The sequence below is a fragment of the Haliotis cracherodii genome, unplaced genomic scaffold (assembly GCF_022045235.1).
Source record: "Haliotis cracherodii isolate W230 unplaced genomic scaffold, xgHalCrac1.p SCAF_1, whole genome shotgun sequence".
Classification (NCBI taxonomy): domain Eukaryota; kingdom Metazoa; phylum Mollusca; class Gastropoda; order Lepetellida; family Haliotidae; genus Haliotis; species Haliotis cracherodii.
In genome coordinates this window covers 79182329-79326507 of record NW_027266264.1, presented here as the reverse complement: position 1 = coordinate 79326507, position 144179 = coordinate 79182329, and the positions used below count along the sequence as shown (strand labels likewise).

General features: G+C 38.8%; 1 protein-coding gene across 2 annotated transcripts; it reads left to right on the top strand.

Moving 5' to 3' along the window:
- The first annotated feature begins 48974 nt into the window (after nt 1–48974).
- On the top strand, nt 48975–132003 carry LOC139469316 (neuropeptide receptor 15-like). 2 transcript variants are annotated; one of them, XM_071251463.1, is made up of 2 exons: nt 48975–49521; nt 130903–132003. In XM_071251463.1, exons 1-2 carry the CDS (start codon nt 49064–49066, stop codon nt 131624–131626), a joined length of 1182 nt encoding a protein of 393 aa, XP_071107564.1. In that variant the 5' UTR covers nt 48975–49063; the 3' UTR covers nt 131627–132003. The 2 variants fall into 2 exon arrangements, with proteins under 2 accessions (XP_071107564.1, XP_071107557.1); XM_071251456.1 differs by lacking the exon at nt 48975–49521 and adding an exon at nt 105305–106413.
- Nucleotides 132004–144179: the final 12176 nt, after the last annotated feature.

Sequence of the window (144179 nt, the reverse complement as noted above, 5' to 3'; positions counted from 1 at the left end):
TACTTTTCCTAATATCAAACTCTTCGTCAGTATCATCAGTTATATACCATTAATTCAATTTAGTTGATTCCTGGTGGCAACAACATTTGAGCACTCACATCATGATCAATGTGAGCACTTAAGTGGACGACGTCATAAATACCTATGTGAGGGGTAGGGGTTATAAATGAGGGGATCCTTATATATACGTAGCTGAACAGTATTATCAACTTTATTCCACTCATTATAAGATTCCCCTTTTCTTTGTCCAGGGAGCCAATCCATTTTCATAGAATCACATTCATCTCTGTTCAGAGGTCCGCTGTGATCAATCCTTTACAGATGAATGTAATGCAAGCGCTTTGTTATCGTTTGGAAAACACATTTCTTTCCATGTACCGCTCCATAAAGGTAGCATTTTGAAATAAGAGAATGTCATGAAGTGAACGAAAAAGGCAAAATATATTGGCAATGCACTATATGTCAGATAGAAGTATTTGCCTAATGCCGAACACATAATTCACCCTTTGGTATGTTTAGCCAAAGATTTCATTTCTGAAGCGGGATTTGTTCAGAGCTCCCACTTTGGTCAGGATGTCATGTCTGAGACTTAATGTGAACTTAAAGTAAACCTCACATTTTACATTTCATTACAATGTTTAGCTATCGAGCACGGACAGCGTGAATGAATCAGTATACTCCTGGCCTCAGATGTGCATAGTATAGCCCCTCATTATCTGTATCTGTTACTCAATGTAAATCTTATCTGTTATTACAAGCGGCCCAGTCGTCCAAGGCATCGCACTTCTCTGTGCAGAGTTGCGTCCCTTGGGAGCACCAGGAACCTATGATTGTGAGTTCGAATCCCGGTTCGCCCCAATTATGTTTCTAGGTTTGTCAGCACCATACCCTTGCTCGTGGGTTTCACAAAAGTCTTACTCGTTTGAGACCTGCATCACTTTTGGTCTTTCCTCCCATATTGAGCTGACACGCCGTGATATAACCGGAATACTGACTGTTAAAAGCGGCGCTAATTATTACCATAACCTTTTGGGCTGTCTCACTCACTCACTCACTCACTTTTTCACTCACTCAGTCTTATCTGTTTGACATTATGTATTTTGTACCTTGTTGCTTGTCATGAGTGTAAACAGAGAAGAGGGACGAGCATGCTTGAGAGTTGTTTGCACAATCCCATGTACACGTATGTACACATATTTATTTATTTTTGCATTTGCTGTAATGTCCAACAGTGTTCTTCGTTAATTGTGATATATTAGCATTGCGTGGGGTGGTGAAGAAACTATGGCCCATCAACCCCATTTGAAATTCAAGGTTCATGCAGGATGCTTAAATCACTTTATAGTGGATTCCATCGTACATCTGACAACAGATCTCAGTTTGCGCCTGCATTTAATGTGTACTAACTTCGAGTTTACTGCATTAAATATTTATTCTCCTCTCACATTCAGACGATGCATCTGTTGGTTATACCCTGCCAGTACTTCACTTAACTTTATGGAACTAATTATTCCATCGGCATTGGTAATATTGGTTCACTGTTATATCTCCGAGTCGTCTGAACACCTTTCTTTTAACTGGAATCACTTGCCATTTCAAACGGCAAACGCCATGTTCACCTCACTGTTAGAGTGAGTGTGTTTGGTTTAACGCCGCCTTTAACAGAGATTCTAACCCACAATCATAGGTTTCTGGCGTTCCCAAGGGACGCACCTTTGCACAGCGAATCGCGGCGCCTTAGACTACTGGGACACCCGTGCCACCCCACCCATCCCTCCGCCCCCCACTCATGACCTAGTACCATGTCTAGGTTTGTAGAAGACACTAAAAGACACTGAAAGTACAGACACTTCAGACGGCCCGCACTATTGAAGCTTCAGTTATTCCCTTGGAGGACACCTATATGTGTCCAGCGCCTGCAGAGACTGAAAAAAAATTCAATTCAAACTAATCAATACGCATTGTCATGGGGGCAAATAGGTTTGTGTTTAGTTATTCCATCGAGGGAATCCAAAATGTGTCTGTTAACACACCGTCACAAACTTTCAGCAGTTGTTTCAATGAACAATTTATGGGACGTCTCATGAGACTCTAACATGTGCGAGTCATTTAACCTTGTAGGTACAGCCTGGTGGAAATCAGACTCAAATATCTGAAGCAGCAGATCTTGGTGTCAAACAAAATTGTTGTCTCTCCAGTCTCTCCAGACCAACGATGACGCGACACACGGCCATAGATACAGGACGAGCGAGTGTAGTTTATTTTAAATGCCTAACTCTGTTCAACAGATCATGCCCCATAACGAGTTCAGTACCTGCCGGAATCGTCTAAGAGACCGACTATTTGATTCTGTGTTGGTGGCGGGTGGATGGTGGATGGGTGGGTGTGAGGTTTAGGCTGGGAATTTGTATGGTGATTAAATATTTTTTCAGCTGCGGGAACATACATGTGATTGGTGAATACGTTCTTACATTATAGATTAAAGGTTAATATGGAAACTGTTCGTGGGGGCTGGGCCGTGGTAAGCACGGATTAGGTGGTGGAATGGGTAAGCTGTAAGTGACAAAACGGTGTTAGTATGGCTTTAGCGCCGATGGTTGTCCTTTTGAAAAGTGGTAGAGGAATGACCTAAAGGAAAGTGATTATTTGCGGCCCAATTATTTCCATCGGATTTCTGTCTCTGTTGGTACCAAAATGGTGCGGCGTAGACCATGGGTTACGATGACATGCATCAACCAAGTCAGCAAGCCTGGCCACCCGATCCTGTCAGTCGTCTCTTATGACAATTCTGAAGACCAATTCGAACCCTTAAACGTCACGGAATATGTAACCTATTGACGGTATGTAGGTGTCATAAGTGATTCCACCGCATAACATTATGATCTTATTCAACATTCCTTATAGAGTTTGCCAATATAATTTGCAGGTGTATATGTGATGCATAACAACGTGTCCTGATTGATACAAAGGCCAACTGCATGTTCATCATACCGACAATGCGTCTCTAGAGATTGTACGAACGCTTCGCGTAATCTGTATGATGGATCAGCAGGGACGACGCTCTTAACGAACGCCACATCATTATGTAATGCTGACACGAGGAATGTGACAGTATCATATAGTCAGTTCAGTAATGAATCCCTCAGCGACACAAACTTCTTACCCCGGGCAGTGAAAGTGTGCATTCTCCCCATTTCCTTCCAACTTTGCATACATGTACTACAGGAATAATATTTTACGGTACGTGTTCTCCTGGATCAGCTGTAATTGATAAGCATTGAATATTTTGAAAAAATTACAGACCTCATTTATTAATAAAGATATCGAGGAACCTATTTTCAAATTGACCTTAGACATTACGTTAAAATGCCACTTACAGATGTACAACACTTCTCAATATTAAGGAGAACCTTTTGCAGTCAGGGATGTGTGGGATTTGGGTTTAAATATTTCAGATACATCACAACGTTTTAGCGTATATAATGTTGAAGGAAAGCCTGAAGTGAAAACGGTCCTAGTTGTTTACAGCTTCTGCGGAAGAAGTTGTGGTGTGTTGGGCCACTGGGAGTCTGGAAAACCGTGCAGCAGACTTTAAATGAAATAATTGAATATATGCATTAGCTGGAAATGTTATTTAGAACTGAACAATGAAATAGGGAATTCCCTTTATGGAATATTATACTTTTTTAGTACACGTGTACAAATTCTCAACCTCTATGATGAGTTCGCATCACGGAACAATACCGTGGGATTACTGTAACGCCTTAAGAAATTATGAATGATATAAAACTACAGTACCCTCTCAATAATCAAAAGGCATATCTGTTAAAAGCATTCCAATGAAAATTTATTTAAGGATAAAGGGAAGGCTAAATGCTTGTTGTATTTTTTAAAGATGGCAAACAATAATCTACAACTACTCGTTTGCATAGCGCAATCATATTTTCTCTTGTGGGGATACGGGTGGACCAGCCACATAAGGCTTCGCCATTCGCTGTGCAAAGTGTGGCAGATACCTCAGTCATTCACCCTTGTCTCGACAACATCCTGTACCATGATGTGCCCATATGCATGTTTGTTTGTTGTTTAACGCCGCGCTCAGCAATATTCCAGCTATGTGACCGCGTTTTGTTAATAATCGAGTCTGGACCAGACAATCCAGTGATTGACATCATGAGCATTCACCGAGGCAATTGGGATACATCAACCAAGTCAACGAGTCTGACCACCCTATCCCTTTAGTCGCCTCCTACGACAAGCATAATCGCCTTGTACGGCAAGCATGGGTGTGCTGAAGACCTATTCTTCACGTATCCCACATGAATGTGGCAAAATGTACATGTATATGCAGACCTGTGCAGCAGGGTAGTACATATACGCCCACGTCACATTCTTCTATGACTTACAATGAATTCATGTGCTATGTCAGATGCCTTATGCTTTTCTCTTTCTATGAGATTGTAAATAAAATACAATACCCAATGTCATACAAATATGAAAACTTGTGAACATGAAGGTCCCTTTTATATACATCTACATGGTACTTAAATCAATACTAACACTTCCAGTGGACGGCGGCGACATAAACTGATGCTTAAAGGACGTAGGGACAGAGGAGTGGTGGTGGTGGTGATAGATGGGGTAGGGTTATCGTTATGACTTCCTTTTATATTATCTTTTTTACAATTGTAAATGCGTATGGTGTTTTGTTGAAACATATCAATTTAATAGAATCATATTTATTCTCATATTAAGGTCCACAGGTTGTAATCTCATCATCCAATATTTCCTGAGCCATGAATGTGGATATCTGCATGTAGTTTGTTGGTCTCAACATCACCATGGAAGAAAACAGGCACGTCAAGCTGGTATAATATATTATGAGCACAAGAATGATTTAACATGGATAGAGAAATACATTCAGGGCGTACTAATCTACACGAGAATGAATCAAAGCGTTTGGTTAGTGTTCAGCAGATGCGGGTTTTTTTATGTAACAATCAGTTTGAAATAGAAGTGTGTCATAAATGAAATATGAACATGAATTTTTTATAACATTTTTGAACTTCTAGCCACGGTTCTACGGATTGAACCCACAAACAAACATGTCATCTATTTGTGTGATAGCAATCTCTGGATTGCATGTGGAAGACCTTCTGACCTCAATATTCACCAGACAGATGCATTTAGTAAATGATCAATACATAAGTCTCACTTTGGTAGTTGAAGCCGGTTGAGCATTTCTGATACCGTGTTCGCTGGTCGCATTCTGTGATCATGGTGTAATGTCAAAGCCCTGATTTGAACTTAAATGAAACATCACATTTAACAGATCATTTAAGATTTTTATACTAACATGTAGTTATCTGGCACGCGCAGCGTGTATCGATCCATTTCCTCATGGCATTAGAGGTGCCTTGTAAACAAATGTTTTATATCTTCATCTGTATATTTAACTAATACTCTTTCAGTCAGGTTGCTTGGCATCGATTGTAGATTACTGCTGGTAGGGCAGGACATGCTTGCGCTTTTCGCGAACACCTGGTGTCATCACTGATTTTCATTAATCCATTCATATGTTTTCATCACCGTTTTGACTTCGACGCCAAGTGGAATCTGTTTCAGCGGATAGTTTAGACTGCTTCCTTACTGGCTTTAACGTTTTGTATTATTGTACTATTTCGCTCTCATCACAATGGTTATTTAAAAGACAATGTCTTTTTAGATTTGGTCTAAACATGTATACAAAATATCCTGGTGTCAGTGAATGACAAGTAGAAGTGGCCTAGACCTTGACCCGTGATTGTATTTATTGGCATCATTAACAGGTCATGTGACCATTCTCAGCCGATCAGAACACAGATTGGATGGCTTTCATATCACAAGCATGGCACAGGTAGTGTCATATCTAACACAAGGAAGTGGTGACTAAATGTCCTTGATGTGTCCTGTTAGTCAGAACGCAATTAGGACACAGTGGAAATAGTCAAAACATCAAGGCGATTTGTTATAATATGGACAATATTAATGGACAAAATATTTACGTCAACATATGGTTAGTAGCTGCCATAATGGTTGGTGGCCCATGACACCATGACACAAATTTAGAAAAGAATCAGTTTCTCTTAGCAATTAGTATTGTCCTTATGTTGTAGAATGTGTCCGAATAGATCCAACATGATGCACAAACTGTATCTGTGCTAATATCAGCTATTACAATATTAAGGAAAAGCACAGGTTCAGACCAAGCGTCTTGGAGGTCAGGTTGAGAGACGTCAGACGCACGCAAACATTACTGACAGATATGCCCCAAATGTAGGTACTGATGTTGTCATATATGTCTTTTAACAATTCGGACAGTTACAAGATTTAATAAACTACTTGGCAACATGCTTACAGAGAAAGCGGACAAACAGATTGTCAGTATTGCCTAGGATTGTTGGCAACGAATGTCACGGAAAGACTGTCACATTTTTGGTACAAATTCAGACACTATGGGAGCGTGAACACTGTCCTCTGGGTGTTTGATATGAAAAACGGGCATCCAAGTAATAAAAAGCCATTGTGCCTAACGTAAACATGAGTACTTATTAATGTAAAATAGAACAAATAGTTAATTTGTGCAATCAATTGTAATTATCATTAATATCCAAAGTAAATACACGTTAAAACTCTTTAGAGGAAGAAAGTTATCAAAAAATCTTCAATAACTAGTGCATTAGGTCATTGTCAAACTATATCAAATATAAAACTTGTCAAACAAGCCACAAAATGTAAAGTGTACACACGAAATAGTCACTGACAATCATCGCTGTAACCGCTGAAAAAGGCACAATGAAACTGTGAATAAATATAATCTCATGGTGGCATTGAATACATCAACCTGCACAATGTTAGTGCATAATGACAGGTAGTTTATATCTGGATGCAAATTGCGTAGTGGCACACATGGCTGACAACAGTGAACTTGATCCCTAAAGATAACTATCTATGATATGATATTATTTTTTACTTAAATGTAAAAATCATAAAAGGAATTTGCAGATAGATCAATATATAACGAAAATAGGTGACACTAACGATTGACTTCACATTCTGACTATATTTATTTATATTTTGAACTTCTGTAACAGTAGGTACATGTATATGTGTTAACCATCCAATTGCAACCTTTCTTATTCGTCTTAAAGACATTGTTATGTGATGGTTTTTTTGTCATGGCTCACGTTGATGGATTTTATATTCCTTCGTGAAACTGGCTCCATGGAGGATGTTCTGCCTGTTATGATCTAAGACCACACTTCGTGAAACTGGCTCCATGGGAGATATTCTGCCAGGTATGATCTAAGGCCACACTTCGTGAAACTGGCTCCATGGAAGATGTTTTGCCTGTTATGATTAAATCCACACTTCGTGAAACTGGCTCCATGGAAGATGTTCTTCCTGTTATGATCTGAGACCACACTTCGTGAAACTGGCTCCATGGAAGATGTTCTAGATGTTATGATCTAAGACCACACTTGATTTGAATGAAGCATTTGCAGTTATGATTAAAGATCACACAGGAGTGTCCCGTGGAAACAATGTTCAAGCTGGTCATCTCGACGGCCTTACGAAAGTGTCTTGATTTTCTCATTGTAACTTTACTAATCTATCATATTTGTTGCAACATACTTCATATTTGCTTCTATTTTATTGATAATTTTAATTTTATATGATAGGACTGAACAAAACATTCAGTGGATATTAATTACTAAACGTCTATCGCAGTCGGTGTTGATATACGCCTGCCTTTATTCTCATGTCTTAGCTGATATGTGTTATGTGCTAAGCCTCAAGTGCTAGTCTTTTGTGCAAGTCTCTTGTGCAAGTCTCATGAAAATGTTTGCTGGATAATTGCTAAAAGTGGCGTAAAACCAAACTCACTCACTCACTCACTCACTCACTCACTCACTCACTCACTCGTGAAAATAAGTAATAGCTTTTATATTTTATATCATTTTGTAGCCTGTATCATGTGCGATACGATGATGGGAAAACGCGTGTGAAAACGTAAACTTAGCCCTTAATTAACAGTACGTATTTTGAGGTCGCTTAATGTAACAACCCAAACCAATCTTTAAAGCACTAACGAGGGGGCCTGGCTAAATTAGCACGGCCGGCTGATTGGGTATTACCACCATCTGGGTACAAAATATGCGCAAATATTTCATTAGATGTGGGGATACCTGCGTTTTTATACATACTACCGGTATTCCATGTATGTCAACAGTATGGATAGTGAGGCGTGACAAGTAATCTTGATTTAACGTGCATATTATAAATTTAACTTTGTAAGATATTTTCCTTTTCAATTGTAGGGGCGCGGGTTTCATCTGCAGTGAAACTTCACTACAAAGATGAAGCGACATGTCAAAGTCTCTGTGAATTCGTGTCACTTGCTAACGTGTTTCATGACACTATTCGCATGGCTGAGTGTTCTATGATACCTGGAATGACTGCTGGCATACATTGTGCAATAATCTACTGCAAGTGCATGCCATTATTGTGAGGGTGACTCTTCAGATACTCCACTCTGTATGCATCAGTCAAGAAAAATAATCAAAAATGAGTTTTTCCATATTTATTTTCTGTCATGCAGTTAGTCATATTACAATCAATAGAGATAATATCTGTATTTTGGTAGATTCCATTACGGTAAGAGGTTAACCTGTCAGTACCATCTTACGTACCTTTCTGCAAAATAGGGTAGAAAGAAAAGTGTGATCAGACCCATACGCATAAAACTAGACCCTACATAGTCGCCTCCTTGTAAATTCCCATGACGATGGTAAAATTGGTCAACTGTTTACTTCTTGAGTGAACAAATTAGCTTTGGTGGTGTAGGAACAATTCTACAATGTCTTCTTGTCACGGAATGTGGCGTGCATATCTGACAGCGTGTTATAGGTCAAGATTGCCATTTCAAAAGACAAACGTAGGTTTCTGTCGGTATTTCAAGTCTACGTACCCTTGGTAGATTACGTCTTGTCATGGGAAAATGAGCGAGTGAATGAAGCGGAAATCATGTCGTTGAAGGTCAGGGTTACAGAATAATCCAAGATATACTTTAAATGACATAAAAACTGTCACAAACATTTTGCCTCATCTGTTTAATTGTAGATGTCTATAGTGCAAGCTGGCACTTGGTTCTGTTGCCTACCATGTCTCACTGACTTGCTACTGGTTATCAGCATGTAGTTGCAAGACAAGTTGTAATTTACTGCACGCCAGTTAAGCAAGAGAAAGCAAGAGAAACACAGTGTTGAATTAAATAAATGTATTATTCCAGAAAACGAGTTTAATCATTTAACTGATCTTAACATTGCTAATTGTTGTACTTACTGACTCCTATGCATACATGTAGGTGTTCTTAAGAAGGTAACGTATTTGCTAAGAGGAATATGCCAAGTAAAAACTCGTCTAAAGATTATAAATAATGGTTATACAATAACCGCTTACCATGACTATTATATCCCACGTTCCAGATCAGAATTATATGTTTAACTCAAGAAGAAGAACAAATAGCTAGACCATCAAGCTGCAGACAAATCCACACCTGCTTCGGTGTTATCACGAGGGCCCACGAGGAAGTTCTGTAAAGAAATATCGCACATTTCTAAGAATCGTCACCAGATTAGCAGCACAGTGCAAATCACCTTGTCCAAACGTGGTCAGAATAGGCCGAGATGAGTAACCATGGCCGCCATTGGGCTTCTACTGCCCTGCTTGTGAATATTTAGACATTTTCAAAACCTAACATCAAGCTGGGCACCGATGATAGACGGACATATGTGATAGTGAACAAGTTCTTTATCCACGGGTAGCTTAGAGGTCCTACAGAGACTGTCAATATTGTTGTTCTCTGTATCTGCCCTAAAGCACGGTACTGTGTATGGCGTAGTGACGCTGCATTGGGTACGTATACGATCATGGCTTGTCACGACTTTACTGCAAAGAGCCATCGACACACCGTTGTACCAGGCTCAACACAATCCCTTAAAACTTTACGTTCGAGTGGTTTGAGTGATTCAAATAACTTTACAATGCTTTTAGTTTAGGCTCAGGTCGCTCCACATAACTAAGTCCAAAATTCTCTCTCAATGCTCATGTCACTTTCCTTTGGTCTCAATCAGTCCCCTACATTTTTACAGTATTCTACTTCTCCAGTATTTGCATAAGGTTCAAATGGAAGAAGATGTTCATGTGACCTTCTTCCTCCTGTAAGGTAGAAGCAGATTGATCAGTTGTCGACATGCATTGTTATTTGTGCACAGTAGATAGATATGCATGAAATTATTTGTATATATAACTATTACATTAACATTTGACAACAATCGCCCATTACAATCATTACAATGATTTTTCGACTCTAAGTCAGATGTCTCAAGTATTTAGGTTAAAGGCCACCTTGATATCACTTTAGTTTTTCTCATCATCATAATCTCATCAGGGTTATGTGAAACCTCGACGCATGAAAATAATAAGATGTGTCCATACAACCGTGTAAACCCATATAATATATATTATATAATAGTTATATTTCTCCTGGTCCTTTCTGCTATAATTCTATTTGATTTAGAAGATTTCACAATACTTGAAATCAGTGGATATCATAACTGAACACTGTATGCTTTTTATATAACACCTACAAGTCTACACATTTAGTTCGTGTTAACCAATTCCCTGGTGTACTTTCAATCTTCTGCTGATCCCCGTTTAAAATATTTTCAGTCTTACAGTTACATATGTCGTCTGTGAAAAGTATTCATAATTCATATAAAATAATCCAAACACAAACAATTCCTTTATAAGTGAATACTGTGTATTGTAGCGTCTGTTGATTGATTTTTCGAAATAGGTTTATGAAATGTAACATTTCTGATGTAGCTTAAGTGTAAACATATATTTTGACTAACCATAAGAAGATGGTCAACACCTTATATTGCATATTGTTAAAACATATCTCGCCTAATAGACACGTTCATTGTTTCAATATCGTATTCAATTCCACACAGTTCTGTACACAACATGTATCTATGTTTTAAATAAATATGTAGTAATAAAGATGCTTGTGACCAGATTTACAGGGCGGTTCAGTGAGTGAGTGAGTATGGTTTTTACGCCGCTTTTAGCAATATTCCAGCAATATCACGGCGGGGGTCACCAGAAATGGGCTTCACACATTGTACCCATGTCGGGAATCGAACCTCGGACTTCGGCGTGACGAACGAACGCTTTAACCACTAGGCTACCCGACCGCCCCAGGGCGGTTCAGAATACATATGCATCAAAATAGAGGTGGACATCCTGTGTCATTCAAGAAAAACGCCCACCCAACAGCACCACACACGCCTCAATTAAATTCGTGAATTTGCATACAAACTTACAATCAAACCTGGGCATTTGAAATAGTAAGGCGAGTGACTAGAGCCAAGGCAGTAATTTGGGCCTCCGAGGGTAAAGAGATCTGAGCCAAGGGGGTGTGATCTCAGCCTTGACCTGAATCACTATTCGTTATTTGTAGGATTATTTATTTGCACGACTGTCGCCATCAACCAGTGATGCTAACAACACGAGATTGTCATCAGTGGTTATTGGTTAAATGTTTCAGTGGCTGTGCTAGTAACTAAATACAGACGAAGATTTTAATGGTGGTGATTTTTGCATCAAAATGTAGAATATGCAATGAATATACTGAGACTGTCCAACTCATTGTCAGCTGATGCCTAGCTTTGGCACAAACACAGTATCTTCAGCGACATGATGGAGTGGCCCGATCATTTTATTACCGTCTTCACCATGCTTGTGGTTTTGACACAGACTTCCATCCATGGTACGATCAAGAATATGTAGAGGGCGACATGTAAAAAGACAAACATAAAATAGGCCCGTGTACAGCCTTAGACCTATCCAGGCCAACGAATCTGATCTCTTCCTTTTTGATAAATCCAATAAAATCATTTATATTTTTTAATTTTCTGTCTCTTTTGACACTAATATGATTGACAAGATTCAGGAAAAACATGATAAATATGCGGACCTCGCTTCCGAAATGTCACACTTGCATCCCAAGTACCAAGTTTACCACTGTTCTCGGTGCCATAGGTTTGGTATCTCCCAATCTGTTGACTGACATTGGGAGAGTACCCAGGTTTGCAGCCAGGAACAGACTTTCTCCGACAATCTGGCTCCTGCAGAAGGCTGCAGTGTTGGGGAGTCTTCACATTCTCCGAAAGTTCTGGGTGGGTTTGACAAGGGAGCGCTTCTTTGGAGAAGTCACATTCGCTGTCTTGGCTGCGTGTAGAAGGAGCAAGGACCTTATGCTGATGATGAGCATAACCAGCATGACTGTGCCAGGATCACCCAAACCCTCTTTGCTGCATTTTATATTTTAATCTATAACAAAAACATAATAATGATAGCAACAAAACCCTTTACGTATTCAAACAAAGGCCAAGGTTACACTTAAATATATCTTAAAAATATTTATGTTTTTAACCCTCGTGCCAACACGACAATCCGTTCTCCCTACACATACTACTTAACTCTGAAATACACCTGATAGATAGATACGCATGTCAGCATGTTCGGATTGCACATAACTGTCGATTTTAATTTGAATTTAGGAACGAATATTCACATCTAAATAGTGACTCATGGTATGTTTTCAAGACGAATGTACATTTCAAATGTTGTGTTTAGAGGGACGTGCAAAATTGTACCTTTCCTTGGCGAAACTGACAGTATTGACTTGGACTGGGTAATTGTGCATATAGATGTACTTCACCTTGACGACTAGAGAGCACATACTGGACGTAGTATAATCGAATATCCCGTGTAGTACATCTCCAGCCTTATTTTGCAGCCTCATGTTCAGTTCGATTCGAATAACTTCCAACTCATGTGGAGAACATTCTGTTGGAAGTTAATGATAAGAGAGATAGAGATATTGGCGCCATGCCATGATAGAACGTGACCTGGGTATTTATCATCACAAAAAGGAAATGTAATACACTGAACAATCGAGGATGCAGACGTAAGTACCGTCACATTAACTCGAATCTTTTACAGCAGGACCTATTTGACAGCGTCTTCAATGGAACATGTCACGTTGGCGAATCTGGTACTGTTATTCACCCCTTCCTCGGACTAATAATCACTTGTATGTGACAGGTAATAGTAACTGCATTGTGCCATGTACTGTGTGTTAAAAAATAAAATCTTCTCTTGTCAAAAGCATTTTGAGATTGTAGCAGGAAATAGCAGATTCCGAATATCCACCTTTTTCTCCCGATTGTAGCTGAATGAAGTGGCGTTAATCATGTGAGACAGTGTTAATCCGATTTCACGTAAATACATGTACATGTCTACATCATTCATTAAACTGACTGCCTATCATTCATGGACTATTTTCCACATCAGTGGTCCACACATTGTTAAATGAAGGTACATATAGCACAACATTGGGTGTAACAATGTCTATACACATTCTTCGAAGATGATTTTGTATAAACTCCAGTGTTGAGTTACATCTAATTGAAAAGCAATTAACGCATTCACCACCCTGTAGTCGGCATAGGAGAGGGGAATGCAACAAAGAAAGCCAGTATGTTAACTGAGGAAGAAATCTGCTCAAACCATGCACTATTAGCTTTTAACTCTAAAACCTGATCAGTAAGAAATATCCTTTCTAAAGTAAATACAAATCTGTACAAATATATATATATATATATATATATATATATATATATATATATATATATATATATATATATATATATATATATATATTACTGTAAATTACTGTAAATGTCACAACACATCCCTGTCACAAAGATGAACCATAATCATTGATACAATGAAGGAAGGGCTTTCTTTATATTTTCAGAAGGTCTTTGACACAAGTGGAATTAGTTCTATATGGGTTCTAAAAAACTCGAAGAAATTGACATCTCCAAGGGCACCAATTGTGTTCCCCTTCTGGCCGATCTGTTTCTTTACGCATATGGACCGCAAATTTCCACTCAGATTGGCAAAAGTGAAAAAAGGCAATTAGGCCAAGAAGCTTAACTTACGGTAAGGTATATCGGTGATCTGATATCGTTCAATAATAGTTAAGGTTCTACTACACCAAATCAGAACCAGTTTGGACAGTGCGGTTTTAGTAGGGAGCCTTCAGTGCAGATCGAGAGATATCTGCAGGCTGTGATTGGGGGATATTCTGTAAGATTTTTATGTCTTTCAAATGTACATCCATCCAGTTATTAAAACTGACCATTTTTTTCTATATATAGTACCGTCTTTTTCAACATGATGACTTATGCTGAATGTGACCACAGCTATTTTCAAGTAGGTGAAATTTGGTGCGAAACTGGGGGTGGTGTGTTATGCTTCCTGTACTCGGAAAAGGAGCTGGCTAAGCTAGTCATTTTTTATTTTTTTTATCGCTGCTCTAAGGCCAAACTGTGCACACACGTACAGGTAATAGCTGTTGAATGCTTAGTTATTTTTAAAGAAAATATAACGTTACTATAGAAGTCTATGGGAAAACATTTGGTTGTGTGTAACCTTAAATGGACAATTCCCTTCCACTGATTTACCCACCTAAACAAGAAATTGATGAGACCAGTGAAACCATCTCATCTGTTTCATATTGTTACGTGCTGATTCCCATATGTTAACCCAGAAAGCTGTACATAAAAGAACTTAGTGTGAAACCAAAAAACAACCAACAAATGGTACACAATGAGCAAGTGGTTTTACAATATTCAACGACAGTATTTAATATGATGGCAGCGGCTATTATCAAATACAAAAATACAGTGGTGATAGCAAAAGTCAGTGATAATAGTACATTCACCGAGTGGCGACGGTGGTCAAGCTTCAGAGATGGGCCTGGGCTGGGAATCATGGACGATAAGTGATCCTCACATGAAAGCTGGTCCTGATGTCATGTAATGCGTGAGAGATACATACATATATACGATCTTGTCCCCTTACATACAGCCTTACTAGTTACTGGAAATTCCTACACACTGCCCTCACCAGTCTAACGGCACTAGAACATCACTGATTATTCCGCCTTAGTCAACACACTACGCTAGTATTTTTCCTGGCGACTGCTTTCATGACACAGTAGTATATTCATGACGACTAATCACTACTTAAGTACAATGCAATGAGCGTCTACCGAATCTCAACAGAAACAATGTAACACAGTTACAATCATTGTTCAACAATAAAATAAACTGCCACACAACATTTGCATAAAGATTCCGAGTGACAAAAACCCTGTCCACAAGACTTTATGATAAGAGGGGTATAGGGATGATCTCTCCCCTTATGCGGAGCAATATTCTATCAGCGCAAAACATTGGTTCTACATTTCACATCTTTTCAGGTACAATCGAGCATACTCTTTCCACGATCATTGCAAAAGAACGACATACGCAGCTTGTTCATATACTGTTTTTTCAGGGTTACAGCATTCAAGGCCTCAGAAAATCGTTCATAAAGACATCAGGAGGACATTTCTAAATTCGAAGCATTAGTGACAAAAATGTTAGATACAATTAGCTATTGTGACTGGAACGATATGTTCCCGTGCTTTTTCAGGTATTCAATTGAATTGCATTTGCATGTGTTTGTGACGGGTTCCACCGGTGGAGCATGACACTCTCACCTTTTCGCAAACAAATAGTATCATCACAAGAAGATAGTTGATGAACACTCGCTCATGGCATGGTCGATACCTACAATGGAAACTGCTTTAAGAAGAGATTCTTTATGTCTATGGAAATGGTTGTGTCGCTTTTATTTAATGTGTGAGTCAGTTGGTTTAACGCCGGTTTGAGCAATATTTCAGTAACATTACGGTATGTTAGCTTAATGTTAGAGGAAAGCCCAAAGTGATACAGGTCGTGGACGTTTACCCCTTTGGTGAAACCCGGCAGAACGTATATGGTGCTGACAAACTGACATTATGGGAAATCTTTCCCACGAGCAAAAGCTTCAGGCAAACATGAATGCCTTGGACGACTGGCACACCTGTAGTCCCCTGTTAACAAAGTGAGTGAGTTAGTCTGTTGTATTGCCATTTTGTACAGTATAGAAGTTACATCACTTCCTTGGATAAAATGTGAGAGGAAAGGTTAAATTTCAACATGTCCTACACATCTATCCCTTTGGAGAAACCAATGTGCATTAAGACCAAGGATAACAATCGAGAAGATTCTGGTATTCGAACCCTGGATCCATGGAAGCGGATCTGGAAAGTTTAAGGTACACAACTCCGACGTTCGTACAGTTTGGCTCTAACTCTATGAAAGTTCATACTCCAATGAAGTCACACGAAGTGAAAGTCAATTCTTATATTTTTTATCACATTTTCTTACCTCAAAGGATGTAGGCCAAGATCTATACACACTTTTATTTAGTACGTGTGACTTCATTTTTACACTGACAGCCATACAACAACCAGGTATATTGCGAAATAGAATAGTTCCTCAAAAAGAGAGGTGACATGAGTGAATGGATGCACAACTTGCTCTTCAGAAACATCTTACGCAACACATGTATTCAAATAATATCACCATTAGATGAGAAAGGTCTGTTAAGAGCTACCTCAGTAAGTCAGTCACAATGACAGCGCGTCGTAATACATTTACATTAAGTACAAGACGTCAAAATGGCCGACTCGATAAACGTGACGGGAGACATTTCAGGAGTTGCTAATGAACCCAATTTGGTTACATGTTTCAGTCATCATTGATCAATTGGCCGATCTTTGAACGGTGATTAAAGATGTTTCAAATATACACTGAGGTAAAGTCATAGATTGCTGTAGACGGTCACTGTAAACCTAGACACGGATCGAGTCGATACTACCATAGTTTGGATGTGCATTTCTTCGTTTTGTTCACTAGGATGGGTCGTAAGGGGGATATTCGTGAATGATCGTGCAGTCAAACTCTGACGTTTCTCAATGAATACTAAAACGCTGGGTTCACGCTTAAAGGGTCTAAATGATCAGAAAGAACGTTTCTGTACGTATTCGTTCTAGGGAAGTCCCAGGGGTTTCCCCAGGAATGTGGAAGTAGTCCGTCAGTATTTTCATCATTTCAAGAACACGGTCTCGTGAAAAACGTATGAACGTCAAATTGTGTCGTTCATACATTTATGAACGTCAATTTCGCGATCAGGTGACCGACCTCTCGTGCAATTGAAAAGCTGTAAATCGTGTTTTCATTAAAAAAATATGAAACAGTGTATCGGAATTATATATATATTCAAATCCGGGGAACTGAAGGGCCAAGGTTGTTGTTGTGTAGACAGGCTCTTGTGATCCGTGCTGTGTGCGGTCGAGCGTTGTCCTGCTTCATGAAAACACTGTTGCCGTTGGCTACAATTGGGAGGACGTGCGGCAGGAGAATTTCGTTGATGTATCGTTGAGCCGTAAGTTTGCCCTGAATATGGACCAAACCTGTTTAGCCATGATGAGAGATAGCCGCCCACATCATAACGCTACCCCAACCAAACCTGTCCACTTCCTGTTACCGGCGTAACGTTCTCCCGGACGTCTGTTGACCCATGCTCTTCCATCCCCTCGACGGAGGAGAAATTGTGATTCGTCGCTGAAACATCTCTCCATCGCAGTTAATGCCATACCCTGTGTTGACAGCAATGTAGTCGTTATTGACAATGTTGTCGACTCAATATGACGCGTCGAACTGGACGTCTTACTCGTAGACCTGCTGCTCATTCCGGGTATTTGGGATGCGGTTGAGGTGGCTGTGGTCGTCCTTTCACGTAGGTGGCGCAATCGGACGTACCGATCTTGGGCGGGGCTGGGTACTTTTGGTCGTCCCGATCTTGGCCGATCACGTGTTGACCCATACAGTTGAAACCGATCCTATGGTCTGGTGATGGTGCTGGGCGCTTGAAAACGCTGCCTACAGCTGACCGGTATTCCTCTGCCTGCAAGGGATTATGACGTTGTTTCTTTGCTCTTCTGCTAATCTTGGCACGTTGTTGAACTGTCACTGTTCGATTGACGCAGATGCTAGGCAATCAAAAACTCTGTCCCTTTTGTTTATGCACTGGGTTCGTTTTTTCGAATCGTGCGTGTTTCCCGATTACTGGTTTGCATGTTCTTGTTGTGATCCGTGAAATTTGTCACTGACATTAAAACAAATTAAACCTCTTCATTTTGCATGATAAAGCACAGGGTATTAACACAGTGGTCTGGCAAACGCACGTTGTCAGTCGACAGTGAAATACCCGAGGACATCGCAGACAAACTCCGCCATCTCCGCACCTTGCACCTCTCCGCCTTGCGCCTATCTCCTCACAGTGAGGTCAACCACACTGATCAGGCTTGGAAGTTTCATCCGTCGTCAGACCACATATCGCAGACGTCGCGAGCATGGTGTCTGGTGCCATCGAACATTCAGAGGAATGATGTTAACGAGGCAACATCGACTTCGGCGTTCACGTTGGGCACGCCATGTTCAACGTTGACAATTCAGGAACTGGCAGCGTGTGTTTATTTCTGAAACGAACAGGATCCAGGTATTCAGAGACAACGGTAGAACACGAATCTAACGACATGTAGGAGAAATAATGGCCCCTTGTTGTGTCCAGGAGACTATACCGTTTTCCGGTCGCAGTGTAATTGTTTGAGGTGGGATACGTGGCCACCAGAAGAAGGACATGAAATCTTAACGTCAAAAGTTACAAGGACCTCATGTTACTTCCCGTCGTGTTACCTTTCTTGCAGCGTAACCACAGTATCTTGTTTCAATAGCATTATTTAACATGTGGTGTGTAGGCTTTTTCCATCATACTTTCATATCATATGATCGCCAGTTTATTTTAGACTTCTTGGTTCAACAGTATTCAACCTAATGTCAGTTCAGGAGAAGACATGGTAATAAATCTATGCAATTAAAGCAATAACCTGTCGGTATGTTTGCTTTTATAAGAAACCTGGAGCTGGCATATTCAAGCTTTGTTTGAATTCACCCTTGCCAGGGCTGCCTGTCACCGCAGATTCTAAATAAGAGCGACAAACCAGTTTCATAGTTAATATTCATCTCTGCTAAAAGCAGAGTACGTTTTACGATTCCGACTATACCATAAGCATGTGCTTATGAATCAATAAAAAAAAAGTTATGATACCATGTGTTTGCTAAAAGATGAACAGGAACGGTGAAAAAGTTCAGCTGAAACAAAATGTATGGAACTGAAAGTACACACAACCGACGAAAGGCAGGATTATGCTATTTGAGCTGCAGATGGATTCCTTAAAGGCATTTCATGGGCACAGCTTATTTGAAGACATTTTATGGGCACAGCTTATCTGAAGACATTTCATGCGCACAGCTTATTTCAAGACATTCGCAATTCATGGGCCCAGCTTATTTTAAGACATTTCATGGGCACAGCTTATTTTAAGACATGTCATGGGCCCAGCGTATTTGAAGACATTACATGGGCCCAGCTTATTTTTTGTAAAAGACATTTCATGGGCACAGCTTATTTGAAGACATTTCATGCGCCCAGCTTATTTGAAGACATTTCATGGGCACAGCTTATTTCAAGACATTTCATGGGCACAGCCTATTTCAAGACATTTCATGGGTACAGCTTATTTCAAGACATTTCATGGGCACAGCTTATTTCAAGACATTTCATGGGCCCAGCGTATTTGAAGACATTACATGGGCCCAGCTTATTTTTTGTAAAAGACATTTCATGGGCACAGCTTATTTGAAGACATTTCATGCGCCCAGCTTATTTGAAGACATTTCATGGGCACAGCTTATTTCAAGACATTTCATGGGCACAGCCTATTTCAAGACATTTCATGGGTACAGCTTATTTCAAGACATTTCATGGGCACAGCTTATTTCAAGACATTTCATGGGCCCAGCGTATTTGAAGACATTACATGGGCCCAGCTTATTTTTTGTAAAAGACATTTCATGGGCACAGCTTATTTGAAGACATTTCATGCGCCCAGCTTATTTGAAGACACTTCATGCGCCCAGCATATTTCAAGACATTTAATGGGCACAGCCTATTTCAAGACATTTCATGGGTACAGCTTATTTCAAGACAGTTCATGGGCACAGCTTATTTCAAGACATTTCATGGGCACAGCTTATTTGAAGACCAACTAAGAAATGTTAGGAAACTACATCTATCAGCTACATCTGATGTCCTACGGTGTCATTTTGCATGTCGCGGACTTCATAAGCCATCGTTGACTGTGATTCAGATCGTGCTTTCTCAACATTTGTATGTTTTGAGAAAAAAAATGAAAAACATGCATGGCAATCTTTATTATGAGTACTGTAGTCCTGTGAGATGGTGTAAATTATTCCTACATAACTGACCAGAAACAAATTATCTTAAAATATTATTTTTAAGTTATTCATAATATTTGTTATGATTCCATATTAGGTTAAAAAGGCTAATGTTTTCCATAATTTTTAACTCATGGCCTATCACTGTAAGATGTTTACTATTTTGTGACATCAATTAGTTCGTTTATATATATATATATTCCATATTTGATGTCATTATGACACTATTTAAAATGCTTTTTATCGTGCCAGTCTTACGTATCTTTCAAAATGCCATTGTTTCTATTAGTAAATGCGGTATATAATATTTATGCACAAGGATATAAAGAATGTGCCTATATTGACTTCAACATTGTAATTGTTTTGGATATCTGGATTAGTATGGACTGATCTCATTTATTTACCTGCTGTGTCATAACCACACCGGTGGATATCCCTGTCAGTGATGATTTGACGTTTTGAGTTGTCGCGTAGATCCTTGCTCATCAAAGGCACGCAATCCTTGCATATTGTGAACAATATAAGGAACCTCAGATCCGTGTCCACTAATGTGTGCATGACTAAAAACATTAATTCTAACTTCAACATGGAACAGAAAAAAGGAAAAGAAGCATCGTATGAAAAAATATCACGAATCGTGACACGGAATTAAAGCTGCATCTGATTTGATATCGTCGAAACACATTGATAAGACAACCACCAAACTGTGCCCGACAACCAGCGCCACGGCATACAACATGTGCATAATACGTTAGCCATGGTAGCTGACGAAGTGGCAGCACTTGCAATCGTGGATGCCTTCATTAGATAAATGCGGATATTAGCAGGTTCTTTTAGAATTATATCAGGTTCTGAAAAAAAAGAGTCTTTGGAAAATGGGATGGCGAATCATAGCTAGAGTGTCTTCCATAACCCTCTAAGGATATTAGGAAACGACATCAAACTGAATTTTTGGCTTTAACCAGTGACGTGTCATTATTTGTAATCGTCCATGACTCCTCACAAGCGACAAAGAGTCTGACAACGAGCTTAGAAAGGATTTGCAATCGGTTGTTCCAGTTGTAAATGAATGTAATTCAACCTAAGAAGGAAAAACAACGTCAAAATACAAGGCGTAATCTGGTTATAAAAGATATTACGTTTACACCAATAATCATTTGAGACCTGAGGAGTTTGTGTTACTTAAACAGATCGACGATATGAAAAATAACTATTGAAAACAAAACACATGTCCAATATTTTCAATGTGTTTGGCAATGTTATTAAAGATATTTCTTTTTGAAAATGAGAAGTAGCTATGAAGTAGATAACTGTAACTAAAAGCACAAGACACTGCGGTAGAGTGATGTCACTACACTAATGGGGCATGAAAGCCCTAGTTAGTCTGGCAAGGATAAAATATTCCACCAACCAACCAAGAAAGTGTTATCTGTCAAGATTTTATTTGGAGTGAAAGCCAAATGGTTATATACTTAGCATGAACGGAAATGACGCTATGTACTTATGATAGGCATGACAAAGCTGTGACAGTCTACATGAAAACCTTTTTCCTTTTCAAATATTGAACGAACAATAGGTAGACACAGTGGAATGTGTCGCCAAAGGTCTAATTAAGGTCTTTTGCTAAGCTCATAATGAATTCCTCTATAACAAAGCAGTTCGTTCCAAGAGTAGAGTACAGTGCCATACTGGCAAAACAGTTATACGGAATCGGTATATTTTTTCTTTCTCATCTATTGTTGACACGTAGGGCTGATCACGCTGTTGCTGTGGGAGACATATTTTAGACTTTGTTCATTTTCTTAAACAATGAAATATATGTGTCTAGGTTTTCTGATAAATTATCAGGAGATACCAGGAGATAATTCCGAAAAGTAGATTACAGCACTGCAAAATCGTTTTACCATAAACTGTGTATTGAATATAAAAGTGTGTTTAAAATAACTGTCTTGAAATGTAAATGTTTTGGAGAAAGATCACATCCTCACTAAGTACTGTCCGGTCAGATTAGTATAACTACTTTAATAATTGCTGAAATATCAACGGTATACAACAACAAAGTGTTTTGTAAGAATTGTGGAATACTTCTTTCTGAAACATGATCATAATATTATTAATTTTGTAATACTAATAATACAGATTTATTATCTGAAACCATTACTGATGATGAAATAAGGGCAGCTAATGAGAGCTCCTGGTCTTTATGAAAATGCTACTAATACTGTACGATATCTGAACCTTTGTTTCAATTATACATTTGATCATGGTGTTTTTCCAGAAGATTGAAATATAGGGATGACTTCGCTGTATAAAACTATGATGTTAGAAATCAGGACAGATTTTCTCTTTTAAATGCTGTAGTTTAATTGGTAACATTTCCACATCAATTCTCGAAATGAGAATATGATTTAAATTGAACACTTACAAGAAGCATAAGCTGGTTTCAGAAATGATAATGCTCGTAAAATGTTTTAAATGGTTCACAAATTGAGATTTATTATCATCTTCAAGGCTTGTTTGGACTAAAGCGCATGGTAATTAGCTGTCGAAGCAGGTAAAGCGATGCTTCCTATTTTGAAATATGATTAAATAATGACCACCTCTCCCATTTTCTACTAAAATTTATCATTTTTAAGGCGTAGTAAGTCTGGGGATATATTAACAGATAAAACATTGAGAATAATAACTGAAAGTTCTTTAAAAGTCATCTTCCTGTTGGTAAAAGAACATCTATCAATGCAGTTTTAAGGGAACATATGCTTGCTACCATATGCTGAAGACTTTTGACGCTAATGGCAAAAATAACTGGGTCTCTTAAATAAGCTTACTTTTATTTAAACGTGTGTTTCATACTTTAAAAAAATATATCATAATAAATATGTCAAAATATATTTTTTAAATAATAACCAAGAAATCATGAATGTGAAAATATTGACTTCTGAAATATGTCAATATATTTTTTTTATAAATACCCATGAAATTACGATTGTACAAATATGACTTTGGGTAAATCTCTAATGCATGTGCATACAATGTGTATCACGTATGCAACCCAACACTTGGCAATGTGACCATTGTTCATAAATACACTTGATGCATACCACGTAGAGGAATAACATTTCCATACAATCTCCATAACACGTAGAGAGCTGTGGCTTCGCTAAAACTTAAAAGGGTCTCTTTACAGACAACAAATTCAAATAAGATCATATTTTACCACTTTCATCTTAAACATTTTGAAGAGTGTTTACCGCCCCTAACCCAAGGACAACGAAAATTCATTTTTGTCAATTCCTGTTGCTTTACCTCTACGGATATGTACTGAACTATCATGATGTATTGTCTTTACAGTTTCAACAGAGAAGAAATCGTTACCTACAATGCCAAGTCACAAACCGAAGTCGGATAAGAATCACTTCATCACGATCCTTGAAGTGGGGTTCTCCATTTAGACATATTGATGGATGTGTCGACCAAAGTGATCTTTTTTTTCAAAATTGGCCAACATAGGACATGTTTTACATTCTAGCAAAGAATACTTTCTCTTGACCTGGCCAAGATTAATAATAATAGTTTATTACAGTGTCATGTGTTACAAAGCAATACAACATTTAGCACATACTTAAAATACAAACACCAGGCCTCAGTGGGCCGAAATGACACCTTAAGGTATTACAAATATTAAAATACAATTAGATATAAAATGTAATCATGCACATTCTTAATATCTACATATACACATATACATTTTCTGAATACATCTCGCCAATTCTAGCTGGATACATTCAGTGTTCATCAACCACTTATATTTATCTAACGTGGACAGCTCACAGAAACTACTGAACTGATTATTGCATGTATCAAATAAACATTTCCTTAAAACATTGTAGAATTTGCACACCACAACAAAGTGTACTTCATCTTCGATTAACTGTTCCTGACATAGTTGACAAAGTCTATTTACCAAGGGAGTCACAGGCTTGGTATACCTGCCACTTTCTATAGCCAGTGGAAGGTTTCCACAATGTAATGAGGCTAATATACTTCTTTATTGTCTGGGTAGAGACATTTTTACATAGTGAGAATATACTAGGGTCCCGTTCCACAAAGTGCTCGTTGCGCTTGGATCATCTTAGTGCCACGATCGCTTTGTGGAACGACCCCAGGCCCTTACCCAAAGCTTTGTTATCTATAGTGCGTTAACGTTTGAGTGATTGTCGTTGAACTTAGGCCACTTTGAACAGTATTTTCAGTTATATCATGCACAGGCATATTAAAGTGGGAACAAAAATCCCAACGTGACTCACATTGTTGAGATTTACCACTGTTACCACGAGTTTGGTGCTGCACATTGAGATGCGTCGCCATGGACCACCACTGCCCCTTCCTGTATTTATTCCAACGGATCTACGGGATGTATATACCTCTAATAATATATCAAGGTACATTTCCGGAGATACTGGTGTTTCTCAGTGATATTGTATAAATCATCTATCACTTTGTTAACAGTCGAACAAGTTTAAAGTTGTCGGACAAAATAGCGGATTCTGTATCATAATGGATTTTCTGATTGATCAGTCAATTGCTTTATTGACAAGTGGCGAGAGGTTGATTGATTGCTGTTCTCGAAAAGGTAAGTGTATGTTGTTTGACGCCGCAGCCAGTAAACTTCACGGCGACCTACATGAAATTGATGTTTAATGTCCTTCCTATGATCTCATATACATGGAACGCCTCCGTGGTCCAGTGGATAGAGTGTCTGCCCAGAGAGCGGAAGGTCGGGAGTTCGATTAGAGAGAGTACTTGTTGTTACCCTGCCTGGCGCTCGGCATTAAGGGTTGGCTCGGAGTCTGTTATAAACTGCTGCATGGTATCTCAGAAGGCTATCTTAATACAGATATAATAATATCCTAACAGGTACAATGCTCCACACATACACAAACACGCGTGCATGCGGGTATCTATATAAGTGTAATCATATTGAACGCTACGTTAAACCCTATTTCATCTCTCGTCTAATATGCATGTGTATGCGTGTTAAAATTAGGTACTAATGCAAATTGTTAAGCCAGGGAATTCAGTGCCATGACGTATTAATATACAGTAATATGAAAGTATCGGGTGTTCTTGAACTTCGTTTGAGTAGTTACGTGTGTGCATGTGAGCAAGATAAATCCAAGGCCCTTAATACCAAGTCCAAAGGAATTATCTTAGTGTAGGCTGAAGATAATATGTCGCATGTGTAGCATATTTCAAAAATTCCCACACAACGTGGCTACCGATGTTGGCAGCTATACATGACCTATTAATATGAAAAAAGCAGTATTAATAGTGCCAGGAGTTTGCTCTCCACACAAAAATATTCTCTTACTGATCATGAAATACGTGATATTTTATTGCCATCGATATTGCCATCGATATATTTTTTTCAAATATTAATTAGCTTTGGCAACAATTTCGACGCTTGACACAATGAAACCTAGCCCGAGTATTGGTATGGTCATAATCAAAAACTTGTATAACAGTAAATAGTATTCATGAATAATTGATAAGTTTGTTGGAAGAAATCGTTATTGCTGTAGTGTTGTTTGCCAGGCCAGATTACAGAGTCTCTGGTAATATCTCCCGCTCCATCTATAATGCGAGCGTGCTTCTCCACACCACATTCAAATTATCGATAGCGTTTGAGGTCCACAATGCTGACTGACATATGTATTATTACAGAAATTGGAACCGTTTTTTTCGATATGTCTGATGTCAAGCCTTGTGACATATTAATAACGATGGGGACGTGTGACTGTGGCTCCCCATTGTCAGAAATTGAGCAATTCTCCATCATTTGTGATTGTGTAAGGTCAAAAGAAATTATGTTCAATGGACAATGGTCAGATGTGAAGCAAAATTCGAATTCGTGTTCATAAATATTTACTGACGTAGAGTTCGTGGCCTACCGTAATTGGATTGTCCGACACTGTTGCTTGCCCTCTGGTATTGTCATAAGACCACTTCCTGGTTTTGTCATCGGTTGTCTTTATCGAGAAAGCAGATGGCCTAGAAATTGTAAATCACAAGAGCAGGATCACACAAAGGAGGTCAAAACGTTCCCTTATTATACTGAGTCCTTTGAAGACAAGAAAGGGCATTGTAACCGTCTCGATACGTCCGATACTTCACTTGTGACAACGCACTGGCGACAGAAAACACACACGCTTTTTCGTGAGCCTTTTAGAACCAAATCTTAAAGTATCAGATAATAGTGAAAACTTTCGATTCGCGTTATATCCAAGTGTAGGTGGATGTGTATTGATGTACAGTTAGCAACTTTTACGCATTTAGTTTCCTCAAAAGTAACAGATAATACGTTTGTATTTTTTCTATTGTTGAGGCATTTGTGTGTGGAATATAATGTTATATTTAAAGACATTGCAGCTCCAATGCGTTGAACAAATGACTTGCCTTTGTATGTGTTTGTGACTGTGCCACCGGAGGGGTAGGATACTCTTACCTTTTAGCGAACACTGGGAATCGTCACTATTTGATTGTGATTCACAAACAGATGCCCATGATTGTAACACCGACTCTGCTTTTGGCAGAGATATCATGTGGCTGTAGCAAGGGTTTCGTTGCTTTTTTTATCATGTATGCTTCTCAGGCGTAAAATATACTCATCTAATTTTCTTTTGGGAGACTGGGGAAACGTCGGAAGCAATGTTACAAATACTCAGCGAACTGGTAAATTCGTCTGGTTAATATGTCAATGCATTCTAGCTTTGTTTAGGTGATCCAACCTTGTTTTAATAAACTACTAAATCGGTTTCCAACCTCTGTGTGTGCATGTCTTAATAATAATATCTTAGTAGTGGGTAGTGGTAGCCTATTAGTGAAAGCCTCCACCCGTCATCATGACGAACATCTGGATTCGATTCCACTTGTCGGTTCAGTTACCTGCCGCTGCTGTGTTGGTTGAATATATTTTAAACGCAATTATTTCTACAATGACACTTCGAAATATCAAAGTATTTCCAGTCTACAACAATACATTGTAAGCATATGGAGGATGCATAATGATGTCGACAATACACATCGATACTCACAGAAATCGTGTACACTGCACGAGCATTACATTTTCAATTATGCAATCACTTTGAACATGTCGGACAAGAGCTCTTTGATCAAATTGTGATTACGCCAATGGCGGGATCGTTCATGCAGAAGATCAGCTTTTTGAGCACAGTGCTTTCAGAGAAGATTTTAAAATGTACTATCTCCAGATTAAAGCGGGCAGGTGATGGTAAAAGGTTAACATTGGGTGAAAAATGAAAACAGGCGAATCATGCATAATAGCAATGATCACATCTGAACGACTGTTTTGTTAAAAAGTGCTTTTCTAATATGAAATAAATGGATCCGTATTTTGAAAGCAAATATCGACGTCACAATGAGGTTTCAACTCAATGAGACTATCGCTTAAAAACGAATTGAAACTATGGTACCGCTGATGCGTCGAGAGTGCATTAAAATGGCAGTCACTTCAAATACCAGATAACTAGACGTTTGATGAAAATGTAAAGAACTACAACAAAACAGTTCGTATCTTAACATCAATCCTGTCATGCCCAGTAACAATGGGTTTTTTAAATGTTGAAACAAGGATTTCCATCATCACAATAAAGCATGTACATCACAGCAAACTTTCGCTGTTTCAATTCGTTAGTGAATGAGTGAGTATGGTTTTCCGCCGCCTTTGGCAGTTTCCTAGCTATATTACGACAAGGGGTATCAGAAATGGGCTTCACACATTGTACCAATAAAGTGAAGCTAACGACCAGACGAACGAACGCATTAACCACTGGGATACTCCAATGCCCCCATTCGCTTTTAAGACAATTAAAACCATTCTCATGAATTCTCCTGTTTTCCAAGCACCAAACTTCTTTCAAAGTGTCTGTAGATGCCGCCAGAAGGGTGAATGACCGATCAGATAACTGCCTTTTTTATGGGTTACTGTAGAAGGAACATGTTATATTTTCTTGTCATATTAGAAGTGGATTGGGTACTATTTCTATTACGTATAGTTAACATTTAACACAATGCCTGAGGTACAGAAGTTCACCTTTTTTCAGTCATACAAACGTACACGTGTACGTGTTTAAACACTACCCAAATTGGATACAATGATTGTTTTAAGTTCTCAGAACATTTTGAAAAACCTTATATTCCGTTAGTCTCGTTGACATCATATTTAGTGAGTACTCAGTCATTTGCCAGTGATGCTTCCCTGATATTCATGATTCCAGTCAACTTCTTTAAACAAACATTAAGTAATATATCAGCAGTATCATAATGTCACAGAACTGCTTGATTGACACTTCGTAAATGTAGACGGATGACAAAGTAAACACAATTTATGGATAACCACGTCTTGCATACATGAGAGAATTTAACATGTGTACAAGCTTAAGTAATACCAACAGAAGGATAATATTGTAACAGCATGATGGACAGCGATCCAGAGCATGATGACATGATGAGGAAGCCAATCAAACGTGTTTGAACCGCATTTTAAGTTTAAGTGATAGGGTTAGTAGCCTAGTGGGCTGTGCCCCCTGGAGATGAGGACAACTTTGTCGTCCAGTGTCGTCCAAATAACACTCCGTCACGGACATATACTCCACAGCCATTGTAAGCTTCAAGCTTATGGATTTCCATGGATGATTTGAATATCCGGGTTAGAATATGTCTTCAGCAAATCATGCTTGCCGTTTAAGGCGACTGTGCTTGTCGTAAGAGGCGACTAAAGGGATCGAGTGGTCAGGCTCCGTGACTTGGTTAATGCATGCCATCGCAACCCAATAACGTAGATCGATTCTTAAGATGCCAATCACTGGATTATCTGGTCCAGACTCGATTATTTACAGACCGCCGTCACATAGCTTGAATATTGCTGAGTGCGACGTTAAACCATATCAGTACAAATCATCAAACTGACCGTCTTTCTATGCAATCCTTTTAGTCAAATATCTAACTTTTTCTTCAAGATCTTTAACTTTTCTTTCTCACACATTGATCAAAACCTGTCATAACGACTTGCGTTAATCTCCGGTTACAGTATGGTGACTAAAAGGTAACCTAGCTTTGATAATAGTGCAGGTAAGCTGAAGACAGCAATAATAAGGGGCGTGAGGAATATAGAAATGTCACAAACTTGATCAAGATAAACAGAACTGTCAGACAATGATCAGGCACGTTTACAGAATGATTGATAATACCATCACAACAGTGTTCGGTGCACTTGTGGCTCAGTTGTACTCACTTTGACGCATGTAACAATGACAAATACAATCCCGATTTTTTATCCAAATACAGAAATGACATCCAAGAAATAATCCTCTTTTCATCCAATATTTACATCAATATTGTCTTAAGTGTGGAGTTATTTATTCGCCACTCTCAATATTTGAAGGTTTTAGTTCATTTTCTTCACGTTATCTTGTGACAGCCCAGCATGCCACACCATGTGTATGTATTATGAGTAGACATCCCCAGTGCATGGTTATGCTTGAGAAACTAACAAATCAGTTATTGCCTTTATTACCGTATATTGAATATGTTCCTTTTGTTGTTGATTGCAGGGTAGAAAGTTTTGCGTTTGAAAGAGGTCACACATTGAACCAAATGAGGTCTTGATATGAAAGAAATATACTGTATCCAGTTTATACTTGAACAATTTTATTTCATACTATTCTAACAGTTTAGCTATATTGAGTTCCGCTGTAACAATAAGCTTAATGATAAATGTAGCCATGTCATGCTGATAAAACCAGGCATTGTATAGTGATAATGTCTGATAAACTGAAAATGTTCTTTGGCTATGAGGAAATATCATCTTTGGTGCATCCTCAACATTCTATGCACTGAACATAGGACTAAAAAGTCAATTTAAGGTTCTTTGGTAATGACGGTCAAGTTCACATTATCACTATCAAAGGTATGACCATCACATGTGTATATACATGGACACAAGCACCTCCCCTACTGTGAATAGCAGGAAGAAGTAGCCATATACGCCGGAAACTCTCTACAAGATGTAGTCTTCTATCAGTACGAGTTAGTAATAGACATTTGTGATGACAAGAGCCAAGACGGCTCCTTTCTGCGAGATCACAAGGAAGAACGGGAAAGACAAGAGACTAATTACATTAGTCATATTTTCACCCACCTCTTTTTTTACCAACCTATGATTCCATGACGCAGAGATATAATGCATTTCCGACTGTTTAGGAGCCGATTCGGTCCGCACACACGAAACATGAAAGCACTGTTTTAAGATGATGCTGGATAGAGAGTGACAAGTCAATGAGCTTTAAACAAACGCTTCTTTCCCATACCCGTGTCCTTGATTCAGTCAAGCCACACATTAATTGACGAGAAAGTAAGCTCCTACAGGTTACACACAACCAAATGTTTTCCCATAGACTTCTATAGTAACGTTATGATTTTTTTTAAATAACTAAGCATTCAACAGCTATTACCTGTATGTGTGTGCACAGTTTGGCCCTAGAGGAGCAGTCAAAAAAATAAAAATGACTAGCTTAGCCAGCTGCTTTTCCGAGTACCGGAAGCTAAACACACCACCCCCAGCTTCGCACCAAATGTCACCTGTTTGAAAATAGCTGTGGTCACATTCAGCATAAGTCATCATGTTGAAAAAGACGGTACTAAATATAGAAAAACATTGTCAGTTTTAATAACTGGATGGATGTACATTTGAAAGACATAAAAATCTTACAGAATATCATCCAATCACAGTCTGCAGATATGTCTCGATCTGCACTGAAGGCTACGAAAACCGCACTGTCCAAACTGGTTCTGATTTGGTGTAGTAGAACCTACAAGCACGAACAAGCATGCAATGTGCAATTTTCCATTTATCTAGTACTTATGTTTTACAGTGAACTGCCGGGCAAAAGGAAGAAAACACCCATGTTTGATGGTGGCTAAAATATTACAAACAAGAAATGCTTGACGTATTTGACTGGTATCATAGTTCACCATGTGTTTTGGACCTTAAATTTGCAGTGTTTCGGCGACAGTTTTTATCCTTTTACCGTTGGGGGTCAAATCCAGTTTTCAATATACACTTTCTTGTCCCCGGCAGTCTGTGTGGAAAGAGTGAGTGAGTGAGTATGGTTGTCCGCCGCTTTTAGCAATATTCCAGCAATATCACGGCGGGGGACACCAGAAATGGGCTTCACACATTGTACCCATGTCGGGAATCGAACCCGGGTCTTCGACGTGACGAGCGAATGCTTTAACCACAAGGCTACACGACCGCCCCCGGTGTGGAAAGAAGATTTTTAGAAATTATTATTGAAAATCTTCAATGAGTTCTATAAATTATCATCCATTAACACCATACACTTGGTTGTCGAATAAGTAATACATTACATAGTTATCATTCATACCACATGCTAGAAGGAATAACATTTCATCGACATGATATGCATGCTGTCCGAAATGACTTTAATCCATAAGGTAATTATACAATAACGACTTTCCTGGATATTCTTTCAAGACAATACTCATTTTCACTGGTCAATCAGTGGTTTAAACTCGCAAATTCAACAACTTATAAGGGACAGCAGTGACCTCGGACATTGACATATCCATTGCGACACAATGTAAAGGCACCTAACTATCTGAAAAACGTTGCGAAGGCGCAAAGGGATGTCCATGGTGATCTAAACCTTGCATTGTTCGCTTTAGTTTCTGGACGTGGTACACCTGAAGGGTGCCTATGTTATAGCTATCATGCTACACGCTTGGAATATCCCTCATTCATGCGCCCATGTATAACACTCATTCACACCAGAGAAATGAATTATGGAAACGTTTAAAGAAGACCTGTGTAATTGTGCGTTTGTTGCACTGATTGTTGCAGTTGTTTCTCAGGCTTCGCCTATCTTCTCTCAGATTGTATAACCGTATATACTTTCGGATGCACACATGCGGTCAGTCACACACAGTTCGCACTAGATTCATGGATTTTGGCTTAGTGAGCTTTCAGTTCTTAGCTGGGAGGCTATCCTCACCCGGAGATCATTTCGTGGTATGGCATGTTCTTTTGAGCATCATCCTAAAATCGACTAACCTTCAAGATATATTAATCGTTTTAGACACAAAGTAAGGGGCAATTCCGCTGAACATAAACTTACTGTACGGGCCTCAGACTCCCATGTTTTGTAGAAGTAAAAGCCAAGGTCACATTGTACAATTAAATCAAAATCCTGTAACATCTCATTACTCCATGGTGAGTTTGAGTAGCTGCTGAGAGCACTTTAAATTTAGAATGCAGCAATCATTACGACGCTCAGGCTTATCTGCCTGTCATGAACTGGCAAATGCAATCACACCGATCCAGAAGAGTGCAAGTCTTTAAATCGTTAGACCCGTTCCGGAGATGTGGTAAGTCCGGAGTGGCAAAAACAAGATAATCTAATTAAAGCGACTGCAATCGAAATATGGTGTCACGAAACACATAAAACGATAAAATATTGCGTTGGGGGATTTGGAGTTTCTTTTGACATGTTTCTGACTACTTCATGATCACGCCATTTGACTTTAAAAACCTTTTTCAATTGTGTTTCTTATGTACTGCAAATAGATATTAACAAGAAGAAGAACTCCATTTCTTGATCACTGACTTATTACAGACAAAATCACGTGAGAAGTACGGTGCTACACGAGTTTGGTGGGCGTAGGGTTGGACGCTGGCTCGTACTAGTTACAACGTAATTGCAATTTGTGATTCTAAGTGATAATTCTGATTTATGCAATAGCCAGCGTGATATCCCCCACATTCACTACTGTATATACTCATAGGTATGTGGCGTGTTTGATCCATGTCCACGGACAATATCAAGTCACGCTCGTTCTTAAATCTACACATTGCGGGTGAATAAAACGTTTATGTCGCAACGGCAGTATAAACCATAAAGGTTTTGCAAAACATGTAGCTGAGTTGAACAAGGTTACAAATGGAAGTAAGAGAAATAATACCAAAATAACAGAAGTAGAACTAATATTGATTTTTCAGATTCTTCATTCGCTTGGAGCCACATGGTAAATGTACAAGAGCTAGATTGGTGAAGGTATAAACGTGTGTAAATGATTGACATAACCATTATGAATCAAGCTCTAGACCACCAAGAAGCAAAGCCTGGTCCCTTTACAAGGGATCATGTATCCTAAGTCCCCATAATCCGCCGGAAGGTGGCCTGACTTAAAGCGCTGGCTGTCCTTGCATGGTTTTTGTAGGCAACTAAATTACTTGTGTTCAGCGCCACCAATGTACAAGGGCGACATATGGTTTAGGAATCGGTCATAATGGATCTGTTACAGTCCACGTTGAATCCGATTGATACACAGTGAGTGAGTGAGTGAGTTGGGTTTAACGCCGCTTTTAACAGTATTCCCGTTATATCTCGGCGTGTCAGCTTAATGTGGGAGGAAAGCCCGAAGTGATGCAGGTCTCAGACGTTTACCACTTCGGTGAAACCCACACAGATGCACAGACAGTCACAGTCTTGAAGTGAGTGATGTGCAGTCAGAGAGATAGGTGAGATTAGATGGAATGGAGTTGAGCGTCGCGTTCAAGATTATTGCTCTTATATAGCAACGTGCATGCACGTGTGTGTGTGTGAAAGAGAGAGAGAGAGAGAGAGAGAGAGCGAGAGAGAGAAGGTGATTATGATGATAATGATGATGGTGATAATAATAATAACAACACAATATCTCATTTCAGTGAAGTACAATGTTTCAGTCATGCCTTCATTAAAATAAAGACACTCAATCCAGTTTCTAGTAAAACATTGCGAACAGTATGAGTGAAAAAGCATTGGTCAATATTTTGGCTTTTCAGCACTGCTGTTGCTGGAAATATAGAATTTACCAACACACTCATATCTGTCCTTCCTTATTCAGGTATTTACAAGAACCACATATAGATAGTGTAATACCTATGTTTTGATTTAGTTTTGCATTAAGTAAAAAATGTTTTAACCAATTTAATAGATATTTTAACTTGAAGAATTATTGTTTATCCAGGTAGAAAAAGCCAGCATCAGGTCACAAATTCATGACAAAGTGACCATGTGGTCCATTTTAGACTAGTGGAGCGCTTGATAGGTTTTGCATCATTCAGTGGCTATCCAGGACTTAAGGCAAGATACTGAGAAGTGAGGTTTGAGTGAGTGGGTGAGTGAGTATGGTTTTACGCCACTTTTAACAATATTCCAGCAATATCACGGCGGGGGACACCAGAAATTAGCTTCACACCTTGTACGTATGTGGGGAATCGAACCCAGGTCTTCGGCGTGACGAGCGAAGGCTTTAACCACTAGGCTACCCCACCGCCCATGAAGAAGTGAAGTTTGGATCTAAGGGATATATCATTTGCAGATTGATTCTAGAATATAATATTTACTTATAATGAAGTAATAATACTTCAGTAGTGAATGTATCACATACCAGGTAGAGTAACAGGCCACATTGTCTCACTTAGTCTGGAAGCCTTGAAGTGATATAAATAACTTTCAAACTGTAGCATTCGTTACCAACTCGTGTTATTCCGGGACAAGCCGAATAGCGACTCGTGCCCCTCTCGTGGCCATTTTTGCGACCGGGATCCGTCTTTGCGCAAACGGGCATACCCAAAACAATTGTCAACTCGGTGCGTAATGGTTCACATATAGTTCCCCACATATCATATATATTTCAGATGCAATTTAAAGCACATCGGGACGTGCGGAATTAAAAGGTATGATTGAACACATTTAAATGTGTCTTGGATATAATTTAAGATGCAAGACATATGTAAAATCAAAAGTTATTTCTGAGGGATTCTTTGACGAAGAACTTGAAATCATGCGCGCATTCTGATTGGTTTGTCGTATTTTCGCACATAACATTCATCGATTGGGGGACGAGTCTTCTTGCAGGTCACGGAAAGGGGCGAGTGGTGACGAATGAAACTGTAGGTCAGCTTAGAGGGTACAGGACTGGCTCAGTTCAGTCAGAACTTGGGAAGACTGCAGTGCATATATAGATTAGTATATAGAAACAGTATTTTATTATAATGTAATATTGTTCCAGAAAGTTTCAATTTGTTTATTTTTTGGAATTTAATAATATGATCATTGGTAAATAAACTATATATAAATGGATATGATAATACAAGCCAATTTTATGGAATGCATAATACATGTATCATACGGCATGCAATTACTTGTCATAATAGAGTGCTGTTGCTGGAATTATAGAATTTATCTACACACGCCTCTCTCTTTTCTTTCTTGTTCAGGCCACTCCTGTCCCAGTCCCTTACAGCGGGGCTACTTGTGTGTGGCTTCTTGAACTAGTCCGCCTCTGTGGTCTAGTGGTAGAGCGTCCGCCCGGAGAGCGGAGGTCCGGGGTTTGATCCCAGGACGCGTCATACCAAAAGACGTTAAAAGATGCGCTCGGCATTACGGGACTAAAACAAGAACTGGTCGGCTCGGAGTCAGTATACTGTGTCTGGGTGGAGTATTCATGTTAAACTGCGGAATTGTATCTTAGTGGGCTAGCACATCGGCATTAGTCCGGACTAGTACAAGCAGACACACACACACACACACACACACACACACACACACACACACACACACACACACACACACACACACACACACACACACACACACACACACACACACACACACACACACACACGTGCATGCAGGTCGCTGCAAGGATATATATATATATATGTTATGTGATATGGCCTGTTAGATAGGTAGGAGAGCAAGGCATTACATACGTAGGTATGGTTTTACGCCGCTGTTAGCAGTATTCAATTGGCGCAGGACAGCACAAATCTACTCTACACATTGCACCCATATTGGGAATCGAAGTGACGAGCGAACGCTGTAATCACCAAGATACCCCACCGCCTCTGATACATCAAGTGTCTGGGTGGGGTATTATAAGCAAACAATGTTATTTTTGCAGTAATTGTCACCAAATGACAAACTTGAAGTGTTTCGATCATACGATAATGGGATTTACGGTTTCTTATGGTTATTGGAAACCTATAATCGTGGGCTGAAATCTCATCTTTTCCCTGATAATGTTCCTATGTTTGTCAGCACAATATGTGTGATCGTGGGTGTCATAACAAGTAGTAGGCGTCTTACTCCTGCATCCCCTCGAGCTCTCCTCCAACTGGAATTCTGCTTAGATCGGCGATAAACTCTTAGTGACTTTAAAATATGTTTAAATCTAACACATTCTACTTCATGGCTTTGCAGTTCGTCTTGGAGTCGCATTTTTAACATGCTTTCCAATTTGATACTTTTTTGTCAATTTAAAAAATTTACGTATAGTTTTAGTTTGATACCAGTAACAAATCTGAAGCCTTCTAAGTTCAGTGTACTTTGAGGATTCTGATAAGAGTGTCAAAAACTCCCAGAGGTGAGGTAAAATGGGGTTCAGCGCTGCGTTCAAGATTATTTCATTTATTATGCGACGTGCGGTACAGTGCAGTGTGCGTGCGTGCGTGCGTGCGTGCGTGCGTGCGTGCGTGCGTGCGTGCGTATATGTGTGTGTGTTTGTGTATTGTTGCTTTAACTAGTCAGGACTAATGCCGGTTTTATAGTGCTACCATACTGAGATACCATGCCGCAGTTTTAACACGAATACCCCACTCAGCCACAGTATCTCCGAGCCGACAACTCTTTGATTTATCCTCTCTAAACTGAGCCTCAGGCAAGGTAACAACATGTACCCTATTTTAATGCCTTTAGGTATGACCCTACCGGGGATCGAACCCCGTCCTTCTGCTCTACGGACAGACGCTCTATTCATTGGACCATGGGGGCGATCCCAGTATCAACGTGTTTGAACGGCAAGACGAACATCATTCAACGTACATGTACCATGCGACCAAATGAATAATTTACCCAATAATGATATTGCGATATAAAACTTATCCAGGTCGCCAGTCAGTGTGACTTCTCCCAGGTTGTTATCAGTGCGATGCCCAGGAAGTGTACTCCGGTGTTACTGGAAATCCGTGGTTGGGGATCGTCCGCCTGTAATGCAGTGGCACTTATCTGACAATGAACCAGATGAAATTTCGTTTGTTGTTGAGTACTAATGGATGAAACATGTATTTACACGCAGAGGTAGCTGTGTTCATGTCAATCTAGTGAGAACTCACACACTTTGCATAAACAAAACCTTCTTATTTGGGTGAAACAGTCACACTTCAAATGAATATATGTACTGGAGATGTCACTAAGCAGACCTTTTTGCTGCAACTATCGACCCCTGCTCAAAAGTTGCTTGATCATGTTTACATCATTCAAGGCTTCAGCAGGGCGGTCGGGTAACCTGGTGGTAAAGCGTTCGCTCGTCACGCTGAAGACCCGGGCTCAATTCCCGACATGGGTACAACGTGTGAAGCCCATTTCTGGTGTTCCCCGCCGTGATATTGCTGGAATACTGCTAAAAGCGGCGTAAAACCATACTCACTCACTCACTCAAGGCTTCAGCAAAGCTTTCGAAACGTAGCATGGTAGGCGTGTGGAGGGTATTTCCCCAGTGACAAAGATGATGATTGATGCAATTCTGTATTTGGACGTGTTTTCTCGGTGGACAATTGACTTGACTTTGCATGTGTTTGTGATCGGCCTACATATGAGACAGGGTACGCTCACCTCTTCGCGAACACCTAGTATCATCCCTATTTGTTAATGATTCATTAATGTAAGCCTCAGATCTTCGGAATCGTACAATAGATTGTACATGTAGCAGAGTTGTGTTATGATTATTTGGTCGCTGTTATTATGTAAAGACGATTAATCACTACCGTACACACAGGGAGCATTTGGACTTTCTTTGACTGTGAATGACTTTTTTTTTTTTTTAAAAATAGGTAGAAAAACCTTTCATATGACAGTGATTATGAAGTGCATACACCCTAAGTAGATGTACATAAAACTGATTGTCACTGAGTTTCTTACTATGCTAGAGCTAGGTATTAATTTGAGTGGCGTCGCAGTATTTCACCAAGCCTGAGACCTGACTCATACAAGTTACAAGTTTGCAAAGCACCACTGTGCCACTCTTGCGCTTAAGATGGATTTGAATATTAAAGTCTGGTTCGTACCCGGTGGAAAAAAAACCCAACAGATTTACGATTGCTGTTGAATATGTTATGTCTTTTTGGCAATATCTTTAGAAACTCTGTGGGTGAGGCTTAGGTTAAAAAAGAACCTCAGTACGCACTTTGTGTCTGACCATTGTGGATTTGCTCATATTATGTACAAAAGACCACAATATGATTTATTCCCCCTTTCAGGTACATATACATATCAAATTATGCAATATGATACATGTATTCTAAGAATGTTTATGAATACCGCCCCAGGAATTGTGTGGGCCGAGACATTAAAACTGAACGGATTGTGTTGCAAAACGAGCATGTTTCTTAATTGTGTTTATTACTTGCCCGTGAAGAGATCACCCGTTTAATAAACATACAGCTGTATTACACATTGTGTAATACCAAAACGCGTGCTTATGTACTCTCGGAACACGTTTCACGAAAAATATTGAAAGCTCTCAACATCCCTTGGCTTATTCAACGACATTGTGTGTGGAGATGATAGATCACTGAGAGGAGCTTAAGCACACTCGATGACCCCAGCAACCTTGTTGCTAGGCTGACGTCACATGGCATTGTTTCGCCGAGGGATCTTGCAACAAAATTCCACAAATTACGTCATCGGGTATTGTGACGTGATTGTAAACTTTGAGGTGCAAGGCCCCGTTCCACAAGGCGATCGTACGGTAGCGCAACGACAGTCGTTGGTCTAAGTTAAAGTATATGAGTTGCGATAACCTTAACGCTACGATAATTTTGTGGAACGGACGCCTGAATTCTAAAGGTGGACCGTTGGATGGTATTAAATTCATACGTTTCAACTTTTGACGTATTTGAAGTATTACTGTGTTATACTCAGTTGGATTATGCCGTGTATCGTGTAGGTGTCAGCCTATTCACACTCAACAGTATAATTCTAAAAACGTTATAAATGGCCAGTAATAAATAAAATACTAAACTCGCTCCCGTGTAAAACCATTTTTATGAAACTCGTGAATAGTTCATTCGAACTATTCATTCGTTTCATAAAATTGGTATTACACGGGAGCTCGTTTAGTATTCTATATTTCATCACTTGGGTGTAGCAGAATCTCTGCACTTGTACGCAGCACACGTAATTCAAAATTAACAAACCACTTTTAAACTCGGTAATAAACACTATTGTGTCACTGGTGTGTGACAGCACAATGACTGAATTGTCTGGTAAAGGCTCCATTGTTTTACAGGCCGCCGGCGTATGGCAGGAGTACTCGTGCGGTAAAACATGTAGATAAAAAAACTAAACTTACTTTTTATGCTAATTATGCGAGTGGCGGTGCCACTGGTAGCGCAGGACATGCTTACCATGTACACCTGATGTCATCACTGATGTTCAGTGATCCTTTAATACAATTTCCGGGGGCACGGGTGGCCCAGTCGTCAAAGGCGCCACAATTCGCTGTGCAGAGTTGCGTCCCTTGGGCACGCCAGAAACCTATGATTGTGGGTTCGAATCCCGGTTCACCCCGATTATGTTTCTAGGTTTGTCAGCACCATACCCGTGCTCGTGGGTTTCACCGAAGTGGTAAGCGTCTGATACCTGCATCACTTCGGGCTTTCTTCCCACATTAAGCTGACACGCCGTGATATAACTGGAATACTGTTAAAAGCGGCGTTAAACGCAAATCACTCACTCACTCATATCATTTTCACCATTTTTTTGCCTTTTACTCTCACTGGAATCTATTTTTGGCAAATGATCCAGACTTAATAATTAATATTCTCTGGTGTTGATGTGTGATATTCAACGGATAATCTGACACCTGTGTAACCACAATTAGCTATCAAGAACAAGTGTGTAGAGGAAGATCCAAGTGGCCGCGTTAAGTTTATTGGATCCAGTTATGTAGTATGCTATTAGATATGACACACATACCGAAGAATATGAAGTTGTCACATATTTAATGCAGATTCGTATCCCAGTTGTCGGTTATCGATTGTTGAACCCGAGTGTACAGGTTCTTTCTCTTTGATAGACACCATCAAGGTTAGAGTACCACTGTCATGAAACAGAGAAATTTATCTCTTTACCCCAGAGCATCCGGTTTTACAGTGTTTCGGTGTATAAACCTTAACAATATCGTTAATGGTCTCGGACATTAGGGTCTAGAAGTTAGTGTTCGTTTACATTTTGATTGTCTCTTTATTGTTATGAAAGCATTCAATGCCATTGCATTCCATCATTTCGTATCTGTTTTCTAATCAACCTAATGAAATACACACGCCGTCATTATCATGATTTGTTCATTAGAAAATTGGGTAGGATATTAAGGGTTCATTGTATCGAAACCACCTACTGTTGTGTCACGTGTGCTGCGTTCTAAAGCCACGTTGTTGCACTTTGCGTAAAAAATTGTGTCCAAATACTAGGGCATCCTCTTGCTTTTCTTTGTCATGATTTCCACAAATTAAACATAATAACATTACTGTTTTCAAACAACTTAGGAGTTGGTATAAAAAAATGTCCGTCAGTGATCCATTGATATTATTTTGCCCTTATATGTCTATTGCATTTTACGCCCAATGAAATCTGTTTCGGAGGCTATAGATAATCGAGATTGATTGTTCTTTGACGTTTTATATTTCCATGAAGTTTGGAGTGCCTTTGAATATATTCTAAAGGTTTCAAAAGAGAGATAAGGTCAGTTGTGGCACTAATTTGTATTGGAACCTGAAGAGTGATTGTACTACCCGATCCTTTTTATTCATGGTGTTATACGTCCTATACGGAATCTACAAAGAGAGTGAGTGAATTAGTGTTGGTTTAATGCAGTTTTGAACAGTGGTTTAATATATCATGGCGTGTCCCCTTGATTTGTGTGAAATACTCGAATTGTTACATGTGCAGGTCATAGAAGTTTACCACTTTTTGTGGACATGGTGCTGACATACCTACATACATAAATCAGGAAGAATCATGGATTAGAACCCATATTTATAAGATTCTGGCACTCTTCAGGATCGCAACTTTGGAAGGTCTTGGATGCCTGGCTCACACCACGTTCTCTCTCTCTCTCTCTCTCTCTCTCTCTCTCTCTCTCTCTCTCTCTCTCTCTCTCTCTCTCTCTCTCTCTCTCTCTCTCTCTCCGTGGGATAAAAGCCCGAAGTGATGCAGGTCTCCGACGTTTAACACTCACTTCGGTGAAACCCAATAGCACGGGTATGGTGCTGACAAACCTAGAAAGTTCAAAAGGACGCAACTCTGCACAGGGAATCGCTGTGCCTTAGACAACTGGGCCACGCCCACCCCACCCCCACCCCCCAACGCTTAATACAAACTTCACAACATTTACAAAAATATTAAATGTAATCATATACGTCTTTGATGTAATTAAGGGTTTTATTGCTATTTTTTCAGCTGCTAATATAAGCGTTAGTTCATTCTCCACCGTGAGTGAATTTATATGTTCAGTCTCATTAAGATTGTTTAAAAATTCCCGATTAAGTTTCGCAGGCTGTTTCTATATTATTCTTAGTATTTGGGAGGGTCTAATTAATTCGGTGTGGGTTATACGATATGTGATTATGGATACAAATACAGATACAATACAAACGCAGGTCAGGTCGGGGCTAAGTGATAAGCTTCGTCAACTTTCGAGCTTCCCGGTACCATCACATTACACCTGATCGATACCATACTCCATTTACTAGTGCCATCTTGTTCAAACGGCACAGCATCGCTAACGTTTCTAATCAGATTGCAACAGATACAATTACATTGATCAAGGTACATGAGGAATTGAATAACAAACCTATTTCTCATACATTACTGAAGCATGACAGAAACGTGTCCATGAAAATATAATCTTCATCGTTTAATCCCAGTGGACTATTTGTTGACTATCATAGAAGCGTTCTCCTTGCTCATTAACCAGCGTTAATATCTTGACATATATTGTCCAATATAAATATTTAGTATTCAATGGCGCTCTGATGTGTCTATTTTTTGTATTCGGTTATTTATATTGACACGCTGTGATGTTTATAGATGGGTGTCTGGCGAAAAACGTTTGACATTGAAGCAGAAATGAAACATTGGAGTTATCCACGGCTACTGGATAGTTATGTTGCCTCATTCGGACATGTGTAAGGCTTGATCTACACAGTTTGTCTAAAAGCAACAGTGTAGATTAAATCAATACTCCCTCTGTGTTCATGTCCAACACTTCACCCAATTCTTCGGACTCATCCGAGATACTGCGTAGAAGCATGTAGCGCTTCTTCTGAATGATACGTACAGTCGGATACCGTTATGTCGAAGTTGAAGGGACCTACGTAAATACTTCGAATTGTCCGAGGTTCGACACAACCGAATATGAGTGAGTGAGTGAGTGAGTGAGTGAGTTGGGTTTAACGCCGCTTTTAACAGTATTCCAGTTATATCACGGCGTGTCAGCTTAATGTGGGAGGAAAGCCCGAAGTGATGCAGGTCTCAGACGTTTACCACTTCGGTGAAACCCACGAGCACGGGTATGGTGCTGACAAACCTAGAAACATAATTGGGGCGAACCGGGATTCGAACCCACAATCATAGGTTTCTGGCGTGTCCAGGGGACGCAACTCTGCACAGCGAATCGCGGCGCCTAAGACGACTGGGCCACCCGTGCCCCACAACCGAATATGATGAATGAAGAAGGAATACGCATGGACCAAGCTATTACTACGGGACTAATATGGTAGTGTTACAGAAAAAAACGATGAGTTCTACTGTAATGTATTCCTACGACTACCAAGACATCTGCTACCACGATCACATACGCCACCACTATTTTGTCAGTAACCACTATGATACTCAAAATGACAGAGTCACCTAAGTTTGATAAGCAACGAGTCCAAAGGTGAAAAAGGGATGAATAAGATAACATATGATTTAAGGTTAATGAAACGTTAATTATTTTGGACACTATGTTTTATTCTAAGTTGTTAAGATCTACACATTTCGTTCCAAGTAAACATAATAGGATCTTACAAAGACTTGGAAACAAACAATTATCATGCAATTGTTGAGGGTGGGTGCTAACGGTAAAACAGGACATGCTTACCCTTTTCGTGAACACCTGGTGGCATTGCTTATTTTCAGTGGTCCATTCATCTAGTTTTTATCACTATTTTACCTCTTACGACCAATGGAGTCTGTGTCGGCATACAATAGAGTCTGATAATTCTCTGTCGTTTTATATTTTCTCAACGTGATGATTATGTAAATACGTATCACGTTTGTATGTTTAATTTCACGAACCTCTTTTCCCCAGCGTGTAGTCAGCTGCAGAGTGTACATATGCATGTCACTCTTTAAATATCAGATCAGTGGAATACCAGTTGAAAAGTGTGGTAGTTAGTGTAAATAAAACCATTTTCATAGCCACAAGAAATCTCTGCTAAAAGCAGAGTCGATTCTTCCATTCCGACTGTATCATGAGCATGTGTCGCACTATCAAATAGTGATGATACAAGGTGTTCGGGAAAAGGCGAGAGTATTCTGCCCACCGGCGGCACCCGTCACAAACAAAGGTTAAAGTGTTAGTACAAAATTGATATGAATCGTGTAAGACAGTTTCTTCTGCAGTCAAACACGAATCCCTTATGTTTCCGTCCTTGTAAAATAAAATGTGGAAAATCTGTTTTTTTCGTGACCATTTACAGTAATAACTACGTTAACACATCAAAGGTTCAGAATAAATCACACAAGCCTGGTTCAACTTAGACGTCAAACGGGGTAGCCTTGTGGTTAAAGCGTTTGCTCGTCACGCCGAAGACCCGGGTTCGATTCCCGACATGGGTACCATGTGTGAAACCTATTTCTGGTGTCCCCCGCCGTGATATTGCTGGAATATTGCTAAAAGCGGCGTAAAACCATGCTCACTCACTCACTCACTCACTCACTAGACATCAAGTGATATATATAGGACTATGTGTGTCAGGATTTTACAGTATCACTTCCCAAGTATTATTTCAATAACGAATCACATCCATTACGTACATTGATCATGTAGTTATGCAATAAAGGAGCCGCAATTGCAGAACTGGAGTTTCCAGAAACCAAGATCGTGGGTTCGAATCCCGGTTCGCCCTGATAATGAATCTAGATTTCCTAGCACAGTATCCATGCTTGTGGGTTTAATCAAAGTCGCCATTGTAAACGTAGAAGACATTCATTTTAAATTCTTTTGACAAGACGAAATTTTTATGCAAGCAAATACTTTCAAAACACATGTTAACACTGTAAAGGCAAAGTGATCATCTGTTTGTGTGAAAAACTATGTCTCACATAAACCATTCTCATCGAATACATGGTACTCAGGTATACATTTCGTCTGTCATCATTTATCATTTTAGTACTAAACATTTAGTATTCTAACATAAGAAAGATGGAGAATGTAAAAAACATTACACGGAATGCTGCTATCATCAATAATGAAGTTGTCCTTGGCTTCGATTTCCTTGTTTCACCGGGATGGTTGTACAAACAGAACATGTGGATAAAGGATAGGATATCATTGACGCAAAAATTAGCGGTCGTAATGGATGTTCTGCATCGAACATGAATTCCCTCTTCACTTATCAGATCACTGGCACACTCCATACCATTGACTTTACATACTCCTAGCAAACCATGAATGGAACATTGAACGAATGTAGACGTTTACACAAATGATACAGACATACACTAAATAAATGTCATCGTGTATGTGGAGGATATCTGCCTGTTCACCTCTCCCACGCTGACACCTTTTACGTTTGACACGTCACATCTGTCAAAGAGACCAATATAGTCATGAACTCACGTTAATCCAAGTGACAAAACCTTTTCCATAATCATAACAAACCTCCATTTTACGATTCCAACTATATAAGTATATATTTATGCATACTGTGTACATTCCAGGTGCTCGCCTAAAGGTGAGAGTATCCCGGCCCACCGGTTGCAGCCGTTACAAACACATGCAGAGACAAGTCAAGTGTCTGCCATAAAACCTTTTGAAAGTTTTAATAAGGTCTTGAATTCTGTATGAAAATGTCTCACTGAATCATCATAGAAATATGATCCTATCTGGAAGCCGACCGGCAGGCACAACAATGCTGAATCAATGTTGAGTCAATGTTGTGCTTAACGCTTAAATTACATTGAATTATGGTTGTATTTGTGAAATGATGTTGAAAAGTCGAGATTAAAACAAAATCAGATATCAATGTTGAATCAATGTTGAATTTTGGGTATTGGTTGGATATTGGTTGCATTGGGGCGTAATGCTATAATCAGGGCAAATGAACTCCCAAACTCTTTTCCTAGTCCTACTTGCACCCTCATAGATACTAGCGGGCACTTACTGAGGTCCTGGGTTTCTATTGTGTCGGAGGCATGCCAATATCTCCACAGTGGAGACTCGTTCCATACGTGATTTAATTAGGGTAAAATGCTGCATTTTGACAGAGTCCAATGTCATGTTTGCTCAGACAAGCACGTCGCATGCCTTCCCTTACTTGAAAAAGATAATAGCGCCCTCACATATTGCGTATGTCTGTTTCATTCGTCATCACTCGGGCGTCCCATGGTGGAATTATCCGAGATCACATAGCCCAAATACGCGCCGGGAGTCTTCAAGTTAAATGCGAGATGCCCTTGCAGTCGCAGTTTCGGCAAAGTTATGTTTTCTGTGTTAATAGTAGTTCCTGGGGTTGAAAATTTATTAAAATACATATCCTAATTTGCATCGTTACACAAAATGTATCTATACATATAACGTAAGTGAGTGAATATTTGTTAACGATGCTTTCAGCAATATCACGGGCCAGGAACACCAGGAAATGGCCTTATATAAAATATGAAGTAAATCTGTAATCATTAATCGTCTGGAGTCAACTCGTGTCTATACATATATTGATTCAAACGGCAAAATGTATATTTCATAAAAAGAATTCGCAGAATTCATGTGTTTATGATATGCTGAATTTTAGATTACTTTTCAATGTTGAAACAAAGTCGAGCGTTTCACATGTTGTTTTCTCAAAAGACATTTGCTTTCAATTTGTAACAAATTTTCAAGAACCTATGAAGGCGTTTTAGTGACGTTTAGTGACAATTGCATCATGAAAAAAAAATGAATATGAAATTTGTCATGTTGGACACACATGGTTTTAATTCCATTTGTCTCAAGTACCTTCTGTGAATTAAAGGATGTTCTTCGTCACACAAATGATTGTGGACAGTCTTTGAGATGTAGATTTGAATGTACATCTGCTTCACCAAACAATATATCTCTTTTGTGTTGATTTTTGTTGAACTTTGGAATGGAGAGGAATAGATGTCTTCGTTTTGTTTTGGGTCAAGCCAAAAGTTCATAGTACTTGATAGTATATATGTCACTTATACCAAGTTCATTGATCAAATATAATGGTTATGCTATTTGAGGCAACCACGCGTAAATGTTTTCACTGTGTGTTAATTAATTTACTTTTCATGTCATAATTTTGAACCTTTGAAGATGTATTCAATTTCATTTCGTAACAGCCAGTTATATCACAGAAGAAAAAGTTCCTCAAAATGACCGATGACTTGAGCGAATGTATGCTGAAATTGCCCTGAAGAATCTTGCGTAGTAGCATATTTACTTCAAGTACAGGCCTAGGACGTCAAAATAGCCGACACCATACAACCTGACAGGAGCATTTCATACGTCTTTATGAACTGGCGGGTATTAGGTATTTGTCATCATTGATCAGTTCGCCAATCATTCAAAGGCGATATAAATATATGTCGAAATAATACTGAAGAAAATCCATAGATCGCTGTAGAATGAAGGTGACTGTCACTGCCAGGATTAATCTATATATTAGTCGTGCATTTTTCATTTACTTCGCTTGGATGGGTCGTAAGCAGGATATTCGCCCACGAACATGCAGTGAAACACTTCGACATTTTCCAGTGTATGCAAAAGTACCGAGTTCAAGTTTAAAGGGTCTAAATGATGCTTTTGTACTTATTCATGCTTGATAATTCCCACGAGTTTCCCTGGGAATGTAGGGGGAGTAATCCGTCCGAAAGACGTTTGACGTCAAAATGCCTCTTTTATATGCATGTGAACGTTTCGCTGTCAAGTGTCAAATGGCTGTATATCGTGTATACTTCACATTAAAAACTTACTTTTAAACAACAAAATACTTCCCAGGAGAGCACGTAACCGTGAAGGTCAGATCCAATTAGCTGTAACTATGCATTAAAACAAAACATTTTTTCCCTTTTTTATTGAAAACAATTGCTGCCTGGGAGAGCACATGCAAACTCGTTGATGCTATGATATTACTATTGCTTTGAACATGATAGCTGATGAAAGGCAGACAGAAGACAATTGGCTGTTGAGTGTGTGGGTCCTCACTTCTACCACCCACCAGTTATGTGCCGGCACATCCTAGCCTGCATTGTATCTGAAGAAGAGCGCGCTAATATTGTTGTCTTTCAGAGAGCTGGAATATGGTCCTGGAAACAACAGGATAGTGCTTTGTGATCAGATTGTGCTGCATAGCCTAAAGCTTTCTTGGACAAATGAAGATTGTCCAATACGTTCACGGGATAATATTTGTAATGACTTTAATATATACTTTTGTGTATAGAGTCGATTTGTGTATTCATTGACACATTCTGGAAGCTGTACTTAAGATATTCTCTTATGCGTTGAGTACGGGATTGTTTGATTTGCTGGATTGTTGCTGGCTTCCGATACGATTGATTCAGCGACATCCTAAATCGGATTTCATCTGGACGAGCCCAAGACGCCACGTATAGAGTTCTTCTGGGGGATTTACTGTCACGTTTGCCGCCGATGTGTGATTGCTTACACTTCCAGTCTGTTAGGTGCCGAGATTATGAGGGGTGAAATTCTGGCTATATTTGCGGAAGAAAGTGATTAATAATCGCTTTATGCTTGCTAAGATGTGATACTTGTCCAATTATAACAAATATATCTGATCCTGGATGATTGAGATAGACAGTACACTGTGAACTATCATGTTTTTACACATATAGCTGACCCGCTTATGAGTTCTCTCTGGTAAATGGAACTACCACATTTTACTGGAAGGGAAGCTATACACAGATCGATCAGTGTGCTGTAGGTACTGACAGTAGTTAGTGGGCGATATTTAAACCGATGACGCCTTTCTCCATTTCACAAGAAAATTCCTCTATTGGAAGGCGGGGATTTTAATCCAGCCTGCATGCGAGCGGATAAATCATTCTCGCGCGTTTACCAAGTGTGTCACATACTGTGTGATGCATGGTGTGAAATATCAATATCCGTTTCTCTGGCACCAGATGTAATGACATTGGCATTGGTTTGATCGGATGTTCAAATATTGTGCTTGTTGAGTCAACAATCGGTGTCTCTGTTTGCATCCGACACCTTTAATCAAAATGGGAAGTAATGTTGATAATGCGACATCTCTGGCGCTCTATGTTGCAACTCTTCAAACTTTTACAAGTCACAACGCATCCGAAAGCATACGTATAGGAATGAATGGATCTCATCCTGTGATTCCGGTATCTTCTTCAGCGACACCAAGTATGGATACAGTTGTCCTTCTCTCCATTGTTTTTATCATCATATGCAGCGTTGGTATCTTTGGCAACATCCTAGTTATAACTGCCGTTCTCATAGATGACAAAATGAGAAAATGTGTCACCAATTTCTTCATCATCAACCTTGCTGTTGCGGACATTTTCATCATGATCCTTGGTATCCCCGAGATCGGACAGTTTGTTTTGTCCAGAGGGTGGCTTCTTGGTCCAGTAGCGTGTAAAGTCAATCGGTTCCTTCTCGTATCATCCCTGTATTGCTCGGTGTGGTCACTTCTGGCTGTCAGCGTAGAAAGGTACGGTTCGTGTTATATTATTCACGTGATTGTCGTGTTCACTTTACATTTAATTTATTTTGTCTGTGTTTGTTGAATTGTATAAAAAGACATTTCTGGAATTGTTTTCCCCTTTCTCTTTCGGTGGGGATGAGGTTGTTACTGTGGTAGGATGATGTATCCTGCCATTTTCAATTTTCTCTGTATCCTATCCGGAATGATGATTTACGACAGCCTAATCAGTAGGAGGAGTCAGATACCTTTTTTATGTTCAGGACAAAAAGTTCCTGTTGGAATATACCAGATGATAAAACTGGTTAGCTGACAAGTAACGTACTGTGTAACAAATCTAATTCAAAACTGCAATTATGACTTCTTTTAATTTTAACGTTAAATATCACCGAAAGACCTCCATGTTGGATATACGATGCGGTCGACATATCCGGAATCGTTGGTAAATATGGTATGCATGTTGCATAGTTGCCTGCAGTCTGTCAAGGCCTTGGTTATATGGATCGTGCGCCCAGCATAACGAATACAACAAAAACATTTTTTTTTTTATCCACTCTTGTGAAAGCCGACAATCAGGAAGGCGTGTTTGACTAGGGTTAGTTGTGTAAAGCGTTCATGGTCTGACAAGCACATTGTCAAACATTGTACAGAAGGTTTCAAAGTGAAGCGTAGCCATGGTGCACAACCTATTCCACATGCTCTCAAAACAGTTGGTTATATTCGAAAATAACAGATAATTACAGAATTACAAAGAGGTATCGAGTGATGGTATTGGGTGGGTAAGAACCAGGAAAGACTAGGTGCAACATGGCAATCAACAGAACAAGTTGCACATATATTGTAAGGGTGCAAGGAACCAAGAAAGAAGAGTATAAACATGAACGTTCAAGAGGACGTGATCACAAATGGATAATGTTCCCAACGATAAGTCAAACACTCGTTTATACTACGTGGCTTGGTCAGAATCAATCACCCAATAACAGTTTGCACGGCGTGTTGTCCACTCCTTTTGCAGCGTCTGGCCCATTGCAACATGTGGCGGGTGGCGTTTGACGTCGGCGTACGTCTACTGATCACGTCTCTGTGAGGGAAAGGTCAGGAAAGGTCAGGACTCAGCTGCTGGAAGTAGTCAGTTACCATACACGAACGGTGAGCACGAGGTTTATTGTCTTGAAAGACAAAACGTGCAAGCAGACGGTCTAGTGCAAGTGATTTGATTGGCTCTTTCGGCTCGATTTCTTAAAACCTGGTCTCTGATTAAGCGACCCTGGACATGTGTTGTGGACTTCGAGCGCCCTGTTCGTGGTCGATTACTTACATTCTGTGTCTGCAGAAACCTGCTTCAAAGGCTGCAAAGCACAGACTGAGACACATTGAACACACTGGCTACCTTTCGCGGAGTTTTACCAGGTTGAAGCGTGCAAATGAACCTTAGGTGTTCCTGACGATGTCGACGACACATGACCAATCTGATAACAAATAATGCATTAAAGCAAGAGTAGAGAGCTTAAGTGTTAATTTCGTGAAAATCATGAAAATCAGACTCAGAGCGACAAAATTAAAATCAAGGATGACTCCCTACCCAGGTCCACGGGCAATGTATTAGGTGGGTTGGGGCGTTTTGTTTTGGTTCTCTTTCAGATAGTCACCTTTCAAAGCTGACATTTCTAACGACGACCGATTTTGACATGTATATTCACGATGCCCAACCTCTTTGGCAGAGTATATAATTCTTTACACAATAGGAACAGGTGTTACTATAGAAAAGATCAATACATTTATGCACAAACAAAATACTGTAAATTTTGGAATACAATATGAATCTGTTTCATAGATAATTGCAATTAATGTAATTGAGAAGCACACGCCTGTTACACCGCCATATTCTAAACGTGGTATTATAGTTTAACTTTAAGTTACCATAGGACTTAACCGAACATGTCTTTGCAGATATTGTCGACAAGTCTGTAGCACACATGATTCGATATTTGTAAAATATATTTCACTTCATTTATATTAGTTCATCTGTCAGTCACAGATGTGAAATGTGCGCCTTTGTTAACGCTGTATATGCATTCAACCGTTTCGCAAAAACATGATAGAAAACTACGTTTTTTATGATTAGATAAAGCTTTAGGAAACCTTTATTGGAAAAGCTACAACCTGAACAAGTGTATGAGCTGTTTATTATCGTAAACAATCGTACAACAGTTCTACAATAACCGAAAAGTTTTGGCGGTAGCCGAATACCGAAATTACAGAGTCGGATATGATTTTGGACACGTTCTCCCAAAGTGTTCATAAGAGCAGAAAGAGAGATATGAGGTGTTTGCTCTAAGGCGTATTGGTTAATATTCCGTCTGCCCCCGTTTTGAAAAACGTGATCATGTGTCTCGTGAGCATGAACTGATTTTCACCAGACGCTATTCTAATTTTTATCATGAAATGACCTTACCCATGCACAACATTAACTGGCCCATGATAGGTGTATGTCTCTCAACATTACCACCGGTCCTATGGAGATATCTTGACGTTGAGCGTGTCAGCGAGAGAAGTTTCGGCGTCATATAGCTGGCGTTTTTGGGTTTGAAACTTTGCTTAAATAGTGTTTTCGACATTTTAGAATAAACTCTCAATGACATTTGGCTTTTCTTAGGATAAACTGGTACTGGTTTTGCGTTATGATTTTTTATACCAATTCACTGACATCAGGTCGCATTTGCTATTTGATTATACTTCTGAATAAGCATTTTTACATGTTTCTTCAAAGTTTTCCAGCGACATATATAATTGTAAAATATTTAGGTAAAACAATAAAAAAGGAACTATATTTGCTTAGCAGTGCCGTTCCATTTGTATAAGGTCAACGGAAGATGTAACTTTGACTTCTTTCAGGCACTGCGTATAACATTGAATATTATCGTCAGTAATTTTATGTTTGACCAATTAACCACGACCAACTTGATTATATTACGGTATGTACGTATCATGTATATAAATCATATTGATACAAAGCTTTATTGAAGTGAGTGTAATATCTGTATGTGATATAAATATCGTAGTCTTAAGTGCATGTAAACAATGTCGACTTTGAAGTGAAAACCACTTCTTTAGTAGATTTCTTTCATCTTGCTGTCATTTACATTTATAGAATATGACTGTTATGTGTATCTTAGGGTTGATGTACAGTCTCAGCCAAACTATTCATTCATTCATTCCACCAAACAATATACGGCATAATAAGTGCCAAACAATGTTAACGCCAGGAGTTCATTGACAGTGCCAGCCCGGACTTCTGTCGGTTTTATAGTGCTAGCCCACCATAGACACCTTACTGAGACACAGTATACTGACTCGGAGCCGACCAGACCTTGTTTTATCCCTTACTGCAGAGCGCCAGGGAGGGTACAAGTACCATCTCTTGAACTTCCGCTCTCTGGATGATCCATCCACTAGACCACTGTAGCGATCAGCAAGCCATGAAGTCAAAATACGAAGCACAGGAACTCGTTGATTAGTCACCGAAACCTTCACCAGCTTAATACATCAAGATGGCAGTGGTCAACCTAGGTCTCTGGCCTATAACCTCACAGTTGACCAGACGTCTTCTTTAGCCAACCCAAATTAAAACCAACTCACCACAAACTCAATTCCTACGGTTTCATCGCCAACAGCGAAAGAAACCTACAACAATTGCTGGAGCGGGTGATGTCGACTATCAGTTGCTTGAGAAAATTAACTACTATCAATACTGTAACGTCGCACTGGAATACTAAAATCAGTTGATATAAACAAGACAATCCAGCATTAACCAATACTAGTCCTGCGCCATGACCGTGGAATATATTTATTTTATGAGAAAAAAATAATCTAGAAATGCATACAGAAGCAAGTCTAGCCAGCTCGAAATCAGCATAGGGATTTTTTTAATTATTTTTAGAGTCAAGAAGGATATTGTGTAATATAAGATTTCAGAGACTAAATGTTAGTCTACACCAATACCTACTAAACCCAGTTATCATATGATTGTCATTGATGAACATCCGGTACACACAAAACATGCTACAGTCTCCATTGCATAATAGTGGGTTTGGTTGTTTGGTTAAAATGATTGAGCGGTGACCTCAATATTACTGCCAGTTGATTACGTGGACATGAAGTCGACCCAAGAGCTTTACACCGCGTGCTTTGTTCTCAAGCGATATTGACATAATCCTTTCTGATATGTCGATATCGGATTTGCGTAGTGTCACATGCCATAGGGGTAAAATTACGCAAATATTCAGTTTATCAGTTCCTAACTGGTCACTAACGGTTCAATATTGTTCACAATGAATTCAGATATAAGCTCTCTATAAAATAGTCGTATATTCGTATGCATTACATTAGTGAGGGAGGGGGTTGGGTATAACGCTTCTTAAACACATGCTTTCAATTCAGTCCGATAAACCTGCCACTACGTCTGAGTCCCCAGACACCGCAGGCCAGTATACTGTCGATGCTGTAGTGAGTGAGTGAGTTGGGTTTAACGCCACTTTTAACACTATTCCAGTTACATCGCGGCGTGTCAGCTTAATGTGGGAGGAAAGCCCGAAGTGATGCAGGTCTCAGACTTTACCACTTCGGTGAAACCCACGAGCACGGGTATGGTGCTGACAAACCTAGAAACATAATTGGGGCGAACCGGGATTCGAACCCACAATCATAGGTTCCTGGCGTGCCCAAGGGACGCAACACTGCACAGCGAATCGCGGCGCCTTTGACGACTTGTCCACCCTTGCCCCATCCATGTTGTAGCCACATCCAAATAATATATAATGTTATGAGTGAGTGAGTGAGTGAGTTGGGTTTAACGCCGCTTTTAACAGTATTCCAGTTATATCACGGCGTGTCAGCTTAATGTGGGAGGAAAGCCCCAAGTGATGCAAGTCTCAGACGTTTACCACTTCGGTGAAACCCACGAGCACGGGTATGGTGCTGACAAACCTAAAAACATAATCTGGGCGAACCGGGATTCGAACCCACTATCATAGGTTCCTGGCGTGCCCAAGGGACGCAACACTGCACAGCGAATCGCGGCGCCTTTGACGACTTGTCCACCCTTGCCCCATCCATGTTGTAGCCACATCCAAATAATATATAATGTTGTGAACCTTCTTGTCATATTATTCATTTCTTCAATCTATTAGTTTTCACAATGTCTTAAAATACGTCTTTCACTTCAATTTATCATACTTTATTGATTATTTCCCACAATGTTATTGAGACCTGTGAAGATCCGGGGTAGAATAGGTCTTCAGCAACCCATGCTTGCCGTAAAGGCGACTATGCTTGTCGTAAAAGGCGACTAACGGGATCGGGTGGTCAGGCTCGCTGACTTGGTTGTTGCAGGTCATCGTTCCCAAGTGCGTGGATTGATGCTCATGATATTAATCACTGGGTTGTCTGGACCAGACTCGCTTATTTACAAACCACCGTCGTATAGCTGGAATATTGCTGAGTGCGGCGTTAAACAACAAACCAACCAACCAACCGCAATGTTATTGAAAATATATTATAGGACACATGCTTTGATAAAGGATCTATATCGAACATGTCTAAGGCAAAATAAGGACGTTTGAAGCAAATTGTTATATAAATTACATAAGGCAATAAATATAATCAACCAAAATATATCTGACAGTTGTCAAACAAACATCTAAGTTAAGATTTCTATATTTAAGTCCGATCTTGTGTAGTGTTAGTCAAATGATATCACGGCTTTTCAAGTAGTTTCAAGAAATAATATATCTGTTTTATTTTATGAAATGTCTGTCCAACACTATTTAAAATGACTTTTTCACATACCCTGTATATACATGTCTAAATTTCAGTTTTAAAGGAAGTCTTTGGTTCGATTTGTTTTGGAATTAATTAAATCTCAGTCAGTTGGCGTCCAGGTGCAATACTGAGCTTTGGAAACACGTTTCTTCTTCAGCACCCTAGAGGCCATTTATCAAAGTCAATAAAGGACCCAGACATTTAGCAATTTACTATTTTGGTTGATTAAACACTAAACAATCTTGATTAAAGTCGCAAATCTCAGATCATGCCTCTGCGTTGCAAATATAATATTTAGACCAATTACCAAATTTGGTGTTATCATCTATCAAGATAGAAGACATGTATCTACATAATAGAGATTCTTAAAATATGTGATGTGTGATCTTAATTAACTTTTGATTTGATTGTGACTGTATAACTGAACGTGAAATATTCGAGCATATAAATAGTGTTTCTATTAATGGATGCCAGTTATTGATTAAATTTCTTACTTAACTAATTATTTTAACCCATTTAATATAAACGATGGTTGTCAGTCTTTCGTGTAATACGTCCAAAGTTGCCAATTTGAAATAGTTGAATTAAGAAACATTTCAGAATGTTTCAGGTGTTTCTTTCATATCAATATTGATAATACTGTACACAGTTACAAGTAACCCAGTTATATTTCTGATATACTGACATGAAATATTACTCTCCATGGGCCACACTCATGTTAATTTCTGACTTATCAATGCATATTTACAAGATATTGCTTTAGTATAATAATGAATGAGTGTGTCTTTATTGTTTGATATGGCTTTAAATTCTTTTTATGGTAATGGGACCCAAGTCCTTTCGAACAATCCTACGCGTTGTATGATACACTGCTCTCTGTGGATATCACTAAGCACATGAAATATTTATGAAACTCTGGAATTTCTTCAGCTTTGTAGTCATATCGATATTCTAACATGTATTTACCATAACGGTTACAGCAACTAGCTCCACTATTGTAAGTGTATTCAACATATACGTTAATGTTGGAATCGTATCTACACATTTATGTTTAGTATCTATGAACCTAGTGAGATATCACCTAAATATATTCTTCACACCACTAGAGTCTGTTATGGTCGCTGTTTTAACAGGATGACATTTTCAAATGTGATGGATCTGTGACAAAAATGATTTTCGATGCAATTCCCTAATTTGATTTACACCATATACTACCGTGTTTTTTTCTGGTGAAGAATGGACTTGCCTTTGCATGTGTTTGTGACAAGAGCCACCGGTGGTCAGGATACGCTTATCTTTTCGCGAACACCTGTTATCATCACTATTTGATAATGATTCATAAACACATGATCATGATTTAGTCGGAATCGTCCATCCGACTTACTTATTTATATCATCCTCTATGTTACGTGCCGAGATTGATGAATCGATTTGGATGATTGAGGAGTAAGTGTTGGTCAGGGTTTTGCATTATTGTGACACGTGCGTCGTGTCCACATCCCACGTGGTGTAAGTAGGTCAGCGGCCCCTTGTGCAGGTGATATGGATTCGACGCTCGAGGCTAGCACATAAATCTATTGCAGCTATGAGAGCCTCAAACGTATAATCAGCCAGGTCCATTCTTCGATAACACGTGTGAAGCATTATCATACACTGTTTCTATCGGATGTATTTTTCTGTTTGTGTATAGAATATAGAAATCTCCAGTTCATATTTTATGTTGCCACATGAGTCGATTTAAGCACATGTGACTTGTTTCAGTGTTGAAATAACAAGCAAAGGGGAAACAATACTATCGAATTACATGGTTAGCTATAGTGAAGTTCCCACACGTATCGGAAAGTACACACAAAGTTGTCGGATGATTATTCATACAACCATTACATAGTCTGTAATAATGTAACCCAACCCATTTGTTAAGGCTAGGCCAAGAATATTTATTGACTGAAAACTAATTTGCTACAATAATGTGTATGCTTGAAACAGTTAATTTCCAAAGCTTGTCCTATTGCACTCAAATCCACAGGCATTTGATAACAAAATAAGGAGGCTCTGTATATGGAACGAACAGAGTTATTAGTCCTGTGGCATCTCGGTCTCTAACGCTAATGTTTTGTAGATACAGACAGAAGTTTCCCATTTACTGACTATCAGGAACATGACAAATACATGCAAAGTCAAATCTGAGTTAATAGCGAAAAGTGGTCCATAACCGCATGCTGGATATAATTATCATGGACTGAATCGACTGTGGATGAATATTGTAGTTATGAGAGACCCTTTATTGAATCGAATCATTCAAGCAAAAGGCAAAGGTAGGATATTAAGAACCACTTTATGTCTACTGGATATGAAAAATTTAAAGTTGATAAAAATCAAACATGTTTTAACGGTTGACAACTAACCGTTTTGTTTTTCTTACTTACACTTGCAAATGTATTTTGGACTATGATAAGTTCAACTACATAAGTATGGCTAAAATGAGTAAAAGGTCGATTTTCGGAACTACAGGAGAAATAGTGCGTGGATTTTTAGCTCAACTGAAAATCAAGTGAGCCTGTATCGTGGCAAGTTTGTCCGCCGTCGGTTTTATCAACCCGTCACTATTATCAACATCTTTTAACAGAAGCCACTGGACAAATGAAACTGAAGCTTCATATGCACGTAAACCCCATTATAGCATGTGAAATGTGATTCATGTGTGCTTATACTTAGTGTATTATTGGCTACTATATGACCGGTCAACAGGTATTATACGTCACGGCAGCCAGAAGTAGTGGAATTTACATCTTGAGCTGCTAGGTTCCCGTTCTGCAGTGCGTTCTTATAATTCGACAACTTGGATGAAATGGCGTTTGTATGGACAAATGAAACGGTTGATTGTTCTCAAAATGAAATAATGTGAGACAATTGGGAGGCCTGATTTGTCTGAGAACGACACTGAAGCATAAAGCATCAATTCCTTTGTTTGCAAATTCAGAAACATTCTGCCTTTTTCTGATTTAGTGGAGTCTGTTTCTGGTTTGGCCAAACGTTTCAAAGTAATACAAAGAACTATACTCTCTTGTCGATTGTGTGGGCTCTTTGGGACGTTGGCAGTTTGTTGTATCAAACGACTGCCACCGTCAACATGCCAGTGTTGAAATGATGAAAGTCTAATTATCATTCATACTCGTTTCTTAATTTGTGAAGATCTTTTGGGTCAAGAAGGGCCAATATCATACCTTGTCTTTGTTGTACTTTATCGGTGATACAGATGTGTCCTCAAGTGAAAAACGCACAAAATTTTCATACTATTTCCATATTGGCATGAACACATCAAAACAACACTATGATCGCTGGATTCAATAAGACAAAAGTTGTAACAATATTGTCTGAAAGTCAACATTGCTAAAAAGTCCTTAAATTAGGAATTATTTGGATTGATTGTAGATCTGTTTCGTATGTCAAATATATTTAATCTAAGAAAGTTAATTAGATACGGGAGCAAAAGTGTCATGGAATCATCAATCGCCATTTGTGACCAACCTGCCTCGGAACGAAGTTTGACATGAGGTAGTATGATGTTTGTGAAATCTCAAGTTGAAAAAAACATCAGATGGTATCAGGTGAAGACTCATGTAAGCGATGAGACATTATGTAATATCAGGCGGTAGTCAATGTAGTAAACACAATATCATCTGACGAGAGACGTTGACCTACATGTAGTCGACGAAACAACGTCAGATATTAGTAGTAGGCGTGAAGTCATGAGGTGACAACCTTCAGTTTATACTCTTCTATAAAGTCAAAATCGTACTCTGTATCAAGCAGATATTTCTTATGATTAGGGAAAGGGTATTGGCATTTTACTTTCAATTAAAAGCATTCAACAAACCAATCTTAAAATGTACCCCCTTCTTGGAAAATGATAGCATTTCACAAACAAAGGTTAATTTCCTAAATATTATTACAGCAGCAATCTCCTCTCCATCGTATAATTATCTATCTGTATCTTGAGAGTCTGAAGCTGGTGACTGCTGCCAGAAAATATATCGTAGAGGATTACTGCCTATCTCTCACCCTACAGGAGGCCAATACATCATCTCGCGCTGACAAAAAGACTTAGGGCCTACATGTTCATCTTTCCAGGGCATGTTGTAAGTTTGAGAAGTTAGTAAAAAGACCTATGCTTTTTATTGGACGTAGATAAAAGAGACAAAACCCTCAACATAATAAAAACAAAGTTCTGCAGAATCCATTGTAAGATTCCGAAAATATCAAGTGAGTGAGTTGGGTTTAACGCCGCTTTTAACAGTATTCCAGTTATATCACGGCGTGTCAGCTTAATGTTGGAGGAAAGTTTACCACTTCGGTGAAACCCACGAGCACGGGTATGGTGCTGACAAACCTAGAAACATAATCGGGGCGAACCGGGATTCGAACCCACAATCATAGGTTTCTGGCGTGCCCAAGGGACGCAACTCTGCACAGCAAAAATATCAAAAGCATGTGTTTATGTATCACCATTAAATAGGAAGGGGGTGGGGTGGGGGTGGAGTAAGCTAGTGGCTCCCCCACATGGGTACATTATGTGAAGCTCATTTCTGGTGTCCCCCGACGTGATATTGCTGGAATATTGCTAATAGCGGCATAAAACCTCACTCACTCACTCACTCACTCACTCACTCAATAGATCGCGAAATGGTGAGAGTATAATCTGAACAAACACGGGAAAAAAAGTACAAGTCAAAATAGGGAATTGCATGTGAATTTTTGTCACTGATGACTAAAATTTTGAAATGTCCCCCACAGGTGTAACGTAAAGCCTTTTAAAGGCTTTACTGAGGCCATGAATGTTGTAACCCTGATCTAACAACTTTTGAGCAAGAGTAACACTTCCTTGAAAGAACATGCTCGATTTTCCTCAAAATAGTGAAAATTAAACACCAAAGGCTGGCTTTGCGGAATATGGTTTGACACAAACGGAAGGTTGACAACTGAAACGTTGAGCTCTTCCTTTGGTCATACAGCCTTGTAGATATTTAGGATATAAATATGACTGATATGAGGCGGTGTATTGGGCGCTTTTACGTCTAGCTCAGGTGAGTAAATCAGTGGAAGGGGATTGGATATTTAACCATTATAGATCGATATCAGACAATCGATACACCCGGAGCTGAAGTTAAACTAGTAGACCAAAAATTCTCTTGTTTTGATTTTGGCAATCTGAACAGCAATTCTGGTATGCAAAAAGAAACAGATGAGCAAGGTTCTCAGACGGTCACGAACGGTGGATGTTTCAATATCAGTTCATAGATAATTTCGTGAATGTATTGCGTCAACGCCAGAAAATAGTCAGCATCGAATATGTGCCGACTCAGATTCCATGGGGCGTATAAGACAAAGTTATATGAATGGATTATTGATAACCAGCATGGACACCAGGTTTTCATGAAAAGGGTAGGCCTGTTCTGTTCTAATTACTCTTAATGTAAAAAAATATATATTAAGGGTAACGTGTTGCGCTCGCAACCCTCAATGTAAATTTTCTTTTTTTTTACATTAAGGGTTGACATCGTACATGTCGTCCCTTATTGTAAAAAGAATCATGTAAACGAAGTTTGATTGGACATAATGGGTCCTTTTTGTTATTTTTACTTCTTTTGTGTGCTCTGTTTCTTTTGATTATTCGGAATAGAATATATTCTTCCTTCATCTTTGTGCATATACTCAGAAACTACAACTAGTACAGCCATGGAAATATATATGTATATTTGCACTGCACCTTTCAAATTCCAACTACCTCTCAAAAACCACCAACTGGTTGTTATTTACAGGTTTTCCTTTAGCAGTCATTACACACATGTCATTTAGTCGATGTTTTTAATCTTAGTACATTGATGTATTAATGGACACTATACAATATGACTTTATTGTACGGTACTACCTTGCTTCCATGGGGACGAAAACGTGTCCTCTGCAGAGCTGATTGATCGATATTCAGATAGTTCGGTCAAATTTGGTAATTAGGTAAAATGCATTTCAGGACTCAATTGTTCCGGAAAGTGACGGAAATGAGGTTACCTTGTAAAGTATCATAAGATACAAATTTGTAATGTATTAAGTTTGATAGAAATTAGGAAAAGGTTAAGTCACAACCTCTCATATGAAACCTGCACATAGCAACCAGGTGGTCGTTGCGGAGAGAGAACCGAAAACTGACTAGTTATGTGCACATCCAGACAAAATAAAGAACAATCATTTTTTCACAGTGATAACTTTAAATGTAAAAATAATTTTATCTTACCACTTCAACCCTCAATGTAAAACTATTTTAGATTAAGAGTATAGCTTACATTTAAAGTTGTAACAATACCTAACCTGCAACCCTTTATGCAAAGCAATTTACATTAAGGGCTGTAACATAAAGGGTTGTAACCAGTGTTAACCCGCAACCTCTTATGTTTACATTAGGGGAAGTACCATTGCACTCACCACTCTCAAGGAGGTGAGCCTAGTCCTATCCCTAAATTTCACTGATTTGTTCATTTCACACATTGTTTCATCGGTAAATTTCAGATGACATTCATGTTTGACAAAATGTCCTGAACCTTTAAAGTTGGTATATGGTGACCACATTAAGTGTAATATGTCCCATGGATCAAAGAATGAAGCTTTCCCTTAAGATTATCTTAAGCTTGTGGGACAGCGGACAAAGTTGAAAAATCGACTGTTTTGACGTGGCTCTGTTCTTTTCTGAGATTCGGGTCAACAAAAGTTGATAGTGCTGAATGCGTGTTTTTGTCAGATTTCTACTTCGGTTGACATACAGGCCTTATCTGTTGTATTATTTGATATGTCACATAAACCACGTGTTTTGGTCAAACAATTAATGTCGTGATGCTTACGTTTATTGGTCATGTTACTTTAGGCCATGTCAGTAAGAACAACTACAAACGTTTCATGTTTGGCAGTCAAGCAGGGACTGGGTGGCTGCTATCCAATTTTCAGTTCCTGCATGCCACCAATGACGTCATCACGCACTGATTACCCACTCTAGGTTCATCTTCCCTATTAAACCATTTGTTTTGAATACGCTTCGACAATACAAACTGATTTTAAATTTGGGATCCCACTTGGTAGCAGGCCAGGATATTTTGGGCCATATTTTGAACAAATCGACAAAGGTTGTTAAAATGTTATTGGTAGCACCAATTACTTGTGATAATATTACCAACATTTTGTAGGCACTATGATGATTCGTGGCGCCACAGGAACGTAAAAAGTTCCTGTTCTGCAACAAGTTCCTATAACTCAAGATTTTAGATGAAATGGTGTTTGTATATAATGGTAAAATGAAACAGTTGGTGATTCCTAAAATGTGAAACGTTGTGATACAGTTGGAAAAACTTATTTTTGTTTGAGAATGTTTATTGGGTTTGTATCATCAATCCCCGTGTTTGCAAATTTCAAATTCAGTAACATTTGATCTTTTTTGGATGATTATGTGGATCTTGGAATGGGTACCCGGTAGGATGTGATTGTGACTGGTAACCTTCTAGCCTCATGGCATGTCATGAGCATGTGCTTATGAATGAGCACTTTCAAGAAGGGATGATACCAGGTGTTCGCGGTGGTACAAGCTAATGCAAAGGCAAGTCATTTGTTTATGATGTCCCGAAGGACCACCCGAGGGCAACAATCTAAATCAAATGCAAATGCTGCAGTAGTTTCATATGTATCACAGTCAGAGAGCGGGTAGTTTAACTGCCTTGCATTGGCCCAAAACGTTTCTCGTTCGTCTCTTCAACATTCATATTACCTTAATAAGTTGGTGGTATATCCCGGGATAAAAATGACCAACTGACAAATCGACTTAGTTCACAATTTGTTCCATGTAAAAGAACACAACAAAACCCATTATTATGTTAAAGTTTGGGGCTGAAAGTAGAATCCAGGATTACGACTGAATCATAAACCATGTATTTTTGGTTAACGATGAAATGAATCTAGTTCCACGCATATATCTCTATCTATGAGCAAAAAGGTGTATCTGTAACAAGAAAATAGAAATGTATTGGCTGAACCTTTTGCTCGATATATGGAGGAGTTAATCCCGAAATTATGTTGTTTCGTTCTTTCGCTTCTTTACACTCACGTAGGCATGACTGTGGCAGCCTGTGTCATCCTTCGTCGTTGTCGTATTCCTGTTCCTGAATTACCCCACATTGCAGTCTTTTTTGCGACTACATGTTCTAATGCGGTATGCTGTAAGTTGACCTTTACATTTCATAAGATTACATTTATTGATTTTGAGTTATTAGAAATCACAGTTAGTCTTGTTAGGTTTTTCATGGCTGCAAGGTTGGATTGGCCGAGCATGATTCTACAACTCAAGAGGATAATACTGTTTACGTGATGTTAATAGTAAGATAAATGTTGTTATCTGCAAAGTGGATGAAACCTTCACAGTCTCGGAAACTTTAAAGGACAAGAACCTGAAATTCACAGAATTTGTTCTGTTCCCCCAATCTCTCTTCCATTTACTTCAAAATCCACATCTGGACATATTTTGTTTCCTGAAGTTCCTATTTCTCCCAAATATATCTATCATACATTTTATAGCCTTGATCGAATGTACTTTTATGAAGAGATAGTCTCATATGTTTAACGTTCATGAGGTCCAGCGGTTTTTCCATTTCTACCAAATTGTCTTTTGTTAAAGGCAATAAGAAGAGTCACATCCTGAACACTCTTGCACATATATCGCGTGACTTTGATATATTACTCAAACATACATTAATAAATAGTTATTTTACTATGTAATTCATTTCAATGTTTTGATTATTAATGGAACCATGTGCTACATTTCTCTGGTTTTTGCCTTTAGCTATTTTTTATAGAAAGGGTCTTGTCGCTTTTATTTTATAGAAAGGGTCTTGCCGCTTTGCGACAAGGCGATGGATTTAGATTGACTGGAATTAGGTTGTTTTCAATTCATCATCAACAATTACTTTGTGCACATGTCCCATTAAGAATTAAACATTATGGAATTAAATGCCAATTGATGAAGAAAATCATTAGGAATATCACTCTTTTATATTGTAATTGTCAGTTACAATTCGATCGTGTCAATGGAAGAGCTACTTCAAGACGCCAGTTGTCACCTTGAGCTCTTCAGCTTTAAATATGATGGTGCAATTAGCTTTGTTGATGAAAAACATTTCTTTTTCTTTTTCTCGTACATTATATAGATTACCTAAGACACTGAAGATAAATCCCAAAAAGAATAGTACACATGACAATTTGCTTTTCTTGAAAGACAATAATACTTATAAACTTAAAAATACAGAACTTTCACTTGAAGTATATGGAGCTAAACTTCACTGGCTCTAATTGGGTTTGCGCATACCAGTTACGCAATGATGAGGAAATTGTGACGGTTGTCGCGGTGATGTCGAATCGCCGTTTCACAACCGCCCTGTTTGATCACTTTGAAGTAGTGCTTTTAATGAAATCCAAAGAGTAAGCACAACCTTATTTGTTCAGTTTTACCGTTTGACATTCTTAGTTACCCATTTCGTCTTGTCTCTCCGAGGGAACCAAAACAATCAGCCAATGGTCAAAAGGATCAATCATCTCACAATTTAAGGGATCAGAACAATTTGTTTATTTCCATGTACCGTTCCATGTACGAACGATGTATAAATGTCTATCCTTCTTACTAACTAAGGAGCTGTACCCGTGACGTCGCTGGGATTTTAGTGTACGCAGAAAATGTACCTAGTCAAATTTCGGTATTTCCATTTATTATCATATATTACCAAAATGAAAAGTACCTTCATCATCAGCTTTCATATCTAAAATGTTCTGGTAATATTATATTTATATTAATGTATGCTTAGTGAACAGTATAAAGTGGAGAGAAAAGATCGACTTATATATGCCTGACCGTTTTAACATTATGTTGTGAAACATTCTCAACACTTCACAAAAGTGTTTTGATCCCGCTCATGATAAATTATTGTCAAGACAGAGCGCCTTGCTCAAGTTCATGCAGAAAAAAAGATACGGAAAAAAGGTGATGAGATAAACATGGTCTGCGTGTCACAAGCCGAAGAGGAAGTAAATGGTGATATGTACTATTGGTTGAAATGACCTGAGTTCCAGGTCACTTTTTGTTATTACATAACTTTGCCTTGGGCATTAAGGGGATGAAACAAGGAGTGGTCGTCTCGGAGTCAGTACTCTGTGTCTGACTAGGGTACCAATGTTAAACTGCGGCATGGTGTCTCAGTGGGGTAGCAATACAAAACCGATACTAGTCCGGAGTGGTGTATGCACTCCCTCGTTGCGTTCTATGTGCTATAATCTTGAACGCAACGGTAAAACCCATTTCACCTCACCTCACCTCAACGGCATGGTAACTCTTTTGAAAGAGTTAAGGATACATGAACCATATGCACTTAAGAAATACGATGATAAAAGAATATATGGTCTCTTTACACTATCAATTACACATTGATAAATCCTTACGTGCACCATTTGCATGGTAAATGGGAAAAGGGAATGGAAATAAGTAGGTCTAACATCCAAATCCTATCATCTGATCCTTTCATCATATACGTTTCCCCGAGAATCAATGTCGGATGTTTTGGAGAAGGCATTTTCATTTGCCTGTGAGGGATAATGATGTATTGCCAGACAGTTACCTAACACCCTAATGGGGATGTCGAGACTTGCTTTACTATGTTTCCATGTGTGAACGTTGATTGAATGAGAGTAGTCACCGTAATGTGAGAGGGTTCAACGAAAAACATTTTTATCTAGCATCAGAGGCTAACAGGTTTATCTGGAGGGGAATGTTGAGGAACTGTTGGTCCAACAATATCCTTCTTCGCCAACACCTGGTGTCATCACTATTTAATTGTGATTCATAAATACATGCTCATTATATAACCGAAATCGTACACTCGACTTTGCTTTCAGCAGAGATGTCTTATGGATATGGAACATGGCCCAAATAACCAAAGAGGATGCTTCTGGGTGTGAAGATGGCAGTCAATATTGGCAACTATTCACATCCACTGGATACTATATCATCATATCATTGTTAAGGACACAATGAATGGGTTACACACTTTACACCGAGGTGGTGTTTATCCCGAGATTCTTATTTGTCACTGACGAGAATGTCATACTAAGATCCATTCTACTCCAAAAAAAAGCAAGTATAAAGTTTTCAAAAGTCTTGGCATTACAGAAACACATATACACACATACCAAGTGTGTAATTTGCACATATATGCAAATGCTTAAATGGATGATTGAACATTATATTCCAGTATCAACGTTCGATAGGCCGAGAGCAAGTGATGACGAAAAATATCGCACTTGTGTTACATCACTTCACATCTAAATGAAACACGGTATTAATTATGTAGTACTAATGTAGTACTCTTACCTAGACACCATAGCAATCCACAATGCCTATTTTGATCACTTGGCTGACGTACGTGAACAATAACCGTCATTCAAATTCGACAGTTCTAAATAAGAAAACGAATTCTTCAAGAAAAGGTTAACATTGGGTGCCATCTTATCCTGTATGCATTCGCAATCTCTGTCACAATGGATGTGATCGGTCGGTCATACCCGATAATATTCTGCTACAAATACACTTTATACAACACTTCCGGGTTGAGTTTAAATCACGATGAAGAAAGACACATTGATCCCACGTAGGCTTTCATGAAACTCGAGTATTATAGCTATGCTCTAAAACTCTTGTTTTATCTAGTGCATAAATTAAACTAGCGCATAGTCATGCCGAAAGTAGACTTCACATAGTGTAATCATGTAGGGAAGCCAACTGGGGTCTTAGGTGCTCAGTCTTAACCACTGGACACTCGACATCCAAATGAGACTAAATAAAAGCAACAAAGTCATGTCCATAATGTAAGAAATCTCTGCTACAACATACTGCAAAATATGACATACATGGACATAAATTGTCAATTGCAAACCAGAGCATTAAGCATAAATAATAGAAAATAATTGCGTACTTTCTTCGTCTCAGCGGTCACAAGGTTTGTGAGAGGATAAAAGGTTTCTGGAATATCACAACATACGTAACAACGTAACAGAAAAAGATAATGTTATATAATATTCAAAACCAGTACCACACGCCTAGTCGTGGGCATTTATTGTACCATACAGGCATAAAAATAGAAGGAAACGTTCCAAATTACTGGTTATATAAAGTGATCACTTTTAATTTGATCCCCATGCCTATTATCTTGGGAAACGATATATGCAATGAGCTTCATGAAGGGTATTATCAGTTTTCATGAGTCACTATAAGGCCAGTCTGTTCCACATGGCAGTCGGTGATAAACTTAAACAGAAATAACTTCATTTCTTTGCTCTGTGTAGCCCAGGATGCACCTAGCTGCTGAACACATGGTCAATTCTTCCTCGCTTGTATGCAAGTCTTTAACAATGGAACCTAAAGAAAGTAATGAAATGTTTGACTGCACTGCCTTATAGGAGTTCTGTTATTGCAGATCCTAAAGTTGATTGTTATAGAACGATTCCTAAATTACAAATGCATTTTGCTTTTTTCTATCAGAATTAATTGAGTTGGGTTTTTTCACGACGTCATTTTCTTCTGATGTGTTTGAGACCACATGTCTTCCTTAGTAGCTAATCACGTTCTCTTTCCCTGCAAGCGTTTATCACAAAATTGGTAAAAACAGAACACCATTGCGGCCTGTATGGTCTCCATGACGTGCATGGTTGTCTTCTTGGCACATTTTCAAGCGTTTGTACAATTCATGCAAGGCAATAGGGGATTATCATACCTGCAAGTACAGTGATAAGTTAAAGCTATCTAATGTCTTGAATAAAAACAAAAGCAGCATACAATGGTTCAGACATTGAGTGAGTGAATGTTATTTTACTCCAGAGGCATCAATTTCCAGGTATTGTCACAGCAGCTAGAGTTGACATTAAATGTGTCTTATCCATACAGACCAGGGGATGATAGTGTGAACTGAACCTTCCGGTTGATTTCGAGGTGTCTATTGTGACCTGGAATCCATACACATTGTAGGGCGTGCACAGATTGACATGCCTCTGGTCGATGTTCAGTATGTGCTGTGGATATCTAGATTATTGTGTGAGGATTATCTGATGCTAGTGCTTCACCTGGAAACCCATCTGTATTCGCGGTATAGTTCACACGTATCCATGAGCCTTGAAGTAGTTTTAAACATTATTAGCGATTTTATAAACAACTTCACTTGCGTTGCATTGGTTGACATCATGAGCATCGATCCACAATTTGGATACGATGACATCCTTCAAACCAAATCAGCGAGCCTGACCACCCGATCCCGTTTTTCGCCTCTAACGACAAGCAAAGTCGCCTTTTATGGCAAGCATGGGTTCTGGGACCTATTCTAACCCGGATCTTCACGGGTCGTAGCATTAGTTGAAACTGGAAGCAAGAGTCACATTCCCATTTACCTCAAACGAATGAGACGATGGTAATATTGGAGTAGCATGTGACGTGTACGTCACAAAAAAGGGGGAAACTTCAGTCCATACCTTCTCACCCCATATGCAAATTCATATGTAAATAATTACATTTTCGTTGTGTTCATTGAAATGCCTGCATTCTGATTAGCTGTGTTGGTCACGTGGTAATGCATTCATTTCCCACCTGATCACCGATCACCTGATTCATGTCACGCAACAGTATGTATTCATACACCTGGAATGTTTATCAATCTCGTCATTTTTGTCAGTTTTGATATATACAACTGTTTTTGGTTAAACTATTGTAGATAAAACATGTTTTACGTTGTCGAATTTAATTATAAGCATTGACTGTGTATTTTTTTCGGTTCATTTCGGTATGAATAAAAAAACCGATGTGCAAACCTTTGTAAGAATACGCTACGCGGACAGTTTGCATGTCGGTTTTTTTATTCATACCTCAGTGAACCGAAAACAATACACAGTCGATCCTTAAATAGGCTATAACAGCGTTTGGATTTGCTTTACCCTCAGGTTTCGGTATATATATATATATATATTCACACACGTATATATCATACGGGAGAAAACATTGCCAAATTTAGGTTCACTGTTTCATGAACTGAATTGTGTTTCTTTGCTTCTGTTCAAGAAATGTGTTCCTTATAATGTTATGAGCTCGTAGAATCCGTTTTTGTTGGCAAATCGACATCGTAGGAATTTACAAAATTAAACGTTATAAACATGAATATATACATCAAACTGTTGTATCATAATTACATTAGCTTTTCACTAACACGAAAAGTATTTGACCTATAGCAGAAGTAACAGCAAGACTTCTGACAGTGATCATATTCTACAAATCGATTAGAAGAGGTCTAATCTAATCTTGAGACTTTCAGTTAGAGAACGGCATGCTCGGTCTGATAAAAGAAGTTAAAGATGTGCCCTTAGGTGACTTGTTTCAACAATAACCCATGCGCTTGGCACGTTTGCTTCATCTCGACAAATCTAGAACTAGAACATTGTGTTACGTGCGAAATGATGTCACATAGGCTGGTGGGGATATGATATGCGTAAAGAATTCTACCGCGAGTACGGTTCACTGACTTTTACTGTTGTCTTTCTTCACGAAATAATTTCTCTGAATGTGTGTTATGTTCTGAGACTCCTTTTCTGTAATTAGTATGATTAACAAATATAGAGATCTTAACTGTTTGCCATCAGGAAGAGAATATATGGATGTCAACTTCTTTATTATAAGGAACATTCACCTGATGAAGGAGTAAGCAGATACTCCGAAACGTTGTGTGTTCCTCATAATAAAGAAGTTGACATCCATATATTCTCTTCCTTATGTGTATCACTTCTAAATGCCTCCCTGGGCTAGAAATAAAAAAGACGAGTGAAACCACCTCATCTGTTTCATATTAGACCTATGCATAAAGATGCAGAGTGACAACAAATATCCACAAGACTGTATGTCAAGATGGCTTACTTCAACCTTCCAATGGTCATCAGTGCTAGCCACAGTCGTAGCTCAATGTTATTGAACAAAATGGAATTATTGATAGGGTTGCTATTGTTATCATATTAAAATTTAGATGTGAACGATTTTAAAGAATTTGAGAGGAAGCATGTTTGGGATCATCCATTCAATGATTCAGTTTATTGCTTCTTGAGTGTCGGAGTGAAACCTCACTTAAAAGGGGGCACTAGTATTCCTTTATATATCTAGTGACATATTCAATCTCAGGATCAGGAGTGATAGTTTTCTTTTTATTTCTAAACTACATGTTGAGAGTATATTAAGGGATGGCGAATTGTTTTGTTTCTCGGTGTTTCCATTTACTTTTATTTTACGGAAACATCCCAGCAAGCGGCAATGTCTTTCTCATCATTATTTATCCACATTCTCTCACATGATATTGACAATTTGAATAAGTGTAGGATTTCCCACCATACTTTTGACTTTTTGTATTAGTAGAATTGTATCTAATATTGGGTTTCACGTGTTGGGTGAGTGAGTGAGTTGGGTTTAACGCTGCTTTTAACAGTATTCCAGTTATATCGCGGCTTCACGTATTGGAAGGATTTTACACCTTCCCGATTGTGCTTTTTACCAAAGATTAAGCATTGATTTCTTAGCATCTTCATGTACGTTTTAATATGTTTAAGGAATGTGAAGGCATAAGGCGTTCTTGAATTTATCGCTTGATTACACACACAGTTAATGCCACTACAAATGCATATTACTTTTGCTTATAAGATGTTTCCTGATAATTTTATTGGATTTCCTACCTTGATTGGCAGACAGTTCACCAAGAACATGGATTATGAGCACTTACAATCCGTTTTAGTGGATAATTGACCTAGTAGGGTCAAACAAAAATAAACGTATTCAACGGGAATAAATACATCCGACTGTATTCTCATTATTAATTTAGTCTTGAACTAACAAGAGTGATCTTTGCCATAAAGTAAACTTAAAGTAAGGCTTCTGAGAGTGATCATATTCTACAAATCGATTAGAAGGAGAGAGAGAGAGAGAGAGGGAGAGAGAGAGAGAGATAGAGAGAGAGAGAGAGATTCTTTATTTCCTCCAGAAGTTAATCCGAAGATTATACATAATTAATCAAACGTATTCACACAAACTCATATTACCTGTACATATATACAATAAAAGACAGTAGCACCAGTGTCATGCCATTCACACAGTACAAAAGGTTAGATCAGATGACATAATCAAGGTAAGGCTTTAGTGTAAGTACATAAGCAGAAAATATCAATATAACAGATTCCCATGTAACTATATCAATACATTGTGAGAAGTGAGTATCAGCACCAAAGAAAAATGACAACATAACTTCTTCATCTTGTAATTCCAACTGGAAATAGGTTTCAACATCAAGCAGATCAATAAAGTTTGAAAACAGTTCATTTCTTTCCTGGAGTAGAGCTTCACAATGTAATATGATGTGATTATCATAATCAAAGGCATGCTTGTTACACAATAAACAGTCCCTGGAAGTTTTGTTACGTGATGAAACTCTAACACAAAATGTTAAACTTGACCTCTGTTCTGGGTACTGATATGCTAGTTGCCATAATATATGGTGAGTAAGCTTTGTGTGTATTAGCATGAAGCGTGAAAGACCTGTATTGACAGAAACTTTTCTGCGCCACATATTTTCCTCATATTCATGAATGATTTTATTAACCAGTTGCTTCCAGTTTCTCTTTGTAGGAAATACACCACAGCTTATATATGTACAAAGGTTGTTTCGTAGGTTATACTTGTTAAGAACTGATAATAAATCTCCACAGATAGATTTAGGATTAGTTGGATTTGCAATGTATGCGCAAAAAAGATGTTTAACAAGACTGTTACAGGTTAAGTTACATAAGCGGCCAAGCAGCTGAAGTTTACAGTTATCGATATAGCCGATCATTGTCCACAGCCCAAGATTAGCAATAGTGGATTCTGATGGAGATCTTTTATCAAGTCCTTGTATAGTTCGCGCGAAATAGCGTTGAGTATTTTCAATGACATTAATGTTTTGACCCTTAATATCAAAGAGCAGTTCGCAGCCGTAAAAACTTGTTTTTAATATCATTCTTAACCAGATTTTTACACTGGTAGCTGGATGTAGCTCAGAACTGTTGAGTCCCACATATTTTAACGAATTAATACTTTGTCTTGCTTTTTGGCAACATTTTTCAATACTTGATTTACATGACAGGTTATGCGTTAGTAGTATGCCACCATACATGACAGAGTCAGATGTTGTTATTTTTATATCACCAAGTTTGCAATTAATATCTAACCCCTTTTGTTTTGTCTTAGAGAAGACAACAACATTACTTTTTGAAGGGTTATACGTTAGTCGCCACTTTGAGGCATATGAATGTACTGTATCAAGTGCGTTTTGAAGCCCTCGTGGTGATGTGCTCACAAAAGTTGTGTCGTCTGCAAGCAAAACAGTTGGAATATCTAGACCAAATACACAAATACCACTATTTGCTTGTCTAAGGGCTGTTATAAGGTCATTAATGAAGACTAAGAAGAACCAAGCAGAGAGAACTCTTCCTTGTCCGACACCTTGTCTTACATGGTATATATCTGACTGTTCACCCTGATAAGTAACAAAAGCATGGCTATTTTTATAGCTATGGTGTAATAACTTCCATGTATTTCCTCTGATACCCATTTGGTGTAATTTATAAAAAAGGCCGTCCTGCCATATTCTGTCGAAAGCCTTTTCATTGTCTAAGAAAGCAGCATATACTGTAGAATCTCGCTGTAAGTAAAATTGAATACTTTCAATAAGGGTGAAAACGGACATTATTGCCCCATGTTCTTTCCTAAAGCCGAACTGGAGCATGTCGGGGAAATCGGGATTTGACTTTATCATTTTTAGTTCAATGCGCTTAACAATAAGTTTTTCAAACAGCTTTCCAATGCATGAAGTTAAGGTTATACCTCTATAGTTTCGGGGATCCGATTTGTCATTCTTACCCTTGTATATAGGAATGACCATTCCTAGTCTATAATTAAAAGGAATGTATTGTAGTCTTAACATAGCATTAAACAGGGCACACAGATATCTTATCAAGGATTCACCCCCGTGAATTATACGCTCGTTTGTAACTTTATCAGGCCCAGGGGACTTGTTTCTACTCAGTGTTTTTACAGTTTCATTTACTTCTACAGTGGAAAATTGTCTTTCTAGTTCCTCATCATGTGCCCCTATCTCTTCGTGAATACGTTCTAGGGAAGAAGATATATCTTTTCGAAAATTTTCATCAAATGTGTCTGAGCAATATGGCTGAGCTAGATCAGAGTAATATTTTCCCCACAATCTACAAATGTCCGAGGGTGTTGTGACACTCTCTCCCTCATAGTTGAGTTTTGTTATATCTGTAGTTTTTGACCTTTGCTTTCTTACAGTTTTGTAAAAGGAATGTATATCAAGTTCAGATGATTTTTCTATTTCTGTAAGGACTTGCTTCCTTTTACCTTTTTTGGATTTGCGATAAAGGCGTCTAAAACACCTTTTTTCATTTTTGTAAGATATACGTTCGTTTGAATCTTTATCTCTCGATCTACCATTTTGAATCCAAGTTCTTCGAGCCACCCTCATACGATAGTGAGCGTTATCAAGACCATCTTGTCTCCAAAATGGTTTAAGAAAGGGCTTAAACACACTTTGTGGGATACATTTGTTAGCTGCATGTATAAGAGTTTCATTTATGATGTCACATTGGATTTCTAAACTTTGTGGATCTAAGGAGTGGGGATTTGGATTGCCATCATATGCACATTTAATATATCTATCAACTTCTGCTTGAAACATAGAAATATTAGTCTTATTTGCTTTATCCCACTTAGGGATAACTCGCTTTATATTTTGATCGTGGCTAGTTAGCCCTTCTTGTAATGAAGTTACGTAGCCATGACGGTACAAGAATATAGTCTATAAGGCTTCGTGACGTGTTATCTTTTGATCTGCATGTATATCCTGGTCCTCCGAATTGTACCATATTTACTGCATGTAATAGATGTCTATTTTCTATAACGTTTCTAAGTAGCTTATCCCGTGCTGTTAGATTGGCCTTACAAACATCAGCATTTAAATCACCCAAGATAAAAACTGTTCCTAACTCACACAGATTATCATATATGTCCATCAGTTCATCGAGGGCATTACAGTATACAGAGTTTAATACATTTGTAGATGGTAGTCGACTGGCTATTACATATACATCACAGTAGCCTGTTTGTGACAATTTAACACTTATTGCATAATCCGAGCTTATAGCTATTGGAATAGCTTTCCACTTGGTGTGGGTATTAGTTAAGATAGCTAACCCATCTGACCCTCGTGCATAACTCGCATTTGGGGGTAATGCTCTGTATGTGATTAAATTTAGGTTTTGAAATGATCTTAAACAGTCTACTTTATCAGACGATAGCCAGTACTCTTGTAAGGCAACAAGGTCAACTGGCATTGATAAGGTGTTACGAATATAATCTGTACCATGGAGGATCCCACGTACATTCCATGTTAATAAGGACAGAGTCATTTGAACAAATGTGGATAGAGACATGAAATTAAGCATTCTGAATATAATATCACAACTTCTAATATTTGTACGAGTCAGTCTGGTCATAGCCCATTCTGTTTTTAGGTACATAGTCTCTACTTCTGATGTCAGGGGGCCAAAAATCTGACTTACCAGCTATGTTATTTTCATAGTCATCAACGTCCATGTTAACTTGCACAGTATACGTATCCTGATGGTTATAGTTCATTTTCTTCTTCATGAGTCGCACAAATGTCACGCGAACATGTTTGTCCTGGGCATAGTTGTATATCAGATCTTTCACAGTCTCAAAAGGTTCATCTGCTCTAATGTTATACAGCACAATCCGTTTGGTCCGCATTCTTGGTACACCTTCAAGAGTTCGATAGGTTTTGGCTAAGGATTTAATAGTGGATAATTGACCTAGTAGGGTCAAACAAAAATAAACGTATTCAACGGGAATAAATACATCCGACTGTATTCTCATTATTAATTTAGTCTTGAACTAACAAGAGTGATCTTTGCCATAAAGTAAACTTAAAGTAAGGCTTCTGAGAGTGATCATATTCTACAAATCGATTAGAAAGAAGTTTCATTCAATATGACTAGTGAATTGAGACATTGAGTAAGAGAATGGCATGTTCGGTCATATAAAAGAAGTTACGATATGCCCCTTGGTGACTTGTCTCAAACAATAGCCCATGTGCTTGGCACGTTCGTTCTATTTGGACAAAATATGAAACCAGAACGTTGTATTTCGTGCATAATGATTGAATGGAAGCTAGCATTTCCTGACCACACATTTCTTCATTTTCGTTTCGGATATAGCTCAATATCAAGGGGAAATAATGAGGCTGGATAAATAAATCTGGATTTCGGATACAAGTTTGCAGTTCTGTGACATTTTACAAACAATTCGAACGAATTAATCTGATGAAATAACAAATGTGAGTTTTTGACTTGAACCATATATCCTCGTGTTTGACTTTCATTTGCATGTGTTTGTGACGGGTGCCCCTGGTTTGACAGGACATCACCTGTCCTGTCGCGAACATCTGGTGTCATCACCATATGATAGTGATTCATGAACACATGATATAGTCGAAATCGTACAAAGGAGATTTCTTATGATTATGGAAAGGACATTGTTGCTTTTATTTTCATATTCGAGAGTATTTGAGTGACTTCGTGTATTCTCTAAAATCAAAAACATTCTGGCTACAATATCAAAGAACAAGTCAAAGGCAGGTGAAATTATTAAACGGGAACTATGGTCCTCGGTTGGGCGCTGCAAACGTTGTAAGGAGAAAATTGTAGGGCTCTGAAATATTAATATCTACACTAAATGATATTGGAGCAATCATTAAATGCCTGAGTTAGCAAACAAAGGGGTATTTTCGTGATTTGCATCATATTTGATTAGGGCTAGAAATTGACCAGAATGTTAAACTACATATAAAACTATCATGACACAGGAACAAACCCAGATTGCGAGAAGGACATGTCAAAGTATTGCCATAGTAATCAATTGTAGCAACATTTCCGTGTTCCGTGATCCCGTGTTTTGGTGGGGTTTTTTCAGGCTAAATAGACTTGCCTTGGCATGTGCTGATGATAAGTGCCACCGGTGGGCAGGATACACGATCCTCTTTTAGGGAACACCTGGTATCATCACTATTTGATAGTGATTCAAAACCACATACTCATGATATAGTCGGAATCGATATCGTACAATCTATTTCGGAAGAGATTTCTTATGAATATATAAAGGGTTGTGTCGCTTTCATTTAAACAAATTTCATTCTAAAAGTAGATCGCGATTGGGATTTGGGAACAGGTTGTACAGACTGGAATGTCCTTTCACATTTTCATTTAAAATAATCAAAACATCTTTTCACATGTTTAAAACCAGTCAAAGAAGAGACGAAGGAATGGACAGTACAGGAACATGATGAAAGTAAATAAATGGGTAAATACGTCAAAATATCCTACGAATCGTCTTGTGTTTGATATCAGCAATTGTACCGCTTTAAAACTATTCCCATCTGAAACAAGTCAATATCTGGATTGTTATAATACGAATTTCCATATAAATGGTATAACTGATCGAGATACACTATACATGAGATCGACCTTTCTTTGTTTGATATAAAGTTTGTTTCGTTTACATGATTACCTATTTATCATAAAGATTTACCACATGTTCTTTCTTTAGGCATAATTAACCTGCCATTGTATCGTGACTTTGTGAACATATATCACATATGCGGAGTCCATGGTAGAGATTAAAGAAGCATATGTTTTCCACAGTATAATGGATGAGAATATGTATGAGTGCTGTAGCCGAAAAAACGACATAGGCATGTTTTCCGAATTTGTTGGTTACCTGACATTGATGATCCAACAGTTGGAGGTAGAATATCATTGAGATATTTTGAAGCTATATAACTTATATTTATTTTTTCGAACAAAGTTTCCTTAGTTCCATCCTTCATCCCGTGTTGCTAAATCATTCCCCAGCAAGTCTTCTCAAAGAGATCAGTTTGACTTGACGGTCTAGAGGACTTCCAAAGAGTAGAGTATGTCTTAAATTGAGTGAGTGAATGTTGTATCTTGCCGCACTGAACAATATGTCAGCTTATATATACTCGAATCAGGCAAACCAATAAGCAATTATGACTGAAGCGGACAACCTGATCCCCTGTAGTCGGCTCTTCATCGGCAATTATACTTAAGATACTGGGAACAGACATGTCTTCTTTCCCGGAATCGTTCCCGGGGCGAGAAGGTGTAACAAAGTATATGCATGTTCATTTTGATATGAAAATATACAACACAAACACCGTATTATGCACAATAAATTCTACGTTATTACGTTTCTAGATGCAATTATGTGCCTAGAATACATTCATTACATTAATTTAATAATAGTTGAATGTATGGGCAAGTTACTGACAGTAGTCCTACATATCGGTATTAGTCAGTGCAGAACAGCAGTGCTTGGAATAGAAACGGCAATCACATTTCCATTACCATAAGAAATATGTGCTATAAGCAAAGTCCATTGTACGCTTCCGACTATATGATAAGCCCGTGTTTATGAATCCCTACCAAATAGTAATGACACCAGATGTTCGCGAAAAGACGAGGTATCATTTTATTGCCTCTTCCTGGTACTGCATCTGGGGTCTGCCATGCGTTATTCCGTTATGACTGATTCTCTCCCTTGCACTAATTGGAAGCGAAAGTAATCTATACAGAACTATCGGAACGCGACCTTGCTTCACACACTGTTCAAACGGGAAGTCTAGAGACATGCGCCTGTTTCTTTATTCCGTGAATTATATTGAAGCATGCTATGTTAACCCTGTACTCATATAGCAAATTTCTGAAACAGTATTTTAAATCTTGCAGTTGGTGCAGATGGAAAAAAAAAGAAAAAAACGCAAAATGCAAATAACACAGAAAACGATATTCATTAATACTATAAACTTTGTATATTGTTAGTTTCTGTGTATATAAGTAAACATGTTATTTTCGGATGTTGTTTTTTGTTATATTTTTCTTTCAGGTTATCTGGTGTACACAGGAAGGACAATGTTACGTAATAGCGTTAATGCAGTCATATATATTCTCCCCCTGAAATCAATAAGTAATAATCATAGCACACTCGACATATAAACTGAAAGAAAATTCCCCTTTGTAGTTAACGTACCTTGAGTGTTGTTACGAAAATACGACTATGATTACTCGAAGAACGTCTTTTTCCACGTATGATAAAGCTAAGACTTGTATGTCGATTTAGAAGGGTCGGTATTTGCTTGTTGTCAAGAAGATAAGATCAGAAGGATTTTCTTGCATTTGTACGGATGCCAGTGACATGTACTGGCCCACGCTGTACGAGTCATTGACTGAGTTCCTCCTTTGCGGTGAACACTGCTCTCCAGATAGAGTAGCGTGACTGCTAAGATGTATTGTTATGGCACTCACTGTCGTCTTAGTACGCTGTTGTGAAGCAGGACTTTGATATAGAACTGTTCTAGAGAATGAAGAGGGGGAAAGGAGAAGACAGCATGTCTGCACAATCAGTGTCCGTTTCTCACAGTGCATGTACCCTAAATAAGTGTATGAGTCGTCCAAACGATCTTCTCCTAACGAGAGTGCGAGTGGATATTGATTAATGTATTTTTTAACACTGTGATTGTAGTCATGATTAGAATCGAATCTATTTTAGCTCTGCAGTCTGAGAGAGACATAGAATAATAATATATCTTGAGCATGATGGATCGAATTTAATAGTGTTTGGTCTTCTTGTTTTCCAGTTGATTTGTCCGACGGTTCACTGTTGAACAGTTTTGGGAGTGTCACAGCAAACCGTAAAATTACAATTATATATCACACTTTGTAATAATGCAGATGCTCTTAGTGAAAACATGTTGCAATTGTTATGTCTTTAAATAGTTAACGTTTAAACTTATTTTAGTCTTAAATATTACCCTAAGTTTATGATTTATTATGCCCTTATTTTAACATCTAATCAGATCATACTGAGTAAATAGGATTCACATTGATTTGTATATTTGAATGTGTGGTGGAGTAATATATCCATTTGTCACAATACTGGACTAATTCATGTAAATTTGATCAAATGTTTGGCGTGTGTCGCCATGGGGATGAAACTTTAAATTATTAAGTTTTCGAGCAGACTGGGATTGTACATCAAGTGAGCAAAGGCCGAGCTCATTTCATTCCGTACATCCAGCTCGTGACACCTTGCTAGAAACACCCCGCTAGTGACAACCGAGAGTTAACAAGTTACAAACACATATTGTCAGTGACATATACGAATAGTTTAAGACTGATGAGTTACTGATTGTATGTCTGAATTTGGCGAGCTATGCCGGGTGGTTCAGACAGGAAATACCTCCTTTGAATAAGTGTGTACTATCATTTATAGAGCATCGTCGTAGGATGACATTTCCTAATGAGCTGACGAACGATTCTCGGCGCAAACGACGCCACTTCAGTCTAAAAATCATATTCCATTCACATCAAGAGGTGACAATGTCAATATACGTAGTGGTAGCATCTCAAAAGTGATATTAGGTTTATGTCGGGATATAATTCCGGTATCAATCAAATAAGCAAGTATCAATGTTTGTTGTCAACTTTAGCAGACAAGCCAATAACAATGATTGTGGTCTCTTAGTTCAATTCGATAATTGTGAACGGGTTCAGGGGGTGAATGTTGCTTTGTCACGGATATCTGCTGTTAAACGAATCTTGGCCAAACTAGTGGTTGATATTATGATGTACGTCCCACGCGATCCTGATTTGACTGCAAATATTTCAATGACATACCACATTCTTTCACCTGAATCAGTGTCTTTCCAAAGTCTTAAATTTAGAACATCGTGTCATAATATACCTAATGAGTCTAGCAGATCGACGCATACCCGTAAGAAAAAAATGCGCGCTGAACAGGTTCTTAACAGTGATGAATGTAAAGTTACAGAACTGTACTTGAGTCAGGCATCTTAAAGTGTTGGCCTTTTGCGACGAGACTTTATCAGGATGAAATGTTCAAAGTTTATTTTTATTTATTGCTCATTCAGCCTCATTATTCTGGCGGTCGTATGGTTTAGAGGTTCTTGTTTCACTTTAAATAAAAAATAAAAACAACAACAATTGAACCAATGTTGGTAGCATCCTTATACAGGAACTTGAAGGTAAACGCCATGACGCATGTTCGCCACGTGCAGTCAGGTAAAACAAACACTCCAACTGAAAGAGATATAAATTTGGGTCGGCCTGGAGTAGCTGGCAATGGCAGTGAACGTGTGCATGTCGTGGGTAAACTGCTGAATTGCTCAATAACAACTCAACGAACGTAAACATTCCAGGGAACAGCTTAGAACGTGGAACTGGCACAATTAACTGCTTCATCTCACTGCCTCGGCAACAACTTGAACAGATTGAATTTTCGAGTGTAATCTGCTGGCGTAAAGTGGGGTGAGGTTCATGAGGTGATCCGTTCCGTCAATCCGCCCACCCCACTTAGAGGAAAATTGTTGACAATGTTTGTGAGACTAAACATCTGGATTGCGTTCTAAAAATGTAGTTGCATTAGCTGTAGTAGTAACAGTAGTAGCAGCAGAAGTAGTAGTAGTAATAGTAGTAGTAGTAGTAGTAGTAGTAAAAGCAGCAGCAATAACACTAGCTGTCGTAGTAGTAGTAGTAGTAGTAGTAGTAGTAGTAGTAGTAGTAGTAGTAGTAGTAGTAGTATGAGGAGTAAAGATGCATTGATATGTAGGGAGCGGCTCAAATGCAGAACATTAAATTTGCCCGTGTTAGTGACACAGCTGACCAGAAATTCCAAAAGGAAATGGTAATGGTTCCATAACAATTTGAATAGTTTGGAGAAACATCCGTATTGATAATTCACTTTCACGCACTAAGTCCGCAATACACAAAGCAAACCCATGGAAGATTCACTTGCGCCTTGGGAATCTTAAAGTGAGTTTTCACTGGCGGGCACAAAGAATGCGTTTGTCAAGCTGTAGTGCCAGTTTCTCGCCACCTCGCCACACAGAGTACAAGGATGCGGAAATGGTATTGTTCGATTCTAGTACATAGTACTTTATATTGTGTGATGTGAATATTGGTCCTGCAAGAGAAGTTTTAGGCAACCTATCTACAAACTCATTGTTCTCCACATGCCCCCATAAACGTTTGGAAACTTATTAAGACCTTGCATATTGTAACCTGATCGAAAAACATTTAAGTAAGAGTCCATGACGCTCTTTGAAGTCTTCGTACATTGTAGAAAGGGCGTGCTCGATTGTACCTCGAAAGCTGTGAAAGGCGGAAGATTCCGGATTATTACTTGGCTGTTGGAAAGCCGAAGTCAACCCTCTTTTCCTACTCTTGTGAACAGTAACATTTGTCACTCTGAATCTTTATGCATATATCTAAATAGGACACAGATGATGTAGTTTCACTGTTCTCTTTCATTTCTAGCTCAAATAGGTAAATCAGTGGAAGTCATTAACATACGGCGGATTTTTATGGAGCTTATAAAATATAAAGGGGACATGGACGGCCCAGTCGCTGCAATTTGCTGTGCATAGTTGCCTCCCCTGGGCACGCTAGAAACCTATGACTGTGAGTTCGAAACCCGGTTCGCCCGATTATGGGTGCTTGTGGGTTTTACCAAAGTTTAAAACATCTGTGACCTGCATCACTTTGGTGATTCCTTCCACACACCGTGATAATAACTGGAATACTGTTCAAAATGGCGTTAAAACCAACTCACTTACTCCTTCTTTATTTAATTCATAAACATTTTATCCAACTAAATATTGCATCAAGAAATTGAAATCATATACAATACAGGTACAATGATTCAATACCCTGCCATGTGATGACAAGACGGCAGTACATTGAAAATGATAAATGAATCCTTCCACAAATATAACATAATTTCATGTTGAGTTCAGTCTGATACACATACAAAATATAATCGAAAGTATTCTGAGTCATGACTGCGAGATCCATTCATAACCTGGACCTTTCGTCATTCTTTCCGTCACTGTTTTGTCGTGTAGTGATGACTGTGTAGATCAACAACATTCACTCACTCACACACTCACACAACCTCACAAAATAGTGTAATGAAATCGCGTTTATGTTCTGTTTTATAATAAACATGGGTTATGGTCTTCTTCTTTCACATGCCAGCTTGCTGTTGAATCTTGCATTGCCATTTGAACTATCATTGTCATCCAGTATAGTTTACTATGGAGTTAAATGGAACAAGAACTGTCCTTTTCTATATTATATATGAGTCTGAGTCAATGGACCAACCTGCTCGAGAAAACGTTGTGCCTTGAATTATTTATATTTCTGTATCTCCGAGTTAACTGCTACATGCACATCACCATATATGTGTTGTTTGGGGCATAAGACCTTGAGATAGCTGCTTTCAAAAGGTTGTGTGATAATGTTTTCAGTGACAAGAGATGGGAGCTCACGAAAGGACATTTTGCATCAGTAAGATAGGAATTTAAAACACGAATCATTTCTTTATTCTTTGAAATTCATATTTTGTATAAGATCATTCTACAAAAGTGAAAGGATATGTCCTTTACATTCTTATAATGATGTATTAAATACAATCGTTTTCATTAAGATAACTCCGCCGTGTGAAGCAAAGGAAAACTATAGCATTGAACGCAAAATTAGGACACATGGTTCTTCTTTCTGTTATAAACTATTTTCAAAAGGATGATGCCGGGAAGTGAAATTAAAATTAAACTATTTGAGAGATTAAAAGCATTATTATTTCATAAGAAAGCATATAACATTATGGACTATGTCACAGTGTCGTTATTTTGCTCGTGTCACGGTCTAGTGACTTCTCTGTTGCCCGCTCCACCGCTCCAGATTGCTGCAGTATCAAATAAAGAGAGTCTATGGATTCCTTCTTGTCATAATTGTCAGATTCTAGATGTTCCTCTGGCGCCATCAGTCCACCTCTGTCGATGATCTGGGCCGGTCTCCCTATTTGTGTTTTATTTTGTGTCACCGGGTCGTTATTTTGCTCGTGTCACGGTCGAGCGACTTCTCTTCTACACGGCTTTGTTTCCGACACCGCTCGGCAAAGTCCGGCGGTCGTTGGACAGTGTCATATTCTGTGTTAGGGAAAATAGAGGCCCAACTATTTCTTTTTCGTGTGATTTAATGGCACAATCATACAATGTATTGACTGGATGTCCGTTATCGCTTAAGTGTTCACAACCGTATTCTTGCTTTGAACATGTTTTTATGACTATGATTTTAAAACTTATGGGGAATTTATTTGAACGCTCAGACGTTTCTCATGTATTTATGATCATTTTTTTCCTCCCCGATAATTGCACAGAGCTTGTTCTACATCTTTAATGATACCGTTGGATAGCTTATGCTCGGCGCTTTATTTTAAACTTACATCTTCAGTATGGATATAGTAGTTAATTTGTTGTTCGCGTTTTCAACTTGTTTAGAAACACACATTGGCTTAGCGCCTCAGAATATTGTCTTCCCCGGGTGTCCTGAGGAGATTGGCCTCTCTGAGATCGATCCGTGCGCAGTATATTTGTACCTCTGTCAGATCTTGTCTCTCATTTTATTACTGTACAGTTGCTTAGCTAAGCCGCTTGTGTATTTGCTCTGTTGTAATTGATAAGTGCTCTTTGTCAGTGCAGACTAGCTGATCTTTTATTGTCATCTAATGGTACACTTAGCTGTTATTAATTAACCTGTGAACCTATAAACACGTTTTCGTTATCGATTTATTCTTATTTAATTACATTCCTGATCATTGGAGCACAGGTACGGGACAGACAACCACTTTCTATTGTATGTTTTCATATTTACTCACCATCAGTAATTAATATTTCAAAATTGGATATTTCTCCATGAATCCGAACCCCAGAGTACCAATTGTTATTCTTTGAACCAGATTTGCCCTCGTGAGTTCGACATGTGTCACTTTGGTTGGTCGTCTCCCAATGGTATAATAGCCAATCGTTGATATTAATGAAATAATGTTACTGAGAAGCGTTAAGCACTTAGGCCCTGTGAAATGGCGGATCGGAGTAGGTCCCCAGCTTGCCCTGTGTGTTTTTCTGAGCTGACCTAAGTGTGTATTGGTTGTGTCTTGGCTCAGGTTTTATGTCTCTGAGCCGACTTGTAGTCGAGTATTGCTGACTATGGCTTTAAGCAACATTCAGTTATTAATTCTTGAATATAATAGCAGCTTATAATTATATATTATACCTAAAAAGAGATTTATGCTGTTCAAACAAGGATGGTTACAGTGACAATACGTATTTAGCACATGAGCCTCCAGATCCGTCAGAGGAGCAATATGACACACCTGAGTGAAATGTTTACCTATATTTACAGACATGGACGGTGGGGGTAGCCTAGTGATTAAAAAGTTCGCTCGTCACACAGAAAACCCGAGTTCGATTCGCTTCATGGATACAATGCGTGACGCCCCCAGCCGTGACCTTGCTGGAATAGTGCTAAAGGCGGCGTAAAACCATACTCATTCACTCACTGTTTACAGATAATTATTATTCATCACCAAATACACTATGCATAATAAAGACGTTGATCACCTCAGTATCTTATCATTAGTTACTGTGTAGCATTGAGAGTACAATTTCAAGCCTTCAAACTGATATCAAAGCAATGTATAAGCTGCACCAAACCTATTTACATTACTTTAACGAATACAAATGGTAACACACATTTGGGTTAAGCAGGATCATTACCCGACGCGACACAACGCATGCACTTAAGTCGATTTATGATTCAAATGCAGGAAATCACATCAATCAGAGAGTTTATATGAAACATCATTGAGCAGAAGGGTTTCTGTAGGGAATAAAGATCTACGGCCAGACTCATGAGGTTAACTATGTCCTCTACCTCGGTAAAGCATACACACTTTGGGGATGTACGTTCATCTCCAAGTGTACGTCATATCTCATATTGCTGGCAGTGAACGGTCTGTTTCTTGATCCGGTCTAATCAGATACTTTCTAAAAAGATTATCGATTATTTTGAATGTCACGTTCCAGCCCCAAATTGAAAATGTCCTTTCCCCTTCAGTAATTAAACTTGCCTAATGTAACATATTGAACATGTGTCGTCATTTGGAAACTACTTTGATTATACCGAATGGCAAGGTTCAACTCGGCAACACGTGTATTCAACAACTGCGATATGCATTCCCATAAAAGGTAGAAATCGTCAGCGTCGCTCCAGGTTTTAGTCGGATTTAGGTTTTAGTCGAAAAAGACATGTTCCGACATATGCAGACTGTTATAAGCAACGTGAACGTTCAGTTAATGTCATGTATATATATGATGTCATTATCTTAAATATTTGATGGTTGTTGTGTTAACAAATATTTTCTGAAGTTATTGGTTAGGGACCTGCTACAGCTATCGTGATTTTAACGCTATGTGTTATGGTAGTGTTTGTGCCCTCAGAAAACTAGATCGATAACATATCAACGGTTATTTGGAAATGTGATCAAAGTGGCACTTCTATTTTATAATTTAAAATTACAGGAACTCTTATAGGGCCAGTTATGAAATTTGTGAATGAAAAGGTTACACAATTTTACTGTCAGAATACATCAAAGAAAATCTCAGCGTAGCCATTCCTCCTTCTTACACGTCTTTAAATTGAACTTCAAATGACAAATGAAGCCCTGGGACTGAACTTCCAAAATGTAATTAATTCATTATTTTTAAATGTCAATGGCATATACATTTAAACTCTTTAATCTGTCATGTGTAATAACGTCTTGTAAAAGGGAAGAAGCCCAGAATCAAAGACAGACCTTGCTAACCCAAACACATTAGCATACATGTTAGATATCAAAACACAGAAATCTTTGCCATGGCTATACTTTTTTCAATTTCACGATTTCCAAGATAAAAATTTTCCTTAAGGACTATTTTAATTTGATTGAGTAGGCTGGGGTTCATGCCGCTTTTACCAGTAACTGCCATGAAAGGGATTCATACGGAACCCTTCCAGGGCTATTTTGTCTTCTTGAAATTTCACGATATACTAAGTTGAAATTTCAAGACAGTTACTTGAAATTTCAAGATGTTATGTTGAAATTTCAGTTAATATCTTGAAATTTCAAGTTAGGATCTTTATATTTCAACTTAGTATCTTGACATTTCAAGTCATTATCTCGAAATTTCAAGTTTGTATCTTGACATTTCAACTTAGCATCTCGAAATTTCAACATATCATCTTGAAATTTTAACTTAGTATCTTGACATTTCAAGATACAAAGTTGAAATTTCAATTTTTAAGATACTAACTTAAAATTTCAAGTCATACTCTTTAAATTTCAACTCATTATCTTGAAATGTAAAGATCATTATCTTGAAATGTAAACTCGGTATGTATCTTGAAATATAAACTTAGTATCTTGAAATTTCAAGAAAAAACGAATGGCCCTAAAAGGCTTCCGTAGATTCCACTGACATCGTCTAAATTTTCCAATAGGGGTCTTGGCACTGTAATTAACGTCATGTATAAATTGGACATTAACCTAAGTGTGTAATACAATTTATTATGCCTTCATCCAGGAGACAAGTTATATCACTACGTGTCAGCTTAATGTAAGCCTAAACTTATCCATGTCCTAGATGTGTGAACCACAACCAATGTAAGGAACGTACCAGCACGGGGCTGGTGCTGACACATAAGCTGATGGTCAGGGTAACGGATACATAAATACAAATTGTGAAACGTCTTGTGGAACGTCTTGTGGAACGTGGCTTTGTTTCAGATCAATTTCATTTATAACCTCAAAGTGCAGGTTATGGAATTAATGGGGACAGACAGTTCATGTCTATTGATTAATAATCGTGTTTATATTAGATTATAACCATTATTCCAAAGGTCCCATGTAAATACATTAAGATAATCTTAATCTTTAGTTATTAGATAGTACTTCGTATTGTACCAATAACTCACAACCTGTGACAAATCAATTCAGCACAACACGCAAGGCTCTCAACTCAAGCAAAGTCAAACTCCCAAAGTCATTCCAAGTGAGATGGGGTTCCGTGATACATTATAGTGGATGCCAAGGACAGACTTGTTTTCAAAATGAATACCTTTAGAAACAGGCTTAAGAGATCTTGATGACATTTTCACGTGGGGTTTATGATTGAACTATCGATTTCAACTCTATTTAGGCAAGCTCTCCGCACCCTTGAGTCGCCATGAAGTGCGGAGGTAATATGAAGGCGCGGACCTCTGGGTCAATTTGTAGTTTAAGCGTATTGACTCCGTGGCATTATAGTGCCCTTTGACAGTGGTCACTCATCAGATTAAATGAGCCGAATACCTCATCTCTAATAAACCAGTCTACCAACAAGACCATCAAATTATGTAGAACCCGCATACGAAGAACTGGACTTCATTAAAGCTGGAATTCGCCCTTCCATTCACACACAAATGCTACTTGTTAATATTTCCAAACGGGGCATTTCAGTATTTATTTTAAATTTCAAGGTTAAGTGAAAATATGAGCCATCACAAAGATTCATCTCCTCAGCTTTAGGCGGTGTTGTCGGAACATTTATTGTCAAAGTCCTCTCAAGGTAGAGCCCGCTAAAAATAAGGACAAATATATATTCTGAATCCAACTGCATATCCTCAATCACCAAACACCCGTGAAGATCCGGGTTAGAATTGGTCTTCAGGAACCCATGCTATTGTCTTAAGAAACGCCTGAGGGGTCGGGTCAGGCTCGCTGGCTTGGTTGATATATTTCTTCATTTCCTTCTTGCGTCGATCGATGTTCATGATATCAATTACTGGATTGTCTGGTCCAGACACGATTATTTACAGACCGCCGTCATATAACTGGAATATTGTTGAGCGCGGCGTTAATCAAACTATCGTTGAAGTGCTCTTACAAGGTACATTTCAAAATCCCGAAAATTACTGTATACTACTTATTTACAAAACGTTTGGGCTTTTCAGACCTTGTTCAATCTTTAAATCTCACTGGACGGTAAATCGAAGAAAGCTAACGAAAATGTCTCGGTGTCCGTCTTCTGTCAGTTGTTTCTTTAAATTTGGAGAAAATGAAATATTAAAGTCTGGTGAAGACTAAACCTTGTGAAGATGTTTCTCTTTTAAGGTAAAATCAGCTGCACTCAACTCAACTAAATGCTGTAAATGCTTGGATACTTTACATTTACGTTTTGTAACCATAACTTTACATTCCCATATCAAGCGGGCCAAATAACGTATTGGCCTTATAGGAAGTACACTTCGAGCCTTTGCTACGCTGTTGATCACCAAGTTGTAAAATCTTGAGCTGAGGTGAAATAGGGTTTAACGGCGCTCAACATATATAACGACGTGCATACACGTGTGTGTGTGTGTGTGTGTGTGTGTGTGTGTGTGTGTGTGTGTGTGTGTGTGGCTGCTTGTACTATTCCGGACTAATGCTAGTGCTAGCCCACTGAGATACCATGCCGCAGTTTAACATGACTACCCTACTCAAAGACAATATACTGACTCAGAATACTTCAACAATCAATTTGAAAAAGCGTGGTATAGGTGGTGTTTTTAATAATCATAGTGTATACTTGTTATACTGTACATACTACGTTCACCTGAAATGCATAATATGACAATACATTAATAGTTCTTGTGTAGATGTCATTATATACTAATTGTATTAAGTATTTTGTTTTTTTTGTTTGTTGTTTAACGCCGCATTCAGCAATATTCCAGCTATATGACGGCGGCCTGTAAATAATCGAGTCTGGACCAGACATTCCAGTGATTAACATCAATTGTTTATTAATATCATGACATGCAACAACCAAGTCAGCGAGCCTGACCACCCGATCCCGTTAGTCTCCTCTTACGACAAGCATAGTCGCCTTTTATGGCAAGCATGTGTGTGTGTCTATTGTATAAAGTAATGATAGGCCAAGGGCTCGCGTGATAGGAAGCTTTACTGGAAGACGCGGATCATGGTTTTGAGTCTCAGCTTGGTCACAGTTGTTCGTTGGCTTCACCAATACGATACGTTTTTAAGACCTGCTTCAAATATGTGTCCTTCCTCAGACATAAATCTGACACATTATGACATAACTGAAATACTGTAATTTACAAAGCGATCCCAACCGAACTCAACTCACAATAAATAGTGAAACGATCATGTTCATTAAAAAAAGCCGCAGTCATATTTATATAGTAGTATATATGCTATTGTTAATCTACACCATTACCCTCAGGTTTAGAACTGCCTGTAGATTCCCAGAGAAAATAGGTCCCATGATTGTCGACAAACGGCTATCGGCGCTTTGCCTCATTCCCTTTGCTTTTGTGGTTTACCTAGGCCAGACACAACTATTCTCAAACCGACGTGATATAGCTTGACTCTTGGTGATAGAGAAGTAAAAGAACATTCTCTCAAGATTATTTAACCGATTTCCTGGGTGTCTTTTATAAGAGATGCATTGTTATACAACAACTGCGTCACGGGCAAGGAAATTAGGTTTGTTTGCCCATTTGCGTGTTTCTTCATGCGGAAAGAACGTGTTTACTTGACTGCATTCTAATCCAACCCTGTGTTTGCTAATCCATTACCTAACTGCCGGATGCATTATTTTGGCTTCGAAACCATTACATCTGCTTTCTCTTGCATATCAATAATGCTACCATAATCACAAACGACAGTTGTTAAGCGCTTGAATTCAGGTCTGATGTAACCTTATCTACAATCTTAAACAAAGCTTTGACTTGATTAACCGTCGATTTTAAAGTGGTTCATTTTAGGGAAAACTCATTACAAAAAGATATTATACATGTGTTTACATGGATGAAGGCTAAGTATTTTCTAAAGGTTCTCAAAATAGTAAAGATAGGCACGAGGCTCAGGTTCTGTCAATGTGTAGGTATGCTGTAGGGATGATACAGAATGCCGATGCGTGCATAGTGTCAGGTTCACTGGTTCTTAGATGCACCGAAAGTACTCCCTTCCATGCCAGCTTGGAGGCAAGATCGAGAAACGAAGTCTCTGCATGTAAAATCTTGTTTGAAGATCAGCCGTCCATACTATGTTTGAGACGCTCGACATCACAATGAAGTGGCTGTTAATTTGAATTTAAGAATTGTGAACATGTACCTAACTTAGTCTGCTTCTTAAGGTAGATCTCCCTTTTTAAAAGGAATCCTAGTCCGACCGATTTTCTCCTGCGTTAACCAGAAGGTGGAATAATGTTAAAAGCGGCGTTAAACCCAACTCACTCACTCACTCTGAGGAGATGAGTTTCAGAGGGAGAAGAAATGGATTTTGAGAGAGTTTTGGAGCGGAGCATGGTCTAAGTGCAAAGGTCACATATAACGGTCAAAATTAAATATTTCGCGATATACGGATCATGTGTTGACCCTAACTCCAGAAGTACCAAATATGAAAATTTAAAATATTGCACGAAACATATGTTGACGGACATACAGGGCATGACTTGAATTCAAGCCAGGTGAGCTAAAAAGATACATATATCAGGTATTTAAAGCAATTTTTTGTTAAATTTATAGTCGAAATGCTAAATACACAGCTTTCAAATTTCACCTAAATTAGATAGTATAATAATTCAAGAAACTATTCCTTGTGGTTGTTCGCAAAACAGTTGGAGACGCAAGGGTTTGAGTGAGGCTTGACTTGAGTTGGGAATCCACGGCAAACATGTGCAGCATTTGTCAGAATTGACGTTGGAAAGCAAATAAATGCTTAAGGCTGATACACTGCTTCCACAAAAGTAGTTACCATCTGCGACATTTAACAGTTCAATCACAATTTTACCTCGAGCAATGCATTTAACTCTCTATGCCACAAATGTTTCAAAGCACCAAGCAGCTGACTTCTTTATGTTCAGATTTCTTGATCATCAATTAAATTGTTGAGCTCACCATCCGGTGCCGATCGTCCCAACCAGTGTCTCACTTTCTCAGGTGATGGTTTAATTTCCTCTTCATTACTCCAGACAGTTACATTGAAAAACGGTTATTGAGCAGCTAAATTGGTTTCAGTACCTTCTATCTCTACTTGCACCTCAATGTCACAAACAATTTGTGACAAATTCTTGTCACTCACGCTACCTTCGAAATTTGTCTTTCTGCAATAGCGACATCCTCGATTAGCAGTGTATTATATGTCCATTTTGCTATGATAATACCCTTGACCCATTCACCACCATATCCTTTATTGGTATAATATTTGAAACAAGCATACAACGTCTTGTGGCATAAGGACTTGTAGTCTGTCTTACAGACCCTGATACAAATATATATCAAATACAGCCCACGCAAGTCTATAATGTTTGGCAGAAAATGAAGAGAGTCACTGGGCTCCCTTTTATCTTAAGGACTTGCCTTGCCTCCTTTTTTCTAGCCAAACGTTCTTTTATGATCATTTGTAAGTAATATTTTTTTATTCGACTAAATATACTGAGTACTCGCTCGTACTGAACCGTGCTTTTAAATTTCGATTTCTGCCGAACTCGTTCTCAAAACTTCATTTTCATTTGTTGTTGATTTCAAGCTTATGGGCGAGATACATTCAGTGTAACGTTAGTGATCAGAGATGGTGACGTCACCTCAGAAACGAAGCTTTGATGGCGAAGCTATCCAGGTTGTCTACAAAAGGATGAAAATATGATACACTTGTTAATCGAGAATGCCGTAGCAACAGTTAAAACGAGCATGATCTTTATTACGTCTTTTTATTATTTCGTCGTGCATTTTATCCAGGGATTTCAATACGATGTAACCGCTGTTCATGATACATCAACTGGACTGTTCAGAATTTAAGAGTTGAAATGAGTGAATGTATTTCGTCTTTCCGTCCGTCTGTCTCGTCAACCAGCCTCCTCGGAAAGCTTTATGGAAATTACGTTTACACTACATTGGTGATTCTCTAAACATTGACAGCCTCCCTGGTCTAATGGTAGAGCGTCCGCCCGGAGAGCGGAAGGTCCGGGGTTCGATCCCCGGCCGCGTCATACCAGAAAACGTTAAAAGATGGTACTTGTTGTTACCCTGTCTGGCGCTCGGCAAACAAGGACTGGTCGGCTCGGAGTCAGTATACTGTGTCTGAGTGGGGCATTCGTGTTAAACTGCGGCATGGTATCTCAGTGAGCTAGCACTATAAGTCGACATCAGTCCGGACTAGTACAAGCAGCCACACACATACACGTGCCTGCACGTCGCTATAAAAGTGCAATAATCTTGGACGCAACGTTAAACCCCATTTCACCTCACCTCATCTCCAAACAGTACTGAAACATGAATATCAGAATGAGTGTTCCCCTTTACTCAGATATTTCTCCACTCATATGACTTATTTTGGCATATTCGTGTAAAATGACCTTCTGGAACTACATTTCAAAAGGTTTATAAATTGTACGTGAGGCTGGGTCTGTACTTATGTAAGGAATCTCAGCACATGTTAGTTACAGAAATTGAAAACTAGAATGATATCAAAGTTTGTGCATCGTTTTGTTTTGTAGCGTATTGATATTCATTGCCAATTCTGAAAAAGTAATTCAACGGCTTTCGAAATACAGTCAACTACGGTTATAACGAACTCGCTTATAACGAACTGACGGATATAACGAACTTACTTTTTAGTCCCGACTATTTGCTGTAGTTATGCTGTATATATGCTTATAACGAACTACGGTTATAACGAACTAAAATTAGAAGTCCCTTTGAGTTCGTTATAACCGAGGTTTACTGTAGTCGCTCTGGTCTTGATGTGACACATGTACACACTGCAAATTAATCGAAGCCCTAGGAATTATTTACCATCAACTGTGTGAACTGCCTGTGAATCATGTTGGTACATGTATACCACAATAAAGACGTCGACATGTCGACGTCTGAATGAACACTGCGACATAACGATCAGTGCTACAGGGTAAAATCGCATACATTTAATGGCAACGTATGTCTATATACACTTTAGTTGATCATACTCCAAAGTTCAGGCTCAAATTATGTCTGTTTCTAATACGATATAAGCAGTTGAGTTTGACATGTTGAAACAGCGTTACCATCGTTCTTTACTATTGCTCACATGGTTCCCTGTAATAATCTTGTAACTTCTTCGAAAAGTCATCCATGTACAAACAGTGGTGTCTCAAGGTTTATCTACCTGTATTTTTTACACTACAAACTGAATTTAATTAATGGCTTTGGAGTACCCAATTCTCCATCAATTTCCGTGGTCTGGCGAATTGGAATATTGATACATTAATCTACCTTCCTCTCTATGTCCACCAGTATCTAGTAACTGTGTTCCAAGTCGAAGAAGTCTGTAGAATGCAATATCTGTCTGCAGATCAAAAATCCATTCTTCTTATTGCTGTCTGCCAGGTTCGATTAAATACTCTATTACCTAGATTATCTGGTATCTGTATGTGCATGGGTAACTAGCTATAGGGTACGTGTGACAAATCAGGTTTGAAACAGTACATGGGTCGAAATTCCATTAAAGTCAAACAGCGGTGAAAATTATATGTGTATAAAAATCAGCGATGACACAAGGTGTTCTGATGAGTAGAAATGGAGTTTTACATTGGACAGGGAGGAGCTTATATAATATTCGCTTATATTGCATTGGTGACATGTGGTGTCACATTTTCCTTAATATATTGTATAGACCCGTTTGTGCTCCCTGGGCGTGTTGTTTATATTCAAATTATATTCCCTGTAGTGTTACGAAACACGGGAATTATTGAGTGAGTGAGTTTAATTTAACGCCGCTTTGAACAGTATTTTTGTTATATCACAGCATAATATATTCGGTAATATATTTTCACAATAAAATCCCGAATAATAAACGAACATTGCCAACCACTAAAACACTTGACTCCACCATTCCTTTACCACAAGGGGGCGGTCGAGTAGCCTAGTGGTTAAAGCGTTCGCTCGTCACGCCGAAGACCCGGGTTCGATTCCCGACATGGGTACAATGTGTGAAGCCCATTTCTGGTGTCCCCCGCCGTAATATTGCTGGAATATTGCTAAAAGTGGCGTAAAATCAAACTCACTCACTCACTTTACCACAAAGCTGTATCCCTGCCTGATATACGACAGTTCTGACATCGATATGTAAGAGTTAATCACCAAAGGTGTAACACGAACGTGTCATTGTGTGGTATTATGAATGATTCAGTTTGTGGGTTCTTTTAATTTGGAGAAGGGTACAATTCTAAACGTCAAAATTATATGAAAGGATTACGGATAACCATTGATCAGGTTTTCGCGGACAGGGTAAGTATGACCGCCCTTCCCTACCGATAGCAACCGCCAGACACTTAAGTTTCATTCAAAACGTAAGTGCCAGTGAGGAATAAAGCAGGGCAAGAAATGTGCAGTTGTAACCTTGTTAATTAAATCAACATGTCAAGGAACAAACTTTTTCAACGAATGCTGTTAAGGACGATTACAGGGTACCTATTGACTTACACCTCACTGTTAATCTCAATGAAATTATGTTGGGCACCCAAACGTTCAGATCTTGTCAGACTGTGGTTTCAATACTCTAATATGCGACTTGTAAAGTTGGCCGTGTCAATACACCTACACTTTTAACAAAGGAAACCATGGCTACGAGAACGGAAGTGAGGTATAGCGCACATATGATAAAGCACAGTCGCTGATCATTCCGATACTAATCTCATTTTATGGCTACGCCTTCAGACTTGAGAACAATAACCCACTCTTATGCCTACATACCATCCCGGATGTCTCCGAGAATAATGTCAGCTGCCTCTTACGACACATTCGTTTGCGATGATACTGCATTTACTGAGCTGACCAAGACATTTACTGCAGCAGATAAGCCAATCTTCTCAGGCAATTGATGTCTCTTGTCTGCCGCCTTTCTAGGTGATGCATCGTAACATCAAAGTAATCTGTGCAGGAAGGAATGAAGTCACCTTTCTGTAACAGCGTTCACTTGAGTTTGATTCCCCACATGTTTACCACTTGACTGTGACGTCCACTGGTAACAAATGCGCATCTTCCCGAGGCAAGCGTGTCCACTAGCTTATATCAAAACCTGGTTTCTTCCCTTGCAACACCAAGGCCACTTTTCTTGGCTTGACCCTGACGCCACCTTCGTAGATCACGAGTTGTGCCACTTGTAATGAAATCACGATATCCAATCAGATCGCTGTTAACTCGTATAGCTTCACAAAGATGGCGAATACCACAGGCGACGACCCAGTCGATAAGATCACAAAAACATTCGCTATTTCATTCCTGACATAAAAACGTTGCCAATCGTTGGGGGGAGGGAGGGGGGGGGGGGGGGGGGGGGGAGGGAGGGGGGGAGATGAAAAAGACATATTCGTGTCAACAAAGACAGGCAGCGGTAAATCGCTTTCATACGAAGGTGTACCTGTCGTGGATGTTGATTTTGTGAAATGTTCTCTGATGGGAATGTTTCCACCCTTGCCACATCAAGCCCACTTTCCTGTGCTAAATATGATTGGACTATCGCACATATTGACAACAAGTCTGTAATAAATAGGCTAGTGGATGCTCTTGCCTCGGTATGAAGACAAATGCGAGCTCGAGGCGACTAAATGGATGGTCAGTCTCGGATATTTAGTTGACTGTATGTCATCGCGTCCCGACGGCATGTTAATGTTACCAGTAACTGGTTTGTTTGATCCAGGTTCGATCATTTACAGGCCGCCGTCATATTCTCACAGTAAATAACATCATGTCCCTATCAATTCATAAATAAAACCATTACGTCACGCAGTAAACAATTACATAGAACACAACAATTTGAAGCCGTTTAACTTAACACATCCCCACATTGATAATTCAGCACACAACCCCAGATGTGAACACCTTGTGTCATCACTATTTGATAGTGATTCATAACACATGCTAATGATATAGTCAGAATCGTGCAATGGACACCGCTTTTAGTAGAAATATCCAACGCTTATTCGTTTTTTCACTTTTAGATATTCAGAGTAAATACATATCGTCAACCAGTCTCAATTATCCGACGAAACGGATTCCATTGGGGTAGAGTGAGTGAGTGAGTATGGTTTTACGTCGCTTTTAGCAATATTCAAGCAATATCAGGGCGGGAGACACCAGAAATGGGCTTCACACATTGCAACCATGTCGGGAATCGAACCCGGATCTTCGGCGTGACGAACCAACGCTTAAACCACTAGGCCACCCCACCGCCCCTCCATTGGGGTAGAAGGCAAAATAGCGATGAACATAATATAAAAGGATCACTAAAAATCATTGATGACACAGATATCAAACATGGATTATAACGAAATAAACGTTTTATCCAGTTGTAATATCAGATAATAAATTGTCGGTTCTATTAATTTTTTACTATCTTTTACTGCCGACGATTTCGTCAACCTTAATAGTTAATAATTGAAGATTCGCATAGCGATAACCTGGGGTCACTTGTTCCTCTGCAGGTAAAAAGGCAGCATGCTTACTGCAATTAAGTAACATTACCTCAGGATAAGATCTCTTGCGCGTTTAATTATGTTTTACATAGCTACCAGTGTCAGCGAAAGATCAAGCTGACCTGCGTAAGTACACCATGAGGTTCAGATTGATTATGTGATCGATTTAACATTGCAGCAAGGGATTACTTGAATGCTACAGTAACGCCATGAGGAAATTTGCGCCACGATCCACATGTGCACCATCTGTTTTATCTGCAATACGAGTATTCTACATCTTGTGTTCAAAAGTAGAATCTAAATTGGCCTAATTATCCGGTCAAATGAAACGGATACCAAAGTTATACAAATTTTAAATGACATTTTACTCATCATGGAAAAGACAGGTTCTCTACTACGAAATGGGGTCATTTTGAATCCTTATATATCTATTATTCATGTTCATTTGTTCTATAATGTCGATTTTATATGTCTTCTGGGGGCGGCCAGGTAGCCAAGTGGTTAGAGCGTTCGCTCGTCACGCCGAAGAACCGATTCGATTCCCCACATGGGGCCGGGACAATGTGTGAAGCCCATTTTTTGGTGTCCCCGTCGTGATATTGCTGGAATATTGCTAAAAGCGGCGTAAATGCGTTAGGTCATCGTGTCCCGATTGCGTGGATCGATGTTCATGATGTCAATCATTGGATTGTCTGGACCGGACTCGATTATTTACAGACCAAGTAGACACAATATATGGATAACAACTTCCTTAATACTGTAGAGGCGGTGTTTCGGAATAGATCCGTATACCGTTGTTAAGCAAGGCAACGGTATAGGGATCTATTCCGAAACGCCGCCTTTGTGTCTACTTTACCATCCATCAACGTCTAAGTAATGCCTATCAAACAATGTATTTACAGACCGCCGTCATATAGCTGGAGTGCGGCGTTAAACAACAAACAAACAAACATGTTAAGTATTTAAGATTAGCACGCCGTGCATATCCTTTTCATTAGCAATTACATATGTACGGATGACAATATGTATCCGCTATGGAAGCCATTTACAAATTTGGATGTCTTTCACATGTAGGACTTATCATATCTTAATGTACTTTTAATTGTTTTTAATATTGGCTCCTAGTACAGTAAACTACAGTATACAGGATGTTTGCTTTAAAAATCATAATATCAACTAGGACAATTAATTCCAACCATGTCACAAATCGATAACCATATGTCGGACTATTGAAGTTACAATAGTAGCTGTTGCACTTTAAAGGTGAAAGATGATGACGCCACGCCCTGATATTTACCCATCCTGCGGGAGATGTCTATTGATGTTGTGCTAATTATACTCTCGTCAGCAGAAAGGTTTCTGGGGACAAAAGCTCCCGTCGGAAGCCCTACCTCTGCAGCCATCGTCTATTCGAAACCGCGCAAACTGCCTGTAGTTAAGGGCTTTAGTGTTTCTTGAAGCACCAACATGATTCGGCATTCTAAGTCTTCATGGGGAAGCTCCGCGGAGAAACACTAACCTCACCTCCACGGGGTAACTGCGCAGGCATAAGAAACAAATGCGCATTGGTTCCATAGAGATTGAACATAAATCGTGTTAGTAAATGTATCAATGCGGTCTAGAAGCCACACGGTTTGATATCATTACGCACGAAAATAGGAATATGACATTTGTAGTTTATCTTGCATAATCTTAAGGTTCATTATAGAATCAACCAGTGCAAAAAATCGAAGTTACGTGGCAGCCTCATTTTTCTCAATATTTGGACATCGTGAGGATGACAAATACAATGAAGGTATTTATGTATTTATATATACGCCGATATTTGGCCGTGTACTCATTTATTTCTTCTTTCAATCACGATCGTTACAATTGTTAAAGAAAACACTTTAGTAATAATTTTATATATTTTTACCTTTACATCTAAGATTACCTTACTATTTGTTTGTTTGTTTGTGCAGTCAGCAATATTCCAGCTATATGACGGCGGTCTGTAAATAAGTCTGGACCAGACAATCCAGTAATTGATATCATGAGCATCGATCCACGCAATTGGGATCGATGACATGCGTCAACCAAGTCAGCGAGCCTGAACATCCAATCCCTTTAGTCGCCTTGTACGACAAGCATAGTCACCTTTTACGGCAAGCATGAGTTGCTGAAGACCTATTCTACCCCGGAATCTTTACTGGTCGATTACCTTACTAGTTGAAGTGTAGTATCCTTCTTCAAATTTTACACCCAATGGTTACCGACTACAATCGGGATTGGGTAGTGTAACATGGTTGCGTGTTATCGTAATGTCATGGCTGTGATGGCTGCTTATGTTTTCAATCACTGATATCACTCGATACATACAAACCGTCGTGGCAAGAATCAATTGCTGCGGCATTTACAACATACCCTTACATCACTCAACCATTACTTTATGACGTAATTAATATCTATTGTCTTCCCATAATACACCTGGTCATCTACAAGAGGGTATGTATTAATATTAGACCCGTTGTTAAAGTTTTTCATTTTCAGTCGGGCCTAAATTACCTTCCCACTTCAAGTGAAGAAAAGGTTTACGCACATCAATACTATCGCCTGATAATAACGTCATCCCGCTCTGAGAAAACTAATTTTTCTCGTTTCATAAAAAAGTCCTCGCTCCAGTTTACCGCATATTGGATGAAGAACAGCGACTCCCTAGCTTCCTCATCAGCTTCGTTTTTCCGCCTTGTAATCTCTCCACTTTCACTTCAAAACAGAAACTCTTGCACAAGGCGTGTAGCACCAAATAATAACTGAGTTGATAAAAACCGTATGTGCACTAGGGAAAATATCAAGCACCAGTGTATTGTTTTCATCATCCGGATGCATTGTCAACGTCATGTCGGAATGACGTCACACTAGAAACGACAATCATGGCTGAAGATCATTGAATTCATTCAACAATTGTGGTTGTCTAAGACGGCGGTCGTGATCTGTGCTTTTTGCAAAAGGGGAGCTTAAAAGGATTAGGAAATAATGTTTAATAAAGAAATTATTAAACTCGCATGTGTGTCATACAGGTTTTACGAAACTCATGTAATAGTTCATGTCTCCCGTTCGGGAAATACAGGCATTCTGACACTTGGTCTGTAAAATCAGTATGACACACCTGTAATAGTCTCTATTTACAACAGTTGTATTCTTCACCAAAATAATTTTGTTTATTTTCGTCCGCTGTCTTGCCCCCTCTGTACAGATCGGTGATTGGAGATGAATATCCAGGAGCGTCAGGAACAATGACTGAATCTGGACTATGTGTACGAAGAGATGATCAGATTTCCCAACAGCAATTATCTGAAAGGTTGGGTTTCAAGCTTTTGTTGGTTGGAATCAGTATTACTGATGAGGTTTGTATTCGTGTCTTTCAATGAATGTGTATCCCTGCCTGAAAATATTTGAAATCACCCAAATGACAGTAGTTACTCGAACAGTGAATTTTCTGAATCTCAGCTTCTGAAATCTCCATGGGCATGGGCTATAGTTATTTAAAATTAAGTGGCCGGTACGATCAGTTGTGATCGAACAAAATTATGTTATACCTTGTTATGGTAGATGTACGTTCATTTTTTTAATTGAGGCTGACGGCGTGTTTCTTTTAAAAAGCATTAAAATTAATTGAATTAACATTGGCTAATCAATGCTTGAAATGTTAAGTTGTAAAGTTAAACCACACGTGCCTCTTCATTTTATCATATGTTTAAGGAAAATAACTAAAATAACTAACTACTGACTAATAGTAACCTTAACAGCGACGTCCAGTCCCAAGGGTTGGTTATTGACATATTTATGAAATATGGTAATGATAAGTGGCGTCCGTTCTCAGCTGTGTATTACCATCAATCAAGTTCAGGTTAAATTTAACTTGCTATTATACAGGGCAAATAGTTCCAATTGGTCGGATCATAACAACGTTAAAGTGATATGGCCTAATGATCCCCTGTGTTACTTTTGCGTTTGATTTACATGGTTGTGAACTATATATGGACTTATAATAATGTAAATTTATGTAATTAAATAAAAATAGGTTTAACACAAATTAACATTCCATCTCACACATTGAACGACCGGTTCTAAAACTATCTCAAATTAATTGTCTAAACAAGTCTTTATCTACAATCGTTGTTTGAATAAAAGGTCAAGCTTTGTGTTCTGTTATCACATGCGGACAGTCGTTCAAAATGTCAATGGACTTCATATCTTCAGCGAAGCATTTTGAACTTTTCTGATAATGAAGCTTACTACCATAACATATGGGCATAAACACACACACACACTTACACACTAACACACACACACACACACACACACACACACACACACACACACACACACACACAGAGATATGTATATATATAATATATATAACAGATATAGATATATTATATATAATATATTATTATATATCAGGATTTGCTTCAAATATATTGAGCATAACACATTTCCGCAGTGTTGTAGGTAGTATAATACATATAGGCTTTGACAGCGACCAGTTTTGATGTTTGCAAGAAACATCGTATTTTTACTTCTGTATTATGAACTAACGGCCCACTGGATTGTCTTGCATCCCTCTGGGCCCGTAATTCGCAATGCAGTTGCGTCTCCCTTAGTCGTGCCATCGTTGGTTCGAATTCGACCCACGTCCCGACTACGACCCTTAGCTTACGTTTCACCAAAGCGTTTTTCTTTTCGAACTGCATTCATTTGGACCTTCCCTCCCTTCTTGTTTATTGTGTAAAGCTGTATTCGTTAATATGCCAGCTATTGACGACGGCAGGTAAACGATCGAGTCTCGACCAGATAATCTAGTAACTGATATTATGAGCATCGTTGTCAGGGTTCGATGGTACGCCATTATAATTAACCAAGGCCATCAGGCCAGTACTCGTCTACGACCTGCATTCTTTTGAAATTTCATTCCAGATAATGATTTGTCAGAGACATTCGCGTCGGTTTCACCAAAGTCATAAACGTCTACGACTTGGACAAATATTGATGGATTTCAAGACAAATTTAATTTGGATGAAATATCACATGCTGTAAACACAGTTCACGTTCGATAATCGGCTAAATCGATTTGAGGGATCATATTATAACGCGCTAAACAAGCCTGGGACTGCTTTTTGGATGAAAAAGTTGACGAATCGTACAAATATAAAATATAATACAAATCAAGTTCGATAATTCGTCTAGTCTAGTTTAATATCAACTATCATTATATTTTTAATTATATATCAAATTTTAACGGGTAGTCAAAATAAGACTTTCTGTATGCATATATAGGATCGTAATAAAATATATTGATTAAATGACACAAACTGATTTTCAACAATAAACGCCACTTTAGATTCGTGACGGCCTGACGGTAATCAGTCACCCTAAAATCTATATTATATTAACATGCAAACTTGTAATTTATTTCAGTGGATCATTTCGTCTGTCAATAATATCTGAGTCCCAAAGCGGTGGTCAACTCATGAGACATTCTGTCTCGTTACATGTTCCGCGTTTTAGATTAGAAAAGGTCATGTTGGTTCATAGATATCGCATTTGCATAATAGTCGTATTCATTCACGCAACCGTTTATGTATACGTTTACACCACGTGCCTATTTATCACACAGTTTCAATCCAACCACGTGCCTATTTATCACAGTTTAAGTCCAGTCCATCATGACACAGGGCGTAACGAACAGGGCGTAACGCACAGGGCTCTTGTAGCTCCTTTACTTCAGGTTACGGTAGAAAGTTTGATTTTATTATGTAGATGTAGCGAAGGTAATGTTGGGGTATCGCGTCTGGAAATAATGATAAAAATAATAATAATACTAATGCACACATTTATTTGTCTGATCCTCTTGTGAAGCATGTCAAGACTCATGATGAAATCAAGGCATTCCACAGTTTTCGTAAACGAGCCAAGGATGACCTCAATGTCAGTGTTGATTTTGTTGATGGTTATGTACTGCTGGACGGTACAGAAATGAGTATCAACCAAGCGACGTGCCATATCAAATCGGCCCAGACTCAGTTTTTCAAGGAGAGGCTATCTGAACGACCACAGCATCGAGTTTACGTGCAGTGTGTTGAGAGGGCCAGTAACCCTGCAGAGTTTTTCGCTTGGATAAGGTCGGCTGGTCTAGAAGTGAAACAGAAAGCTTTCTGTTTGCTGCTCAGGACCAGTCACTTGAAACCGCCAATATGTGATTTTGCATTAGAAAGTAAATATCAAATGTAGATTATGTAATGAATTTAATGAGATTGTCCAACACATTGTCAGTGGATGCCCAGCTTTGACAATATCACTGTATCTTAAGGGACATGATGGAGTGGCTCGTTCATTTTCATTTCCCCTTCCTGTCCATGCTTGTGGGTTTTTTATACACAGGTCCATCCATGGTACGACCCAGAATATGTAGAGGGCGTCATGGAAAATGATGAATACAAAGTTCTTTGGAATGGGCCCATTTACAGCCCCATATCCATGCCAACAAACCTGATCTTGTCCCTTTTGATAAATTGAATTAAATCATTTATAACATTGGATTTTCTGTCTCTTTTGACACTAATGTCGTTGACAAGATTCGGGAAAAACATGGAACCTAAGTGCCAAGTTGTCCGACTCCCCATTCGCTGTCTGGGCTGCATGTAGAGGGGGAAAGGGCCCCGAGCTGATGATTAACCTAACAGGTCCATTGAACGATTCCGACTATATCATAAGCATGTGTTTATGAAAAGGTGAGCGTATCCTGGTCACAACGGTGGCACCAATCACAAATACATGCAATGGCAAGTCAGTTGTTCACCCCAACAATAGTGAATTGCATCGGACATAATTTTTGTCACTGATGCGTCACATGTGTAATTGTCCTCCACATGTGTACCATAAAACATTTTGAAAACTTTTGAGCAATAGGCATATGACTCTCTTAAAAATCTTGTAGAAAAACATACTCGATTGTACCTCGAAAGTTAGGGAAATGTAAACACCAGAGGCTAGAGCTGTATTAATATTGCTCGACATAATGGGAACAGTTGACCATTGGAAAGTTGTAGGCATCCCTCTTGCCACACAGTCTTGTGAGTGAGTGAGTGTGTAGGGTTTGACGTCGCTTTTAACATTATTCCAGTTATATCACGGCGTGTCAGCATAATGTGGGAGGAAAGCCCGAAGTGATGCAGGTCTCGGACGTTTACCAGTTCGGTGAAACCCACGAGCACGGGTATGGTGCTGATAAACCTAGAAACATATTTGGGGCGAACCGGGATTCGAACCCACAGGTTTCAGGCGTGCCCAAGCAACGCAACTCTGCACAGCGAATCGCGGCGCCTTAGACGACTTGGCCACCCGTGCCCCCACACAGTCTTGTGGGGAATGTTTTGACACTCAGAATCGTTTAGCATAGATCTAAATATGAAACAGACGAAGCGGGTTTTTCCTTATAAAGAGCATTGTTGGCTGTACCTGAAACGTTGTGAAATGTAGACCGGCAAATGTACTGATTTACTTGGTTTTATCAATGACGTATGTTCATTCATGTTCGGGCGTTTTTTACTTTGATGTTTCAATTTCGATGTATGACCTATAAATTACTCATTATCATTCTATGAATCAAACATATGGAAGTAGTAAAATGAATCAAATAAGCTTTCCCCTGTTCACTTTTACGTATGACCCGGAGATCGATTGATAAACACAGGTTTAACACATCTCACATGATAAAGTTCTTCTAATCGCAATAAATAAGTACTAAAAACATTCTTAGACCACCGGTTTATGACAATATTAAAAATCTCATATCCGGGCACAGACAAAATTAATGAACAGCATGTCGTCGGAATTAATGAAAGTTCTGTGCGATTTGAGCCATCTATTATGTCAAGCATTTACTAACCTCTCGGCTGCTCAACCCGGCATTACAAACCGCAAATCTATATGTACTCTTCTGCCTTCGGCGGAGTGTTTTGTGCACGACTAAAAATGCCCTGGCTGAGAGTCATGGAGTAGGAAGGTTGGAGGGAGGGAAGGAGAGAGACGCTGACGGTATGTTAGTGGTAGGTGGGCTTGGCTGGACTCGCGTGGGTCCGCCTCGGTTCTATTGGACGTTGGATGCCTCAGCAGACAAGCCGCGGAGCGCCATGTGGTGACCAATGCTCGGCCTTTTCTACCTTCGAATTCAATAAGACGTAATCAAGAAGCAGTCGTATAGTTGTTGTGGTCTTCAGAGTACACAACAGACTCTCGTGGGAGTTGGTTAGTGTTAGATGCACATGAGCCAGTCTCATTTATCGTTTTTACGTGTTCGTGAAAGTTTACTGATGTCAGATAAACATGGATATGGATAAGATCCGTACAATAAGGATCACTACATGATTAACTGGCAGTGGAGTGTTGAAACTATTAGCCTGTAATTCCGCCTTGTCACTACACGGTGAATATTCAGCGCACACAGCAGCATCACCAAGGCCACAACATCAGCCCTGTCATCGAATTTACTTGTCCACATGATTGGGGACATGCGTCTTTTATCTGAAATTTGCATGTGTGGCGAACGGTCTCAGGAGATACAATGTCAACACGACTGATCTTAAATCTGGCGCATGTGAATTTGTATTGACAAATAACTAGATGTAACAGGTGGTACTGTGAATACGGTGGCGGCAAGAGTTATTGAAAGTATCTAAAACATTCCAGTCCTGCTGTGGTTGTGAAAGATGGCTCTTTTTGCCATTGAAATGGATTTTTCTAGCAGCTATGATAAAGTTGAAGTGATCGAACAGCTGCAGTTTTTAACAACGCATGTACTCAATAACCAGTGAAACATTCGGACAACGTAGCTGACTTCACACCAGAGATCATTCCGACATCAGGTATATTCATATCCCAAGATGGCTACGAACGGGAGTTTTAATGACACAACACTACCACCAGGCTCGAACTTAACAAATGGGACGCTGATAGCCATGTTTGTGTCTGATGCCAACTTAACGAACATCACCAATATGGGTAGTGGTTCCCATCATGACCCAATGTCTCCAAAAAGTACAAGTTTGTGGACAGTTGTGGGATTGTCGGTCGTTTTCCTCATCATTGTCATCATTGGTGTAGTCGGAAACGGATTAGTTATATTTGTTATTCTGTTAGATAGAAAAATGAGGCAGTCCATCACCAACTTGTTCATTATGAATCTGGCTATTGCGGACTTGTTGATAATGTTGTTTGGAATACCAGAAATTATTCAGTTCATGCTGAGGACTGGTTGGATCCTGGGACCAGCTGCTTGCAAGTCTAATCGGTTTATAATGACGGTGTCCCTTTATGCCTCTGTGCTCTGTCTGGTGTCCGTTTGCATCGAAAGGTAAGTAAAACGTAGTGATTGTACCTGTCAGTAATGGACTAGTGCTCAAAGCGGCACAAAACCCGACCTTTTCACCCCTGAGTTTGATATCTCTTAAATGATATAATATATTAATATGTATATTTTGTCGAACATGGCTTTTTACTTTTCACTTTGCTGTGCTAACTATTTGAAATACTGAAAGTACGTATGAGTGAATTTATTACAAGACTGTTCATGTGCATGAATCAACATTCACACTGCACAAGATAAATAATGAATACAGACTATGATCTGATGTATAGAGGGTGTAAAGGACGAAACGACTTGTGACCATATGTATATTAAAATACGTGCACTTCCCTGATAAGATACGGTGATTGAGTTCACCTTCACATCGGCAATAGATGCACACGATGTATCATCATTGCATTAGAATGTATGACATTCTATACATGCATAATTCTGATGAAATACGCTATTTTCACAGGAATATGTATCAATATGTATCCAAATATACATTTGGTAGGAATACACAGTATTAACTGACACAATGTTTATATTGTAACGAAAGGCACATCTATTTATGAAACCGACAGCTGAGAGGAAAGCATGTTCACATCTCAGTCTTATTGGTGTCGTGTTCACATAAACATATCTACTCTGTGACCATGCGTATCAAAGTATCCTTTTTATAAACCTTTTAATGGAGGACAAAATTAACATGGAAAATATGAGATTATTGTAGAGTGGTTGTATCAAGTGCAAGGGCTTTATATGAAGTAGGATGTCCTATTTCTTTCTCTGAGGCAATATAAGTTGCAAGTGGTAGTGATTACAAGGCAATGTTGTCCTTTTATTAGCTGCCTCCAGCCGACGTCGACAGTGGTATTAAGTCCGTGGCCTACATTGCTGATACTCATTACTGATGTCTGTCCAGTCTGAAACGCTGTTCATTAATCATACAGTCAAAGAACCTTTAATCTTTTAATCTTTCCTCTATGGTCATCTATTTTTATGTATTCTACGGAGTTATCAAGCAGGTTAATGCCTCAAACCACTCTTATTAAAATCATAACAGGTATCCAATCAATACTGGTTGATTAAAACATATTTAGGTCCGTGCAAGCCATATTCTTATACTCTTCGTTATCGGAATATAAAAAGTATCAATCATGAAAATACTGCCTGTGCGTGGATGATGGTATATTATGTAGCGTCGAGAGATATGGACATGAAACTCATGAAACCGAACAGAGTCAATTCTTGCCAGAATAGCTTGTGTTCAACCAGGATTTGTGCAGACCTTTCTAAAAAAACACAGAGAACATTTCATGTGCATAGAAATAGCTTGACAACTTCGTGGACTCTTACGGTTGGCTCCTCCTTAGAAAATGCAGGTATGACTTGTTGGGTCCAGGTATATAGGTTTTAGTTTATTGTCTTTACGAGTTTACAATAAGACAATATATCTCTCAAACTGAGCAGCCTTTGTTTACACTGGTTGACAGTATGACAAACTTGTACTGATGACAAAGAGATGTGACCATTTTCATAACATTTCTCAAGAGAGAATAGTTTGCTCATTCAAGTGAAATGGACTAGTTTGTGTCACCGAGTACCTCTTCAAAGATAACTTTGCATCATGATCAAGAATTTTTATAATAGATTAATTTCATCACCATAAGTCAAAGCTAACAAATACGATATTAAAACATGTTTATTTTAACGATTCTCAATCCTTACTGCAGAGTCGTAACGTCAAACTGCTTCATTGCTTAAAACAATTCTACATGGCGTCACACATTGATCGTTTTTCTAAAAAATTGTCTACCTTGAGTTATTTTTCTCAAGGGTTCATATTTTATACCTTTGTCTGCAGTTTTTGTTTACTTGACATTGAATGACTGTGTTCGAATTGTGCCTCTGTTCACAAAAGCAGTGACTGGGTGTGAATGAGATGGTAATATGACAGTTAACCTTCTTGCGCCTCACTGGCAGAATGGGTTGTATACTCACCAGGGAGCTGAAAATAATATACGAGTACACCCTGATCAATTGACCGGGGTACTAATGTTAGCGCTTTATGCATCTACCTTGTGTATGGAGTCTAGCGCAACATACATGTACACATTATTATGAATATCATGTATTATGAAGTTAATAATTAAATAGTCGACACTAGGACTTACAGACCATTTGTATATACACAATTGTTCCACTTGGGACAGATAATCCGTTACTTCACGTTGATTGGTAGTTCATCTCTGCTCTGTGTTCAGTCTTCTCGTCGATTACCCCGACACTTTGTTTTTTCGCCGTCTAGTCAAAAACAGTATTGACAGCATGATTATGCCTCAAAATAGATTTCCCCCTAACATGTTCTTTCGTCGTTATGTAAGGTTATGGATACCGCAACCTGGAAGGATGTCACGCGAGATGGCGCCTCCCTCCTCCCCAGTAGAGTACAAACATATGCATATATAATCAGGAAAAACAGTTATTGAACGCTTCTCGAAGCTTTGTAAATCTTCATACATGTACGGACACAATCATTTGTGCTTCTTACCTTCGCGGACAAGCATGTATCCGAGTTCCAAAGGAAAACGTACGAGTGTCCTGTTTAGTTTAACTGAAAATATCCATGTTGTCACTGATAATTGTACTGAGCTGCCTTGAATGGGGTTTCGCGGTTAAGTGTATGTCATGGCTGATTCTATATCATTAAAGCTTGACTGCGTGGACCATTTCTCATGGTATCAGCCACTGGTTTGACAGTTTATTGTGTTATTTCCAACTCTGGCTGACTCACTGTCCACAGTGTATATGTCCTCATGCCATTCATTAACTTCAGTTTAGTTTTCGTAATCTTGATAGATGATCAATCTCTGAGTGCCTTCTCGAGAGTCCTTGTTGGAGTTTTGGATTCACAACAGTTGCAATGCTAAATTTGGTTTGATCAGCTGGACCTTCATAATATATTTTATAGGGATCTCGCGCGTCATTCTTTCTCCCGTTATTTACCTGGTTCCACATACTATGAAATGGACACCCGGTATGTTTGTGATCGTAGTAAAACAATTTCCAGTAACTCATTCTCAATTCAGGCTTTAGTGTACGCGTTCGAAGCTGGGTGACAGTATACAGCATACTCCTTCCTACGTTTGTACGCAGCAGTCTAACACATTTTCAAAATCGCAAGATTTCCCCACACAAAACTTCTGAAACCAGCGTGAACCATTTAAAGCATATCATGTTCAACAAAAACATGACCTTCTTTCTTTAAATGGCCGTGAGTCATCTTTGAAATGTTTACATCGTAAACAACTCTGTTGTTTCCTTAAGTAAGATATTTTAAAAGTTTGATACTTTCTGAAAGTTTCTGGAAATCTTTTCTCTGTTGTGTTGTCTAAATGTAAATGGGTTAATGATTCGGTGCTGGGACAACGAATCTGAATTACAGTGACAGGTCCCTCTTATCAGATTTATACTTTGCAAATTACGTCATTACAGAGGGTTTATTAGGCTGGATGATAAACCCACTATAAGGAAGATAAGGCGATAGCAGCTCTGGGTCTAGCTGTTTCTGGCAAGCTAATTTGCACGTAACCCTCACACAGCCCATTCTACTGCTGGGAGGCTACGGCAAGAAGATCGAAAGATCATTATTGCCCACATCTGGATCTTGATGATGTCCATATGAAGCAATTGACGTAACTCAGTATGTCCAATTTGACCTCTCACAGTCATACACACGTTTCTTGACTAGGTGCTTTGACGACATCATGACTGAATTTAACGTGATGATTAGATCGCGAGAATGTTTATATATTTATATATAAGAGTGAAGGAGAGGGAGAGAGAGAGCATTCGATTTGTTTATTTCATATCATTCATATGAGAAAGAGTATGTTGTTGGATATCGATGAAGTGACAGCTTGGCACACAAGGGAACTATTGCCATTGAATTCGAAAACAAGAAGAAATCCATTTGCCAGCATGGTCATTGTAACAAATTCGAAGGTCTCTCTTTCAAAGTAGCAAGGTGTTTTTCACGGTTGAATAGATCCTTATAAGGTTATCCTCGTCCTTTATATCATGCCGCTGACAGTCCCATTTCCTGTTGTTAAAGCAATATCTAATCACTCCCTAAATCACCCTTCCCCTGATGTAATGTGTCCCTACCGAGACTGGCATTTAAACATATTCAGTTTACAATCTTTGACATATTGCAGGATTTTTTGTTAGATCTAAAACCTCACATTAGCGTAGGAAAATAGTGCCTGGAGCATGTTCCCCTCCCTGGTTCTTCATATAAACCACTTTTGAGTACTGCTATACTTCTGAGGGAGAGGCATTAGGTTCCAGCACTCTTTTAAGTGGATTCGTCTTGTGAATGATGAAACCTTTAACAATGAACTGTGCCCCAAGGTCAGAAGGTATTTCCAAGACCAGGATTTTTTTCCCTTCTGTCAAGTGTTATATTGATAAACGATGCAACTGGTTTCGCGAGTCTTGAAACGGCGTATAGGCAAGTATAAGGAACTAGATATATAGATGTGGTGTGTGGTCGATTCATATCAACCGCCAATGGCGACTGCGTTAAAGGAGTTAAAATATTTATTCCTAAAGGAAGCTCTTCTCCAAAAGGAATTTCCAAACTGGTTGAAAATGGTATAAACGGTATTTCTATGTTGTAATCTTGTGCTAAAATATACTGGTACATTTACCTGTGTCTGTTTGGTCAATATTTCAAGCTCTGTGTTAACTTGGCATGAAATCGTTGGGGTTTGTAACGGCTTTTCACGGTACTGTAGCAGAACGTTAAACCCCCGACGGTGCTTCACACACTGTCTTAATGAGTACTCCTAGATCACCCAACCGACAGAAACCCTGACGTGAATGTCCATAGCAGGATGGCAAAATGTAATTATTGGAATCTTTCTCATATTTTTCCCAGAAAAACTACCGACACAGAAAAAGTGAAAATAACAAGATACATAGTCATAATTAGCATGGTAAATAGATATTATATATCTATTCAGTAGCAATCACGTCACGTGGGATGAATCACATGCATGATTTCATTGATATCAACCCCCCACCTCAGCCCAGCTTCCACGCTGAGCTGCATCCCACCCTTGATTAGATGATGTGGCACTCTCATTAGACATTTGTACGAAAAAACATGGACAAAATATTTTTATACTAAACGCTGAATTACGTTATTTCCAAAAATGTACGTCATCTTTCAAAATTTGGCTATTCACAGACATCATACAAACGCACCCTTTCGTAGGTATGAAAGAGAGCAAATCCATAAAATATATACAACAAAGAAGCAATCATTTTATATACAAGCGTAGACAATAGGATTTCCAAAGATTTTCCAAGACAAATTCAGGTGCTTGACGTACAACATGCATCTAGTTATAAATCAATCATTCCTGGGTGATCTTTCCGAATAATAATATAAAATAAAAAAAGTGGGTTTTTTGTGTGAACTGCTCCATACGAGGAACGCACGAGGAGCATCCCACGCGGAGTCTAACCAAATGTTTATTATTTCGCAATTACATTACGACAAAAACTTTAACAGACTAAGCTCCCAGAGAAAGATGCTAATGGCGGTAACTGGCACATGTCAAATTGAAGCAATTTGTATCTCATGGGCAGAAACAAACGTCTAAACAGAGTCGGTCTGCCGCATTAGATGAAGCATCATGCAAGTGTTTATTTGGGACCGTTGCAGGGGGGTCCCTAGGGACTTCAAGCTAACACTGGCTGCCAGGAGATGAATAGTGCAGAAGTGTTTGTTGATTTGGAAGATTACTTTTGACTTTTGCGTGACTTGAAATCGCAAAAGCCATAGTCCCTGGCGTTCATGGGCATACACAGCAGGAACTATCATGTTCGCCTCTCTGGGAATGACAAATACTGAAAGTTTTATTTGAATTATTGTTGCTCCATATGAGAATACTAATGATGTACGGTACATGCATCTCTAAACATCACATTGTGTTGTACGTTACAGACATGTATATAATATGAATGAGTAAGGTTTGTTGTACACAGCTTTTAGCAATTGTGCAGCAATATCACGGCTGGGGACGAGACAAATGGGCTCCACACATTGTACCCACGTGGGAAATCGAAACCGGGATTCGGCGAGGCGAGTGGTTGTTGGTCCACTATTCCTGATAGTATTTGTGATTTTATGATGGACAATGCTGTTAACGTTGTGGGTTGTAAAAACTTTACACGACCAGTAGAAAGCTGAGGAATGTTATTCAGTCAGATATATCAGATCGCAGTGGATACCCACATTTCTTGACAAAATGCATTGTGGATAAGCACGACCTGTAACGTAACTTTAAAGCGACGTAAAATAATACTTACACAGTCACTCCTATCGATAGTGCAGGGCGTGGTTTTTTTTAACTCTGACAACCCCATCCCCTCCTCCTCCCTTAATATATGGGTCGGCCCCAAAGTTACCATCGATCATATATAATCGGTCAATTACATTGCATCAATAGTTCCATCAGTCGTTATTTTCAGAGGCGACGTCTGATTCAGTTAGTCCGGATGTAACGGAATCGAAGGAACCCTCACTACATTATATAATTTCACCTGCAAGAGAAAGCCTCACTGTCATTACGGAAATATAGCTTTCTTATGTCAGTATCCTTGTCGTCTAGTCCTTGTTCAAACGTCCAACTCAGTTTCACCATGGATTAAGTTAATGGGCAATTGAACCTGTCCACTCGAGCAGAACTTGTCTAATGCTAATTGAAGGCGCAAGAACACAATCCAAAAAATGAACTGAAGTATAATGCCTTCTGGCTGTAACATCCCTAAGCCTTCTTCATAGGAGGGGGATTCAATTCTATAAGTGCAGTGTAGTTTAATTACATTAAGATATGCAGATTCGCGAAGGGAAAAAATAATTGCATCCTTGTGGTTCTTTGATGTTTAAAGGATAGATGGTCGATGGCGCGCCAGAAGTCCATCAGGTGCAGAGGCTATGTATTAAACAAGTACAGTGTTGATGCAATCTCCCACGTGGTATACAAGATAATATGATTAACAACATTTGATTTAATTCTTTAATGCCTAGATGGATTACTGTTTTTGTGAAATTAAGTCAGATGATCAGAGATTCAATTTTCAGATGCAACTAGATCTACTAGACGCATGCACATCAAATGTTTCACACAGAAGCTGTATACACTTCACTGGTTTAGTTTTGGTACGTGTTTTAGTAAAAAACATAGTTATTTCAAAATGCAAAGCAATGGGTTAAGAAGAGTACGGATATGGTAAACGGATAGCGTCAGAAGATGATAAACGTTACCGGTAAAGCTAAATTCATTACGCATAAATATTTTGACCAAAAGGTAATCCATATAGGTTTATGTACGCACTTGTTTCGGGAAAGCTGCCTTTATCGTGTGAAGCTAGTTGTTATACGTGTACATGTATTTATTTTTGCGTAAAGGTAGTTGGTTTACGTGTATTTCTAAATTCCTTACGCTTAAATACTTTGACCAATGGATTTTCAGTGTATGATTACGCGTAACACTCTATTTGATCGTTACACGTAAAGATTTTGACCATTGGGAATTCCACATGGTTTTACGCGTAACAAATTGATATGCGTAAAGGTAGTATCTTACCCGTAAAGCTAAATCCATTGATTGGAAAAAAAGACGTTAGCTTTACGCGTAACAAGTGCATGTGTTTGTGTTTCGCGAACACTTTATATCATCACTACTTGGTAGTTATTCATAAACAATTGTTCATTTCTAATTTAAATCGTACAATCGGATCTGTTTTTGGCAGATATTTCTTATGAATATGGAAAGGGGTTTGTCGAGATGCTTGCCGTTAAAGACGACTATGCTTGTCGTCAGAGGCCACTAACAGGAACGGGTGGTCAGGCTCGCTGACTTGGGGATGAATGTCATCGTATCCCAATTGCGTGGATCGAGGCTCATGAAGTCAATTACTGGATTGTCTGGTCCAGACTCGATTATTTACACACTGCCATCATATAGCTGGAATATTGCTGAGTGAGGCGTTACACAACAAACAAAGACAAACTTATAAAGCGATGTATATTTAACCGTCCAGTTTAAAATACATGCTGTTTAGTCATGTTCAGTTGGTATGTAAATCTATGACAACGTATCCAAATGTAATCTGAAGAATAACCACAGTGATAAAATACAGTGGAAAAAAGTTAAGCGCACCTGCAAATGTTACCGCGAAGGTAATTTTTAAAATCATTTTGGTAATGACTCGAATAGTTGTGCATATCTTGTTCGCGGTTATGACGTATAAAACACGCGCAACAAGCATCTCGCGACTTGTTAAAATCAATCGAAGCTACATCCAAGTGGAATTTGAAATTATTCCGATATGTAGTCTTAATTCTTGTTGCACATGACTCGGGAGCGTAGAAGACCATATGCATATAGGCATGATTATTGCAGGAATACCCCACAAACATGTTGGTCGTCACCTCGGTTACCACCATTATAAGCATATTGACATAGGGCGACAACCTTTTGCCAACTGTCTGAAGGGGATCTGGCAGCCCCCCCCCCCCCCCCAACTGTCATCACGGATTTTAAATCAGAAGTTTTGATGTCAAGAACGGGGGAACATTCGACGCACAGTGCATTGTTGGAGGACCAGGGTTGTCTGTCCAATGAATCCAGGGTAAACATGGTCCAAGTGCAGGGGAATCTTACGGGTGGAAGATCCAGGGTTCAAAACCTGGGTCAGATCAACGAAACACATGTTTATAACATTTTATTTTGAATACCATTTTCTACAATGTCGTGATTGTTGTTATTTCTGTTTTGCTTTTAGGAAATCGCAAATGTTCTGGTTCCTATGCCATAGTTTGTCGATATTCTCCAGGATTACCCATCTGCTCTTCAAGAAGTTCTTATGTTTTAATGTTGATCATTACCCAACTATTTATCAATTGTTGGTCCGGTGAAGGTTACGGGTGAAAATAGTACCTCACTTTATGACAGGGCAAACGAAATGAAGGGTCAGAGGTTAGCAGGCACTGAGACTATTTTTTGTCAGTGTAGACCAATGGAATGGATCGTTGTTTTGAGTCACTGACGCCATGGTTTAATTTTTCCAGACTCAGCTGTTTATGGGATTCCATAATACAGCTGGACTTTTGCTCATTGTGGCGTTAGAAACACATTTGCCCACTGGCTTCAATTTACGATATTGTGATTTCATTAAAGGACTTTATTTAATATATTGAACAACTCCATTTTGCTGGCAATAAACGTACTGCATCAAAACTGCGAAATGATCATATATTATTGTAGTCCCATGAGAGTTTTCTATTTGTTTTTTACTTTGGCAATGAGTGTGTACTTACTTTCAACTGAACCGTTCTTAGATGTGATATTTCAACACTCTTTCACTTGATGATAATCGATATGGGGGTGTACGAAACATTACGACATAAGTCACAGTGATTCTGTTAAATATGTTTCATTGAGAAATTACATCTATCTTTGACATCCATCTTTGAAATTATGAGCGCGAAAAGGATCGATTATGACGTGACAGGCAAGGGATGTCACAACAAACATTATGACGTCACGATATCAGTTCAGGCCGGCTGCAAGACAGCTACTAAACATACATAAAAAATTAAGTGATGAGTATATTTTAGTTAGACGAATTATCTAATTATGTTTTTCAAGTTTCAGTTCTAAGAACTACATATGGATTTTGATCGTAGGCTCCTTAAGTGTTTTACGCAAAATTGATTACCTCCTAGCAATGAATACACCACCCTCTTCCATTATATCATTACATTGATTCTCCACAAGACCACTCAAGGACATGTTGTTCTGCATACCATGTATAGGCCTACTGGGGCGTCGAGCATGGACACTACATGCCCATAGTGGCTCAGATATAGAACTCTCAACGAAAATGCAATTATTGCTTCCTTGTCCTCGACGAACGTTGACGTGAACCTGACGTCATGTTTGACCAAGCAGGATTTTGACAGGCGGATGGAAAATAAGTTCCGCGTTCTCAAAAGTAGTTGAAATCAAATCATCCCCCGAACACATGTCTACAAGTCCCATCGTTACAACAGATTAGTGTGTGCTTGATTTGATTATAAGGTCACTCGTTCACAACAGGTTTGGTTCAATTGCAACGCTGAAATATTCCGTTTGCTGAGACTAGGGGATATTTGTTTTGACGATTTGTAATCTGTCTCTACAAGCCATGTGTCTGGCAGCGTTCAAGTCATTTCTTTTTTTAATTAATTTTATCATCAGAAAACAACTGACGTCAGTTTCGTACTAGCTATATGTCAGACATGAAATCTCAAGGAAACATGTTCCGATACACAGTCGATTGCTGCTATTCAGCGCGTGCCGTGCTGGGGGTATCGACGCAAATTCAGTAGAACATCCATGCTTGTACCGATAGGGTCTACATATCTCAATTGTTCAGGCACTTGTACAATATATGTACAATGTATTCAAATTCATGGAAATCATACTGTTTGTAATTAAGCTTTTGAATGAAAGTTTCACCATCAAAGGCCTGACCAGGTCAGAGTTCTGGGTGCTTCCCGTAGAGCAGGCCATGCTCACCCTTTTCTCGAAAGCCTGATGTTATCAACGATTGTCGGTAATACACTTATCTATATAATTTTATATATATTGCATTTTACGCCCCATGAAATCTGTTTCGGCAGATATTCGAAACTGATTATTTTCTGGTGTAGACGTTTTGAATTAATAAACGAGCACGGTTAAAAATAGTTAGTTTGTAATTACACAATTTACGAATCAGAATAACTACATCGGCAAAACTAATTTTAAAGATATTGATGTTATAATATTATCATCTTTTTTATCTCTGAAGTATTAAACAGATAGCTGTTTCTTTGGTATTTCGGTGATACTCTGTTAATGTCACACATTCAATCCAGAAGAAAAATGAACCGTTAAAGGCGTCCACCTTGATTAAAATAATCTGTTTCCAGATTATAAATAAAAACGAAAACCCTTTCCATAATCCCACAAACAATTGAGTCACTTGTTGAAGCCTTATACGCATCCCCAGATAGTCTAGGCCGTAAAAGAACCCTCCTTCCGCATAAGCTCATTCTGGACGTCAAACTGTAATGTTCACTCTTGTAGAGCATATTCCATTTTAACCATGCGCTACGAGTAATTCACCACGGGGCATAAACACTCCGATATGAGCTTCATTCTAATATGAAACCGCCTCGAACAGATAATTTACGGTCTCATCTAATCTTTATGTAATGATATTTAAGGATGATTTTCCACATTCAATGACATAAAATGGACAGTAAAATCACAACAGTGTATTTTTCGATTATTATCACAGAAGGATGATTTCTTATTGCTGTCAAGGGCTATCCTTAAACATCAAGACTGCATATCATCCGAAGGTCTGGCCTTGGAGAGAAGGTTTCTCCTTTCGCGAAGATGGAACCGATAGTTTGGTTATTAATCCGTCTATGGCCCAAGGAAAGACCCCTTCAGAACAGGTGGTGTGTGGAAAGAGATCTTGCCAAATAGGAAGCTATTACATCTTTATGTTGTGGAATCTCTGCTCGCAATTACTGATTTATGTCGAATCAAAGCTGCTGAAGCTTACCATTCAACCATGAAATTATGCACCGTCAGTAATGCATTAGATGAAATACGGTTTTTTCCGTGTGTCTGTTATCAAATCTGACTTAAGGTATTTACGCATAACAAAGTGCCCGACCATCTTAGATATCAAACCAGATGCTATCAAAACATATTCATCAACTAATATAACATGCGGGTGACAGATGACGGAGCTTGATTGATGGGTTCCACACTCAGTGCGACCATGTGGTTTTTTTCAAACAGCTTAAAGTACAGGCCATTGAGTGTAAAGCTTAGGTTATTGGTTTTCTGCAGTCAACGCTACGTTCATCAATGCTTTCGTCCCAGTTTAACCCCACACTTTTATATTGAGCAACATCTAATTTATCAAACTGAAAAACAAATTATATATATAATTCGGTCAGTATGAAATGTTTCTTTTCGTCAGTGACTTTATAAATACTTTCGTGTTGCCCTTCTTGTTCCCCCAAATGGATTTAGAAATATTTATTACCATTCGTTTTATTGGTTTCATGTTGGGATAATCTTGATGAGTAAAATGTCCTCATACCTGTAGAAATGGTATCGCATGGTAACTGAGAAAGCGGACAATAATGGACCACTTATGAAGACTGTGCACGTGTTTCGTCGAACCCCAGTAATTTCTAGGAACGCTGTATCGCATAGATTCTATCCCATTCACCCACGAACACACAGACCGTAGAAACTTGATTGATGATTGAATTTGTTGAATGATTACATAATCATCCCGCTCCAGTGTTCATCAGGACAAGATTTACGTGTGTATGAGATTTAATCCCTTGATGTCTTGCTATGAACTAACGTCAAGATATACCATGTACGTTCCACTGAAGATATATTTAGCGGTAGGGTGCACTAAAAACTGTAAATTTTATCATAGTGTATTTTGTATGACTTTCAATGTCTAGAACTGGTTCTACAAATACACAGTTATAAGCTGCTCACAAAAGTAGTGTCCATCTGCTCACAAAAGCAGTGGTCAAGTGCTTACAAAAACAGTGGTCGTCTGCTCACAAAAGCTGTGGTCATCTGCTCACAAAAACAGTAGGCATCTACTCACAAAAGTAGGGTCCATCTGCCCACAAAAGCAGTGGTCATGTGCTCACACAAGTAGTGTCCATCTGCTCACAAAATTAGTGTCCATCTGCTCAAAAAAGCAGTGGTCATGTGCTCACAAAAGCAGTGGACATTTGCTTATTTGTGTTAAGAGAAAGTCACAAAACAAGTTACAATGTGGATTCCTGACTGTGCTGGCCGAGGTGCTATTGGTCTTTAACTAGTCGAGTGAATTCCCATCTTGTGCTCGAACGTCAATAATGAATAATAAATAAATATATAGATTCAGTGAGTGAATGATGAGTCCGACTGAGCAAACTCTATTAACATGAATATAAGGAAGAAAGATGTTAATATTTACCATTTTCACCTCTTTACCATGTACAGTAAAACTAGAGCCAATGTGTTATCTGTATAGGGTACGATAATGTCTAGACATGAAGCGATCCATATTTGCAGTATGAATTTGAAATTGCATGTCATAACATCGAGACATATATTATTGTACGATACAGTGTCTAGACTGAAATCCATGTTTCCAATATGAATTTTTAATTGCTTGGAAAAAATTCAAGACGTATCACTCCTCATCCCTGGCGTCTTCCAAATGCTATAAAATTATGGAAACATTGTTTCAAATGCAATAAAATTATGGAAACACTGTTTCAAATGCAATAAAATTATGGAAACACTGTTTCAAATGCAATAAAATTATGGAAACACTGTTTCAAATCACAATTGTTTTGTTGCGTGTTTGTTTTCATATTTAAGCTTACTTGAGTTATTTTTTACTTTTTCTTAAAGTGGAGACTGCTCCAGTCTACAAAAGTGTCATATAACCATTAACATAACTATCTTTCTATTACCGCCTGAGACAAGTCGAATCAGAATATCAATTTGTCATAGAAATAAAACTAGAAAACCTTGACTTACTAAATCATTTTCATGTTCGCCATAATGATACAACGTATTAATTAAGTAAATATTTGGCATACAACATGGACCTGTATGCACTATTAGCAATATCAACAATGGCCTGTTTGCATTCCACGCAAATGCGTGACCAACTAATGTCTGGATGTAACATATGTGTGTGTAACTGTTGTGATCAAGGTCTCCGTGTAAATGCATGTATACGTGTATATAATGGCGTTCAATTCCAACTTGAATATCTCTATACTTTACAAAGAAATATAACAAAAACAGCTTTGGTTCAACAATTTTGTAAACCCAGTTGTTTGTTATGTAGTATAAACAAACTCACGACAGCCTAGGCGTTTCTAAAACATGCGTCAATACAGTCAAACACGGTTGTGTCGAACTTACGGTTGTCTCGAAGTAAAAGCTTGGTCCCTGTTTTCCCCTTCTTTCGTTGTCATTTTCGGTTGTGTCGAACCTCGGATAACTAAAATTATTTACGTAGGTCCCTTCAACTTCGACTAAACGGTGTTTGACTGTATATAAAGTTAATCACCTTACTATTGACATGTTATTTAGCTTATGTATATTATTCAGTTCAATTTATTACAAACGCGTTTTTTTTGTGGAATATATTCTTGTTACACGCAGTCTATCAGACAATTATCAGGGTCGAGGCGTCTAATTTACTAACTTTTTTCACTAAAATTACCATAGCCACAATCTTAAAGGTCGAAGTGTCTTCCTGATGTTTTCCACGTGTGCTTAAAAATACGTTAGTGGTGTCAATCAAGAATTTAGATTCAGATCTATAGGTCTTCAAGTGTCAAGTGTATCTGTAACTGCGCTGATATCCTGCTTGAAACTTTGCTTTTACCTTCTTAACTCTACTTTTAGAATTTTGAAGGGTTTAATGGTTGTTCTAGACATCTGAAATCGCTGAGACACGAAACCCCCTCTGAATTTGAAAATCGACGACAGCAAATTGAATTGTATTGACTGATTATGATATATGGCAACTGTAGTTTTAACGGCATGTACCAGTTTTGCAAGACGTATTTGCACCTGTTTTCATCCTTGGCGTAACTACTTTGACAACCCTGAGCAGTTTTAATTTGATTTAATCATTTCAAGAACGATGCACAACCTATACCATGAACATTATATCAATCGAAATACTTTATAATCCAAAATTTTATTTAAAAAATGATATGACATAGGCCAAATCTGACGAAATCTGTCTTTCTTCGAAAACAGTAAATATCTCGTCGAACTTTTATTATTCCATCTGTATATGGTCTGTTTCTGCTCAATGAGTACCTGTGAGGCAGGACACCCTCTGCCGGTTCTCGAACACCTGTTTTCGCTGTAAAGTTACGGTGTATGAAAGTTCATATGATTTTTGGTATTGAGTAATATTTGATAATGATACTGGCATGAAAATATTTTATTCAACAAATGTGTCTTCGAAATGCTTCCAGCACCTTTTTATTTGTTTTTCGCCGTTCTTACCGTAGTTGACAATCATCCCCATGGGAATACACGAATGACTTGTTAAATGAAACCGATTTTCACTTACTTTACATTTAAATTAAAAATAATAATGGATAACACCTAGTGTTTTTAAGGGCATTGGTTCGCACCTTCTTGACTTGGAAGCATACAGAGCTTAAAAGGAATGGATTCCATTTGATAAAAAGTCAATGATTAGGTAAAATTGTTTGAAAACGGCTAATGAATGTTATATTGCTTTTACTTCTAACAGAATCCTATTTGTAATATGTCCCGGGGGGACTTCTGATATGCCCTCAACGAACGAATCAATAGGCTTTTTACACCTTATCTCAAAGCCATCTCTCTTAGTAAAGAAAGAAGCTAATGGCTGATTTAAGTAATTGTGCATGAGGTTGTATATGCTGTGCATCCCTTCATAAGAGAATATAACAACTAATCTTCTTTCCCTAGAACTCAAACCCTCCTTTTTCACAATGACTCGAAGTCAGTCAATTGATTCCATTCAGAAATCATCTCATACTCAAAGATGAAAGCTTCGGAACGTTGTAGGCTTTTTTGTTGTTCAATCAACAACATACTGCGGTATAATGTCAGTTAGTTCAGAATTGTTATCATGTGACACTGAATAGGGAGTTAATCACTTAATGTGGAGTATACTGAGTTCAGGTAATAGTTACATTATTCTTCTATAAAAATATCTCACATGAAACATGTTCTGTTGTCAAATTCAAGAGTAATAACAAAAGAGCTTAGGGCACCTTAAACAGACCAAATGTTGTGTAAGGTATTGCCATACGTGTTGGTGATTTTTTATCAGGAAAGTCCCATACACACTGTTTGTGTGACGCATCGGCGATGTTTGTTTCGCAAGATTGTTTTTTTAAGCCTTCTTATCCTAAATGTATCAGAAATGCTGTGGACATCAGCGTTGCATACTCTTCATGTAGCAGAGCCAATCAGATAAATGCTCGTGTAGGTTGTTCTCCTGTCTTGTCAAAGGTAGACGAGTTGAGTGCACTCCTCCGAACGAACCAGATAACAGCTTGACATGTTGGTAAAAATCCACAGATTGCTCTGCAATAAGAGTGACGAAACTATTTTCAGATAAAAGTGGTTTCCTATATGTATATCTGGCCAATAATTGGCGTTTTATGTTATAAAGCATGGGCTGTTTGAGATGTTTTGTAATGACTAGATTGTGTATCAGATACACTTACATTATCACAGTCAACACGTTGATAAGAAACACGTGGAAAACACGATTAGCCGTAACATATACCACCTGGCATTCAAGCGCACCAGACAGCAGAATAAATACGTTAACCATTCGGAAATACATAACTATAGACACACAACCCACAGAAATCGTATTAGTAATCCTATATGTGCGGTCGGATAGACTTTTATTCAATTCGTCCTTATAATAACATTATTAATATACATTCTTCAAAAACGGAAACGCACAGGTAGATGTTTAGTAAATTTATTGTACCTAATAAAGTCGATATATTTAATTTAATAGCTTAGATACAAATATGATATTTTGGAGCTCGGTAGTCACATGTAGTCGTTGTACAAAGGCATTGAAAACTGTTCATTGTCATGTCACATAAGGCCACACGGTTGGGCTGAACTCAGTATCTCCTGTGACCTCCCCGGGCAGCAATCACGACTCTGTATTACCTCGGCACTGACTGGATAATCGTACGGTCTCGACGGCGAGGGCAAGACGTTGATGTTGGCATATGAGGATAGTCTACCGTGACACGAGCTGTGTGCGGTTGAGAGTTTTCCTGTTGAAACGCTCATTTAGACGACGATAAACACGTTGTCTTTCAACTCGCCGGTGAAGAAGAAATCGTGATTCATCGCTAAACCACAGTCGTCTCCAGTTTCTCAAACTCCAAGGCTCAAATTCGTCGCTGTCGATAGATCTGTTGCAAAACAGGGACGATAACTGGTCTTCTGGGTCGGATTCCAGCCACGCGAAGATGATTCCAGACAGTTTGGTCCGATATCCTCCTCAAACCAGGGATGCGCCCTGCAGTCTCCGTAGCTGTGGCATTGCGATGGCGTAGGTGGAACAGTCGAATGTAGCGATCCCGTGCAGGGGTGGTAACTCTTGGTCGGCCGCTTCTCGGACGGTCTGCAGTGGAATTGAACTGTGTGTATCGATCCCAAAAGCGACAAATGATGCTGTGGTGGACGTTGAAGTGGCGTGCAACAGAAGACTGCGATTCCCCTTTTTGGATACGTACTATGGCGATGCTCCGATCAGCAGCGCTGAGTCTCGGCATTTTCAAACTTGAAAAATGTTGACAATTGAATGACAAATTATTGGCTTATGCTTGCTTTTTTATAGCCACTACCACGAGTTACGAATGTCATAACTTGCACGTGCTTTTTGCTTTACTGTTTTCATCTATGAAATTTTTGAACAAGTTAGAAAACAATGCCGTTTAAGACCGTGCAAATCGACAATGTCTGCCTTTTAACGCACCGTTAGTCGAATATCAGGCCACCAACATTTTCCAATTACAAATATCCTATTTATATACCGGATTTTTTGGTGTAGTCAGGTTAAATTAACAACATACTACCTGTGCGTTTCTTTTTTTGAAGAGTGTACATTGCACAAACAGTTCAATCACAATTTTATCAACAAGAAAGAGACGTGCATCATAATATTATCCTTTATACTAAAGAACTACGAGTGTGATCCTTTTGCATAAGCATTGTATTCTAAGACCTCTTAAGTTACTCGTGTGCTTAAAACCATGTGATTTAGGTATACAAACATTATGTATATCTGTGTCCAGATGTGTGGTGTTATTGAGTATTTGTTATCTGGAAATTTCCTCTGTAACAGATAGCGTTTGCACTCGCAAATCTTAAGGCACATAATCGTCACCAACATCGTAAAATGCAAAAGTTATTAGCAATTTCCTCTTTAATGTCTGACGTCCCACGTTGATGTTACAACGTCATGTCAAAATAAATGACGACATATGCGCCCGTGATAACAGAACCCTCAAAGTATCATGTGGGACAAATGATACACATTGATCAAACTTCCATTTCGCCAAACCGAATGGCACTGGAGTTTTGGGTCAGATTTTGGATTGAAAAGGTCCCAATCAACTACATTTTGCAATCAACTGGGTTGCAGTACAGATCCCTAAGCCGTTTACAGTGATAAACAATCAAATCAAATATGATGCCTTAGGACTAAATATCATTGTTATGATGGTTTGTTTATTTTACGAGGGTTGACGTATGTTTAGATTCATCGAATGATTCACTAAACAGCTTAAAAGATGTCCAGTAAAACGTTAATTGATGTAGGTTCATGTTGTGTGGTTTATTTTCCAGAGCAATTTGTATGCACTTTAACATACTTCAATTGACTGACATGCTGATTGACATGGCCATTACAAAATTAACCACTCACTAATGTCGGTAAGCTGAAAAAGTAGTTTCAATTAGGTTTTACTTTGAAACCATGACATTGCACCTATGCAGTCAATGAAGTCATCCTACACGATAATCAGGAAGAGGAAAGGTTTATTGGCTACTAACGATCCTTAATATATTGCCAGGAAATGGTCAACCAGTCTATGGTTCCTTATCAATAAGGATTTACAAGCACGTGCCAAAGACAAAACAGAATTCCGATGTAAAGTAGGCCACCGATTTCATCTCCTGCCTTGATACAGCAGCTGAATAGCCAGAAATCTACTTTAAATGAACAGGATATAGCCAATAGAACATAACCTCCCCGCCTTGCATTGAATCTCCAGTAGTAATATAAAAGTGTAATCGAGTGGAAAACCCGAATTTGGGTCCGTATTGAAAGATCAGAGAAAACAATGAAATCAAATGGGTGATCCCCTGCACAGGACGAGGGATAACCCAGAGGGTTGTCACTAAAATTGGAAAAGTATAGAATGAAGGAATGTGAAGTAGTTGTCTCCAGACTGTGAAAAAGTAGCCTCGACTCACACAATTAGCATGATCTGTGTGAATGATTAAGTTTAATCAAGCTGTTTACATATTTAACACGACCATGACAACATTACAATTGTATTCTAAAAGGAACTTGTCTCCGTATAAATTGTGAATGACTATATAAATCTCCAAGTAAATTATCAAGAGCAACTGTGACATCCGCGCTTCGTCACATATAACTATTGTATTGGTAGTGAACTTACAAGGAAAAACATAAATCAGGCAAGTGGCTATATGTACAAGTCGTCTCCATATTAATTCAGGAAATTATTTTGTTGGCGTATGTGACAATCAAGGTGTCTGAACCCTTTCATTCACATAAAAGGCGGCTAACGGGATCGGGTGGTCAGACTTGCTGACTTGGTTGATGCCAATTGCGTGGATCGATGCTTATGATATTAATCACAGGATTGTCTGGTCCAGACTCCATTATATACAGACCACCGTCATTTTGCTGGAATATTGTTGAGCGCAGCGTTAAACAACAAACCAACCAACCAACGTTTCATTCACAGCAAAGATGAATGCAACAAAAACGTTCTCGTTTTTTTAGTTGAATCAAGCCTAATTCCTTTAAGTTCGTAATAAGCATCTTGTCTTGTTGGTATGCATGTTTTAGCATGCATGAATCTATTACAAAGAATATAAGGCTTGATAAAGTTCAATTCAATAATTTTACTGGCCATTAAAATACGCGCTAATGCCTTTCAATTCTAAAACTGAGTTCAGGTACATGTATGATATACGTGTAAAAACGCCTCGTACACTCCAAATAAGAGGATGTAAGAGATGCGATTTGTTTTAGAGTATAGATATTCAATACTTTGGCACTATGTCACCGACGGTGTGAGGGCGAGTTGTATACATTTCCAACTGTGGGTATACGTCAAACAAACTGCGTTTGTGTAAAATAGGTTGAGATAGGTCTTTTATCGTAACAGTAGGGTCTGCGGTTAAGTGACAAATATATGTTTGTTTTATAACAATGAACACGATCGAGTAACTACACATCATCCCACATACACCCATAGTATAGTTGTATTGCAGTATCATTTAGTTGTTCAGTCAGCAATAGGGGTTGAGTCTGGACCAGGTTAAACAGTTGGTCGATAGCACGAACAACGATGAACGCCGCCATGATGGCGATGATACATTGTCGTAACATAACAGCTACACGATCACACTTCTCCGACAGTAACTTGTACAGGATCTGTTCGGCAAAGTATTCTTAGCATTGCCTCTGTAAATCTATCATATTCGTGGCGATAAAATCGCTTTCTGTCCAATACTCCTAGCACGACCGGTCCTGGTAAACTAGCAAGGATCGTCACTTCAATTTTAATATGATTGAAAATATGCTCAGATTTATTGTATAGATTCATGATTTGTTTATTTTTTTATTTTTTTATTTTTTTTTATGTATTTTTATTTTTTTTATTTTTGGGGGGGGTATATATGAAGTGAAGACTGAGCTCATAACTTGTTTTGTTCACATTACGATTTGTTCGATAAATGGACATATGCATGAACCTAACTGTACATGTATAGCACGCAGAGATTTTTTTATATCAGTTCAATATCAGTTAAATGTTGTCCTATGTGTTTATGTTATGGTTACTCTTGGTCTATCTTTATTATGCTTCAAAGTGAAATTGACCAATCAGAGAGCAGAACTACTAGCCCCATGGGAGCCCTATACCCGTATAAGATGGTTGTTACTAACCTAATATGAGACCGTATACCGTAGCAGCCATTTTGAATTTTCCAACATCCGCCTCACATATGTCACATGAAAATTCTGGTACAGAAATTCGTTATTCGATTTTGTTTTGTTTTGATATCATTACTTGTGATGTGCAGAGGCATGAAGTTTTAAAGAAACCACGTTCGTGGCTTTATTCATAAAAATAACAGAGAAAAAACCGGAGGCCACTGATTTACCAATAACAACGTCATAGAACATAAGGATGACGTCACATAGTAATAAAATAGACAGCAGCCCGTGGTTAGGGAAAAGCGGACTGCTACCAAGTTACAGTGGCCCGCAGAATTCTGATAACATTCGGGCTTTTTATTGTAATTCTATCCATTTTCGCTATAATTCTTGTTCCAACGTTCACATTAAGTGTCAGGTCTTTGAAAGGGCATTTAGAAGTTATTCACATAAGGAAGCGAATATATGGATGTCAACTTCTTTATCATGAGGAACACAACGTTTCGGAGTATATGCCTACTCCTTCATCAGGTGAATGAATGCCACTTGGGACTTATTGCTTTGATCTTTGTTGTGGCAAATTGCCCAGCTGGCTTCAATTTGCCCCTTGCTATGTTATTGCATTATAACACCTATCAGTGCTAATTCCCCCCACCCGCCATTTGCCCAGTGTCCATTTCCAATAACTTAGATATGATTACTTAAGTGTTAGCTTCCATTGTCTATTGCTTATCAGCGCCAATCATCTGTTGGCTTCCTTTGTTAGCGTGTACCCTTTGTTAGTTTTCTCCTTCTGTTATCTTATTAATTTTGTTGTCCTTACAAGTACATATATATGCTCTCTGCCTTATGGCATTCATTCACCTGATGAAGGAGTAAGCATACTCCGGAACGTTGTGTTCCTCAACATAAAGAAGTCGACATAAATATATTCTCTTCCTCACATTTAGTGTGTTCACATTAAAGTGTTGTATCGGAAACATATGTACTGGTCCTGCCATTTATACCGGTTAAAAGTGTCAATTTTCAATTTGACATAACGTGTGCGATAAAGATACCAAAGAATGTAAATATTTCGACCTAATATATTCGTTATGGTGTCTTCAGTTGCCGTATACGGAGACATATTATCACCCCTCGCCCAATATATGCTAACATAATATGACACCATAGCTAAAGACACCATAAATAATAGTATCTGTTTATCAGTAGACGTGGCATCACGAGACTGAAGGTGGCGAAGAATTAAATGACTTAAACATAATTACTCGAGATAACTAGTATTGATAGCCTTTACATGTCTAAAGCAAACTAGTCCTTGACGGAGTGTTTGTCCTCACTGTCGGGCCATAACGATCCCGTATTGACCAGATCAAAGTGGACACACACTATTCTGTAAAATCAATCAGGCATATATACATGTGCCTCAATGGGAGTAGGCGTATGCCCTTTTGGCAACATGTGTTCGCGTGCGAGAATAAATGTAACACATCTTGTTAACATATTCTTGATGTATCACTTCAATTTATTTCTTCGATCGAGATAAAACACGCATATGTCAAATTTGGCAATCAAAATGATACGTTCAATAAATTGTCAACATGCTCTGTATTACATACACTTCATGGCAAAACGACTGTACTCTTTTCCTGACATGTTACAGTGAAATGTAAGCCTATGAACATATTTACACCCATGTGTGTGTGTGTTTGATCACTGTCATGACTGTATTTGAATTATTCGTATTTATCGGCCACAACGTTCAATATGTATGTTGCATTGCTACTTAAGAACAATGATTTCCCTTCAGACATTTATATAAATTTAAAAAGTAAATCTCATTATCAGAGAAACAATACAATATTTGAAAGCATAAATATTCTCAAAATATAATATTCTATATAGCACAATACATTTTGCCCATACTATATGCCCTATCGCTTCTTATCCGATCGATGTAATTGTACATTAGATGTTCCCAACATCTTTTCGTACATGTATGACTCTTAATGGAACATAACTTTCATGTGGGCCTGGAACATATATAATTCGGTTAGACATTATACATTAAATAGCATGTGGCATGAATCAAAATGCTTTTGTATGAGGTTTGAGTGTCTCTGTAGAATTGAATCTTAATGGAACTTGTTTCAAAACCATATTTTCGTTCATAAATGACCTTTTCTACTCCTTGTCTTATTTCTTATTTCCCTGGTTTCGCCCCTGTGTACTAAATGGATGGACATCATGGCGTAATTGCTTGTAATATAGGGCGGCGCGGTGGACCCAGTCATTCCTGGTCATATCACGTACGTGGCTAATGTGTTACTGGAGAGTAAGATGATAAAACGGAGACAACAAAGGCATGCTAGTCACGGAACACGGGATCCAAGGGACCACCGTATTAGAACAGTAATGTAGATTTTCCGTGAAGTATTCACAAATCGTGTCAGCTCTCGCGAATGTAATTGCTTCTTCCGGCACACGTTTAATGCATTCATAGCTCAATAATTGGGTTTCCAGCATCCCTGTTTACATGGTTATTGTCCTTCTGTATGTATATTTATCATTTATGGTATATGGAGGCCTTTTCTAACACTTGAAACTGGATTAATACAACATTAAGCGATGGGTGGACAACTAGCTTCAGGGTGCGACCGTCAGACCAAGACTCCCTGTTCAACATGGGTACGACATTTGAAACCTGTTCTTTGGTTATATTTCTAGAATGTGATTGCACTTTGATGGTTCGGAGTGGAGACCATTGCACTTGTTATATCTAACTACCAAACACTTTTTAAACAAACACTTGCACGTTTCATTACCGTTTGATATGTCATCCTCAATTGTTCAAAGTATTATGTGTATCTGCATTTTGCTAAGTTAAATATTCGACATCCTTGTCCCGCTTCAATAGTTTAGTTTTGTGGTGTAGATGGCGACATCAGTTCCGAAAAAAAGCTATTGTGAGTCCAGGGTATTTATGATCAAAGCGAGTGAGTGATTTTCATGTCACGCATTCATATCACGGCGTGTCAGCTTGGTGTGCGGAGAAAGCCCGACGTAATGCAGGTCTTAGACATTTACAATTTTGGTGAAGCCATCGGAAACGTGACTGATGTTGAAAAACCTAGAAAGATAATCAGGTCAAACCTCTATTAATACTCTTGATCAGAGGTTTCTGGCACGCCTATGGGATGCAGCTCTGCACAGCGAATTGCGGCGCTTTAGACGACTTGACCCCCGTACCATCATTATTATACTAAACTTGAGATACAATACAATGAATTATCGAGGATGTAGATATGCTTACTCATATCAATAACGTAAAGACTGAAAGCATGAATACATTGGAGTGAGTGAGTGAGTATGGTTTTACGCCGCTTTTAGCAATATTCCAGCAATATCACGGCGGGGGACACCAGAAATGGGCTTCACACATTGTACCCATGTCGGGAATCGAACCCAGGTCTTCCGCGTGACGAGCGAACGCTTTAACCACAAGGCTACCCGACCGCCCCGAATACATTGAAAGACATATATAGCTATAGTTATATAATTCATGGCAATTGTTTGTTTCAGGTTCGTGGCGATAGTGTTTCCCATTAAGGCCCATATTGTGTGTACCCGGAAGAAGATCCTGTGCGTCATAGCCTTCATTTGGCCCGTGGCGATAGGCTGTGGACTGCCGACATTACTCTTCAACCAAGTCAAACCAGTAGCCCCGGGACTTTCATTGTGTCAGATCATCTTTCCAGGGAATAACTTCCAATTCTTTATTATTTTCAAATATCTTGAATCGGTGTTATTTTACTTTCTGCCAATGGTGATACAAATAGTTCTGTACGCTGTGATAGGTCGAAGGTTGTACGCAAGTACAGAGGAACTGAACACTCGATTCCAGATGCGTCCAGACGCACACTCGAAAACAGAGAGATCTGCTGACACAATAAAGGCACGTAAGGGCGTTGTGAAGATGCTGATAGCAAGTGTGCTTATTTATTTCATCAGCTACTCGCCTCAACAAATACACCTTTTATACAACACGTTCTCGAGAACTCCGTTTCCACAAAGTTGGCCATTCCTTGTTTTTGTTATGATCATAACCCACGTGAATTCAGCAGCTAACCCTGTGCTTTATAGCATATTTAGCCAGAACTTCCGCCGGAACTTCAAGCGATGTCTGTGTTTTATTTGCTATCGGATGGAGCGGAAGGCATACCGGAGGACAAGGTTTGATTCCTTCGACTCACGTGCTGTTTCCAGAAGAAACAGCACATCTCGCACCACTATGTCTAGAGTGTAGATTTCATGTGGCCCTGATTGTACATAACTGGAAATTGGAGGACACATCTTCAAGACAACACAATGAGATCTGATGGTGTATACTGTTGTTATTACAATCTATAAAGCACAACGATAAATAGGTCAGAGTGGTGGAGTTTACACCATTTGTCAGCAGGATAGTCAGAGTAATGAGTAAAGTTATATCATGAGAAATATGTTGATCTTGTTTGTTGAATGATTTCTTTTAAGTTCGGTTATATCATAAGAAATACTTTCATCTTTGAAGTCGGGTTGGTTCATGCTAACGAAATGGAATAAACTTATAATAATTACAGTGCAATATTCGGCCAATATCATAGTTGTTGTGTTATAGCTGATTCACAAGCACACTTCATGTACAACGTTAAAATGTGAATCTAAAGATTAACTTTAATGATGCATCTAAAAAGTCATTAATTTTGTTTTATTTGTCTAGTTATGAATGTGAAATTGTATATTTTTGTGCTTTTTTAGGCACCCGAATCGTAACTGACGCTCTTATGAAATATAGCCTTGTGTTATTACAAAATATTTTTTTCTGACATGTGCTTTTGCTTTGAGATGGGCAAATTTATAAAAGTATACAAAACTTTAAAACGTGTATTGTCCTGTATTATATAAATATCTGCTCGAATATTCTCGGCCGCAATATTATTTTTCTGGGAATGACAAACATTAACACACATCATGACTTAACAATATGTTCAAATTTGTACATATTAACTGTGATATAAACAACTTTTGGCATACGACATTATAAACATGTTTATATTGGGTAAATGTGTCAAAGTAGATGCCTCACATGTGCGACTTAATTGATAAATGCAGTGTTTGATAATAGTCATACAAACAGGATTACATTCCCATTGACGTCACTGATACCAATAGCCGCCAATGTGTCCGTCTGCATTAATTTTATTTCGTTTGACGTTCACGTTTTAACGATTCTACAGAAAAACGGTTTTCGGCGATGTTTTGTTATTTCAGCGACATTTCGTGTCAGAGCATTAGGCATATGCATATACGATAAGTTCCGAGTCTCGCATGGAAGCAATTGCGTAATAGTAGCATCGTATGTTATGGACATTACATGGTGTCATAGAGATATATCCACACAATTGAGCAACTTGTTTCGCTGTGACAGGTCAGTAAAATAAGCATAGATCTGTGACCTTCTGGAGACAGGACAAACATGGGGAAGGTGCAGTGATCAAGTGCTTTCCAGAAAAAGGGCTGAAAATTAAATGCCGTCCATTAAGATATAAGTACAACACAATGGTAGGATGCCTCTTCCAATGCCACCGTAAGGAAGTGGGATCACAGTTTAAGCGTGGCAGGGAGAGCCTTGAAGACCCCCGTCCGGAAAGGACTGTCACGCCAGCAACACCGGAAATGATCCCGACAATCCACTATATGAATATGACCGACGGACGAATGACTGAACATCATATTGCTAATTCCTTGGGGAAAATACATTCCATTATCACATTAAATTTGGCAATGAAGAAAATATCAGCTTGTTGTTCCAATGCTTCTGACCTCTGAGAAAAAAACATACCAGGCTTCACATGTCTCGTGACAATCTAGCTATGTTTGAAGCTGACCCAGAAAGGTTCTTTCTACGATTTGTGACTATAGATAAAATCGAGGTTCAACACTTCCGGCCTGACTCCAAACAACGACGAGAACAGAGGAAGCATTTGACATCATCATATCAGCTATAAAGGCTATGACATCCCACTTCTTGGTTGTCGAAGTTGTCATCATGACGGACTATCTTCCAAAAGGCAGACAAAAACGGAATATATTATGCTGCACTTTTGAGATGACGGGATGAAATTAGGACTAAGAGACGTTGGAAGCTGAGAAAAGGAAACGCTCTTTCATCAGGACAATGCGCCAGTGAATACATCCGTCACTGACATGGCTACAACCCACGAGTGTGGCTATGAACTCCTTCAGCACCCATCTTATTCTCTTGATCTGGTTTCATCAGACTTCCATCTATTCTCAAACATGAAGCAAGCACTAGCCGAAACCCATTTTGACTCGAATGATGAGGTCATAGCAGTTGGGGGGAACGTTTGGACCAACCAAGTGGACTTTTGCGAAACTGCGATAAAATCTCTACAAATCGTTGACAAAAGTGTATTAAAGTGGAAGAGGATTTTGTTGAAAAATAGGTCATTTAATGTCTTTTTCTGAAGACTTTCTATGCGAGGCTCAAAACTTATCAATCACCCTAGTAGATTACATAATGGTGTATAAATTTCGTGATTAGCATGAAATGCATCAAGGCTGCGTCTTGTTTTGGTGAGAATATACAGCAGATGCTTTTGGATATTAATTCGTCAGCATCATGAACCTGCCTATTATAGGCGTACAATGACACACAATTAGCCAAGTCATAGAGCCTGACCACCCGATCCATTTGTGAGTGAGTTTGATGTAACGACACTTTGAACAGTAATTTAGGTCAATCATGGCGTGGCAGCTTAATGTAGGAAAAAGCTTGAATGATGCATGACTAAGATGTTACCACTTTAATGAAACCCACGAACAAGACATGGTGCTGACATTTTTAGAAATTTTATCAGAGTGAACCATGGTTCGAACCCACGATAATTGGCTTTCTGGTACGCCTTCGGGATGCTTAGCGAACACAGCGGCGTAGACGAATGAGCCACCCAATTTCAACAAGGCATCCCCAAAAGTCAAAGTACCATTAACATATACTTTTAGAATCATTAGAGTGACTCCAAAGCATTTTACCAGCGAAATTAACTTGTGGTTTCAGTGCGTCTGTATAATTAGCATCCTCAAAACTTTCGGTTATTGCTCACAATTGCAATGTAACACTGTGTTGAGGGGAAGAGAATGAAATTAAAGTAAGTTGTTCAAATCATAATTGCAACACCATCATTCCGTATGTATGCAGGTTCGTATAAAATAATGAAGTGCGTATAAATGGCCGAATAAATTGTATAATTTCTATTATTCATCACTTGCTTACACAGACAAATTTTCCAATTCATTATTAGCCGGATCAGGAAGGATCTAATTCCAAATATGAAAGGTAGTAAGTCATTGGACTCTATACAGAATATATAAATGTTGATATTGGACAATTCCACTAATGAATTGACATGTGTCTCAATGACGCTAGGCCTACATATTATACATCCGCCTGGGGAATCATGAATAATCTTTTCAATCGATATTCAAAGACTGGGCGCCTTATGTAAGTTCTAGTTTTCGCTATTGGGTCTTATAATTAATACCTTACATCAGAGCAAGTAGGTCATTAGGCTGATTCAAATGTGTCTCGTGTCTCGGTGTTTCCCTGAATAAAATACTTACGCTGACAATTATCAACGTTAATTAACTGGTAATACATCCATGAAATGATTCAATGTTCCACAATGACACAATAGCACAAGTTCACCCGAGACCAAAATTCTAGCAAATGCACGGTCGAACATCTATTATCTAGTCCAGACATGCTTTGAAGTCTCATTGCATTGATAACGTCAGTTCTGGGGGTCTCGCCAGCCACAGCAACCCCAAAATGGACATTGTTATCACGTCCATGGGGATTCACACCGGTCATTATTTGCCATTCTGCCAATTAATGCCATAAACGTTTCCAACACCACATTCAGGCTGGTTTCTATTTATACCACACCTTTATTTTGAAAAGTAAGGCCTGGCGCAGAGCCGGGGGAAACCATGGCAATCTGAGTTTGTGTTATGACAGGAGTTTGTATAGTATGCGAACATACAACACTGGATCCTCGTTAGTCTGGCTGGTTGGTTGTGTAACGCCGCACTCAGCAATATTCCAGCTATATGACGGCGGTCTGTAAATAATTGAGTCTGCACCAGACAATCCAGTGACTGACACCATGAGCATCGATCCATGCAATCGGGATTGATGACATGCATCAACCAAGTCAGCAAAACTGACCTCCCGATCCCGTAAGTCGCCTCTTACGACAAGCATAGTCGCCTGTTACGCCAAGCATAGGTTGCTGAAGACCTATTCTATCCCGGATTTTCTCGGGTCCGTCTGGACCGACTTACCCGGACGATAGAAGCTACTACCAATATGTTTAAGGAAATATTTATCCGTCATGGGATCCGTTAATCTAAAAGATTATTTTATCAGTAAGCGTAAGACCCTCAAGGGTACACAGCGTTAGACGGGGCCACCTTTGTTTCATCCGAAAGGCGAGTGTCACGGATTGCAAAACGCGTGGCGAACGGGTTGCACACCCGTGTTCATCGCGTTGCACACTGGTGTCACACTATTAACGAATTGGTTCCACACGATGTGCGTAACGCGTTGCAACGGGAATGGATTTCTAGGTCTATGTACGGCTATGTATCCTAGTGGTTAAAAGGTCCCCTTGCCACGCGAAAGGCCTGGGTTCGATTGATAACATGATTACGATGTGTGATGCTCATTTCCTGTGGCCCCCGATGCAGGAATATAACTAAGAGCTCACTCAATCACTCACTCAATAATGATTAGGTCTTCAGCAACTGTGTTTGTCGTGAGAGGCGACTAACGGGATCGGGTGGTCAGGTTCGCTGACTTTGTTGGTGCATGTCAACGATCCCAATTTTGTGGATCGATGCTCATGATATCAATCACTTTATTGTCTGGTCCAGACTCGATTATTTACAGACCGCCGACATGTAGCTGGAATATTGCTGAGTACGGCGTTAAACAACAAACAAACAAAATTCATTATTGATTAAAATTTCAACAAGTTTGATTCCTTCTACCACGCTTGTCGTGAATAGTTGATTGCAAGAACCTGCAAGATTGATATAGTGGTGTAATATTTCGTCACTCCTTCACTCCTTATATTATCACGCACCATTTGACATAATCAATCTTTTGGAAATTTTAGCACTGAACTGTGTCTTCGCTCGCTAAAATACGTATTATTGCAACCTTTTGATAGCCGGCTTTGAAAGAGAACTACAAACGACATTCCCCCACAGCAATATTATGTGGAAAAAAGCTTTCCATAATCATAAGAATGAGTGAGTTGGATGTGTGAGACATCTGAGCGTATCCCGATCCACCGGTGGCACGCGTCACAAGCACATACAAAGGCACGTCAATTGTTCACCTGACAAAATGGTTTAAGTCAAATTAAGGAATTGCATCGGACACCACTTTTTGTCAAATTCGGAAATGTCTTCCACATGTTTACCATGAAACCTTTTGAAATCTTCACCCTGATCAAATAACTTTTGAGTCATCTGAAGCTCTTTGAAACCTTCGTGGAAGGTCGTTTTGACATCAAGACACCAAAGGCTGGAGCTGCTGGAATATTGCTCGACGGTAAAGGGAAAGTTAACTTTTGGAAAGTTGAAGTCATCCCTCTTGCCATACAGTCTTGTGAAGAGTGTTTTTGTCACCTTGAATCTTTATGCAGAGAGTTAAATATGAAACAGATGTGGCAGTTGCACGGGTCTCTTATATTTCTAGATCAGGTGGGTAAATCAGGGGGAAGTTATTGGCTACTTGACTGTTATTGAACGATATCATAGCATCGATGTACCTAAAGCTTACGTTAAACTTCTTGGACACATTTAATACCTTGTTTAGCCTTTGCCAATCCAAGCAGAAATTTCGATTCATATGCATAAAGAAACATATCAACGACAAGGGAGGAGGGGGGCACAATTGGTGCCGATGGAGAGCCTACTTATTCTTATATTTGTTCTTCCAAAATAGCACAAAGATGTTATCATTGAGGAAGTCTATCATTATACCTGTTTTCTCTGAAAACTTCAGATGACATTTGCTTTCATTTTTGACAAATTGTACCCCATCTCTACAAAAACTAAATATTAATTGTTATCTCTCATAATAATCAATACAAATGTAAAATGCTTGCCAGCTCTTTTTCTTACATATTTCATACATTTAAAACTTCCTTTAAGTCAATCTATCGCCACAATGAAGCGATGCCAGAGAGACTATTAGACTGAAAGTCAAGACAAGGTGTTACATATTTTCTAAAAAAACGTTAAAATGAGTAATTCTTATTCTAAGGTCGGGCGTTCGATGCCCGGCCGCATTATACCAATTAACAGACGTTAAAGGAATGTACTTGTTATTACCCTGCCTGGCGCTCGGCATTAAGTGGCTAAAACAGGACTGGTCGGCTCGGAGTGAGCATACTGTGTCTGAGTGGGGTATTCATGTTAAACTGCAGCATGTGAATTCAGTTTGCTAGCACTATAACATCGGCATTAGTCAGGACTAGTACAAGCAGCCACACACACACACACACACACACACACACACACACACACACGTACATGCACGTCACAATATAAGTGCAATAACTATAAAACGCGACGTCAAACTCCACATCACCCCCATCATGTTGGGACAAAGGACAAAAGTGAAAGTAGTACAGCAACGTTCTTTGAATAATGACGTCACCGAATTCAAGATGTCTAATACGTAAATGCGAATGTTTTGTCTCTTTACTAAATATATACGATACTTACATATAAATTATGTTTTCTTAGAGACGAACCCTTTATCTATAGATGGCCGGAGAACATTTTTAAGACAGTCCCTTTGTCGTGGGTTTCGCAATGTGATTGCAGTGTTGAGTTTGTCAGTTGGTCGTCCAAGTCCATATTTCGCCCGGTTATTTAATTTTCTGTTAGTTGTCAACACTATGTGTGTGCTCGTGGGTTTGACAAAAGAAGTGGAAGTGCCAAAATCAGAAATATTGTTCAATGCGGCGATTCGGCAAACGTGACTAAAATTAATCATTTTGTGAGAGCATGTCATTTATTGTTTAACAAAAACATTTAAAAAACAAATGAAGCCTGGCGATTGGTGGTTCGCATTAAATGTTGTCAACTAACCTAACCAATATGAAGCGAGATGGAGGTCTTTGTTCTTGTGGATACCAGTACACGCTACAAGTTTACGTTTCCATGTTCCCAATGTCCCCTATTCGGACACTGAAACCAAAATATCCGAAATCTCCCAAGCAAGTCTACAATACTTTTCGAAATCTAGATGTCTCCAGCGTCTCTGCAATACATTTATTTCAGGAATTCAATGTTTAATTTCATTAGCTCTGTATTCCTATATGGACTGAGGTCCCTGAATTTTATCATTACCTCTTTTCAGGAAGCGCCAGAACTTAATGTGCCACCGTGACAAGTATTATCTGATACAAATAGGCAACCCTTAAAGCAGTACTTAAGGACCGGTATCTAAGATATTTCGGTATACGGACTTAGTGTTCCTGGGAGCGGATCTTAATGTAAAAGGAATGGTAATGCAGCGATTGATCTAACCCTCGTTCATCTGAAGGAAAAGTACAGATAACTACATTTATTCAAGAAAATTGGTCTGTTTCATTCTCCTCGGCATCGTGCATGTCTATACATCGTCATTAAATCCCCCTGATGGGTTCCTGCACTTTGACATCTGGTGACAATTGGGTCACTCACCTATTTATCTCCGCCCTCCAATTCCAGCACAGTTATGAATGTGTCACTTGTTTATACCCCTTTCACATACACGGATTTTTCTTACGAGTCCTTACGGATCGCCAACTCGTAGTGAATCGCAAGCATCCGTAAATAACTCGCTGGCATCCGTGAATAACTCGTCACTACTCGCAACAACTCGCAGACACTCTTACGGATCCGTGGAAGGAGAGACAATTTTTTACATGTCAAAAATCATCTTACGATTGTCCACGTATTGATTTTTTCTAAAATAACTCGTAACAATCCGTAAGTGTCGTAAACCGTTCGCAACTACACGTAACCATACGTAAACTGCTCGCAAGAATCCGTAAATGACTCGTAACAATTTTTTTAACGATTTGTTACGATTAGTTTAGGATTTGTTTACGGATTATTTACGGATTATACGAGTGCTTACGTGTTGTTTACGAATTCATTCGGGTCGTTTTACAATGGCTTTGCGGATTGTTACGAGTTATTGCGAGCACTTTACTTGTAGTTGCGAACGGTTTACGAATAGATACGTATACTTTACGTAGTCTAACGTATTGTTTATGATTTGGGAAAAGGTATAAAAGCTGCATAATCGAACACTTCTTTTTCAGTTGTTATTAAGAAGTCATAAAAGTCACATTTCTGCATATCTACTCTACAATATCTACAAGCATGGCTTCAAAGAAGAAGGTAGTCAACAAGAAGTCTCCTGCTCTTCGAAAATCTCCGCGGAAGAAGAGGACACGCTCGCCTTCCCCTGAAGCACCACCGAAGCTAGACCCTGTTGATGTAGAAGACACTGAAGACACTGAAATTGTCTCTCTGGATGTCAGTCATCGAATGATGATACATTGAGATTTGCAGGACTTATATATTTTTTTACAAAAAATTGTAAGGACTCGTAAATACTCGTAAGTAACTCGTAACTATTCGTAACAACACGTAAACAGGTCGTAACTTAAACGTAAAAGCTTCGATGAATAGTAACATTCCGTAATATACTCGTAACAATCCGTAAAAAGCTCGTAAAATGCCCGTAAGTTGCTTGTAGTTATCCGTGACAACTCGTAACAAATCGTGGAATTTTGCCGTAAATACATCATAATAACTCGTAATAAACCGTAAATAGGTCGTAATAACTCGTAACAGCTCTTAAATCGGTCGTAAAAGTGGCCAAATCGGGGAGGGGGGGTAGAAAACAGTTTATTTGAATCATGAAAATACAAGTTGGGGACAAGTGATATTTGGTCTGTTTAAGAATGTGTCACATCAGTCATTATAGCGAACACTCATTTTTATGTAAGGTAACAAAAGATGATTATTTCCTACAGCTTTGAAGAAAAACAATAAAATGTTATGAGAAAAACTGAATTATCCTCTGTCAGTGTCATACGTAAGATTAATACGCACTGTCACGATAGCAGTGCTATCGGATCACTCGAAAGGATATCGGATGTGTTAACTCTGTTAATCTTTATCATGTAAAGGGCTTGCAAAACCTTCCGACACACAATGCAGCCATTGATTCCCGTCAACTGTACGTCTTTTCCAAAGAAGAATCTCGACTGAAAGTATCATATGTTTTCATGCTCACCATGTGATCACGCCTCCACACAGCAAGAGAAAGGCAATGGATGAATTTGGCGTAATCGTGGTCGAGGCTCCCTATCATGGCTTTCGCCCCACATCATCAACTCCATCATTTAAAACATCTACATGTACATATGTCTTATGTTTGTTTGTTGTTTAACGCCGCACTCAACAATAGTCCATCTATGTGACGGCGGTCTGTAAGTAATCGAGTTTTGACCAGACAATCCAGTGATTGACATCATGAATAATCGATCCAGGTAATTGGTTTGTTTGTTTGTTGTTTAAAGGCGTACTAAGCAATATTCCCGCTATATGACGTCCGCCTGAAAATAATCGAGTCTGGACCAGATAATCCAGTGATTGACATCGTTAGCTTCGATCCACGCAATCGGGATTGATGACATGCACCAACCAAGTCAGCGAGCCTGACCACCCAATCCTGTTAGTCACCTCTAAGGACAAGCATAATTGCCTTTTACGACAAGCATGAGTTGCTGAAGACATATTCTACCCCGGATCTTCACGGGTCGGCACGCAATTGGGATACGATGACATGCAACAACCAAGTCAGCTAGCCTGACCACCTGATTCCGTTAGTCACCTCTAACGACAAGCATAGTCGCCTTTTACGACAAGCATTAGTTGCTGAAGACCTATTCAACCCCGCATCTTCACGGGTCTTTGGCATGTGCTGTCAGTCAAAGTATCGGATGTTTCCAATAACAAGTACATATGTTTGGGGTGAAACAAGTGAAAATTACTAATTCAAACTAACATATTAGTTTCAATAAAATCGATAAATGCTATATCGTGTGACTGGATTTTTGGTCAATCACTTGATTGTCTGGTATGTTTACACGCCGCCGTCGCATGGCAGGAGTACTGCTGTGCGGTGTCCGGCAACACACGCCTACGTTATTATGCAAATTGTGTGAGTGGCGGGTGCGGATAGGGCAGAACTTTGCTTACCCTTTTCGCGAACACCCAGTGTCACCATTAATTTTCATCGATCCAGTCATATAATTTCTCCCTAACCCTTTTCGCTCAATGGAATCTGTTTCGTCGTATAACCGACACTGGTTATTCTCATACAATATATCTTATCATTTACAGAACAATGTATAGGTGTTACATGTATTATAGTTTTAAGTGATATTTTCTTAGAAGTTGTGGGTAAAGACGTCGTACCTATAATTCCAGGCTATGCAAAATTTGAGATATAAGCTAAAAGGGGTAATTGTTAGTTAAATGAACTTTTCCGATAATTTTCTCAGCGATAACGTAGTGAGTGAGTGAGTTTGATTTTACGCCGCCTTTAGCAATTTCCAGCAATATCACGACGGGGAACACCAGAAATGTGCTTCACACGTAGTACCCATGTCGGGAATCGAACCCAGGTCTTCAACGTGACGATCGAACGCTTTAACCACTAGGCTACCCGACCGCCCCAACGGCGATAATGTATAAGTATTGACCCATGGTTCAGCTTCTTTGACTATAGTTACCAAGAATCAAATGATGTTCACCAAAAATGTATTTGACTCCTAACGAACGTATCTTAATTTCAAGATCCCTGCTCTTTATTTTCATCGGATCTGTAGACGACTACAATCTGCATTTTCCACCAACTTAAACTGAAACGTTCAGATAAATGGCATAATATGCCTTAACATAATATGATTTTAACACTGATTAACCCAGGTGCAGTCGGGTAAAGAAGTGGTTAAACTGTTTACATCGGATGCGAATTGGATTACAGGATAATCAATGATGACATAGCCGTAAACATGGATGTGACTATGATTCATATGAACTAAAGACGAATCTAATCCATTATACGTTTCTGTTCTGTCGGTTCAATAACATATGTTTACATCATGATAAAGATTATGAAAAATCACACCTAATTCTGATAAATTACTTACATCTAGAACATAATTTTCAGAGTGATGAGATTTGGCAATATGAGAGCATCGACTATTGCAGTTTTATGACAGTAGACATGAACACGACAGTCAGCGTAACAAAGGGGGACGCTCGATATTGGTTTTTGCCAGACAAATGGCGACGATGCATTAACCCCAGCTTCAAGGAGCCCATGCTACGTTGGTAGTGCACGTAATCCTACCGAGAGTTCTTAGAGGCAAGTAGACCGGGGTAATCCGGCATTACTTCATTTCATTACGTGAACGTTCGCTATATCCGGCAGCTGGGCTATAAACCTGACAGAGAGATCTAAAATTCCTCATTTCCAACGACAGATCCAGGGGTGTGCAAACATCATTAGCTAGTTTCTGCCCAACCATGGGTAAAAAAACACGAGGCGCTGATTCCCACAATCATGATGCTACATCCATTTAGGTTATTGATAGGGAATATTGCTTAGCATTGAACATTTGTCGGGCGGTCTTCTCAGGCCTCGCTCGTAAATTGAAAATACCAATATTTCCGCCAGCGTTTATGTGTCGTCATAAATCAGGGAGCGGGTAGGTGGCGGTCAGACATGTACACGAAGAATATTCCCATCAAGACGAAATAAAATTGTTTTCGAAAAAACTAGTTTCTCAATGTTCTTTGTTTAGTCTGGGAAGGAAGCTTTTTTTTAAGTGATCTGTTATTTGGCACATAAAATGGAAGAGATAGTGCAGGCACTGTAATCATTGAGATTGCTTTCAATTAATAGCTTCATGATCTTATGCCCTTGTTTGATGGTATACATGGTCCCATATACAAATTTTGCAATGAAATGACAGAGTAGGGTTTTACAGTTCGCTTATCAAAAGTACAAAGATTCCACGGCATGGGATACCAACAGTGGGTTATGTTGTACATTTGTTAATTGAATTCGCATTTTGGATGTCAGGGAACTTACCGTAACAAGGACATCCTACCGCTTAAAACATGTTTGAAAATATTTTCCTGCAAAGCTGAATATTACATATAAATATATCATAATTAATAACACCCAGGCGAAATAATTGATCATTCACAAAACCAACGTGACGTGCGGTGTTTCCACTCTTGCAAAGTAAAGGTACATCTTTAATGATATGCCCACGCGTTGTCTCTTGCTCAGCATTAATTGTCGTCAATTTCTTGAAGGTCTAACTTAAGTAAGAACGACACATGACGCTGTCCATATACATCTTAAGAACCTGGTTCCGGATCAACGAAACATCTTACAAACTACAAGTACATCACTTGAAGCTACCAATGTCACATGGACACACACGCAAATGTATCGTACAAACGGCAAAGTAATAGTGACACACCAACATCACATCAGTGTTTTTTGTAAAAGTTTATCGACCGCGCTAGTTCTAAATATGTGTTCTCGACATAATTTGAGTGGAATGTCGTTACTTGTAGCTCCAAAACATCATTATTTGTCCGTTTCGCCCTCTAACATAAGTGCATAT

What these genes read in the sequence shown, in the direction of transcription:
- LOC139469316 (XM_071251456.1), top strand. Translation starts at nt 105,944, where the DNA reads ATGGCTACGAACGGGAGTTTTAATGACACAACACTACCACCAGGCTCG. An exon ending in GTGTCCGTTTGCATCGAAAG is followed by an intron (nt 106,414 to 130,902) that starts GTAAGTAAAACG and finishes TGTTTGTTTCAG; the next exon opens with GTTCGTGGCGATAGTGTTTC.